General features: G+C 33.9%; 2 protein-coding genes, 4 long non-coding RNA genes and 3 pseudogenes across 7 annotated transcripts; 5 read left to right on the top strand and 4 right to left on the bottom strand.

Annotated features, from left to right (window-relative positions):
- The first annotated feature begins 28,357 nt into the window (after window positions 1-28,357).
- Window positions 28,358-29,246, top strand: LOC146926051 (uncharacterized). The gene is made up of 2 exons (XR_015034010.1): window positions 28,358-28,688; window positions 28,859-29,246. It is a non-coding gene; the product is annotated as an uncharacterized LOC146926051 (long non-coding RNA).
- Window positions 29,247-32,628: 3,382 nt separating this feature from the next.
- On the top strand, window positions 32,629-33,178 carry LOC146926050 (uncharacterized). Its single transcript, XR_015034014.1, has 2 exons — window positions 32,629-32,770; window positions 32,933-33,178. It is a non-coding gene; the product is annotated as an uncharacterized LOC146926050 (long non-coding RNA).
- Window positions 33,179-39,819: 6,641 nt separating this feature from the next.
- LOC146926049 (uncharacterized) lies at window positions 39,820-43,603 on the bottom strand. The gene is made up of 2 exons (XR_015034013.1): window positions 43,506-43,603; window positions 39,820-40,133 (listed from the first exon to the last, which is right to left on the bottom strand). It is a non-coding gene; the product is annotated as an uncharacterized LOC146926049 (long non-coding RNA).
- A 181-nt stretch (window positions 43,604-43,784) lies between these two features.
- On the bottom strand, window positions 43,785-48,331 carry LOC146926048 (ADP,ATP carrier protein 1, chloroplastic-like). The gene is made up of 5 exons (XM_085758459.1): window positions 47,420-48,331; window positions 46,155-46,409; window positions 45,277-45,420; window positions 44,828-45,175; window positions 43,785-44,362 (listed from the first exon to the last, which is right to left on the bottom strand). Exons 1-5 carry the CDS (start codon window positions 48,215-48,217, stop codon window positions 44,021-44,023), a joined length of 1,887 nt encoding a protein of 628 aa, XP_085614585.1. The 5' UTR covers window positions 48,218-48,331; the 3' UTR covers window positions 43,785-44,020.
- A 5,175-nt stretch (window positions 48,332-53,506) lies between these two features.
- Window positions 53,507-54,538, bottom strand: LOC146926047 (uncharacterized). Its single transcript, XR_015034012.1, has 2 exons — window positions 54,413-54,538; window positions 53,507-53,688 (listed from the first exon to the last, which is right to left on the bottom strand). It is a non-coding gene; the product is annotated as an uncharacterized LOC146926047 (long non-coding RNA).
- A 731-nt stretch (window positions 54,539-55,269) lies between these two features.
- On the bottom strand, window positions 55,270-63,729 carry LOC146926046 (DExH-box ATP-dependent RNA helicase DExH12-like; annotated as a pseudogene). The gene is made up of 4 exons (XR_015034011.1): window positions 60,798-63,729; window positions 59,726-60,115; window positions 56,434-59,623; window positions 55,270-55,737 (listed from the first exon to the last, which is right to left on the bottom strand). The product of XR_015034011.1 is annotated as a DExH-box ATP-dependent RNA helicase DExH12-like (transcript).
- Window positions 63,730-72,480: 8,751 nt separating this feature from the next.
- On the top strand, window positions 72,481-73,404 carry LOC146926045 (glycerophosphocholine acyltransferase 1 pseudogene; annotated as a pseudogene).
- A 14,249-nt stretch (window positions 73,405-87,653) lies between these two features.
- Window positions 87,654-93,248, top strand: LOC146926044 (uncharacterized). Its single transcript, XM_085758458.1, has 7 exons — window positions 87,654-88,195; window positions 89,199-89,509; window positions 89,705-90,424; window positions 90,906-91,034; window positions 91,407-91,610; window positions 92,158-92,358; window positions 92,856-93,248. Exons 1-7 carry the CDS (start codon window positions 87,928-87,930, stop codon window positions 92,976-92,978), a joined length of 1,956 nt encoding a protein of 651 aa, XP_085614584.1. The 5' UTR covers window positions 87,654-87,927; the 3' UTR covers window positions 92,979-93,248.
- A 2,840-nt stretch (window positions 93,249-96,088) lies between these two features.
- On the top strand, window positions 96,089-103,115 carry LOC146926043 (uncharacterized; annotated as a pseudogene).
- The last annotated feature ends 29,277 nt before the right edge of the window (window positions 103,116-132,392 follow it).

The following is a 132,392-nucleotide window of genomic DNA, read 5'->3' as shown; positions in this document are numbered from 1 at the left end:
TGTGAAAATCTTGTGAGTCTTTCGTTCAGCGTTCTTGCATTACCAAATCTCTAGGTCTTCACTCCTTTATATAGAGGTGTGAAAGAGACGTTGTGAAATTGCCAGCACACCAAAGAGTCGTTGTTGAAGCTTGATCTTTCACCAATGATCTTTTGCCTGATTTGGTTGTTGTCCTATGAAGAACAAATTTGAAATCCATTCCTTATCCAAAGGAACATCTATGCAGGCGAGACCGTATTCTGGAGCTGTTTTCTTGTCTTGAAGTGCAGACACAAAACAGAGTAGTGGAGAACGTGGTTGTACAATTCGTACAAAGTACAATGTCAACGCTTTCGTCCAAATTGCAAACACACACCTTCAAACACCTTTGAAATGACCGTTGCAAGCTCCACTAATCCTTTGTTTGTGTTTTCGAATCCAATAGACAGCTTTTGCATTGATGATTCTTCAATTCTTGATTCTTTGCAAATCCAGTTGATATTCAGCTTCTGGTGAAATGACTTCTGATGAGGCAGCTTCTGATGATGCAGCTTCTGATGATGCAGCTTCTGATGAGATGACTTCTGCAGCTTCTGATGATGCAGCTTCTGATGATGTGACTTCTGGACCTCTTGTCTTCAGGAGCACTATTCTTCAGGAGCAGCTTACTTCAGGAGCGCTATTTCTTCAGGAGCAGCTTGACTTCAGGAGCGCTTTTTCTTCAGGAGCAAGTTGCCTTCAGGAGCGTCCAAGCTTCAAATTTTTGTTGTTTCCATAGCTCTTTATTTGCTCATTCAGAACCAATGATGATGTAACTTTATACTTATGGTCCTGTACACTTGAACAAATATTAGCTAATCCAATTTACAATTTTTAATACCTTGTTATCATCAAAACTCTTTAAGGTTTATTGTTAAACACATTTTGTTCCAACAAAGAGGAAAATAGAAAGAATAGAAGAGGTGTTATAAATAGAGAAGTTAGGTTTAGAGAAAGACATAACGTACGATCAATTTTTGGTGAAAATGGGAGAAAAGTCAAGAGAAGAGGAGAGAACACTGGAGGCTGCCGATTTCATCTGTTATAAGGTAAGGGTGAGCCTAGCATACAATTTTATTAAATATGTAATTCATATGATTGTATTTAAGAAATTGTAGGATTAGTTTTTGAGAATTTGAGAATTAGGTTAATCAATTGTTGTAGGTTTTAGAGAAGTTGAAATTAGGTTTAATTCAATAAAGATTATAGAAAGTGTATGAATTCTCATGAATTGTGTTTAATCGATGTTTAGGTGGTAGAATAGACATAGATTGAGTTCCCTATTGTTTATGGGTGTTGGGGGATCAGAAATTGGGTTTTTGGGGTGAAAATTGTGTTAAAATCGTAACAATAGATGAAAAACTCGCCAGAAATTCGCTATCAGCGAAACTCTCTGGAACATATTTGCTATTAGCTAGAATTTTCGCTATCAGCGAAATTGCCCAGTGACAGCATTTTCTGTTTCGCGTTCTTGCGTCTTTTTCATACATTTCTGTTTAGAACTGGCTTTTGGTGTAAACATAGAAGTTGTAGATAATTGAGTTAGATTTCTAATGGATTTAGAGTGACTCAAAAATGTTTTGTGAATCTTAAGTTATGATAAAAATAGTCCAAGTAGGTCTCGGAAAAACCATTCCCTATTTTACGTTCTTGCATATTTTTCATCCATTTCTGTTTTGAATTGGCGTTTGATTTAAACATGAAAGTTGTAGATAATTGAGTTAGCTTTCTAAAGGTATTGGTTTGACTTGAAGATGATTTGTATATTTTGAGTTATGGTGGAAATAGTCCAAGTGGGTCTTGAGAAAACCTTAACAGAAACTTAGCATAACTAATTCTGAGTTAGTCCAAAACTTATGGTTGGTTCCCAAACTTCAAACTTAAGTATCAGGGGTTTAGTTGAGGTGTTTATGAGTATTTAATCTGTGTTGTGATGAATCTAACTTGGTTTGATATGAATGATGAGTATGTTGTTATAAGATGTTTAAATGTTGTTTATGAATCATATGTGCAATATGTGAAATGTATGTGAAATCTATGTGATGTTTGAATGATGTTTTCATTGATATTGTTATATCCCATGATTAATGATTTGATGTTATGTTGTTGTTTACAATTAATGTCGTAAGTTGTAAGTGTCGGTCCAAGTTGCAAAGATGTAAGAAGTTGTCCATATTTATGGAGTCTTAAGAGGTGTACACGATGTTTCTAAGTTGTAAGATGTCGAGTCTATTTGCATACTCATTAAAGTTGAGGGCTTGATGCCCTGAAGCCATTGCTCGACCACGTTGGGGGCTTGATGCCCTGTAGCCTTTTTACGCTCGTATATGTTGGGGGATTGATGCCCTGATTGGTACCACATGCATTTGCATATTCAAGATGATATAAGAAGATAAGAGTTGCGTAGTCGAGTCGAGTTGCATTTATCGAGTCAAGTGTTAAATTGTCTCATGAAGTTGATGTTGAAGTCGATTAAGAAGTTGTTTATGATGATGATATGATGCTTTAAGTTTAAGTTGGTAAATGATTATGATGCTATGATTATACATAATTGTTATTCTGATTTATTGATAATGCTTAAGTTGTTAAATATAATTGATGAATTATATGCTTAATATTATTGTTTGTGAAATCTCACCCCTTCTGCTTGAAAATGTTGCTCTTCGTATGGGTAACTTGCAGGTAACCAAGATTAGTTGCGGTCGTGAGTGGACTCCTCACAAGTGTGTGTCCTTAGGTGCTCTGATACGTAATGGGATGAGAGTTTTGTTATTGTTTCTGTTCCTTACGTATTGTTTTATGAATTTCCATGAATTTTGATGAACCAAGATGTTATGAGATTTTTATGATGAGGCCTGCGTGCCAAGACTATTTTTAAGTTGTTGAAATAATTTCCACTGCGAAGTTCTAATTAATTATGTTGCTGAATTTTGAAGGATAAATACTTATTTATTCCATTTTATAATTTTAAGAAGTGTAGCATTCCGTTTAAGTTGTTAAACTCTGATTTTTATTAAGAAATTTTTACGTTGGGATAACGGGGTGTTACATCTTAGACCGACACATGCAACTTTAATCAATAGTAAACAGCAACATGGCAGCACATCAATAATCTCAAGATATAACAATATGAAAATGTAAACATCATCTCAAAACATCACTTATAATTCACATAATGCATATGCGATTGTATATATCATCAGTAACAACATTAAATCATCTTATAACAACTTCACAGATCATCGTTAATATTATATTCAAACATCAACAATTCATCATGCAATTTTGTAAAAAAAAACATAATAAATTATACATAACATATTTCCATGTCAAACCAAGGATACTAGAAAGATATGACAATTATCAACAACTTTCATGTTTATATCAAAGACCAATTTAAAACAGAGACGTGTGAAAAAGACGCAAAAACATGAAACAGATAATGTTGTCAACGTACAATTTCGCTAAGACCTCCTTGGAGTATTTTCATCATAACTCAAAAACTAAAAGTCATTTTCATGTCAAACCAAAGCCACTGGAAAGCTAACAAAATTATCTAAAACTTTCATGTTTACACTCAAGACCAATTCTGTACCGATCAATACCAATTTTTGTTTTGAAATCGAAAAAGTTGTGTAGAAAGTCCATAAAAATTCATTGTGACCTACGTGCAGTAATTTGACCATAACTCAAGTTCTATAAATCATTTTGATGTCAAACCAACGACATTGGAAAACTAACATCCATACCTACAACTTTCGTGTTTACACCTAAGACCAATTCTGTACCGATCAATACCAGTTTCTATTTCAAAATTCGGGACAGAGATAAGAAAAAATTAGGAAAAGCAACTTATATTATTCAACTTCACATTCATTCAAAATCATCACAATCAACAACAACAACTCAACATAATTCATACCCAATTCATAATATGACATTAACAACAACAATCATCAACAACCACAAATCAACGACAACATAACATAAATCATCAATTATCACTTTTAACTCTAATTCTCCAATTCTCAAAAACTAATCCTACAACATGTTAAATGAAATTTTCAGAATCATAGACTCAAGATTATTGAATGATAGTCCCACCCTTACCTTAGATTGATTGATTGCAAGGATTCTACATACTTCTCTTATTTGATTCTTCTCTTCTCTAGGTTTCTCCTCTTTCTGTAGGTTTCTCCTCTTTCTCCCAAAAACAGTTTGCACGTAATCCTTCTTTTCTAACTTTGACTCTCCCCTTTATATAAACCTTAACCTATTTATTTTCTCTTAATTCCAATTCTGCCCCAAACCCTCATTATTCTAAATAATTATATTTTTCCACTAAATATATTCTTCCACTAATTATATTCTTCCATTAAATATATTTCTCCACTAAATATATACTTCCACTAAATATATTCTTCCACTAATTACATTTCTCCACTAAATATATACTTCCACTAAATATATTCTTCCACTAAATATAAAATAGGGGCTACTAATAAATATCAACACATAATAATAAAAATATCACTTATCAAACATATTAATTAAATTATGGGAAATGTTAATGAGTGTCCCCGGGGCACTCTTTAAGCACTTTAAATAGGAAGTTTTTAATGAAAAGTTGTGTCTTGAATGCATTGAAAATTGTAATAGTTGACTTTTTACAAGAATAATTACTAAATTTGGGTTGCTTAAAGAGTGCCCCGGGGGCACTCGTTAACAAGACCCTTAAATTATAACGGAAAAGACTCTAAACTCAATCAAATAAATAAATAATAAAAATAGGGCGTTACAGTTTCTAGTGCAGCAGGATAGTTTGACGGTATATCTCATAAAATTCTTCCACATCGTGCCAATGGGTTTGCCATTAGTGCTTCTCTAGAAAGATACAGACGTTCTCCAAAATGTTCCAATACCATTGAACGTATTGAGATTGGGATAAACCTCATGGGTATATCGGACTCCGTCTAGTGCAAACTCATGGTGTTGGTTCCACTTTTGGACATGATACTGAAATTTATCTCCCCATGAGCTTTTTATTTTGTTCTTTTTGCAACAAATCTTGTGGAGATCTGTCAAATCATCTGGTATGGCAGGTGGATATTGAGGTAAACCAAATTGAAGCATTACTCTATCTGTCTGATGTCTTTCGACTATCACGAAACAGATGATATATTTGTTTGCAGACCATATCTGGCTTTCTTCTTCGTGGTAATGGAAGTGGAGATAGGGCCTCCAACAGAACTATTTGAAAGGAGAAATGTTAGTCTTTTAATGTTGACTGAAAAGCATTCATGAAAATAAAAAGTGTAATACCTGATCATATGTCATATTGTCAATTTTTGAACATGTCGAAACAAGATTATGCCGAGGATTTTCGATAAATTTAATCGCACGTTCTAGCCACCTAATTATTTTTAAATTGTTATAATTAATGAAACTTGATAATTGTATTTAAAAATTAATAACAAATAACATATTTATTTAACTTACATATTTGACAACGGAGGTTGTGTTTCAGCTTGTGTTGGATCCCTGGGCACGAGAGCTATGCATGACATTCTTGAATAAGCCCATGCCTGCAAGAGTATTATGCACCCTTCCATTCTATTAACGCCATATATTGCGGCATCACACATAGATCTATAAACCATGGCTAAACAAGCTGAACCTCAACTGTATTGTCCAATCTCCTGAGGTGGTTTATCCAATAATTACAACCATTTCAAATGTACAAGGTTGCCACGATAATTAGGCATTAAACGAATGCCTATCAAGTATAAGACATAGGCTCTAAATAAATTTTAAACTGTGGGGGAACGTGTCATACCAATACCTTGGATATAATTTTGGAGCTGATGTAAGATTTTTCCTACACGTCATATAACTATGTACACGTGAGTATATATAGGATCGTTTCCACAGGGAGTTACGTTTAATCATAAGCATTTACACAATCGTTCACATTAAGGGTTTGGATATAATTTGTTTGTTTGTAACACTATATCCATATTTGACACTAAAGTAAAAACGAGAGGGGATCGAACTATTTCGCTTGCGGTATAAGATAACGAGCAAGCATAACAGCAGCAATCTCTCGATCGATTAACAGACTCTAGCTTTATAACCAATATTATTACAATCATTTCTACAATATCCTTCGTGTCCAAAGCGACATCGTTATTTCTAGGTTATCGTTTAAACATTCGTGTCCAAATTCCTTAAACGATAACAAAGTCGATCGGATGACTTAATCGACCGTGTCCAGCCTGATTAAGTATCCGAAAGCATTAAAAGCTTGATTAAAAGTAATTATCAAAGGTTTACAAACTTGTCAAGAATGATATAACATAAGATAGATTGTTATTCTAGGTCTAGATTCAAGGGTTTGTGTCCAAATTATCTTGATTCTCTTTGAAAGCATTAAAAGCAAGAATAACAACAATATTGAATCATTAAGCTAGAACCTTATATATTAAAAGATCAAAAGATTACATAATAGCTTGATTGTTACCTCAATACTACATAGAAGGTGATAGTTACATATAGACATGTAAACTAATGCAAGGAAGGAAGGAAAGATGAAGATTCCATGCCAAGATCCTTGATATCTCAATGAATCTAGGGTTGAATCTACTCCTTAATCACTTGCTTTGTGTTTCTCTCTTTGAAATAGCTCTAACCTCTCTCTAGAAATGTATAAAATGTTTCAATGGAATAGTGAATAGTGTTAGAGAGAGGGAAAAGTTATATTTAAATGGGCTGAAAACGTGACAACTCGCGTAAGCGAATATCATCTCGCGCAAGCGAATCGCATAGATATTAAGCTCTGACCAATGAAGTCTTGCCACGTAGCCCTTAGCCTAGATGAACTTGCATCTCGCGTAAGCGACATTCACTCGCGTAAGCGAATATGCTTCAATCTTTAAACCGCCTTTGAGTCTGGCTTGAGCGAACTAAAAGCGAGATGAGAAGCGACATGATTAGTTGTTCCCTGGAACTTTCTCGCGTAAGCGACTCATACTCGCGTAAGCGACATGCAAATTTCCATGAGCGATCTGAAAGCGAACTGGAAGCGAAATGATAAGATGCTCCCTGGAACTTTCTCGCGTAAGCGAAATGTTCTCGCTTAAGCGAGTTTTGCTTGGCTTAGAGACTTGAGTTTTGGTCCTTGCTTGTCATTTTCTGCATAAATTGGGTAGAATCAGGCATGTAAAGCATAAATGGTATAAATACACAATTGAAAGCTTTTCCATAGATAACTTGCATAACAAGTCACTAAAAATGCCTCTTTTAACATAAGAAATATATTACTTTTGAGCACTTATCAAACTCTCCCCAACTTAGCTTTTTGTTTGTCCTCAAACAAAAGAATCAAAAGGAAACTAACAAGGCTTTGGACAAGCTTTTAAGCACAATACCAAACAAGTCAAAACAGTAAAAATTTTCAAGTGGTGATTCAAATGTGAATGCGCGGCAAGCATGAAGTTCTCCATTATTCTTAGCACAACTATGAATGTGAAACCAGTTCTAAGCACAAAATTTACATCATAAACTTCAAAACATAAACATAACTAACTATGAACCACACCTAACACACTTCTTAAAAAGTAAATGAATACTATAATAACAAAGCGAGGGTAATGAACACTCATCCAACAATCATGCTAACATCCTATTTAAGTTAGGTGTCCATCCAAATATCGTCTCAAAAAGCATAAAAGCATGGATCAAAAGGTCTTGAAAGGGTTATAACTTGGCTGGGCTACAAAAGAAATGTCATATGTGGGGCAATTGATCAGAAAGCCTATCAAAGAGGAACATTCCTTGTATTACAACTTGAAATTCAATAACTTCCCTACCAATAATTACAACCTTTGATGATTAACAATCAAACCAATAACCTTGACAACTTATTCTAATTTTGATTTTTCTTTCTTTTTCTTCTTTTTCTTTTCTTTTCTTTTCTTTTTTCAAATGTACAACTTTTTCTTTGATTCAATGTTGTCAGGTTATTTTACAACTTCACCAGAACTTAACATATAATGCCTCCTTTTTCTCCCCAACTTGAATACAACAAAACTCTAATTGAATGTTCCCCTATCCTAAGGCAAGGGACAAAGTACAAAAAGGTTAAGGGTTCAATAAAGTAAAATTATCAAAGTCCTATAAGATTCAACCATGAACTGGATTTTTGAAAAATTTCAGGCAAATTCAACAAGCATTGTGCTTATGAATATTGACAGTTCATGTTTGAGGACTTGATTCATTTGGCTCAGATTGGGGTATCAGATACTCACTCTTCTCACAGGTAGGCTTCATGTGGTCAAGTAAGTTACTCTCGATTCAAAAAGTGCCTTGATCCTTTCCATGCTTTCAAACAATTCAAAATAATAGTCAGATTTAACATAACTAAAACAAGTTAGACGGTGATTATCGGTCTCCAGCATATATACAACAGATTGAAGGTACCTCACATTTAGGTTAAGTACTAAGTGGTTCAAAATTATTTATGTTTATGAAAAGAATTAAATGAGATACATTTTGTGCAAAGTACAAGTTTCAAATTCATAGTAAGACCTAGAACAACAAGAAACCAATACCTTGGCTTTGCGCTTTCTCACAATTCATATCATTATCACTCACCTGCTTTTGCTCAATAATTGGCTCCCTGGAGCACTTTAAACTTTGATGTTCATGAGCAATTTTTCTTTTAACGAAACACAAGCAAGATTAACCAAAAAATTTCATCCAAAACGATAAATTAAAATTCAAACAACAAGCTAAGTTATTTAACCCAAAAATAAAATTAAAACTAAACCAAAATGTTGAACACCCAAAACCGTGCTCAAGAAGTAAAAGTACATAAGCATAAAAAAATTGTTTCAACATAAAACTAAAAACATGAAATAAAGAGTCAAAGCAGAAGTCAAAACAACTAAACGTCACTAAAATAACCAAGAGATACGGTCAGTGTGCCGCATCATCATCCATATCATCAGAAGGATGGAAACTAACAGTCCCCTCTGGATCCTGATCAGCACCATGAAAACTAGCAGTCCTCTCCTGAGTAGCATGCCCTGCTGCACTAATACCATGAACACTAGCAGTCCTCTCCTGTGTCTGGGCTGGTCCTGCTCCACTGCCCCCTCCTGGGTAAATTGGCCTGTCCCCAGGCCACATGCAAGAATCGTAGAACTGAGCAGGAGTGAATGCAAAACATCTAGGGTCCATGTGAGAATCGTAAAGATGCGCATAGATACCCTGGTTGCTGCGGAAAATCGCAGCCTGCTGGTCTATCATATGGTTATCTCTGATCTCTTGCCTCATAGCTCTCTCTTGTGCTCTTTGCTCATGCTGAGTCATCCAGGCCTGCAAAGAAGAAAAATCAAACATACTAGGCTGCTGAGGTGGTGGCATAGACTGGTGAGGATCATCATGCTCTGGAACATCCTCAGGTGGGGGTACATCCTCAGGTGGGGGTACATGAGAAGAAGAAGCAGCACCCTTAGATAGTGCTCTGGAAATGTAACTCCGAATGTACTTGTCGTCAATGGGAGAAACGAGCTCTTCAGAAAAGTCAGGAATTTGCACTCCCTTATGCCTAAGCAGCCCCATTATGAATCCTGGAAAGCAAAGTCGAGTCTCAGCTCCTGCTGTACCACCTAGAGCTATATTCTTCAACTCTCTAGAAATAATCCCCGCCACATCCACTGGTCTCCCTTTACAAATATGGTAAATCAGAGGCGTTACTTGCTTAGTTGCAGTGGTGACATGGCTTTTTGGCCAAACATTGTGAACCAAAAACTTGAAGATGATCCCGGCCTTTGGTTTCATATCAGTGAAGCCGGCTAAGTTTGGGTTACCCTTTTTGGATGGGCGATATAGCCTCCCAGGTAGTAGGATCTCTCTCTGAATTTTTCCATGGTCCCAGTCCCCACTTTTCTGTCTATCCCCATAAGGACAAAGGGCTTCTTCATCTGGGTCCTCAGATTCAGGCAAGGTGTAAGGGTTTCCCAGGTACTCATTGATGGCATCACGATCAAAGTGGATCGTAGTGCCCCTCACAACAGTGGTATAGGAGTAGGCAGCATGCATTTGGTTGGCTGCACAATCAGGCATGGAATTGGCATAGAATTCACACAGCAGGTCCAGGTTAATTTTTGGGTGGGGGTTGAGAAGTTTCTCCCATTTTCTCTCAGTGAAAACGGCTGCTATGTCAGCATACTCTCCCTCAGGGTTAATCCGGAAAATTTTATCATGCCAGGTTTTCTCTTTTTTCAGCTCGAGAAACCTGGCATAGGTTTTGTTGGATGTGTAAATGGTACGGTCCGGGTTTCTAGGTAAGGGTGCAGGACGGTTTACAACACCGGATGAGGAAGCAGTGGTTTTACGTTTCTTGGTTGGTTGATTTTTAGGGGCCATCTGCAAAACAACCAGAAAAACCATATACAGTATAGCAACAATTGATCAGCACAGGCATGAAAACCATAGGGTTAAGACAGATAGAACTCAAAACAAACAGAGGGACAGAAAGATTCGCTTGCGACTCGCTTGCGCGAGCACAGAAGCGAACATGCATAAGGATTTCTGGAAAAATTCGCTTGCGCGAGATTTTAAAACATGAACGTCGCTTAAGCGAATTCTGTCTGTACCTGCGAAATTCAACCCATTTCCAGCATATTTCCACACAATCAGCATTTTTAAACACAGCAATCAACTCCCTAGGTTTCTATAACGTACCAAAGCCCAAAAAGGAACCAAAATCACGACATTTTTCCAAGAACCACTCAAAACCCTAATTTATCAAAAATTTCAAAAATGGGTCTATGTTCCAAAAGTGAGTGTTCCTGGTATTGAGTTGTGATTCTTGTTCATTTACATCCTATTAAAATAGTCTCTAGTCACAAACAACTACATCTTTCCCTGACCTAGCCATTTCTACACAAATTGAGAAAGTGAATTTGCAAAATGAAAACAAGAAATTGGAAAGGAAAACAAACCTGTTATGATGCAAAAGCAAGATTAATGGAATGGATGCAATGAAATGCTTGACTTGCTTAAACTAAAAATGAATTGAGGTTTGTGTTTGATGGTTGTGAGTGTGAGAGAAGAGAATGAAAGATATTTGAGGGGAAGAGATATGGAAACCGAAAAAGGGGAAAATGAGTGGATGGGGGAGTGGTTAAGGGGAGTTAATCCCCTTGGAAACCGTTACAACTTTTTGAATTCAAAACTCATCTCGCTTACGCGAGCTGTAACTCGCTTGCGCGAATTCAATGTCGTAACTAATTTCAAAATTTGAACCAACTTCGCTTAAGCGAACTATCCTTCGCTTGCGCGAATTATCCCAGAATTGTCCTCAAAAATTATTTTATTTTTTTTTTTTTTTTTTTGCTTTGCTTTGCTATGCTCATAACTACTTCTACATGCAATAAACATAAAAATACTTACAAAACTGGGTGTGCCTCCCAGCAAGAGCTTGTTTTACGTCATGAGCTCGACGCATTTTGAAGAAATCATGGTTCGCTTAGTGAAATCGTCGACAAACACCGATCCATTTCACCACCGAAATAGGGCTTAAGCCTTTGCCCATTAACAGTCCAGTTGGCTTTGGTGACTGGGTCCTCAAGTTCAACAGCTCCGTACGGTTTGACCTCTTTAACCATGAAAGGTCCGGACCACTTAGACTTCAATTTGCCCGGAAACAACCTCAGTCTTGAATTGAAAAGTAATACCATTTGTCCCGGCATGAATTGTCTCAGAGTGATCTTCTTGTCATGATACTTCTTGGTCCTTTCTTTGTAGAGCTTTGAAGATTCATAAGCTTGATTTCTCAATTCTTCAAGCTCATGCATTTGAACTTTTCTTCTTTCACCGGCCTTCTCTTGATCAAAGTTTAGGAACTTCAATGCCCAAAAGGCTTTATGTTCGAGCTCGACCGGTAAGTGACAAGATTTGCCATAGACCATTTGGAAAGGAGTAAGGCCTATAGGAGACTTGTATGCAGTCCTATATGCCCACAAAGCTTCATCAAGTTTAGCCGACCAATCCTTCCGAGATGTAGAGACTGTCTTCTCAAGTATGCGTTTGACCTCCCGGTTAGAAACTTCGGCTTGTCCATTCGTTTGCGGATGATACGGTGATGCTACTTTGTGCTTGACTCCATAATGATCTAGGGCCTTGGCAAGTTGTGTGTTGCAAAAGTGTGACCCTCCATCACTAATGAGAACTCTTGGTGTACCAAACCGGGTGAAAATATTCTTTTTTAGGAACTTCACTACCGTCTTGCTATCGGCTTTAGGCGATGCTACGGCTTCCACCCACTTTGAAACATAATCAACAGCTACCAAGATGTACTCATTTGAATATGATGAAGGAAAAGGGCCAACAAAATCTATACCCCAACAATCAAACACTTCCACTTCAAGGATGAGTTGTAGAGGCATCTCATTTCTCTTTGACATTGATCCGGTTCTTTGGCATTCATCACAATACTTGCAATGTAAATTGGCATCTTTGAATAAAGTTGGCCAATAGAACCCGGATTGAAGTACCTTTGCGGCTGTTCTCTCCCCGTTGAAGTGACCTCCATAGGGCGAATTATGACATTGCCACAGGATCTTCTTTGCCTCTTCATCATCCACACACCTACGCAAGAGATTGTCCGCTCCAATTTTGAACAAATAAGGCTCATCCCACACAAAGTGGTTAGCATCATGAAGGAACTTCTTGCGCTGTTGCCATTCAAAATCTTCCGGAATGAACCCGGTTGCTCTGTAGTTCACCATGTCGGCAAACCACGGTCTCACATTGATTGCTAGCAACCGTTCATCTGGAAATTCTTCACGAACCTCCGGTTCATTCTTGGTTACCTCATTGTTTGTCAACCTTGAAAGGTGATCAGCTACAAGATTCTCCGTGCCTTTCTTATCCTTGATCTCTAAGTCAAACTCTTGAAGCAACAACATCCACCGGATGAGTCTAGGCTTTGAGTCGGACTTAGTAAGGAGATACTTGATAGCTGCATGGTCAGTATAAACAACAATTTTGGAACCTACAAAGTAAGAACGAAATTTCTCCATTGCATATACTATTGCAAGTAACTCTTTTTCAGTTGTGGCATAATTGATTTGTGCCTCATTTAGAACCTTACTTGCATAGTGAATAGCATAAAAAATTTTGTCCTTACGTTGACCCAAGACCGCACCAACAGCATAATCACTTGCATCACACATTAATTCAAAATTTAAATCCCAATTAGGAGCAATGATTATTGGTGCGGTGGTCAACTTTTCTTTTAAAGATTCAAATGCATCAAGACATTCATTATCAAAAACAAAAGACTTATCTTTGTTGAGCAAGTTGCTCATAGGCTTTGCAATCTTTGAGAAGTCTTTGATGAATCTCCGGTAGAAACCGGCATGACCAAGAAAACTCCGCACACCTTTGACATTTACCGGTGGAGGAAGCTTTCCTATGACATCAACCTTTGCTTGGTCTACCTCAATACCCTTAGCAGAAATTTTATGACCAAGGACAATACCCTCGGTAACCATGAAGTGACATTTCTCCCAATTGAGCACCAAGCTAGTTTCAATACACCGCTTCAGCACGGTATCCAAGCTATTCAAACATGTATCAAATGACGAACCGAAAACCGAGAAATCATCCATGAACACCTCCATGCATTTTCCAATAAGTTTGGAGAAGATTGCTTGAACACACCATTGAAAAGTTGCGGGTGCATTACACAAGCCAAATGGCATTCTTCGATAAGCAAAAATACCAAAGGGGCAAGTGAAAGCCGTCTTCTCGTGATCATCTGGGTTCATGGCGATTTGATTGTAACCGGAGTAACCATCTAGGAAGCAATAAAAGGATTGACCGGAGAGTCTTTCAAGCATTTGGTCCATGAAGGGCAAGGGAAAGTGATCCTTCCTTGTTGCTTGATTGAGTCTTCTATAATCTATACACATCCTCCATCCGGTGACGGTTCTAGTTGGGATCAACTCATCTTTATCATTAGTGATCACCGTCATTCCTCCTTTCTTGGGAACTACTTGAACCGGGCTTACCCAAGCACTATCCGAGATAGGATAGATCATGCCGGCTTCAAGCAACTTCACTACTTCCTTTCGCACCACCTCTTTCATGTTTGGATTCAAGCGGCGTTGCGGTTGTGCTACCGGTTTAAAGTTTTCTTCCATCATGATCTTGTGCATACAATAAGATGGACTTATCCCTTTCAAGTCGGATAGCTTCCACCCTATTGCTTCCTTGTTGGCCTTGAGAACCTCTACCAACTTTGTTTCTTCATCGATGGACAAGGAGCTACTAATGATCACCGGTTTTGTACCATCTTTCTCAAGAAAAACATATTTCAAATTAGATGGTAAAACTTTTAATTCTACCTTGGTGTCATCAACTTTGGCTTCTTCCTTGGATTCTTCTTTCAAATCTTCAAGTATGGCTTGATTAGGAAGAACCTCCTTCAAGGAATCTAGCTCCTTTAAACACTCTTCAATGGCACTTGCTTCGTCTTCATCAATAGCATTGAGTGCGTCCACCAAAGCACTCTCAAGGGGTGTTCTATTGTGCATTTGCTTCCGAGTAGTCATGATGACTTCTTCGGTTGCATCCATTTTGAAACATGCACCCTTGTCTTTCGAGTACTTCAAAGCTTCTCGGATGTTGAAGGTAACCTCTTCATCATTTACCTTGACCTTCATGATATTATCATCAAGATCAATCATCATCCGAGCCGTTTGCATGAAATTCCTTCCCATTAAGATAGGCACATCCTCATCTTCTTCGACATCCATAACCACAAAATCAGCCGGAAAAATAAATTTGTCCACTTTTACAAGAACATCTTCGGCCATACCTAGTGGTTTTGCAAAGGATTTGTCGGCCAATTGCAACATCATCCTAGTCCGCTTTATACAAAGGTCACCAACTCTTTTGGCAACGGACAAAGGCATGAGATTGATGCTTGATCCAAGATCAAGTAGTGCTTTACCTACATGTGTTGTGCCAATAGCTACCGGTAGAGTGACTCTTCCCGGATCTTGCTCTTTCTTTGGCATTGTTCTTTGAATAATAGCACTACAATTGGCATCGATTTGGATCGTCTCTTCATCGTTGATTCTTCTTTTCTTGGAAAGGATATCTTTCATGAACTTTGCATAGACCGGCATTTGCTCCAAGGCTTCTGAGAATGGTATATCAATTTGCAACTTCTTGAAGAGTTCAAGAAACCTTGCGTATTGCCGCTCTTTGTCTTTCTTCGATGGAGCATGTGGGTATGGTAAGCGTTGAGCCACCACTTGCTTCTCAACTACTTGTTTCTTCCCTTTATCTCTCCCCACATCTTTATTCTTCCTCTCCATCTCCTCTTGTAACTCTAGATCTCTTTTTTGATTTTTTTCTTTTTCAACTAATGCTTCTTTATTCTTTATATACACTTCCTCCTCTATCTCTACACTATCCTCCTCGAACTCCTCTTTGTCCTCCTCATTGACAACTTCATCATCCTTTTCTTCAACAACAATATCATCACCTACCCCTATACCTACTACTCTCCCACTCCTTGTAGCTATAGCTTTTGACTGCTATGCCTTGTTGTGCTCCTTAGGATTTGGTTGAGTGTTAGCGGTGAAAGCTCCACCTTGCGGAGGACCTTGAGCCATTTGTTGAGCTAACTGACCAACTTGCGTTTCAAGGCCTTTGATGGACGCGTCGGTGTTTTTCTGGTTAGCCATGGACACTTGCATGAATTGTTTCAAGACCTCCTCGGTGCTTTGGGAATTATTCGGTTGTTGGGGGTTATTTGGTGGTGGATTTTGGTATTGATTATTGAATGGTTGTTGGTAAGGTTGTTGGTAGTAGTTTGATGGTGGATATTGATAGTTATTGTTGTACGGTGTTCTCCAAGGTCTTTGTTGGTTTTGGTTGGCCGGATACCTTCCTTGGAAGTTGGAAGTACCCGGATTTTGTTGTGAGGTTCCGGCTTGTTGTGGTTGGTTAGGCCTTTGTTGGTTTCCCACATAGTTGACCTCTTCCCCTTCAAAAGAACCGGGCTCGGGACAATAGCCGGTGGGATGATCCCCCGTACAAAGTCCACAAGTATAGACTTGAGCGGTTCCTCCTTCTTGCTTGAGAGATTCAAGAATTTGTTTAGGCATAGCTTTCATCTCCTTTTGCATAGCTTCTAATTGTTGAGTGAGAAGCTTATTTTGAGCTAAGACCGCATCATTTGCTTCAAGCTCAAGAATACCGGCTTTCCTTTGATTAGGATTCCGATTGTGAGAAGATTTTCTTGTGTTGAGAGCCATTTGGTTAATGATTTTGACAGCTTCAGCTGGGTTTTTCAAAGCAATAGAACCTCCAGCACTTGCATCTAGCATCGTCTTGGACATGTCTTGAAGCCCTTGACGAAAAAGATATAGTTGCATTTGGCTATCAAAACCATGCTTTGGACAATTCCTTAGCAATGATTTATAGCGCTCCCAAGCTTCACAAAGAGTCTCACTTTGGCCTTGAGCAAAAGTTGTAATTGAAGTTTTAGCCTCAAGATGCCTATCCTCCGGAAAGAACCTTTCTTGAAATGCTTTCTCTAGCTCACCCCAATTTTCCATCAAAGAAGTTGGTTGATCAAGATACCACTCCTTAGCCTTCCCGATCAAAGAATGAGGAAACAATTGCACAAACACACCCTCTTCCTCATCTTCCTTCATACCAAGTGTACCGGCGGTAACATAGAAGTTGGTAAGATGTCTATATGGATCCTCATGATCCATACCGGTAAACTGGTTATGAGTTATCAAGTTTATCAACCCAGACTTCAGCTCAAAAGATTTGGCATTACGGTTGCCAAGATTAGCTAGCCTCCTCGGACTAACCCACATAGGTAGAGCATTCTCATCTTCATTAGCCATGACTACTTCTGGATCACTCCTCGGAGATGAATGTGGAGAAGAATGTGATGAAGAATCACCTAGTGATATAGTATGCACCGAACCTGACGGAGAAGGAATAAAAAGTAAAGATTCCGGCTGAGCCAGCCTGGCTAATCTCCTAGCTTCCTTTGCTTGATTTCTAAGTAACCTAGCAGTTTTCTCAATTTCAGGATCAAATTGTAGGTCTTCTTTATCAACGGTACCTCGCATAAACAAAGTTCACCAAGACTATACCAGGTGGTTAGCATAAAAAATAATGAATGACATAAGTGTATAAGTATATGCATGAAAGAATTTTGTGCAAAATTGACTTAACATGACAAAATTGTTTCGATAATTATGATAAAAATTTCCGTTACTCCCCGGCAACGGCGCCATTTTGATGTAAGATTTTTCCTACACGTCATATAACTATGTACACGTGAGTATATATAGGATCGTTTCCACAGGGAGTTACGTTTAATCATAAGCATTTACACAATCGTTCACATTAAGGGTTTGGATATAATTTGTTTGTTTGTAACACTATATCCATATTTGACACTAAAGTAAAAACGAGAGGGGATCGAACTATTTCGCTTGCGGTATAAGATAACGAGCAAGCATAACAGCAGCAATCTCTCGATCGATTAACAGACTCTAGCTTTATAACCAATATTATTACAATCATTTCTACAATATCCTTCGTGTCCAAAGCGACATCGTTATTTCTAGGTTATCGTTTAAACATTCGTGTCCAAATTCCTTAAACGATAACAAAGTCGATCGGATGACTTAATCGACCGTGTCCAGCCTGATTAAGTATCCGAAAGCATTAAAAGCTTGATTAAAAGTAATTATCAAAGGTTTACAAACTTGTCAAGAATGATATAACATAAGATAGATTGTTATTCTAGGTCTAGATTCAAGGGTTTGTGTCCAAATTATCTTGATTCTCTTTGAAAGCATTAAAAGCAAGAATAACAACAATATTGAATCATTAAGCTAGAACCTTATATATTAAAAGATCAAAAGATTACATAATAGCTTGATTGTTACCTCAATACTACATAGAAGGTGATAGTTACATATAGACATGTAAACTAATGCAAGGAAGGAAGGAAAGATGAAGATTCCATGCCAAGATCCTTGATATCTCAATGAATCTAGGGTTGAATCTACTCCTTAATCACTTGCTTTGTGTTTCTCTCTTTGAAATAGCTCTAACCTCTCTCTAGAAATGTATAAAATGTTTCAATGGAATAGTGAATAGTGTTAGAGAGAGGGAAAAGTTATATTTAAATGGGCTGAAAACGTGACAACTCGCGTAAGCGAATATCATCTCGCGCAAGCGAATCGCATAGATATTAAGCTCTGACCAATGAAGTCTTGCCACGTAGCCCTTAGCCTAGATGAACTTGCATCTCGCGTAAGCGACATTCACTCGCGTAAGCGAATATGCTTCAATCTTTAAACCGCCTTTGAGTCTGGCTTGAGCGAACTAAAAGCGAGATGAGAAGCGACATGATTAGTTGTTCCCTGGAACTTTCTCGCGTAAGCGACTCATACTCGCGTAAGCGACATGCAAATTTCCATGAGCGATCTGAAAGCGAACTGGAAGCGAAATGATAAGATGCTCCCTGGAACTTTCTCGCGTAAGCGAAATGTTCTCGCTTAAGCGAGTTTTGCTTGGCTTAGAGACTTGAGTTTTGGTCCTTGCTTGTCATTTTCTGCATAAATTGGGTAGAATCAGGCATGTAAAGCATAAATGGTATAAATACACAATTGAAAGCTTTTCCATAGATAACTTGCATAACAAGTCACTAAAAATGCCTCTTTTAACATAAGAAATATATTACTTTTGAGCACTTATCAGGAGCCAAAGGGAGAGACACAATTTCATCGTCTATTTTGGGAATTCGAACCATGCATCCATGGGTTCAAGTAATGTAAACTACCATGTCAACGAGACGTGGTTGTATGGCAAGTACAAAGGGACCTTATTGCTTGCGGTAGCGCAAGATGGGAACAACGAAACAATTCAGATTGCCTTTGCGTTGGTCGAAGGTGAGACCAAGGAGGGATGTAGTTTTTTTTTTCTGAAAAATCTTAGGAAGCACATCACACAAGGATGTTCCGTCTGCATGGTCTCCGACAACATGAATCAATTAAAAGCGCATTCAATGACCCACAAAATCGTTGGCAAGAAACTGGCTTAACTCATGTGTACTGCATCCGACACATCAAGCAAAATTTCATGAGGGCAATCAAGGATTGAGATCTTAAAGATATCGTCAATAATATGGGTAAAAAATTATCTTTCATCTTTTTTAATTCGAGTAATTATTAATTATAGTATTTAACTATTTTTTCTTAATATACATGATATGCCCTAAACATACCATTTGTTCGACTACTACCATGGTATAATATAGTAGGCAAATCAGCGTGCATTAGATTGGGTGGACTGTAACACCCCGTTTTCCCAACATAAAAATTTCATTTAAAATCAGAGTATTTAATTCATAACGGAATGCCACACACTACTTTAACATCTCAAAACAGATAGTAATAATTATCCTTCAAATTCAACATCATGAAAAATCTTAAACTGTTGCAGCGGAAAATAGTTCAACATTTAAAAGTCTTGGCACGCAGGCCTTATTGAAAAATCCCATAAATTAGTTCATAAAAGAGACACGTAAGGAACAGAAGTAAAAGCAAGCCCCCATCCCGTTACGTATCAGAGCACCTAGACACCAACCAACTGAGAGTTCACTCATGAACGCCTCTAATCTTTATTACCTGCCCATTACCCACGGTCGAGGCAACATATACGCAGAAGGGGTGAGATTTCATAATCAATACATTAAGCATATAATCCAATAAAATGCATTTAACAACTTAAACATTAATAACATATCAACAATTAACAATTAGCATATTTTTCATTTCATAACAAATACAATCATCGAATATCATTACTAATTTTCATCACAAATCATAATCAACTTAACACTCAACTTGACGACACAACTCATCTTTGACCATGCAACTCTATCAACTCAACAACAACTTGACAACACAACTCATCTTAGACCATGCAACTCTATCAACTCAACAACAACTTGACAACTTAAACATCATGAAACTTCTTGATATGAAAATGCATGTGGTACCAATCAACAACAAAATGAGCATAATAGGCTCCTCAACGTGTGAGCACAAAGGCTGCTGGGCCTAAAGCCCCCAACTTTAATGAGCACAAAGGTTGCCGGGCCTAAAGCCCCCAACTTTAATGAGTATGCAATGATCATCAACTTCCAACAACTTAGACAACAACATAAACAACTCATACGACTCATAATCATGGACGACTTCTTAAACTCTTGCAACATAGACCGACTCATGCAATTTCAAGACTTTATAGGTCAGCAGCAATGAACAGCAACAGATTTGCAACATATAACAGTGTTGGAATATCTCAACATCATTTAAGGAATGGATTACATCAACATAAATATCATAAAACATCATAACATTATTCATGCAACATTACTAATCATTTCAGTCATATAAACAGACTTCTGTAACATTTGGAAACATCCTAAACCTCCCTCATTCTTACTTCTAAGGTCAGCTCAAGACTATACGTGCGAAAGGATCGCATCGGGACAATTTTGGGCAACTGACAGCCTAACTCGCAGTGGCGAGTGATTCTACTCGCAGTGGCGAGCTCAAAGGTCTGGCTCGCAGTTGCGAGCGATGTTACTCGCAGTTGCGAGTGTCTTGGGGTAGCTCGCAGTTGCGAGTGTTCTTGCTCGCAGGTGCGAGCGATGAATGTCAGTACGGCCAGAAACCTAAAAATTCCAACTTTTCACTTAATCTCCTAATTCTAACCTCAATTCAACATCTAATTATCATCTTATGGTATATCTAAGTTCTGTACACTAATTTAGCATCAACCTAACATCTTTTCCTGATTCAATCATCAAATTCGGTCTTAAACCTAATTCCCAATTCTCACCAAAACTTAATCTAATCATGCTAACTTCATCCTATAGAATCATACTCTTAATAATATTGAAAATTAGTCTCACCCTTACCTGAATTGAGGCTTTCACACAATATAAATGACTCAACGACATCAACAATTCCAAAACAGTTTCATAGCTTTGCATCTTCTTTCACCAGCATGGTAACTAAAAACGCATATAAGATCCAAATAAAATATGCAACAAGAATAAAAGTAATAAACTAATAACCTAAAGAAATAATCTACATTTGTGTAAACATATTTCTCATTCCCGAATATAATATATTTATGAACGCAGCTCTCTTGAAAATTTCTCTTGGTAACTATAAGCCAATAATCTAATCAAAACTATAACATACCTCTTGTTCAAAAGAATCTATAACATACCATATTGTGAATATAACTATTATCTTGAACTGTTAACAAAATTATACATTACAGCCTAGACCTAGTAGTCTATTCTTATACATAGACTTCTCTTTCTGAACAAAATTGTAGGTGTCTAATGTTACTCAAATATCATCGATTGCAAATTCTTAGGCTACCTACCATTTGTATGTAATTAACTTCATCATGCCTACAACTATAGAATTATGCTAAAGAAATCAAGAAGTCAACGTGCCATGGTAAAATCCTATGGTAGGTTTTAGACCATGCTAATTCAATTCACCTAATAGCTTATCGCGATTAAATAACTGAATACTATTATATATAAGTTGGGTAGTACCTCTTTCTCCCTCGTTCAATTTATTTCTCCTCACGAAGCATATGATTCATGACGGCTCCTTCTTCCCTTTTCTCCACAAAAACTGATCGTACGTTATGTCTTTCTCTAAACCTAACTTCTCTATTTATAATACCTCTTCTATTCTTTTCTATTTCCTTTTAAACCACTAAACTTTCTAAATTTATAAAACAGCCCCACAACTTAATATTTATTTAATTTTCAAATCTTATTTTATTAAATAATAAAATAAGTCACAACTCTTCACCACACATCACATAAAATCTCTATAAATCATATAACTCTCATATAAATCACATAAATGTGTAATTATATTCTAAAACTCATCAAAAATAATTAAATAATTAAAGAGAGCGTTACATGGACAATATACCGAAGGAAAAATGGACTCAAAATATGACGAGGGTCGACGATGGGGCCAAATGACAAGCAGCATCGTTGAGTCGTGGAACTCTGTGTTTAAGGGAACACGCAACCTACCTGTTACACCTATAGTCCAATCAACATACTATAGGTTGGCGTGTCTTTTTGCCGAAAGGGATCAAGGTGCGTTTGCAAGGGTAGGTTTTGGAGATGTGTTCAGTGAATATTGTCATAAAGCGCTTAAGGATGATATTGGAAGTCCAACACCCATCATGTCGAACAGTTTGACCGAGAGATGTATACCTTCTCTGTTAATCAGACCGTCAACTACAGGGAGGGAAATTGTTTGACCAATTTCGTCGTTTGTGGGTTGTTTTTTTTAACCTTAAATCAAATTTCGTCGTTTAAAAAAATTATGCAGTTTTGTGATTTTAATGTCTATTTTTATTATGCAAAAGAAGTAGAAATGTATGAAAAAATTATTTTGAATTTGGATGAATGGTATGGTGTATTTATAGTGTCAAAAAAATAAAAACGAAAAAAATAAAAAATTCATTACTGCAATTCAAACTGCGGTAATGAATAAAAAAAAAAGTAGTTAAACCTGCTGCACCTGTACCGATCTGCCATGTGTCAGAAAGAAAGCTCATTATCGCAATTTGAAACTATGGTAATGAGGGAGAAAAAATAAAGAGGGAGAAGGGAAAGGGAAGTAAGGTTGTGGGTTGGTGTGAGGAGGGAGGGGAGTGGTGGGGGTGATGAAGATTATTTCTTGGAATGTTAGGGGATTGGGTGGGTTTGAAAAGAGAAGGGAGGTGAGTCGGTTGGTGAGGGAGAAAAATCCGTTTATTTTGTGTTTGCAAGAGTCGAAGTTGTCTGTTGTTAATGATATGATGTGTAAAGCTATTTGGAATGATGATAATGTTGATTTATTATTTCAACCGACGATTGGAGCTTCAGGAGGTTTAGTAACACTTTGGAATAGTAAGGAGGTTGAGGTTTGGTCTTTCATTTGGATTATGTGTTAGGAATTCAAGGCAAATTTTTGAAGTCGGGTGAGAAGTTTACTCATCTAAATGTGTATGCTCCGTGCGATTCTAATCGACAACAAACTCTTTGACATAGTATCTCTGCTCGTATGATGACTTTAGTGGATGATAATGTTTGTGTGTGTGGTGATTTCAACTCGGTTCGAAATTCAGATGAAAGGAGAAGTGTGGGTAGCGATGCTATTCAACCTGGGAGTGCTAGTTTTAATAATATGATAGATGTTAATTGCTTTGTAGATTTACCTCTCCGAGGTTGTCGGTTCACTTGGTATCGAGGGGACGAGAAGTCGATGAGTCGGATTGATCGATTTTTGTTGTCAGAGAGATGGTGTTTGACATGGCCTCATTGTTTTCAGATAGCTTCGTCGCGAGGGCTGTCAGATCATTGCCCTATTCAGTTGAGTATTGATGTAACGAATTGGGGTCCGAAGCCCCGGTGCGTATGTTAAAATGTTGGGAGAATTTTACTGGTTACAATTCTTTTGTTCGGGAAACTTGGAACTCATTATATTTAGAAGGTTAGGGTGGATACTGTAACGCCCTCGTTTTTATTTAATTATTTTAAATGAGTTTTAGAATATATTTATATGATTAGCGTGATTTATAAGATTTATGTGATTTATATGATTTTAGAGAAATTTATGAGACATTATGACTTATTTTATTGTTTAATAAAATAAGATTCGAAAATAAAATAAATATTAAGTTGTGGGGTTATTTGGTGTAGAAATATATTTGTTATTTTGTGTAGAAATATATTTGTTATTTTGTGTAGAAATATATATGTTATTTGGTGTAGAAATATATTTGTGGAAATATATATATGTTATTTGGTGTATTAATATTATCAAGTGGCAGAGATATATATTTATTAGAGAAATATTATTCATTAGAATATGAGGATTATTAGTGTGAGTGGAATTGGGGGTTAGAATAGAAAGAAGAATAAGTTGTTGGGCCTAAATAGATTTGGGAAGAATATTTTAGTATTATAAATAGAGAAGCTTAGGTTAGAAAGAGTTTACAGGAAACCGTTTTTTGGAAAAGAGGAGAACAAGAAAGAAGAGAAGAGGAGAGAAAAGTCAAGAGAAGAGGAGAAGACCTTAGGAAAGAAGAACGCTGCCGCTGATTCAGGAATTAATCTAAGGTAACCAGGACTAGTTGTTGTTGTGAGTAATCTGCGCCGTGTCGTCTTAGGTGCTCTGATACGTAACGGGATGGGGATTATGTCTTTAATTTCTATTCCTTACGTATTGTTTTTATGAGAATTATAATGAAGTTGTCGGATTGAACAAATCATGATGTTTAGACTATTTATGAGACTATAGTGATGAGGCCTTGGTGCCAAAAACTATTTTTATGATGTTGAACTAATTCTGCTGCAAAGTTTAGAAATACTTATGTTGAATGATTTTTGAAGGATAAATTATTATTTATTCCATTTATGATTTTTAAGAAAAGAATGTGACATTCCGTTTTATGTTGAAAAACTCTGATTTATTTATGAAATTTTTACGTTGGGAAAACGGGATGTTACAGATACGTCTTGAAAGTAAAATTAAAGATGATAAAATTAGCTTTAAAGGACTGGAATAAGAATCATTCAAAAAATTTACCTTCACGGATAATCTCTTTAAAGGATGGTATTGAGGAAATTGTGGTCAAGGGCGAGACTATGGACTTGTTGGAAGAGGAAGTCGAAGCTTTGCATGGGTTCTCTGAAGAATTGTTTTTGTTATCTCGGATTAACTCTAGTGTTTGTTGGCAACAATCGCGAATGCAATGGCTGCGTGAAGGGGATGCGAATACAAAATTCTTTCACATGATTATGTCTAGTAGGAGTCGTCGGAAGGCTATTCCGTTTGTTTTTGTGAACGGTGTGTTGGTTGAAGGGGTGGATAATGTTCGGGCAGCGGTGTATACTCATTTTTCTTCTCATTTTCAAGCTCAAGCTGTTAATCTCCCTAGTATGGAGGGCTTACAATTTCGAACCTTGAATGTCCGTGAAGGGGTAGATTTAATTAAACATTTTTCAGTGGAGGAGGTCAAGGTTGCCGTGTGGGATTGCGATAGTTATAAAAGGTCAGGCCCTGATGGTGTTTCTCTTGGGTTTCGAAAAGAGTTTTGGGATATGTTGCAGCATGATGTGATGCGTTTTTTGGTAGAATTTCATCAAAACAGAAAGTTGGCAAAAGGAATAAATAGCACGTTCATTGCTCTTATTCCAAAGGTTGACAACCCTCAACGCCTTAATGATTTTCGGCCTATTTCGTTGGTTGGCAGTATGTACAAAATTTTGGCAAAGGTGCTTGCTAATAGGCTTCGTTCTGTTATTGGTTCTGTTATTTCTGATGCGCAGTCGGCTTTTATTAAAGGTCGACCGATTCTTGACGGAATTTTGGTGGCTAATGAGGTAGTCGATGATGCTCGTAGAAGCAAAAAAGAATTGTTACTTTTCAAGGTTGATTTTGAGAAAGCCTATGACTCCATTGATTGGAACTATTTGGAGGAAGTGATGGTGAAAATGGGGTTTCCTACTCTTTGGCGTAAGTGGATTAAGGAATGTGTGAGTACGGCCACAGCGTCGGTGTTGGTTAATGGGTCTCCGACTGATGAGTTTTTTCTAGGGCGGGGGCTGAGGCAAGGGGACCCTCTTTCTCCTTTCTCGTTTCTATTGGTGGCGGAAGGGTTTAATGTGTTGATGGAGGCTTTTATTGCCAAAAATCTTTTTTCAGGTTACAACGTTAATAGACATGCGTCGGTGGTGGTTTCCCATTTTCAATTTGCGGATGACACCATTATTTTGTGTGATAAATCTTGGACCAATATTAGAGCTTTGCGTGCAATTTTAATTCTCTTTGAGGATCTTTCTGGTTTAAAGGTGAATTTTTCAAAGAGCCTTCTGGTGGGGGTTAATGTTCATAGGTCGTGGTTGTCTGGAGCGGCATCGGTGCTGAATTGCAGGGTTAGTTCCATTCCTTTTATATATCTTGGTTTGCCAATTGGTGGGAATGCTAGTCGGTTGAATTTTTGGGAGCTTTTCACTAAACGTATCCAATTTAGACTGTCGGTTTGGAATTCGAAACATTTGTCTTTGAGTGGTCGCTTGGTTTTACTGAAGTCTGTCTTGTCGTCCCTGCCTGTTTATGCTCTTTCTGTTTTCAAGGCTTCGTCAGGTATTGTTTCCTCTATTGAATCTATTGAATCTATTTGTCGGAGTCAGGAGGTTGGAGGTTTGGGGATAAGGAGAATAAAAGAATTTAATTTGGCGTTATTAGGGAAGTGGTGTTGGCGGGTGTTGGTAGATAGGGATACCTTGTGGTTTAGGGTGTTGGCGGCAAGGGTTGGGTTAGAGGGCGGTTACTTGAGAAGTGGAGGGCGGGATAGTTCTGGTTGGTGGCAGAGTATTTCTGCCTTGCGATCGGAGAGTTGGTTTCTTAGTAATATCAGACGTTCGATGGGTGATGGAAATGATACTCTGTTTTGGACGGATGTTTGGGAGGGAGAGTTGCCGTTACGGGATAGATCTAGGAGGTTGTATTATTTATCGTTACTGAAAGGGGAGACAGTGGCAGCAATGAGTGCTTTAGGTTGGGAGGAAGAGGGAGAAGAGAGGAGGTGGAGGCAGAAGTTGTTTGTGTGGGAAGAGGAGTCGTTAGGGGACCTTAGGCTTTTACTTCAAAATGTTTCTTTGCAGGTTCATACAAAGGATGTTTGGAAGTGGAAGGCGGATTCTTCTTCGGTTTACTCGGTTCGTAGTGCATACAATTTTCTATTGGAACAGATTCATGATGATAATGTGGTGGTTGTGCCTTCTTTTTGGCACAAGGATGTTCCTTTGAAGGTGGAGCTTTTTGTGTGGCGTCTGTTTCGTGACTGGCTTCCGACGAAGAATAATCTTCATAGGCGAAATGTGTTAGACTTTGAGGCTCAAACGTGTGTTGGTGGTTGTGGTATTGTAGAAACTTCTAACCATCTTTTTTTACGTTGTACTCTTTTTGGCTCGGTATGGAATTTCATCTCTCAATGTCTTGGTGTAGTCACGGTTATGCCTTCAGATGTTAAAGGTCATTTTGATCAATTTAGACACTTAGGCGGTGCTTCCAAGTCGAGACAATCGCTTTTACAGGTTATTTGGTGTGCAACTATGTGGGAAATATGGAAGGAAAGGAATAACAGAATTTTTAATGAAAAGAATAGCTCTATTATGCAGGTAGTTGATAGGATTAAGTTGTTACTTTTCAAGTGGTTGAAGGTGAAGTTTGATTCTCTTCCTTTTAACTATCATGGTTGGTGGCTTAGTCCATTCGTGTTACTAGGCATAGGCTAGTTTTTTGTTGTTTCTTGTGTTGTTTTGAGGTGGTGGCTTTGGTTTTGTAAATATTGATGTTACTCTGTTTTGTCTTTGGTGTTTCTTCCTTGGCATTTCTTGTGCTAGGAAGGCCAGTGATGTGTTAATATATTTTATTTAAGTCTCTTCTAAAAAAAACTACGGTAATGAGGAAAACGACAAAAAAAAACCCCGAAAGGGGGGTGATTTCTGTATTTAAATATGTACCCCTTTTCATTTTTTCCATTACTTATCCTTTTTCCAATTGTTGATGAATGAATCAAATAAACAAATGAGATAACAATAACATTATTAAAAAAAATGAGATAACACAGGATAAAGAGAACCCGCTAATGTTATCCATACGTATATGTACCATGCTAGCTATTTGCTCTAAAAGATGTGCATGTTTTGTAAAACAGCACTTTTGTTCATAAAAGAAAAGGGAGAAAGTTAAGAACTTGATTTGAAGGAAATACAACCGAAACAAATATTAAAACGTAACGGTTGCATTTTGCATAATAAATCATCGAAACAAATAAAAATACAACCACAGTAGTATTTTTAACGTGATAATGGTGGGCAAAAAAATTTGAAGGGTACTATTTCTCTATTGTTTGACTAAATAAATTGATCGATGTTCAACTTGTATACAAAGGTTAATCACCACAAAGCAAGTAAGGTATAATCTTCTTAAGTATGTCCTGATTTCATTGTCTGTCTATGCTCTCTCTTCAAATCTCCGTCAGATAATCTCTTTCATTGATATTATAATTTTACACTTTAAAAAAGAAGTCATTGATATTTAACTTTTCATGCATCGTATGAGTACCATTGCTATGCTCTCTGTCTATCATCAAAGGATTTTTTTTCGCTTTCTATCATCAAAGGTTGATGACTTAAAAAAATAATGAATTCTAATGATCAGCAATGTTTTTACATTTCATAATAATCATTATAATATTAGAAAGAGCTTTTTAGAATTCATTTATAGATAATTTTTTTAATTGTTTTTAGTGCAATAGACCCTTTTTTTATTTGTCAAGGTGCAAGAGGCACTTTATATATACACTATAAAAGTGATCCAATCATATTCTTTTTGTTACATGTAAAGGGAAAAAAAATATGACTAAAACTCTTAAATTCATATATATTATGATTTTATTTCTTTTCCTATTTCTTGTTGCAGAAAGTATTTTCAGTAAGCAATTTTTCTAATCCTTTTAAAATTTCATTCTCTAGTGCAGTATGTATTTTTTTTAAAGTACTGTATGTAACTTGTACACACTCTTTTATGTTTTTTTTCAAAGAACTCTTTTATGTATTTTTATTTTTTAGTAACATAATTTTATTCTATTTTATTAATTACAGCTGGTATTCCATGTAAGATTGATGAAGACTGTCCACAATTACCAAGGCCGGGGTCTTCGAAGAGCATCAACTATTACTGCTTTGCCGATCAATGTTTTTGCTATATACGAATACGATAACGATAACGAGTGCCCCAAGGGCATTCGTTAAGCATCCAAAACAAGCAAGTTTTCATGAAAATGTTGTGTAATCATTACTTAATCAAAAGTACTATCTTATATTTCCAAGTCAAAATTGTTATTTGTAGAATCCTTAACCAATGTTCTGAGAGCAATGGTTAGCAAGACCCATAAAAATGAAATAAATAAAAGCCACGCCAAAAGTGGAACTGCCAAGGGTATTTTTGCTTTTTTAATACAGACAAAGAAAAAACATTTTTTTTCATCGATTTGCTGGAAATAATTATACAAAAGTCATATATCTCTTTTGTCTTTCTATGTAAAATCTAACCAACACTATTATACTAATGTATTTTTTCTTTTGAAGAATCCATTCAAAGGAGGAGTGTTATGAATATTATAAATGAATGTTCATATAGCAAATGGATTAATGAGCCTTACTACTAGACTATTGAGTTTGTTCTCTAAGTTATTGCATTTCTCTATAAATAGAGCTCACATATAGGAGATTTAACCTTGCACCCCAACAATTATACCCTGACCATTACATTTTGCATGAACTGTCTATTTTACCCTCATAAACAAACTAAAATCATTCCTGTTTTTCTTCTTCCATTTTTCTCTCTGAATTTTTCAAAGATTTCTGAAAATAAAAGTTTGCGAATACAACATTAAACTCATGATCCAGATTTTTATTTGACAAAAAAACATGATCCAACTTTAAATTTTGCACAAAAATCATGATCCTACTTTCACTTACCGAGTTGGCTCATGAAAAATACGTTTCATGGATGATGTCGAGACCCATGATGCATAGACACGTGATGTTGATTTGGAGATTTTTACTAATTAAGGATTTTTTTATTTACGGTTTTAATTGATCTATTATTTAGGATTTTTACCAAATTGAAGGATAAACGTTTTTGGATCCATAGCCATGGCGGTAGCTTCCTTTCATGGGTGAGAAGAAAATCAAGAGAACCCAACAACCTTCACTCATATCTTTTGAATAAACAAAAATCACAAACCAAAATTTTGATTTTGTGTTACAATGACAGAACAGTGATAGATTTTTCATGTGAATAACATGTTCATCTACCCATGATTTGATTCTTTTTAGAGGTTTTCAAGTTGGATCATGATTTCGATGAAGATGAAGGACTTTGCAAATGTCACGTTAACGTTTTCAGGGAAAAAAAATAAAAGGCTTAAATATGAATTTCGTCCCTGTAATATAGGCGTGTTTTGATTTTCGTCCCTGTAAAAAAAAAGTTTGAATTACGTCCCTGTAAAATTTCTTTTGTTTGAAAATGGTCCCTGGGCCCACTGTTCAGCTGAGTTGGCAAGGGTTTGGCCACGTGGCAGTTGCTGACTGTGCAACTTTTACCACATGGCGCTGACGTGGCGTGCCACATAATTAAAAAATAAAAAATAAAAATAAAATTCTGAAAATTATTTATTTAAATTTAAAAAATCTGAAAATAAATTTAAAAATCATAAAAAATTTCCAAAAAAAATCTAAAAATAATAAAAAATTTCCGAAAAATCCCAAAATAAATTTAAAAATCATAAAAAAATTTGAAAAAAATCTGAAAATTATAAAAAATTTCGGAAAAATCTGAAAATAAATTTAAAAATCATAAAAAAATTCTAAAAATAGATTTTTTAATTTGAAAATTATATATTAAATTTTTTTCAAAAAATATAATTTCAGAAAAATATAATATATATTCTGAAATTAATATATTATATTCAGTTTTTTCGAAAAATTTCAGAATATATATATTAATTTCAGAAAAAAATCAGAAAAAATTTATTTTAATATTTCAGAAAAAAAAAAATTGAAAAAATTTATTTTATTATTTCGGAAAAAATTTATAATTTTTAAATTTTTTTTTTGGAAATTTAAAAAAATTTCGAAAATTTATAATTTATTTTTCCGGAATTTTTAATTTTTAAAATTTTTTCGGAAAAAAATTAATTCTTAGCTACAACATTCTTCGAAAATTTTCACATTTTTTTAAATTTTTTGGAAATTTTTTTCACATTCTTCGAAAAATTTAAAAATCTGAAAAATCCGAAATTTTTTTAAATTTTCGAAAATTTCAATTTTTTTTTAAATAATCATGAGGTAAGGCGCAACATTAAGAAGGACTAATGGGGCAAGAAAGATGTAGCAGAAGTCTGACAGGGAACTTTTTTCGTATAACCCCCTTCTACTTGTTTAATTAACTGAATATGCGGGGAAAATAATAAATAACAAGCCTTTTAAAGTAAAAATTGTCATATTCATATATGTATAATGTTATCATAATCATATATAGATCAACTTTGCTGGCATGACACACAAGTTTTCGAATTTTTTTAAGTTTTCGAAATTAAAAATTATAAATTTTTAAATTTTTGAAATCTTTTTATGATTTTTAAATTTATTTTCAGATTTTTTGGAAATTTTTTATAATTTTCAGATTTTTTTTGGAAATTTTTTATGATTTTTAAATTTATTTTCAGATTTTTCGGAAATTTTTTATAATTTTCAGATTTTTTTCTGTAATTTTTTATGATTTTTAAAATTATTTTCATATTTTTTAATTTTAAAAACAATTTTCAGAATTTTTAAAATATTTTTTAAAATTTAATATTATGTGGCACGCCACGTCAGTGCCACGTGGCAAAAGTTGCACAGTCAGCAACTGCCACGTGGCGAATGCCATGCCACATCAGCGCTACAGTGGGCCCAGGGACCATTTTCAAACAAATTTTTTTTTACAGGGACGTAATTCAAACTTTTTTTTTTACAGGGACGAAAATCAAAACACGCCTATATTACAGGGACGAAATTCATATTTAAGCCAAAATAAAACTAAAATTTTTGTTTTTCAATATTGAAGTTGCAACGTGGGGTGAACTCATGTTGAATTTATAAATGTTGAAAGTGGGGTGAAAAGGGGTAAAATTGGCATTTTCAAATATTTGTAAGGGTGAAAGTATAAGTGTAGGGGTACAAAGTAAAATTTCCTCACATATAACACAACATACTTAAATACATCAAAAAATAATAAAATATTTCTCTATCGTCTCTCTTCCTCTACTTCTCTTGATTCTTGTTTCTATTTAAACATTATGTTACCTTTTTCAACTAAGTTATATTACTTACGTACATTGTGTTAATTAATTTAAACTATACCAACTAAACATTATGTTAATTTTTTAAACTTTTTCCATATTTTACTTACACTTAACAGAGATATTTATAACACCGTAAAAAAAAACAGAGATATTTATAACAACCCGTGCGATATCACAGGTATTTGTCCTATATTTTAATTGTGACGCTTTACGTAATATTCAAATTTAATATTTTAATATTTTTTATAAGATATATAATGTTTTTTGTTATAATTTATGATATTACAATTTTACACTTTAAAAAAAAGAAGTCATTGATATTTAACTTTTCATGCAAGTAACCAAAAAAAACTTTTCATGCATCATATGAGTACCATTGCTATGCTCTCTTTCTATCATCAAAGGATTTTTTTTTCTTTTTACGCTTTATATCATCAAAGGTTGATGAGTTAATTAAAAAAATAATGAATTCTAATGATTAGCAATGTTTTTTTTTTTTTTGTCAAAAAGAAAGGTGCAAGAGGCACTTTATACACTATAAAAATGATCAAATCATATTCTTTTCGTTACATGTAAATGAAAAAAAATATGACTAAAACTCTTAAATTTATACATGTTATGATTTTATTTCTTTCCCTATTTCTTGTTGCAGAAAGTCATTTCGGTAAGCAATTTTTCTAATCCTTTTAAAATTTCATTCTCTAGTGTTGTATGTAATTTTTTTTAAAGTACTGTATGTAATTTGTACACACTCTTTTATGTTTTTTCAAAGAACTCTTTTATGTATTTTTAGTAACATAATTTTATTATATTTTATTAATTACAGATGGTACTCCATGTAAGATTGATGAAGACTGTCCACAATATCCAAGGCCGTGGAGTCAGTACGTCAAGTATTACTGCATTGCTGATCAATGTTTTTACTATACAAAACATATAAAATAAAATAAATAAAAGCCACACCAAAAGTGGAACTGCCAAGGGTATTTTTGTTTTTTATACAAAAAAAACATTTGTTTTCATCGATTTGCTTGAAATAATTATGCAAAGTCATATCTCTTTTGTCTTTTTATGTAAAATCTAATCCTCACTATTATACTAATCTATTCTTCTCTTTTGAAGAATCCAAAATGAAATTAACATACATAGGCACTATCCAAAGTCCAAACACAGAGTCTGCATAAAGTCGTAACCAACAAAAGTCATATAGATGTACTTCAAAGCCAACCCATCTAAATAAAAAATAAATAGCTAAGTGAACTGTCCATTGCAAACTAAGAGATTTACTCACCAAACATGCAAATTAAATGATAAATTACAAATCTTAGCTTTAAAATATTATATTGATGTTGAGAAACATCTTATAATCAATCACTATGTCGTCACAATTTTGGTTTTCAACGAGTCATCTATGACCATCTTATAATCAATCACTTGGCCGGACGGACCGACCTGCTCTGATACCAATTGTAACACCCCGTTTTTCCAACGTAAAAATTTCGTAAATAAATCAGAGTATTCATCGTAAACGAAATGTCACATTTCATAAAAATCATAAACTGAATAAATAAATATTTATCCTTCAAAATTCAATCACAAAGTACTTAATATCTTGCAGCGGAATTAGTCAACATCTAAACATAGTCTTTGGCACCAAGGCCTCATCATAACTAAAACATAATAATTAGTTCAAATCCATCAACTTCATTATAAATTTAAAAAAAAAAAAAAACAATACTTAAGGAACAGAAAACAATGACAAAATTCCCATCCCGTACGTATCAGAGCACCTAAGACACACACTTGTGAGGAGTCCACTCACGACCGCAACTAGTCTTGGTTACCTGCAAGTTACCCAAACGAAGAGCAACATTTTCAAGCAGAAGGGGTGAGATTTCACAAACAACAATATTAAGCATATAATTCATCAATTACATTTAACAACATAAACTTCATTAACAATATTAAGCATATAATTCATCTTAAAAAGTCTTGACAATGCAAATGCATGTGGTACCATTCTAGGGCATAAGCCCTCATCGCTATTGAGCATAAATAGGCTTCCAGGGCTTGAGCCCTCGTCACTTTTGAGCACAAGGCTCCAGGGCTTGAGCCCTCGTCGCTTTTGAGCAAACGCTCCAGAGCTTGAGCCCTCGTCGCTTTAAATGAGTATGCATGGACTCAACATCTTACATCTTAGAAACATCATGAACATCTTATAACTTTTTAACATCTTAACATCTTCACAACATATCGTCTTAACAACTTGACGACTTCATAACGACTTGATGACTTAACAACTTCAACGACATCGACAAACAACTTACAACTTTGAAGACATTGACGACAACTGTGGTAACGACAACGACAACGACTTCACATCATAATTTCATATTCATCAATCATAAACAACGTCATATAACATCGTGCTTAAACATCAACATTTCATCATATAACATCGTATTTAAACATCAACAATTCATCATGCATATTTGTAAAAACATAATAAATTATCCACAACATATTTTCATGCCAAACCAAAGCTACTGGAAAGATATCACAATTATCAACAACTTTCATGTTTATACCAAAGACTAATTCAGAACAGAAACATGTGAAACAGACGCAAAAACATGAAACAGAGAATGCTGTCACCGAACAATTTCGCTGAGACCTCCTTGGCGTATTTTCATCATAACTCAGAAACTAAAAGTCAATTTCACGTCAAACCAAAGCCACTGAAAAGCTAACAAAATTATCTAAAACTTTCATGTTTACAACAAAGGCCAATTATGTACTGATCAATACCAGTTTTCGTTTTAAATTAGGAAAAGTTGTGCAGAAAGTCCATAAAAATTCACTGTGACCTACGTGCAGTAATTTGACCATAACTCAAGTTCTATAAATCATTTTGACACCAAACCAACGACATTATAAAACTAACATCCATACCTACAACTTTTGTGTTTACACCTAAACCCAGTTACGAACTTAAACTTGTCAAACTGAGACAATAAAAATGCATTTTGCAGCAAAATCGCAGTTCAACTGCGATTTCGCCTTGGAAAAATCTTTTCGACTCCGTTTTCGATCCAATACTCTCCAAACTTGACCCCAATCATTACCCTATGATAACCCTATCATTAGAACACTAATTATTCATCAACTTACTGTATGCAAATTCAAAGGGTTCTCAAATCTATTAACAACCTATTATAATTCTTAAACCCTAATTCTCAAATTCTCACAAACTCAACCTACAACATGTTAAATCTAATTATCAGAATTACAGATTTAATAATACTGAAGGTTAGTCTCACCCTTACCTTAACAATCGATGCAGTCTCTTCTCTCTTCTCTTTGTCTTCTCTTCTATTCTCTCCTAGTTCTCCTCTTTTCCAAAAAGCGGTTTAACGTAAAAACTCTTTCTAACCTAAGCTTCCTTATTTATAATACTAAATACTCTTCCTAAATAAGTTTAGGCCCAATAACTTTGTCTTCTTTCTATTCTAACCCCCAAATCTACTTATTCCAATAATTCTCATATTCTAATAAATAATAGAATAAAGCCACTTAATAAAATACCAACACCTCACATATTTAAAATAAATCACATAAATAGACTCTAACTTAATAAAAATAATTAAATATCAAAGTCGGCGTTACAACTCTCCCTAACTTAAAAGAATTTCGTCCTCGAAATTCAGAGCATAAGAGAAAATGAATTTAATTTGGCTTCAGCATCTTAAACCATATATGTCAAAATAGAACTTCAAACAATACACAAAAATCACATCAAAGTTAGTCAGTTAGACATGATCACATAATAAAACATAACTACTAACTAGAAAACATGACGGCGCGACACAACGACTCATCTACTTGGCCGGACGGACCGACCTGCTCTGATACCAATTGTAACACCCCGTTTTCCCAACGTAAAAATTTCGTAAATAAATCAGAGTATTCATCGTAAACGAAATGTCACATTTCATAAAAATCATAAACTGAATAAATAAATATTTATCCTTCAAAATTCAATCACAAAGTACTTAATATCTTGCAGCGGAATTAGTCAACATCTAAACATAGTCTTTGGCACCAAGGCCTCATCAAAATTCTAAAACATAATAATTAGTTCAAATCCAGCAACTTCATTATAAATTTAAAAAAAAAAAAACAATACTTAAGGAACAGAAAACAATGACAAAATTCTCATCCCGTTACGTATCAGAGCACCTAAGACACACACTTGTGAGGAGTCCACTCACGACCGCAACTAGTCTTGGTTACCTGCAAGTTACCCATACGAAGAGCAACATTTTCAAGCAGAAGGGGTGAGATTTCACAAACAACAATATTAAGCATATAATTCATCAATTACATTTAACAACATAAACTTCATTAACTAGTATCATCATTCTCCCTACATTAGTCATAAACATCATCACATGTCATCAATAATATCACAAACATCATCACATATCATCGACATAATAATCATGAACATCTTCATATATCATCAAACATTAGTCATAAGCATCATCATATATCATCATCATAATAATCATAAACATCACATATCATCTTAGGCTCTGTTTGGTAAAAAGAAGCTATAAGCTAGCTGATAGCTGATAAGCTAGCTGATAGCTGAAAAGCTAGCTTATAGCTGATGACTGATAGCTGATAGCTTATGGCTGAAAAGCTCGCTTATTAAAAATAATGTGTTTGGTAAAATTAGTTGTTGAAGTAGCTGATAAGTATAAAATGACATAAAAGGACATATTTATTTATTTATTTTTTATAAATTATATATATAAATTTTTTTACTTAATGTATTTTTTTTTTAATTACTCAAATTTATTTGAAATTATTTTCATCTTCACATGATAAATGTGCTTTATGAATTAATTGGCATTTTTTATTCGACAAATTTCATTTTTTAATAAATTTTATTTAACTAAACTTGTTTCACTATTTATTTATTATATATTTTATTTAACATTCAATCTTATATGAATTAAAAGCTAGGTCATAAATAAAGTGAACAACAAAATTTAGAAAACTATATATACCATGTCGTGACTTGCAATAAGCTGTGAGGTTTTGGTGGCAGTAAGCCTTAAAACGTGGGAACATGGGTGGTTTTTTTTAATTTAAAAATAATAAAATTAAATTAACAAGGTTATAACTGGAAAAAATTATAAGAAGCTATAAGCTACAAGCTCAAAAGCTACTTGAAATAGCTTTTCAAAAAAAGCTATAAGCTCACGAGAAAAGCTTGTTACCAAACACGTCACATTTTGATCCAACAAGCTTATAAGCTAATTCAAAAAGCTATAAGCTAGCTTTTTGTTGTTACCAAACACAGCCTTAATCATAAACATAAACATCATATATCATCTTAATCATAACATCATATATCATCGTATATCATAACCTCATATATCATCGTATATTATAACATCATATATCATCTTAATCATAACATCATATATCATCATAATCATAACATCATATACCATCTTAATCATAATTCATCATTAGACACTTCATCAAACATCACAACTTAACGACTTGACTCGACTATGCAACTCTTTCGTCTTAAATCATCTTGACTCGACTATGAATCTCTTTCGTCTTAAATCATCTTGACTCGACTATGCAACTCTTTCATCTTAAAACGTCTTGACAATGCAAATGCATGTGGTACCATTCTAGGGCATAAGCCCTCGTCGCTATTGAGCATAAATAGGCTCCCAGGGCTTGAGCCCTCGTCACTTTTGAGCACAAGGCTCTAGGGCTTGAGCCCTCGTCGCTTTTGAGCAAATGCTCCAGGGCTTGAGCCCTCGTCGCTTTAAATGAGTATGCATGGACTAAACATCTTACATCTTAAAAACATCATGAACATCTTATAACTTCTTAACATCTTAACATCTTCACAACATAACGTCTTAACAACTTGACGACTTCATAACAACTTGATGACTTAACAACTTCAACGACATCGACAAACAACTTACAACTTTGAAGACATTGACGACAACTGTGGTAACGACAACGACTTCACATCATAATTTCATATTCATCAATCATAAACAACGTCATATAACATCGTGCTTAAACATCAACAATTCATCATATAACATCGTATTCAAACATCAACAATTCATCATATAACATCGTATTTAAACATCAACAATTCATCATGCATATTTGTAAAAACATAATAAATTATCCACAACATATTTTCATGCCAAACCAAAGCTACTGGAAAGATATCACAATTATCAACAACTTTCATGTTTATACCAAAGATTAATTCAGAACAGAAACATGTGAAACAGACGCAAAAACATGAAACAGAGAATGCTGTCACCGAACAATTTCGCTGAGACCTCCTTGGCGTATTTTCATCATAACTCAGAAACTAAAAGTCAATTTCACGTCAAACCAAAGCCACTGAAAAGCTAACAAAATTATCTAAAACTTTCATGTTTACAACAAAGGCCAATTATGTACTGATCAATACCAGTTTTCGTTTTAAATTAGGAAAAGTTGTGCAGAAAGTCCATAAAAATTCACTGTGACCTACGTGCAGTAATTTGACCATAACTCAAGTTCTATAAATCATTTTGACACCAAACCAACGACATTATAAAACTAACATCCATACCTACAACTTTTGTGTTTACACCTAAACCCAGTTACGAACTTAAACTTGTCAAACTGAGACAATAAAAATGCATTTTGCAGCAAAATCGCAGTTCAACTGCGATTTCGCCTTGGAAAAATCTTTTCGACTCCGTTTTCGATCCAATACTCTCCAAACTTGACCCCAATCATTACCCTATGATAACCCTATCATTAGAACACTAATTATTCATCAACTTACTGTATGCAAATTCAAAGGGTTCTCAAATCTATTAACAACCTATTACAATTCTTAAACCCTAATTCTCAAATTCTCACAAACTCAACCTACAACATGTTAAATCTAATTATCAGAATTACAGATTTAATAATACTGAAGGTTATTCTCACCCTTACCTTAACAATCGATGCAGTCTCTTCTCTCTTCTCTTTGTCTTCTCTTCTATTCTCTCCTAGTTCTCCTCTTTTCCAAAAAGCGGTTTAACGTAAAAACTTTTTCTAACCTAAGCTTCCTTATTTATAATACTAAATACTCTTCCTAAATAAGTTTAGGCCCAATAACTTTGTCTTCTTTCTATTCTAACCCCCAAATCTACTTATTCCAATAATTCTCATATTCTAATAAATAATAGAATAAAGCCACTTAATAAAATACCAACACCTCACATATTTAAAATAAATCACATAAATAGACTCTAACTTAATAAAAATAATTAAATATCAAAGTCGGCGTTACAACTCTCCCTAACTTAAAAGAATTTCGTCCTCGAAATTCAGAGCATAAGAGAAAATGAATTTAATTTGGCTTCAGCATCTTAAACCATATATGTCAAAATAGAACTTCAAACAATACACAAAAATCACATCAAAGTTAGTCAGTTAGACATGATCACATAATAAAACATAACTACTAACTAGAAAACATGACGGCGCGACACAACGACTCATCTACTTGGCCGGACGGACCGACCTGCTCTGATACCAATTGTAACACCCCGTTTTCCCAACGTAAAAATTTCGTAAATAAATCAGAGTATTCATCGTAAACGGAATGTCACATTTCATAAAAATCATAAACTGAATAAATAAATATTTATCCTTCAAAATTCAATCACAAAGTACTTAATATCTTGCAGCGAAATTAGTCAACATCTAAACATAGTCTTTGGCACCAAGGCCTCATCATAAAATCTCATCAAAATTCTAAAACATAATAATTAGTTCAAATCCAGCAACTTCATTATAAATTTAAAAAAAAAACAATACTTAAGGAACAGAAAACAATGACAAAATTCTCATCCCGTTACGTATCAGAGCACCTAAGACACACACTTGTGAGGAGTCCACTCACGACCGCAACTAGTCTTGGTTACCTGCAAGTTACCCATACGAAGAGCAACATTTTCAAGCAGAAGGGGTGAGATTTCACAAACAACAATATTAAGCATATAATTCATCAATTACATTTAACAACATAAACTTCATTAACTAGTATCATCATTCTCCCTACATTAGTCATAAACATCATCACATGTCATCAATAATATCACAAACATCATCACATATCATCGACATAATAATCATGAACATCTTCATATATCATCAAACATTAGTCATAAGCATCATCATATATCATCATCATAATAATCATAAACATCACATATCATCTTAATCATAAACATAAACATCATATATCATCTTAATCATAACATCATATATCATCGTATATCATAACCTCATATATCATCGTATATTATAACATCATATATCATCTTAATCATAACATCATATATCATCATAATCATAACATCATATATCATCTTAATCATAATTCATCATTAGATACTTCATCAAACATCACAACTTAACGACTTGACTCGACTATGCAACTCTTTCGTCTTAAATCATCTTGACTCGACTATGCATCTCTTTCGTCTTAAATCATCTTGACTCGACTATGCAACTCTTTCATCTTAAAACGTCTTGACAATGCAAATGCATGTGGTACCATTCTAGGGCATAAGCCCTCGTCGCTATTGAGCATAAATAGGCTCCCAGGGCTTGAGCCCTCGTCACTTTTGAGCACAAGGCTCTAGGGCTTGAGCCCTCGTCGCTTTTGAGCAAATGCTCCAGGGATTGAGCCCTCGTCGCTTTAAATGAGTATGCATGGACTAAACATCTTACATCTTAGAAACATCATGAACATCTTATAACTTCTTAACATCTTAACATCTTCACAACATAACGTCTTAACAACTTGACGACTTCATAACGACTTGATGACTTAACAACTTCAAAGACATCGACAAACAACTTACAACTTTGAAGACATTGACGACAACTGTGGTAACGACAACGACAACGACTTCACATCATAATTTCATATTCATCAGTCATAAACAACGTCATATAACATCGTGCTTAAACATCAACAATTCATCATATAACATCGTATTCAAACATCAACAATTCATCATATAACATCATATTTAAACATCAACAATTCATCATATAACATCGTATTTAAACATCAACAATTCATCATGCATATTTGTAAAAACATAATAAATTATCCACAACATATTTTCATGCCAAACCAAAGCTACTGGAAATATATCACAATTATCAACAACTTTCATGTTTATACCAAAGATTAATTCAGAACAGAAACATGTGAAACAGACGCAAAAACATGAAACAGAGAATGCTGTCACCGAACAATTTCGCTGAGACCTCCTTGGCGTATTTTCATCATAACTCAGAAACTAAAAGTCAATTTCACGTCAAACCAAAGCCACTGAAAAGCTAACAAAATTATCTAAAACTTTCATGTTTACACCAAAGGCCAATTCTGTACCAATCAATACCAGTTTTCATTTTAAATTAGGAAAAGTTGTGCAGAAAGTCCATAAAAATTCACTGTGACCTACGTGCAGTAATTTGACCATAACTCAAGTTCTATAAATCATGTTGATACTAAACCAACGGCATTAGAAAACTAACATCCATACCTACAACTTTTGTGTTTACACCTAAACCCAGTTCGGAACTTAAACTTGTCAAACTGAGACAATAAAAACGCGTTTTTCACACTGACAGCAAAATCGCAGTTCAGATGCGATTTCGCCTTGGGGAAATCTTTTCGTTTGCGTTTTCGATCCAATACTCTCCAAACTTGACCCTAATCATTACCCTATGATTACCCTATCATTAGAACACTAATTATTCATCAACCTACTGTATGCAAATTCAAAGGGTTCTCAAATCTATTAACAACCTATTACAATTCTTAAACCCTAATTCTCAAATTCTCACAAACTCAACCTACAACATGTTAAATCTAATTATCAGAATTACAGACTTAATAATACTGAATGTTAGTCTCACCCTTACCTTAACAATCGATGCAGCCTCTTCTCTCTTCTCTTTGTCTTCTCTTCTCTTCGCTCCTAGTTCTCATCTTTTCCAAAAAGCGGTTTAACGTAAAAACTCTTTCTAACGTAAGCTTCCTTATTTATAATACTAAATACTCTTCCTAAATAAGTTTAGGCCCAATAACTCTGTCTTCTTTCTATTCTAACCCCCAAATCTACTTATTCTAATAATTCTCATATTCTAATAAATAATAGAATAAAGCCACTTAATAAAATACCAACACCTCACATATTTAAAATAAATCACATAAATAGACTCTAACTTAATAAAAATAATTAAATATCAAAGTGGGCGTTACAAAAGATGCAGAAAAACAGAGTATGATAGATAAACTTCTGAAAATCAGAAGAAAAACGAGAAAAGAATCACGAAGCAACGAATAATCAAACAAAGAGAAAAACGAAGCTTGAAAACGAAGCAATCAAGCGCAAGAACAAGGAATGTGAAGAATCAAGCACATAATCATGAAGATTCAGTGAAAAAGATGAAGAGGAAAGAGAAAACGCAACAGAGCTTGTTAGAAAAAGTGGTTATGGATCATAACAAACTCCCCTTTGAAGGAGAAGAAACTGGTATCATATTAAGAGAGAAGAATATGAATGAAATGTGTTATCATTATTACTTGTGAATGAAGATACAATAAGTTTATTTACATATGTGAGAGTACATGATAATATCCTAAGATGGAGACGGAACACTGTAGTAAAGCTAAACACTCTAAACTCAATTACTTGAAGTACAACTTATTTCATCCTTATGTGTACTATCCAATAGCAACTATAGATTACCCTGCAGTTAATATAACCTTTTACCTTAAGCTTTCACCTTACCAACATTACTTCAATAGAATTTTGCTTTAGGTTGATTGCTTGGAAAAAAAACAAACCCAAATGTCTCAATAGTCAAGCTCTCACTTTTTAATGATGATTTTGCCAACCACAATTGCATAGAGATATTTCACATAATGCTAGTAAGAGAAAAGTACTACCTGCCTAGAATTCCAGGTTAATTAATATCCCACAATAAATTATTATCCCACAATATCAGGTATCAAGGCGGATTTTAATAGAATAAGATTGTTTTATAATATCCTATCTTCTTATCATGCGCACCAAACAATCCCTTTTGGTGTAAAAGCTTATGTATTATTTCTACTATCGAAGAAAAAACTTATGGCTTGTAAAGAAAAATTAGGGCAAACTCTACATTTGAGAAAATAGGTTATGACTAAAAGATCATACAACAATAAGTTGAAAATGACTTCTAAACAACTTCATAAGCTCTTTTTATAAGTTCTTCTAATAACCTACCTTTGCACGTGTACAAATGCAAAGACTCAACCGCATGCTATCATCTCTTTCACCATCTTTCCGGACCAACCATTCAGCCATGAAATCACTAACACCCTGTGGTATGACAATAATGTTTATAAGTTTTTTTGCTTTTAATAAAAATTAAAAAAATTGATCACACCTATCAACGCCGGGTCTAGCATACGCCATTGTTACCCGAGTGTTTACATTATAAAATGAACTCAATAAATTCTTCCAAACGCCTCCAGATATAAGCAAAAAAAACAAGTTCCTATCTTTTATAGGAAAACAAATGTGAGTATGAAATAAAGAGAACTCATCTTACATTATGGGAGTAAAAAAATTATGAAAGTTGGGAAGAAAAACAAGTAGCAGGCTTATTCTATATGATGCTTAGTAAAATAAAAATAAACCTAAAACAAATAGTTTCACCTAAAACTGCTCTCAAACAGTTTCTTTCTAATCATTCTTTCTGTAAATCAATTTCTCCACAGAAAGAACCGTGCATCTTCTTAATTGTTGCGAGGAGTTGAGGCTTCGGATGGACTACTTGAAGTGTCACCTGAGAGGGAACCATTTCCACCATCATTCTCAGACACTACTGGTATCTTGACAGCGGCTGCTCTTTCCATCTGTTTCTCGAGTTCTTCCTCCTGACGCAACGCGGTAAACTGTGTATCCAAAGACTTGGCTGCTCCTAACCAGGCAAGAACGATCACAAGAAGCACACCTCCAAGGTATGGAGTTGAGTTGGCTAGTGAACCAAAAGTTAAGATCATGAACTGTTGGATAAGGGCTCCTCCAGATTTACCCAATGGGTTGCAAACAACATCAATGGCTGCTTTCCCCTTGACCTGCACCGATGAACGCAAAGCATGTTTAATAAAAGTGGATATGAGAGCAAAAAACTGTTTAAAAAAGAATTGAAAAACAACTTTGCATAGTTTTATATAAAACTAGATTTCATTGTAAGTTTCATATCCATTCAGCTAGGCTTTGACTTCGAGCATGTTTGAATTGACTTATTTGAAATTTTCTACTGGCATAAGCATTTATGAGACTGTTTGAGAGAGATTATAGACTATCTTAGTGCAAATGCATGTTCGGATTGACTCTGAGCTTGACAAAATCAGGGTGGCACCATGATTTTGTTGAAGCTTCAAAGTATAACGTTTACTATAGTAATGCTGACACACTGATTTCGTCAAATTCACCGTCAATCCAAACATGCACTAAGAGCCCATTTGTTACAACTTATTTTGTAAAAAGAGAACAAACTGGCCCTAAATATCACAGAGAAGTGAAAAGAGAATTCAAACCTTAGTATCCTCATCCAAGGGAATGTAAGCCATTTCTTTGCAGGGATCGAATAAACTGTACTTAGCACTCTTGCTAAATATGTTCTGCATGGCACCAACATATACAGCTGCTAGCAGTGGAGTCATTCCAATTGATGCAAGACCAGGTGCAATTGGACCTCCAAACAATATGAGAGAGAAGAAACCGACTCCGGTCAGAAGCAGGACTGTAGGTGTGATCTTGGCAGCAACTCCCCATCCATATTTGTCAAATATATATTGACTTAGAAGCATCATTATGAATGTGGCAATTCCAGTTGCGGTTGAGAAGTCGCCCATGAAAGAAGAGTACTCGTTGGGGCTAGGAAACTGCAATTTGCAGAGATTTGTGAGAAAACCAAAATGTACAGAGTGGCATAGCAAATTTCAAAACCAAAACTAAGACAAGATCAACTTATTTTGTATATTACCTGAGCTTTGAGCTTAGACTTCCATGTAACCTCAACAAGATTGATGCTGATTCCATAAGCAACCACTAAAGTGGCTAGATCTCTAATGTACCTTGAAGACACCAAGAATTTCAAGCTCTCCATTGTTCCCATTTTTGGTTTCTTCTGTAAAAATGAACAGCAATGTAAAATGTCAGTTGATAGGTTTCAGAATTTCCACGCGTGACGTCAAAAAGAACGAAGGAGAATAAGACTGCAAAGGTAGGACAATGTCTTATACTCATGTCAATCACAGATTTAAGAAAACAGTTCTTTGCTGAAATTCCGCAATGCTACAGTGCTATAGCACTGATATAGCCAATATCTGAAAACACTTTCCACTAAATAGCATATCACATAACATTAGTGTTTGTTCAAATTCCAGTACGCTATAGCCTATTGTGCTTCTATATTGGCTATTTGACAACACTGAATCGTGTAACTAAACCAAGGGGCCTTAACTTCTAGCGCTTCCTGATTTCATTTCCACTCATAAAATAAACATTACATAAGACATTATGTAAGTTTTTAAAATGCATTTTAAAGTAAGTTGAACATTTTTAAAATTTGAAAAATTTCGAAACATTATTTTCAGTGACTGGAAATGCATTTTCTCTAACTAGCTTCCATCTTATCTCAATCATAATTAAAAAGAAAAATTCAAAACCTCATTTCAGCCACCCACATACAAAGTAAAAATTGAAAATGGAAAATGAAAATGTTGCTGGAAATGATATCTTGTTCAAATTTTAGATTATAAAATCAGTTCTTTTCAAATTAAAAACAGCTTTTCAAATATATGTGCCAAGTGAGATATACACACACAGGGAGAAGGGGAGACAGAGAGAGAGGATTTGTACCTTCTTCTTTATGCTACGTTCAGGAAGAGGAACATAATTATTCGTCCACCAGTACAGGAAACAGATTGCAAACCCCATAGCCACAACTATGCTCATCATTGCTTTTAGAGAGATGGCCCAACCATCAACTCCAGGACCTAAATTCTTCCTCATATTAGAAAAGTATTTCACAGTACGACCGGAGAAAATAAGGGCTACATTGGCCCCAAGTCCAAACAGTGGGTAGAATCGTTTTGCTTCATCAACAGTAGTTATCTGCGCAAATAACAAGGGGATTAGATTTGCCAAGAAGAACAAGGGCGCATGAAAATTGGAGAGTGTAAAATGGATGTCGCCATTTTACCCTCCAATTACATAGTAAAACTATAATCATAAAGTTGAAGCACAGTATTGCACACAAACAAGCATCTAATAATCAGCAGTAGTACTTTACTAGAGTCACAATGACTTCACAACTTAAGCACGGAATCAAGATTGTTACAATATTATATCTATAATGACTACAGAGCTATGGCCTATGAAGCACTCATAAAGACACTAATACCAGACACGACACTGGATAGTAATTTGAGAAAATGGAAGTGATTAACTGTAATCACACATTTTTGAGTCGGTCACGCCTTCAACCTGAAATGTCAGTGTTACATAGCTACAAAATTCCACTGTCCAAAAAAAAAACGAAAGAATGACTAAACACTGCGAGTTAACAAATTATCTTATGGCAAAATCATGACAAAAATGCTTCCCATTTTGCTAAACAAGCCAACATACAAAACAGCTCAATCATTGTAATATTCATCAAGATAAAAAAAAATCTAATAATATAATTAACTATATATTTCACATGGATCAGTAATCAGTAATTAAATTAATAGTTTTATTATCAATAGTTCTAAACACCTTGTTAAATAGAATATAAAATAACAGTCAGAATTAAATTATTAAGTTCATAAACAAACAGAACAAAAGATTAAAAATACATAACAAGGGTTGTGTTAACCGTGGTTAAGGTATCTAAAAAAGGAAAAATTAAATTGAAAAACACACTTTTTTGACTTTTGAAGCATTGATTACACAATTTTCAATGCAAAAGCTTCTACTTTTACTTCCTTAACCAGTGCCCGGGGGCACCGGTTAACATTTCCCTACATAACAATTAACAATCACATGAATACATATACACACTTCCAACAATATTCCTACATACCAAATTCACATAATCAAACAACTGATAACAAAATTAAATTAATGAAATAAAATTATACCTGATTAGCAAAACCCCAAAACAGCACAGAAACAACCACACTCCCCCACAATTCAGCCATAACATAGAACAAACAGAAACTCCAAATCCTTATAATTGCAAGAGGACCTAGAAACCTAGGACCAAGAACATTAAGAAGCTTGTCGGCAAAAGCTTCAGGATGAATATAGTTGCTAAGAGGGTACAAAACAAACCCAAAAGCCCCAAAGAAAGCAATAAAAGGTAAAATGACAGAGTAAAACAGTGCTTGTTTTGACAAAACATTGGACAGTTTTGTATACAACAACATAAAACCAATAGCCATAGGAAGATTGACCCATGTTTTCAAAAATGGTATAATCTCAGCACTACTTCCTTTAGCTGTCACAACCAAAACATCCTTAGTATCCCTCAAAATTGTGTAATTGAACAAGATACAGAAAAACATCAACCCTAAAGGTAAAATCTTTTTCATAGTATCAACCTCAATCCCCAAAATTTTAGGTTTTTTTTCAACCTCAATTTCACCAAAAACAGGTTTTCCATCAGAATCAGCACCAGCAGCAGCTGCTTCAGCCTTACAAATGAACAAATTCTTCTCCTTTTCACCAAAGCCATTAACTTTTGATGAAAAAGAATTGATTTTTGAAAACCCATTTGAATTTAAAGAAAACCCATTTGAATTAAGAGAAAACCCATCAAGGGTTTTGGGTTTAAGTGATAAAAATCTATGCTTTATGGAATTGGGTTGAAGCAAAACCCTGGTTTTAGGGTTTGTAGGAAGAGAGAGAAGCCCTCTGGTTTGAAGAACAGCAACCATGGTGTTCCTCCTCCCCTCTTTGAAATTCCTTCAAGAAAAATAATTTAATGGAGAATTTTTCAAGAAAGAATATGAAAGAGAGGAACTGATACAGATAGAAAGATAATGTGGCTTGAGAAGAGAATGGAACTTGGGAATATATCTTTGCTTTTATATTTTTTTTGATGAAGTAATCAAAACTTTTTAAGGGTTCATTGATGAACACATAAATTTATATAAATGAAAATATTCTCTCATTATTTGTAGATTAATTAAATAAAATAGAAGTATTTTTTATTTTTTATACTCCAATACAATTACTCCCTCCGTTCCTTTTTAAGTGTCACTTTTGGAGAAATTTTTTGTTCCTATTTAACTGTCACTTTCAAAGTTCAATGCAACAATAAATGTTGTTTTACCAACATTACCCTTAGTTATTTATTGTGGAGAGAGAAATATATGAAATAAGATATTAAATGACTAAGGCTATTATAGTAAAAGTATAGATTATTGTATAAGAAAAAGTAACATTTATTGAGTGTCTTGGTTTGTGTAAAATGTTAAAAAGTGACACTTAAAAAGGAACGGAGGGAGTAGAAGATAAGAATGAGATTTATTTTTTATATTTTTAGTGTATGTTTCGTTATGCGGTCATAAGAATTGATTTTGAATAAAATAATTGTGTAAAATGATTTATAATTGGATGCATTTACGTAAAAATTTACATAAAAGTGGATTTAATAAAAAAATTAAGGTTAAAATTAATTTTGAAAGTCAAAAATTATAAATTTTAGCTTCAAGCATAATCAATTTTACAAGTAAAATCAATTTTTTCAACATCTAAAATCACTTATTCAAACATATATTCCTAAGGATTAACGTCTTTGCAACCACCAATTGAGTTATACTTACAAGATAGAATGAGGTTTATTTTAATTGGGGAAATTTATTTTGTGTGTTTATTCAATGAACATTAGAAACATTGAATTGTGAATGTGCATTCCACGTTAGGAAATGGTTAAGGGGTTAATGTATTTAGCATATTTTCTCATTATTTTATAGTATTAGTTTTTTTTATTGAAATAGCCAATATATTTACTTAATAAAAAAGTTATTATTTGGAAATAAATTGTAATAAAACTGATTTAATTGAGAAAAAGAATAATGTATAAAATTATGGTATTTGACTAATCAAACTTGAGAGAATTAGTGGTTATCATTTGTGTGTAGACATATAAGATTAATGTGTTTCATGTCAAACTCATCTCATAACAATAAATATTTTGCTAACAATACAATATTTTGTGCTCTCTTTTTAATGTAATATTGTCTATTTTCTATGATTCGCATTTGTTATACATAGTTAAAGGCTATCGATTTGATCCACATGTTATCGAGTAAAAATACGAGTTGGTTTAGAGAATTTGGTTGGCAACCTATAGTTATGTAGCTTCTTCCAAACACAAATTTTTGTCAAAAACAAAAAAAAAAAATCTAATAATATTTTCAATTAGTACTATATGTAGTAGACATTATTTTTATTTTTAGGGATATATAGTAGACATTTATTTTTACCACTTTTTAAAGTAGGAGGCCGTGACTAATCTATGAGTGGTATGGGTTGGTAGGTTAGAAAAAAGTGTACTGAAAAGATCCTAGGTAGGATCTACTAACAGTTTTAAATTGATTGACAAAAATAATTCAATGACCAATATACCCTCAAGATATTTCTGTTTTGTTTTTACGTTCACGCATCACAATGCAATTCCACAAATTTTGATAGATACATGAGCGATTCAAAATCTTGGAACGTGAACCACTGATCGAAAATTACAAGTAGCCCAACCAAAAGCCAATTTGCTTTTACACTGCCACTGATTTGCAAGTTGTTGTCCCCTTAACAAAAGAACAATTTTAGCATTATTCATGCAACCTTCTTTCCTTAAATTCTTACCGTGAATCATAAACTTGCTATTTGAATCAAACTACCGGATTCCAAATGACAACAGTTATTGACTCAAGCACATAAGTAGGGAAATCATAGTTTGAACTTGATCACAGTTTTCGATTCTAATAATTTTGATAGTAGTATTTGTTTAAGTTGGGTTAAGTTGACTTAAATATAAAAACTTTGGACCAATCAGTTCAATTTGTTTCACTCATTGATCTTTTATATGTAAACACCCCTACATATACTTTGAAATTATTGTCATTTCTTTTGTAACGATCAATGATAGTAATTAATTGTTAAATTAATTTTTTTCTCCTTCAATCTAGATGAAGTTTAGGATGTGACTCCATTAATTTCTAGCTCAAACTAGTTAAAAAAGATTGTCAGACTATTTTGCCTCAATTCATTTTACCTAAATAGAATCGACTTGTAATAATGTCGTATAAGTTTACCTAAACTTTGAAATAATATTAAAACTTGGACATACATATTAGCGTAATACTATAAATATGTCAATAATTTAAAATATCAACTTAATTATAAAGTTAAAATATATCAAAACATCATAATAAACGTCATGTTCATAAAGTTGTATCAAGATACATAATTTATCCTATAAAGTTGATAACACATGAGAGATATGAAAGAAAAAAGTTTAAGAGGATACATTTCGATCAATAATAAAGAATGATATCCCCTCCATCTCATAATGCACAGGCGGATCTTCATGGTTTCCAATTATTGATATTTTTTAAAAGGAATTATTGATCATATGTAGTAGTGTTATGGTTTCCTATGTTTGCAGTTCTTTTGTATTTTTGCCTCAAATATCAGAATTACTATATGCAATATTCAAACCACATACATAAATGTAGTACCACTGAACCACTAATTTATTTCTGCATCTTTAGTGAAGTGTAGTATATATATGCTAAACTTCTATAAAAAAGAAAGAAAGAGCATATATGCTAAATATTTGTCCCCCCAAGAAAATCCTCCAAGCACAGTCACTTAATGAGTGTCACTCATTTTTTTTTTCTCTTAGGTTCCCTTGAGACAATAAATATGATCACATCTATTAGCAGAAATTCACAACATTGTGAGAGTTAGAGAAATACCCATATATTTTTCCTATGGTGAAATTACTAAAATGCTTAGTTGAATTTCTTAATGTATTAGATAAATTTTTGTATACAATATGATTTACATACTCCCTTGTGTTCTAAATTATAAATCGTTTTAAAGAAGAAAAAAAAATTATTTCAAATTATAAATCATTTTTTTGTCAAAAAAAAAAATTATAAATCGTTTTAAATTATCAACGGAACATTAATGTTAGTTTTTCAGTTATAACCTAAACTAGTTAATTTATAAATTATACTCCCTCCGTCCCGGAATAACTGACCCATTTTCTAAAAAAAAATGTCCCAAAATAACTGACTCATTTCAATTTTCAATACAACTTTCATCATTCCCAATACAATATAACACTAAATAATACTACTTTTATCATTCCCAATACAATATATTCCACTTTCCCCTTTATTTATACACTTTTCTTAATCTGTGTGAAAAACCAAAGTAGGTCAATTATACCGGGACGGAGATAGTAGTTCATTTTGGTGCTTTTTAGTCACATTCTCTGTCACTCGCATTCATTCTAAAACCCTTTTTACAAATGCGTCATTAATTATGGTACACATAGAGTACATAACATAACCACAATAACGATTGTGTCTTGCTTTTGTGAGGGGGTAGTTTAGTTAGTACTTAGTACAATAGTACCAATAAAAAAGGTAGTATACCTCAATATGTCAATCGTATCATAGTTTGTTTGTTCTTGACAACTTGCGGTTCATGATCGTTCTATACAGTCACGTAGGACCAAATCATGTTCATCAATAAACACGTGATATATTAATAAGGCGAATATTAAGGGGAATAAAAAATTGTGCAAGTCTTTCAAACAAAATGTGCTAGTTGTTGGTTATCTTCTTTTTACAACTAGCATTTTTAAGTATGTACAAACTATAATTGAAAATTGAAATAAATAAGTATTCAAGATATAAAATATTTAATCATATATATAAATATTCAAGATATAAGGATAAATACAAGTATAAATTATAAATTGAAAAAAAGAAGAAGAGGGTATTGTATATATAAACATAAAGCCGTTACGCAACTCCGCCATGGCCTCTATATCTTGCCAAAAGGTCATCTTCATGAGTGCCAATGAGATTCAAGTTTCAACTAGTTCATCTTCAATAACCTTATAAGTTATATACGCTAGCGTGTAAAACCTAAGTGAATTCCAAAAATTATGTAAGCATGTATCATGAGGCGTGACGATTTCTTCTGCATGCGATATTGGAAAATTGAGGCATTGGTCGTTCAACGACACAATTGACACCATTCTTCTTAAAGAAAATGAACAAAAAAAAACACTAGCGTCCCGATAAGCAATATCGTATTTCGAATGTGTGAGACATTATCACAATAATCCTTGAATGTATTATAATTACAAAAATAAAATATACTTAAATGAGTTTTATGTTAGTCCTTTTGGCATTTTAATGTGTTTTTGTTAGTCAATTTGGTCTATAAAACTACTACAATAAAGACACTTGAGAATGTGTTTATCATTTTGATACACTCAAGAACTATAACGAAATATTGTCTCGAATTTATGACTAAAATAATTGTTTACTCATTCCCCTACCTTATAAGATCACACTCTAAAATATACACATCCGAAAATAAATATAATTTGTGTCGTCCAGAAATACTCTATTATAAAAACATTTTCATAGAAGTATAATTGTGAAATCATGTATGGTTTTTTTAGAATTGTGCTTTGAACAAAAAAAGACAGAAATGTGCAGTAGAGAAAGTTGCATCCTTTGCTTTATTTTCTAGGGGACGTTTCGGTGACACAAAATATGAAAATTTGATTTCTGGGTATTTAAAAAAAAATGTTTGACAAATAAGTTGACATTCCTAGAAAAATTGAAAGTTACAATTAAAAAAAAAAAATCTATGTAGGATTTCACGGGAATGCACATTCCCACCTTTTCACATGAGAATAAATTTATGGGAATAAAAAAAGTTATAGGAAGTTACTTCACTTACATAAACCTTTATACCTAAGAATATTTTTTCTCAACCTTTATATCAAACATGTATTCTCTAACCTTTATAAGTTTTTTCTCAACCTTTATAATCATTCCCTAACCATGTATTCATGGATGTCATTTTTAAACTTGAAATAAACGCCCCTAATGTATAAATTATTGCTCCGTGGGTTAGAAATTTTCTATAAGCAACGTACAGTGTTACCTCCTAATGCTAAATGCTAATAGTTGCTGCAAATACTTTCTTATCTGTCACAATCTAAAGATGAGCTGTGAGCATGTAATTAGTACTCAATAATCAGGTACATTTTCAAATAAGGATTAGGTAGGTATAGTGTGTACTAGAACAAAACATAAACCTCACCATGTAATTAAGTAATATCTTTTCCAATTGCAACTTCATAAAACTGTAAATTAAGGACAAAAAATTCATCAATTCCAGAACCAGCAAGCACGTGGTAGTTTGAAATAGGCTTAATAGTAGTTTTGACCACCTATGTTTCAAGAAGTTGCGATTTTGGTCCCCTAACTAAAATAATTCAATTTTGGCCCCCTATGTTTTGCCCCCTTTGCACTTTTGGCCCCCTAGGCCAATTTCGACCAAGTCAATGCTGACGTGACACCACGTGTGTAATTTTTATTTTTTAAATTATTAAAAAAAATAAAAAAGTACTTTTTAAAATTTTTGTAATTAAAAAAATTACTTTTTTTATTTTTTAATTAAAAAATAAAAAAAATACTTTTTTAAAAAAATTTAATTAAAAAAATATAAATATAAATAAAAAATAAAAAAATTACACATGTGACGCCACGTCAGCATTGACTTGGTCAAAATTGGCCTAGGGGGCAAAACATAGGGGGCCAAAATCGAATCATTTTAGTTAGGGGGCCAAAATCATAACTTCTGTAAACATAGGGGACCAAAACTGCTATTAAGCCTTTAAAATAACAAGGTCTCGTCATGACGAGAACATGTTAGTTTGGTGCATTGGACATTTTGGTACATCTTCCTATGCATGTTGGTGCTCTAAGAAAGGTACATCTTTTCAACATGTGGATAGTGGATACTGGTTGTGTGATAAACAATTTATGAAATCAAGATGTAGAAACAGATGTTCAGCTTATACTCACTTTGTATGAACGGGTGTTGCATTAAAATATCATGTAACATACCGCACCACAACCATCATCAGAATTCTTTCAAAAAAAAAAAAAAATAACTATCATCAGAAATCGATTTAAACTATTATCCGTGTTATTCATTTACACAATTGAGCATAGAATACATATATTGAGCATAGTTACAACAAGAAAAAAATTGATAACAAATCATAAAACATAGTTTAAGTTTTCAGCCAAATGACTTATAGCTAAATTCATTTTCAGAAATCACAACCTGAAAAAGCTTAGCATAGAAGATAGTAATGATTTCAACTATCATCAGAATATCATATTCTATAAGCCTAGCATAGAAGATAGTAATGATTCTAATTTGAAGGATAGAAAATTATGCCTAATAAGAGCTAGAAAAATATTCTGGTATTGAACCTAGATTAGAAGACCTTTAGAAATCTGATATTCTGGTATTGAAATCTGATGAGATCATTTTAGATTAGAAGATCTTTAGAAATCTGATGAGATCATTTTAGAATTTAGACCATGAACTTAATGGAAATGGTAAGAGTAAACTCTATAATCCAATATATAATCATAACTATGAAACACTCACAGACACAAACACAAACATGCAACACAACACCGACGGTTAGATACTGCTAATAATTTGAGAAAATGAAAGTGATTAAATGTAACCACGTGTGTTGGTGTCTTGTTGGTTTTGGACACCGACACATGGCACACCTTCGCTCTAAACTAGCCAAAGATTCATAATGATGGGATAGTTTGTCCATTCTTTTCATGGTAGAAGACCAAATTAGTGCACACGGTAATACACATAAGATCATAATATATTAAACTTGATTTTCTCCTTTAGATAGATGATCTAATATAATTTTATGAAAAAATAAAGTATACATTTATATACCTTTTGGATCTTATTTAGGCTTTAGATTATTGATATTTGATAATATGTAGGCAATCCGCACGCATAAAAATAAATAAGTTGTAAAGAATACAAACTACTACTACCTATTGAATGTCAACCAAAGTGGAAATTTGAAGCCAAGGGTAAATGTATCTCATTTAGTGGAACATAGGAATGTGTAATCTAAAGGCAATTCTTCAGTTGCACCTGCACTCCTAATTCTGCAGTAACAGCATCTGATTAGCGACATGAAAAGCAAACGAAATACGGGTTGAACAAGAAAATCCTCTAGAGGGATTGAGACTTAACTTTCTGTTTGGTCCATCAAAAGTCAGGCTTCATCAGTTAATTTCGCAATCACCAACAAGTTCAACTTCCATAATCATTCCATTTCTTCTCGCATTAGCAAATACTATAAAAGAAAATCAATAAGTTTGTTTAGAAAAATAAATAAATGAGAGAAGAAAAAGGATTCTGAAAATTAGGAAGCATATAATGAATCATATATAGTAAAAAAGGGAAATCTATAAACAATAGGAACAACAAAAATTAAGTTCTTAGGCATCAAGTCAGCAATTCAATACAATCTATAAAAGAGCTTACTCACAACAGTGTTTCAACACAAAAGATCTGTCTTAAGTCTACACGTCGTTTTTAAAAGCACTTCTACTTAGAAAGCATTGTTAAGGTTATGGTATTTATTCCCAATTTTAGTAACGCTGCACCTTTTCAACATTCTGATAGTAGTTATTTGGTTACTGATTGTGAGATAAACAGTTTATGAAATCTAGATGGAGAAACAGATGTGGTAGAAACTAGAAACAATAACAAACATTCAGCTTATAAATTGTAAGAAAGGATGCTACATTAGAATATCATAAAATTTCTCTTGGAACATACTACCACATAACTATCATTAGAAATTGATTTGAATTATTATCCATGTCATTTACTAACACAATTTAGCAAATTCAATAAACATAAACAGAATACACACAGATTGAACGTATTAATATATGCTACCAAAGTTCCTAACCAGCCAGTAGGCCTTAATCTATTGTTACAGATCTAGCCAAAGCAAATTATCCTAAAAATATCAGAAAATTACCTCTTCATTCTTTGCTGCTATGTTTATCGCCACCATCTGCTTCCTTAACATCAACAATGAAACCATATTCTTGATCACAGCCCATGTATGAGTCGCACATGAAATAGAGTATGTATGATTTCTTTCCAGCATCAGCAGGAGCAGCAAACTGCAGTTTGGCTTTTAATTTCCGCTGCAAGGAAACCCGCTTAATTGCAAGTAACGAGTTGGTTTTGGTATCACCAACAACAAGCCACCATCCTTCCTCCTTAGCTTTTGGATACCTAGGAGCATCAACAGGTCCTACTTCTGTGTTACCGTCGATATCCCTCTCCAGAGTGACACACATTGTTATATCCTCACCAGTCCGGATACTGTCATTTTGCAGGACTTCATACGACAAATCAACGTTAGGAAAGCGATTACAAAAGCGAGCGATGTCCAATAAGTATGAATTTGGCATGTTTAACAATTCACGCCTCGCAACATCTTCCATCTCCAATAAATCAAAAATGGTTTCTATACTCTTCCCTGGGTTCTCCTCGCATTTCCTAGCCAAATCCTTTGTGAAATGAGGAAGTTGTAGCAGCATAGAGTCACGTCCCCACAATCCTTGGGTCACCATTTGACTAACTTCCATAGCAAGAAGAGCCAAACTCAGCCAACCATTGCTCGATATTACATCAACCAATGCCTGAAGCAGTTTATTTGCAGAAAGCAACACCTCTCTCTGGTCCAATGCAAGGTTCCCACCTACAAATTGCCTTGAAAAATGAGCCTGAAGCAAGGCATTGGCTTTGACATGTGGATCTTTAACATTGGGGATTTCAAAGGAAAACCTTTGGTGATTTATCAACCTGCGAACCACCTCTTCTTCCCCAAGCCGTATTGGAAGGTAAGCATATTCTGATGCTGATGATAGAATTTCCAAAAGGCCCTTCGTTTTTGTGTTTGAAGTAATAGATGATGAAAACCTTTCAATTGTTGTGTAACTTATGTTATAGAAGGATGATATCATTCCAAGATTAAGAGGAGACAAATGTATATCATCCTTCATAGAAACACACTTGCTTGCTTCCAAATCACTCAATGTATTTTCCACCATCTCAGAGAGGTAATCAGAAAGATGCCTATGACTAACTCCTTGTAAATTGTAATAGTTGGGATTCTGGGTGAGACGCCTGTACATGAATGTCCAGGTAAGATAATCTACAGCATCTTGCTTGTTTTCAATAATTCCAGCGACAATTTCAGCATTCAAATTATCATGCAAAAAGTGATGAAGATGACTTTCAACCGGGATTGCTTCGAACAAAAACTTTTTGTAATACTCCTTACAAGGTGCATGGCATAAGATGACACACTTTCCAGAATGGTCCACCAAAGGACGACTGGCATGACCCATCATCTGCAGAAGATCAGTAACAGGGTAGTCTGTCTGTGCATTCTCCCCATCATAGTGCTGTGTGCCCATCACAACAACCAAATGAGCTCTCAATGTAACTTTGTAGCACATGGAACTACTTAAAACACAGACCTGAATCCAACCAGCTTCAAATAGTTGTGCCACAATGTCATGATCAAGACTACTTAATCCCTCGTGCAAGTAGCCAACCCCTTCACGTAATGTGACTTTTAACATTTCATCACTAATCTTGTTAAGAAAAGGTTCAAGTTCTTTTGTGGACTGCAATAAAAACGATTTCTCTCCACTGTCTGCACTTGAGTACGTAATCAGATCCATAGTTGTCAATCGGACATGCTTTCTTGTAGGCACAAATACAAGGGCAGGTTTCCCATTTTTGGCATGTTGAGCAATTGCCGTGTAAGTTCGTTTGGTCATTGACTGCATCCTCGCCTCAAAATTGGCAATATCTACACTCTGAATGTGTATTTCCAATGGCACAGGACGAACACCGGGTGAAAAATTGAATAGGCCATGGGAGGTAGCTCCAATCCAATCTCCCAAATCCTTGGCATTTGCAAGTGAGGTTGATAAAGCCACAAAACGAATCTTATTTTCAACCTGACTAGCAATATATTTCATCCGAGACACAATAACCTCTAAAACATGGCCTCTTTGACCTCCAATCAAGTGTAGCTCATCAATGATGAAAAGACTAACTTGTTGGACATGTTTCCTGTGTTTCCAACGGCGGGATAAAGCATCCCATTTCTCTGGAGTACTAATAATAATCTGACCTTTCTCAAGCAGTTTCAGATCTGTTGTTGTTTCTCCAGTTAATTCAACTACTGCCAATTTAAGACCCCCCCCAAATTTCTTCTCCCAATCACGATATCGTTCCTTGGCAAGAGCTTCAACGGGTGCTACATAAACAACACGCATGACACTATCAGACCCTTTTTGATGATTCCTCAAAATTGCAAATTCTGCACATATAGTCTTACCACTCCCGGTCGGAGTGGCAACTAAGGCATTGTCATCGGAATTATACAGAGCTGTGAAGACTTGTGTCTGTATAGGATTAAAATGCTTAAAATCCTGATAAAGAGTTTCATAAGAAGGACTCTGTAAGGCTGTCACAGGCAGTGGCTGCAGATCCAACAGCTCAGTAGGTGGAGGATACTTTTCAGGTAAAATTATGTGCCTGAAAGAAACAGGTAAAACAGTTTGGGATCCAAGCCACCTATCAGAAACAACACGGATAAAGTATTGAGGAGGAAGAGGTTCATATATTGGCACTATGAAATTCAAAGTATGATCCTCATCAATATATTGTTTTTTCAGCATAAAGTACTCATGATGAAGGATATTTTCCCCATCATTATCCTCCACAATCACCCAAAACGGCTCAACATATCCATGTACTCTGTCATCCCATGAGAAGTCTGGAGTTATTGTGAGCTCAACCCCCAAAACTGAGCGAGTAATTGGCTGCACATGGGCCGCAAGGTCCAATTTTGGGAATTGATGAATAAATTTGTGAAGGATCCTCCCCATCTTTGGTGCGCGAATAAGTTCACCTATCTCTTGTGATGATAGGTCATAATACCTTTCCCATGCCATATTCTTCTTCTCCAATTTTGTTAATATATCATTTGGAATTCCATTGAACTGACGAAGTGGTGTTTGGGCACTCCACATCCTCTTGGTCACCATCTTGTATAAGTTCAAGGCCTTCTCAGCCAATTGCGCCCAGCCACGTTTCAGGACAATCTCAAAAAGAGCCCGCAAAAGGCGTCCAGCACTCTGAAAGAAAGAAAGAAACAAAATACATTAATATATGAAAAGAACTATACAACATTACACCAATTTCCAATAAATTCTCAAAGTTGAGAAATGAAGTCAAACCTGGGTTATGAAAACCATGTCAGATGTCAATGAGAGTCCTTCGAGCTTTAATTGTGAAATGTATGATTGCAGTAAAACATTTATCTTGGCACTTGGATCCTCCAGACTTTCCTTCACGGGAATGGGAACACGATCCAAAAGCTTTGCTAGCTCTATCTTCTCATCCTGCCTTACTGTTACATATTTGAATTCTTCACTAAGAGAGAACAATTGACAAAGCTCTATGTTTCCCATTGAAGCCTTCAAATGCTCATTATACGTGGATATGGTTCCATGTGTTATATAGTAGTAGCTTGCAATTCGACCCAAGTCAGTGGCCTGAAAATATCCACTCTTCCTATCATATTTCACCAAATTATTTCTGTCTAAGATGGTCGCAGCCGAATGAATCTGCAAGATTTAAATAGATCAACATTAGCCATTATATTGACAATACACACCACAATATGAATAAGCAATATATATCCATAAAATTTTGCATTCAATATCATTTGAAATTCATCCAATAAAATAAAGCATTCAAAGGAGAAAAATCAAACATTCAAATAAGTTTAAGAGCCTATGTCTTTTTTGGTGTTTATATTTTTTTTTTGGTGGTGTAAGAGCCTATGTCTTTGTAAATTTGAGTAAAGTTCACTGCTATGAACATTTGGTTCTCTTCTCATACAATTCCTCATAAATCAAAGCGATGACACTGCCATAAAATAACCTATTAAATAAGCCAAAACTAGAGTGAGTTCATTTCATAGGCTCTGAAGATTTGGTTGCTTCTCATGCAATTCTACATAAATCAAAGTGATGACTACAATAATGACTACTATAAAGGAGGTGTAGCACCGGCACTTCTGATCAAAGACGTGTCCCCGTGTTCGAATCAAATCAGCACATTTGATTAAATTCAATTAATTCATTTTCTCAAATTATTAATGGTGTGTTGAAGTGTCAATGTCATGTTGAGGGTCCATTTTGATGCTTCATATGTGAATAAACCAAATAATAACACAAACATTTGTTTAATTAACATAATAATAAAATAATAAGAGTGTGATAAATTAAAGATTGAGATGCTTACCAAATCAGCCCTCCTCTCCTCCAATGTTATATCCCGCATAAGGACATCCGGCGCTAAACCATACAGAGAAGGATTCCTTGACATACGTACGTACAGGTAAGTGTATCCAATCCAATTACAAGCTTCCTTCACATTTTGAACGGTACCGAGAACAATTTCTGCATTCAGCTGATCGGCCAGCTTGGAAATAAACTGGCTCTCAATAGGAAGTTGCTGATTCATAAGAGAGAGGTAATACTGCAACTCACTATGGCCAGTAACAACAATTCCCTTCCCACTTGAGTCATACTGTGGCCTTCCCGCACGACCCATCATCTGCATCACATCAAGAGGACTCAATTCAGTCCATGCTCCCTTTTCAGGATTGTAAATCTTTGTCCCTTTGATTATAACTGTATGAGCCGGGAGATTCACACCCCAAGCAAGAGTAGCAGTTGATACCAAAACTTGAACATGTCCAGAAGCAAAAAGAACTTCAACGAGCTGTCGATCTGTCCTTGTCATACCAGCATGATGAATAGCAAAACCATATGGCAAAAGATCTTTGAGATCATTGCTCTTCACAAGATCAGTATGACTATGAAGAATCTCACGGCTTGCACTATCTTCTTTAAGGAACCTACCAAGAGTGTCATTTGCAAGTGCAGTATCTCTGATGGCTCTAGCTGTTTTAGCAGTTTCTTTCCTTGAATGTACAAAGATAAGAACCTGATGCTTTCCGGCTTCAGCCATAACTTTCTCATAGCAGATATCATTCATCAACTGGTACCTTTGAAAAGGCTTCTTCACTGTAATTCCAATAAACTCCTGAGAAAGAGGAACGGGTCTATAACTATTATCAAAGTAAAACAACCCCTTATTATGATCAACACGCAAGAACCGCGCCACGTCTTCATAATTAGGGAGTGTAGCAGACAATCCCACCAACCGAATATAGTCCTTCATTGTTTCAATCTGTCTAACTGTTCTAGCAATGATACTCTCAAGCACAGGCCCTCTGTTATCATGAAGAAGATGAATCTCATCAATGATAAGAAGCTTCACAAGCTGAGTATAAATTCGATCACCCGACTTTCGTGTAATAATATCCCACTTCTCAGGAGTTGTTACAATAATTTGAGTCTCTTCCATCTGTTTCTGTTAGTGACTGGTCTCCACTAAGCTCCCTAACCTTAACATCATATTCCTGCAAACGATTAGATAAATTGCCAACAATCTCAGTTACAAGAGCTTTCATAGGCGCAACATAAACAATTTTATAAGCACTATGGTCAATTGAACCATCACCAGGATTTCTATGCCGCGCAATCTCTTGAAGTATGGTAAGAACTAAGAACAGCAACATTGGTTTTTCCAGCACCAGTTGGAGCACAAAGTAAAAGATTATCCAATTTAAACAGAGCAGTCTCGTATACCTTACTCTGCACTCTATTCAATTGTGTCATTCCTTTGAAGGCTGGTTGTGCCCAATCCGGCATAGAACCAATATTCACAAGCTTCTCATTAGGATCAATGGGTTTAGCCGTCAAGGCAGGCACATGAATTTCTTGATAACCTTTTCTCGGAAGCCTATAAGACCCATCAGGAAGATCACATTTTCCCTTTTTCATAAACAAACCACCTTGTTCGAAAGCAAGGTTATCCAAATCAAGTATCCGGCTTTGACCCCCGTCTTCCCCATCTCTATCACCAACCCCCTTATCAATGTCCATGTCCCCATCTTTCAACCTTCGAGCCTTGTCCCTTATACGCTTCTCCAAGTTCTTCCCTCTCTCCATAGTAGAGGCTTTCATAGGACATAACTCCTCCAAAATTGACTCCAGATTCGATCCCTTCATCTCTTCCTCAATTTTCTCCCTCTCTTCTTGATTCTGCGCCCTTGCCAAGCGAGTACACCACACAATCTTCAACTTATTCCGCATCAGAAACTTAACAAGACTAAACTTATCCAAATCAAAATACCCCAACAACCTCTTCTCCACTTCTCTATCATCAGCCTCACCCAAAACCTTCAACACCTCTTCAGTAAGCCTTCGACAATTTTCTGGATCAATCTCTGGTCCAAAAGCCGGCGACATTTTCCTCTGAAGCCAATACGCATCAATATCATGCACATTCAATTCTTCATCATGTACTTTCTCAATTTGTTCAACGACAATTCCACCACCTATTTGCATTGCCCCATAGTCACCAATTTCACCAATCTCATCCTCATCCTCTTCTTCTTCGTCCACCACATCAACATCCTCCTCACCATCTTCATTCTCTTCAAATTCCACAGCAACACCGTCGAAAGAATCAAAACCAGCATTAAAATCTTCAAACTCCTCAAAATCAGTTATAAGTTTTACAATCGAAACAAGTTGATTAAACACATTATCAGTGATAGGGTTAAGCAGTTTCTCAATGTTGATCTTCTTGTCACCAACAGAGTCATTTTTCAGAATGGAAAGAATCTCATCAGCAGCACCTCTGATAATCCCAAGTGGCTGACCACCAAGCTGCTGCTGGATTACACTCAACATTGCCTCGTAAGCAGCACGAGTTTCATTCGTCTTCGGCTCGTAAACACCGTCATCAACGGCGTTGAGTACACTCTGGCTTTCGTTCTGAAGACGACGTTGTTTGTTCCGACGATAACCTCCGGAGTCAGATTCATCGATTAGGTTTCTCTTTGGAGGACGGTTACGAAAAGCACGATCGCCAAAAACCTTGAGATCAATTCTACCGGAAAGTGATTCTGGTTCGCCGGTGGTGAATTCAGCGGTGGGATGTGAATCGGAGGTTAGGACAAGGGAGGAATTGGAAGCGTAATTGTATTGTTTGGACCGCGCGTGTGCTTCAGCGCCACCGTTGAGATTGGTCATTGTTGAAATCGGAAAACCTAAATCGCGAGAAGGAAAGGGATTCGGTTGAAGAAGTAACGATGATTGAAGAAACTTGAAAATTGTTGGAATAAGTGTATATATAGAAAGATCTTATTTGAAACGTTTTCTCCAAGCAAACGTGTTCTCGAAGTAATAAAAGTAACAAAACTTTAATGGACGCCTCGTTTGGATTCAACTTATTTTGAGCTTATGAAAAAAAGCTTATGCAAATAAATAAGTTTTGATCTTAATTTAAAAGTTCTCACTAACGAAAATTGTACCTTCATAAACTATTTTTTTATAAACTACATTAACGAGCTTATAAATAATACATAAAGACATATTTATTTGCATAAGCTGTTTTGCATCAGCTCCAAAATAAGCTAAGGATCATTTTTTTTACATGGCTAAATTATCCTTTAAAAAAATATGGTTAAATTATAATTTTTTTGACAAGAAATTATATACTCCCTCCGTTTCAAAATGAGTGTCGCTTTAGCCAAAAAAAATTGTTTCAAAATGAATGTCACTTTCAGTTTCCAATGCAATAATAACTTTTTCTTTTCAATTGTACCCTCCAATTAATACTCAGCACACTACTTCCAAAGTATTACTTTTAAAACTAACCAATAGTTAATAAGGATAATTTGGTAAAATAACCATTCTCTTTCTTTTAATCATTGTATTTCTTAATATGTGTGTAAACACCTAAAACGACACTCATTTTAAAACGGAGGGAGTATTTTTTAAAATTTTGGATTATATTTATTTAATTATTTATTATGTTAAATTATTCAATTGTTTACTTGCTTTAGATAATACAGACGGTGTTCTCGTGAGCTTAGCTCAGTTGGTAAGGACAATGCATAAAATATGCAAGGTCCGGGGTTCAAACCCTCCAGCCACCACCAAAAAAAAGATAATACAGACGGTGGCATCGCTTAACTCAGTTTTTCTTTATACTTCCTCCGTCCCAAATTATAAGGAAAAAATCTCATTTTCTTTGTCCCAAAATATAAGCAAAAAAGACCAACTTTTATATTATTTCAAAAAAATCATATTTTCCAAAGTAAAATTAAATACAAATTGCATTCAATTTGTTCACCTTTCTATTCTCTCCATAATCATTAACCAATAAGAATTGTTTTTACATCTTTCCATGAAACTTATTCCAAGAAAAACACAAAAAATTATACCTCAAACTACTATGTTTTTGTTTTCTTAATAAGTGTGAATTTGTGTTTTTTGCTTATAAATTGGGACGGAGGGAGTATGTGAGTTTGTTTTTTTAGCAAATGATATTTGTGGGTTGTGACTTTCAATTTATAAATAATTGTACATATTTTTTTTAATGATTTCAACAATGTAACATTATGTTTCTAATTTATAAGAAAATATTTACGAACCGACTCAAAAATTTATCTTAAAGGTTCATGTATAATAAGAGTTTAATTTTATTTTCGAAAAATTAAGGGAAACAATTCTTTAAAGGTATTTTTATCAAAAGAAAACGTTTGCCTAAATTGATATATCTCATTTATATATTGTTATAGCTACACTGATGATGCTGATAGTGTAAAACACAATCAAGTAGTTCGGTGGCTAAAAAGTCACATCTTAAAGTGAATAAATGTGTTATCCAAAGGGTCGGGATGAATATTGCAACATCTTTGTTAACTGAATCATGTTCGCGGAGAAAATTTAGGCATAATAATTAAAAAAAATTATTAAAAGAAATCTATATTGGGATTTTTTTTTATTAATAAAAACAAGATTATAGGTTTAAATGTGTAATTGGTCCCTGCACTTTTAACAGATTTTGGCATTGGTCCCTGCACTTTTTTTTGTTTGGCATTGGTCCCTGCACTTTGTAAAAATATTGGCATTGGTCCCTGCACTTTTTTTTGTTTGGCATTGGTCCCTACACTTTGTAAAAATATTGGTATTGGTCCCTGCACTTTGAAAAAATATTGGTATTGGTGCCACGTGGCATGAAATGATTGGGACCAATACCAATATTTTTCCAAAGTGCAGGGACCAATCCCAATATTTTTACAAAGTGCAGGGACCAATGCCAAACAAAAAAAAGTACAGGGACCAATGCCAATATTTTTACAAAGTGCAGGGATCAATGCCAAACAAAAAAAAGTGTAGGGACCAATGCCAAAATCTGTTGAAAGTGCAGGGACCAATTACACATTTAAACCAAGATTATACTAGGTATTTAACCCGTGCGTTGCACGGGTTGGATTATAAGTTGTATTTGGGAAAATAAAAATTGTAATAAGTATAATCACATATATTTTATTGATTTATAATATGTCAATTTATAATAAAATAGGAGTATTCCTTAAAACATATGAGAATTTGTATTGATTTATATCGTAGATTTGTGTAAATATTTAAAGAACAATTTGTATTTATTTATATTGTAAATTTGTGTAAATATTTTAAGGACAAATAATATAGTTGTTGGTGGATCCTATAATATTTAATAAGTTGAAAGGCATATATCATAGCTTATCTTAATAATGCAATCATATAAGAAAATTCTTTTATGGTCATAATAATGCAATCAAATTAGAGTCATTCATGCTTGATGTCAATATTACTCATAAGAAATGTTGCAATAAGTTCAAGTTAAGATATGATTAATCTTTGGTGGTTTTGTCTTTTTAATCATTTGACCACGTTCTTTGAACTTTCCTATCAAATTTTCATTTCTAACATTTTATTCTGACATTTATTGGTCCAAATTATTTTAGTCAGCGGTTTGGTTTACCTTCTTGTCACTTTGCTTAATTCATATTTTTGTTTATTTATTTTTTATTTAATCATATATAGACATTATGGAATAATAAATTGTGATATTTTTCAGTAACCTACGCTTAAGAGTGGAATTTTTTTTCTAGAAGTTGCACATCATCACCACGGTTCTAGCTTAAGAAAACATACAAGCGTTCAAAATTCCAAAGACACATTCCAATATTAATATACTTTAAAGATCATAGATACATGTTCAACCTGTGACACTAACTTAAATGAATGCTTTTTAGTAACATTTTAATAAAAAATAATAGCAAAAAATCAAATTAATATATGAATGTTTTTTAGTAACATTTCAATAAAAAATAACAACAAAGAATCAAATTAACATATATTGTTTCATTTTATTTTTTGTTTTAATAATTCTATAAAAGCTCCTATTATACTTTGTTATGAAAAATATAATATTCCTCTCAAAAAAAGAAAAATATAATATTGTTAGATAAATACTAATGCTATAATAACTCAAGTCTATTATATTAATGTGGGGCCAATACTGTTGAATTTTAATATAGTGGACAAATTTTGTGAGTGAAAATAAAGAGAGCAAAACTATAATCAAACCTATTTTTTATAATATTTACTCCAATAATAAAAAATTATTTATCTACCATATCATGAATTTGGCTTTATTCCCAACAAATTATTGAAATATGCACAATTTTTTTCCTATCAAAAAAATATTGAATCATTAACATTATGATGAAAAATTAGGAGGAAATTGACCAATTATTTTTGAATTGAATTGACCGAGCATGACAATTTCAAAGATCGAATTGATAATTTACTCCTAACAAACAATTGCTCAAATTCCATAACCCTCGTAGTATATAGTATAAGTACAATGCAACTTTCACACATGAATAGACATAGCTTTTAAGATTCAAGAAATCTTCAATTTACCTAAGTTTGACTTAAAAAATGGTAAGCTTTGCCAAACTAAGTTTCTCAAAACATAAATTAACATAACTTGTGATATTCGAGAAAACTTCAATTTATCTTAACTTGAGATGAAATTTCATTCAATATATATAACCTTCTCCAATATCACGTAATAAAAAAAAATTTATTTATAAATTTTAATCATAATTCCCAAAAAAATTGTTATCATGAGTTAGATAACAAACAAACCTAACTAAAATACGTTCTATGAAATATAAGATGACCAAATATCTAAATCAATGTATAAAAGTATTTCAAAAGAAACTAAATTTGAGAGAACCAAATTAGGGGGAGAAAGAGGCTGTAATTGTTATAAGGGTTAATTATGTTTTTGGTCCCTACAAAATTGCGACCTTGTAAGTTTAGTCCTTACTTAATTTTAATAGCATTTTTAATCCCTACAAAAAAAAAATTACTTATAATTTTAGTCCCTGCTAAAATAAATTTTGTTTAATTATCCTTAAACTCTTAAATTTTTTAACGATTCTTTTTATACAAGTTTAGAACACTATGAAAGGTTCATTTACTAAAATCTATAATTTTTTAACATGAAATAAATTAAATATGATTTTTTAAAACGACAAAAGTTTAAGATATAAGTAACAAAGATATGGACGTAGAAATCAAATTTTTGCGATATTTTTTTCGGAGGACCTTTTAATAACGTTCTTAACACGCCTGTAAAAAATTGTTGAAAAACTTAAGAGTTTAAGCATAAATTAAACAAATTTGGATTGAGTAAGGACTAATATTGAGTGCAGAAATTTTTTGTAGGGATTAAAAATGCTATTAAAATTAAGTAAAGACTAAACTTACAAGGTCGCAATTTTGTAGGGACCAAAAATATAATTAACCCTTGTTATAATGTTAATTGACCTTTTGTAACGATTTAGAAAATGAATAGGACAACAATCAATTAATATTGTAACTCACCAATTCATTATTAAACAGGGAAAAAAGAAAGTTAGAAATATGATTAGAATGAAGCAAACACGGCAGGTTAAGAAGTTGTATCATCACCATCTTTAAGTCCATAGTGGAGGATAACTCCTCATAATGCATAATTTTTTTTAAAAAAATTCAATCATTAAAAGAGATGTAATAAGGGAGGATATGTCAAGTTTTAAGAGAAAGAATGGAGTTTTTTTAGAGGTGCCACATCATCATAATGGAAGCTTAAGAATAGCTCAAGCTTCTAATTCAAAGATATATAGATTACGAAAGGGGATTAGACAACGAGCTATTGAACTAAGTAAATTAGAGTTGGTAGTGAACTGATGTTTTTTACCAAAAATCTAATTAATGTTCTTGATGTTTCGAAATTGCTCTTTAAACACATTGAATTGCTCACAAGCACCTCAAATACTTTTATTGGAAGTTACAAACTGTTCGTTGTTAAACGGGAGTTAAAGACCTTTGTTTCTAAGCAGGAATTATGAATCATTCTATTGTGTGCACATATACAAAATAAGAAAACAAAAATCATCATTGCTTTCAAACATACTTCCTCCGTCTCACAATAATAGTCTCTTTAGCAATTTTTATTTTTCTCAAAATAATTGTCACTTTAGAATACCAATGCAGCATGTATTATTTTTTTCCATTATTATACCCTTATTTATTGAATTTCATCAAACTTAACTACTCCACTAACTACAATTAATAAGGGTATTTTAGTAAATGATATTAATTTTACCATTGAAATAAACACAATCAATCATTTCCTTAATAACCGTGCACAAACCTTAAACGACAATAATTTAGATACGGAGGGAGTACATATTATGTCCCTATTTCAACAAATTAAACCCACCAAAATTCTTAAAATGCAAGCAACTAATCAAACTCAAAGAACAAGTAAGTTTTCAAAATCTCTTAAAATAACACAATGTTAATTTTATATGTTATGTTTTATAAATTCGTTTAATATATGTCAGGGTTGTGATTTTATTTTTTTAGAAAATGATACTTGTTTTTTTAAAAAAACAACTTTCTAACATATAAAATTAGAAAGTTGTTTTGGGTAATTGTTGAACAATTCGAATGTTGTTTTTACTGTGATTGTAAGTATTAGTGCAACGTGATAGTTTAAGAATTGAAATAACACAATGGAAATTGTATGTTTATTTTATGCTCTAGTTATTTGATGAAATGCTTCAAAGAATGTCTAATTTATATTATTTTATTGGTTATTATTGTGTAGATATGGCTGATGACGTTGGTAGGCTCAGACTCAACACGGAAGCCCAATATTTTGAACTGGTTATGGAGTGTTCTCTAGTAGGCTGGGAGTTGCGGGGTGCCTAATGATTCATTTCTGAGTATGGTGAGCCGACCACTTTTATTCGAGATCGGTAGTCAATTTCTTGACTCAAGTTTTTGGGCTTGTTATGATGTCTTCTCTGGTAGACCGGCGGTTGAGTGATGGTGGAACCCGAAGAAGTGTTGGAATAAGTCTTTTTTTGAGTGTTTAATTGGGTTCAAAAGTGGTCAAGAGAAGATAAGGTTACTTTTTTTTAGGGGTTTCGATTGGTAGATGGTTTTTTGGAGGGGTTATGGTGAGCAGCGGACAACATGCGATTGGATTCGATTTCTATGGTCATTCGAGAGGAAGTGTGGTGGTCTAAATTTTGATTGAGGTATTGACTTTGGTTTATGGTGGATATTTTGCTTCTTAGTGTTTGGTGGTAGCCCTCGAATAGGTGGTTTTTGTATTGGTGTTTTTATTGGTTTTATTTTGGTGTTTTAGATGTATGCGACACATTTACTTTGTAGTTTTTATCCGTCGGTCCCTGTTTGTCTTGTGCGGAGACTTCATGATTATTAATAAATTTTACTGTTAAAAAAATAATAATCTAAATCTCCCCTTCATCACTATCTCCTCCAAATAAGAAAGCCATTTTCATAGCTAGCTTTGCGGCCAATTCCATTTGAAAATATGACATCATGGGGGATGTATTGGATTAGGATTTTAAAAGACAATTTTTGCATGAAAAAGTCTAGTGAATTTTAAAAGACTATGCAAGATTTCCATGACTTTTAAGATTTTAAAAGACTATCAAGATTTATCATATGGATTTCAAAGGATTTGTATAAGATTTTAAAAGACTATCAAGATTTCAAAGGATTTATAATAAGAAGGCATCATATGGATTTCAAAGGATTTGTATCATAAGATTTTAAAAGACTATCAAGATTTCAAAGGATTTATAATAAGAAGGCAATTGTATATTTTCTAGATGCTTATGTGTTGAGAATTATTGTGATGTTTTTATATTTTTCAACGGCAAAAGTTATGGTGCATAAGCCATAACTTATGCATCATGCATAAGTACTTGTCAACCATCAGATCATGCTTAATCTAACGGTTCACAGCTCACATCTCACACCCACACTTTGATTGCAGAAAATCATTCTTGCTCGCACTCGTTTTCGCAATCAACTGCTCCAACGTTACCTTGCTTGCCCTGACCCTTGCTCCGATGTCGTTTTCCGGCTAGGTCACGGCGACTCAACTGCTCCGACTTGATTCCTCCGACGTTGCTCTCTTGCTCGCGCTGGAACTTGCTCCGACGTGGTTTTCCGGCTAGGTCACGGCGTGACTCAACTGCTCCGACGTTCCTCCGACTCAATTGCTCCGACGTTTCTCTCTTGCTCGCGCTTACGCTTGCTCTGACGTGGTTTTCCGGCTAGGTCACGGCCTGATTTCACCGGCATTCACCCTTGCTCGCCGCTCCGGTTAGCTTTCAATTATATATTTATTGCGTTCATCTTCTATTATGAACTTGATTCTGGTGGTTTTGAATTAATTCTGAGATGTTTTGGTTGCTTACAGAATTGATTCTTACGCACAAATTTGTAGCTTTTGATTTTTATGCACAATTTTATAGTTCAACTCACTTTTAGCCAAAATCAATTCACAAACATACCTATGTGAGAGAATTATGGATTGTAGTGCATTGAAAACACTTGAATTGACCAGTCTTTAGTATAAGCACTTTAGCACTGTAGTGTATTGAAAACACTTGAATTGACTCATAATTTTCTAGAAACTTTTGCATTTTTTCATGAATGATATACCTGCTACTCTGGTTTGCTTCTATTAAATAAGGTTTTGAATGCGGTTTTGAATGATATCCTAGAATTTGTTAAAGCACCCAAGCAATGTATGCATCCTTGCAATAAATGATTCATTGTGTTTCTCCTTGGTTGTGACCTAAGAAAATTGCATTCCTACTGCCAAAACTGAGTTTTCTACTTCATGAATCGACTCAGTTCTATCTGAATTGTATCACAAAGTTTCTGACTTTGTGTGAATCGTTTCATAAAATTCAGAATAGATTCAATTTTGAGTCGTCTAAAAAATGTGTGAATCGTATCACAAAACTCATATTTATGTTGGTCAATAGAGCTGCAATTTTGCTGCCCCACAAAAAACACCACCAATACACTGGTAGTTTTCATTTCTTTGATGTTGATTTCAACCATGGTAGTAGTCATGGTTGTCATTGTCAAACTCTTGAGTTTGCGGTGGTCACGAAAATGAGTAAACACACATGTATCGAGTAAACTCTGATAACATGTTTAATTCTCGATTTTACTAGCAAATTTACAATTTTACATTGGTTTGGCCTTAAAATGGAAAATTTTGATCAATGTTATTTACGTGTTGCCTACTACTAGTATTTACGTATTGCTATCTGGTTTGGCCTACTACTAGTTGTTGAACCAAATCCTATTGTTTGTTGACACGCCTGCCTGATTTTGGATGTTTTCTTTTCTTCATCTCTACACCCTTGCATTACTACTTATCTGTCAGATGTAAAACCATTTAGGGGTCTTAACAATATTGTATTAACTCCCCATGTTTCATGTTGTACAATTAGTATAAAAGTGATTTTTGTATTTGTTTATGTGACGAACTGTATCTTCTACCTAAGCATGACAATATTTGATAGATGTTACCATTGGAATGGATTTGTGATAGACATGTCATTGTTACCTTTACGTTACTTTATGCATCCATTTATAATATTCATCATACCTTAATGGATTTTTTTCCTCCAGGATTGGTTTTCTTTACTATTCGATGGTGGAATCCTGAGACCTTAGAAGCTATGCGACCAGAGGGAGCTGCCGCAGGAGTTACATGGCCTTATATCGAAGATAAATCCTATCTATGTACATGGCTGTTTCTGGTTCCCTTAGTAGTTTACACCTTGTGGCAGGTTCTATACTACCTCATTGTCAATGTCTTACGCCGACAACAGTTTTTAAGAGATCCTGAAGTCATGACTTCCTATATGTAATCATCTCTTCTCATTCGGTTTAGCCAGTTATGTTCGCTTTAGACCAATAGAGTTTCAAAAGGTTGTCCACAATCGTGATTGGAACCACACTAGCTGTAGTTGGCTGCTTTTCTCTACAATATCAAGGGTCACAATGTACTTAACTATTATTTATCATCGCTTCAAGTGGCATTAGCGATCGTTTTGCAACTGTCATCCCTTGAGGTTATAAGATCAAGCTCTTACAACTGAGCTGAACTCATGGACATCTGACTATTATTTAAAACGTTCCTTCAGACTGTTTTTGTACAGTATGTGTTTTAGAGTGGTAGAGCATTCGTTGACGCTAAACATTTTATTAATCTTACATTTTTTAGGGAACTTTCTAAAAAAGCTCAGAAAGCAAATAACATGTGGTGGCGCTTGAGTGGCTTGCTCGGGGATCAAAATTGCTTGTTAATGTTCATTCTTCTTCAAGGAATGTTTACGGTGGCAACGATGGCGCTGACTGTTCCGATATTCTTGTCCTATAAATTGGTCGTGGTTTTCCAATTACTGAAGGTTTCAGCATCAGTGTGGAATAGAGCAAGCTTTCTGTTAGAGGTTATGCCTAGGCAGGTTATTCTCAAGGAGAAAAAGAAATCAGAGATGCAAACTGTTCCAATACTAAATGATCAATCATAGATGATGATAAAGTTAAAATGATAGGAAGTTCAACAAATCTGTTGTGATAGATGTCTCCGAGTCCCAACATGGATTAATTTCCATAGTATGACCGAAGTAATCATACTTGTTGTGGAGCACTCGTTATTGGAAATTATAACATTCACATTCTTTGTTGTTACGTATTCATGATTATAGGTTGTTACAAAACCATTAGACAGTTAGTTTGGTTTCGCATAGAACACTAGCAAAACCATTGAACCATACTTATGGTTTCACTAATTGTTTTTATTTAAAACCATTTATCAATAATAATTTTCACTATTCTTTTATTTTATTTACCATTTGACAATTATTTAATAGGTTATGAGTCTGTACTATTAAGTGGTTACTTAATAATGATTATCACATTTTTTTTATTACAAAACCATTAGACAATTATTTTGGTTTCACATTGAAAACTATCAAAATGTGTACTATTAAGTGGTTACATTGAAAACTAATTTTAATAAAATTGAACATTCTTGGGCCAAAAATTACATAAAATGAACGGTATACAATGATAGATACTATAAAAAGACACAACCAACTGATTATGTCACTTTTCGTAGAAACTCGAGAGGTTTAACACGAAAAACAAACATAAAATAAAGCAAAAGTATCTTTTCTTTTTCTAGAAGATAAATTGTTTAAAACAAATTAATAATTTCATTTAAAACCATTAGGCAGTTATTTTGGTTTCACATAGAACACTATCAAAACCATTTAACCGTACTTATGGTTTCAGTATTCCATGCTCCTAATTTTAGTAAAATTAAATTAAATTGAACATTATTGGGCCAAAAATTAAATAAGATGAATAGTATAATATGATAGATACTATAAAAAGACACACCTAACTATCAAAACCATTAAACCATACTTATGGTTTCAGTATTCCATACCCCTAAGTTTGTTTCACCATAAACTTTATACAAATCCAGAAATTCATAAACTTGATACAAACATTAACAAGAAACTTAACACTTATCTAGAAATCCAGAAATTCAATAAAAAAACATTAACGTGCTAGCTTTTGAATCAATTCTTCATCAGCTGAACTTCCTTCATCAGAATCTTGTGCAACATGTTATTGTTTCTTTATTTGATGCTTCTTTTCTTTACCCTTGGACTTTCTTGTTTTCTGCTCCTTCTTTTTACCACCATCAGATGATGAAGTTGTGTCATTCCTTTCCTCCTCATCCATTTGTGTTAGCCCAAAACTGAATGATGGCAATGACTCTAGCTTTTTAGTTTTTTTCACCTGCATGATCAAAGAAAACCATTAAATACATCTAATGGTTTTGGAGTACAACTCACCAAAACCATTTCCACAGCACAATGGTTTTAGCATAGTTTTTAGAGTTTAACAAAGTTCTAACAAAGTGCATTGTGGTGTATGGCTTCTAAATCTCTATGTCCATATTACATCTTATTTTCACTTATATTTCTGGCTCTTGTGTATTTTTTCTTAACAAAAATAACAATACTGAATTTTTTGTTATATTCAAATAATTCATACGCACATACAATAAAACCAAACATATTAGTGTCAGACTTCATAAGGATGGAGCAAGTAATTGAAATGTGGCAAAAACATTGAAAGAAAACCAGTGCATCGGCCATTTGATCTCAGTTTATATGATCTCAGTTTATATGATCCCAGTGCATCGACAAAAGCATTGAAAGAAAAACATTTGATCTCAGTTTATATGATATCCAACTGTTGAGTTGGATCATGTGCCATTGGATTTTCAATAAATCTAAGTCAGTAAATTCATGTGCTGACCAAAACAAAATCATAAGCACATGATCAGAAACTTGCAGCTAGATCCTTTCAAATATTGTATTTGTGAGTGACAGAAGTAAAAAGAGCGATAAATTTAACCGGTCAATGGTTAGAATGCATTTAAAGTGGTATATAGTAAGCGTCATATCATAAACACTAAAATTCTACCAATCTTAGACTTGATAACAAGAGTTTAAACACAAAATGGAAAGCTAAGTATGGCAGAGTTTCAAGCACAGAGCAGCAAAGAAGTTGAGACATACGTATCTATCTGCAACAAAACATATAAATATGCTACAATTTTTACCAAAGATTTATCATGCTACCATTTTGGTGTATATAAATGCATTGTGTATCAGATTCCTTAATTTTGTTATGTATTCTCAACTATAACAATTATCATTTGCATATAAAACAGATCTACACATGTTTTGGAAAAGAACCAAAGTAAAACCATTTACACAGCAAAATTGTTTCAGACTAAAACTTGCAAAAACCATTTACACAGCATATTGGTTTTGGCATAAATTTTAAACAAAACATACTATAATAAGCAAATTTGAACACTCAGAAACCATTTATTTGACTTGATTTTCCCCAATTCGAAATTAAAATGTCAATTTAGGGTTACACAGATGCAATTACTTTTCAAATTAAACAAAAACCATTTCTAACTAACAGAAACACTTTCAAAACTCATTGTAATTACTTGATTTTCCCCAATTCGAAATTTGCCAAGTTCAAATTGATCACCTCAATAAGTCGATTTTGAATAAACAGATTATTTTGCAGCTTATGGCATAAGCGCTTATGAATAAGTCATTTCTATAACACTAATTAAAATTGAAAATGATGAAATTGATACAGAAACCTATGATTATGAATTGGAAATAGCTGAAAGCAGATGGATTAATGTCCCGAAAAGCAACAACCTTATCATCCTGCAATTTGGGATTTGGAAAGTTAGAGAGAAAAGAGGAAACAGAAACAACGAAAATTGAAGATAAACACGCGACTAACAGAGTGGAGAATGGTAGTATTGGAGTTGGACGACGGTGGTGAATGCGGTGGTGAACGACGGTGTTGTTGAGTTGAACGACGGTGACGAGTTGAACGACGGTCACGAAGACGGTTTCCGGTGGTGAATGTTTGTTACCGGTGGTGGTTGAAGTTGGAAATAGAGAGAAAACGCGTTTCGACGGTGGTGGTGAACGACGGTGGTGGAGATTGAGTTTCGACGGTGGTGGAGATTGAGTGACGGTGGTGGAGATTGAGTTTCGACGGTGGTGAAGATTGGAGTTAACGCGTTTGTGTTTCTGCTTTTTGGCCAGTTTTCTTTTGTTTTCGGGTTTGGGGGGTGTAGGAAGCAATTCTGTTGGGCTACAGGTTAATGGGCTGGACTTATGCTTGGTGCATAAGGATTTTCCTTATGCACCATAACCACACCCTTTTTCAACACTGTGTATTACTGTATTATATTCATGGTTCTTACAAAATTTGAAGCCAAGTATTCAATATAATGGTTTTATACATATGAAAAAATTAAGCTTGACGTAGAACTAATCAAAATTTGAAGCCAAGTATTCAATATGGTCTTTTAAAAAAAAAAAAAAAAAAAGCTTTGACGTAAAACTAATAAATTGAACAAGAAGCCACCAGCATGATTTCGATTACGTAGAAGGGAAGGTTTATACCCCCAGAATAAAGTAACAAACAACCTTCTGTGCCCTGGAAGTCAATAAGAAAATGAATCTCGTTGGACAACACGAATGAAAATTGTGAAAGTCTCACAAAGTCCTGCAAGTTCTTGTGAGATTGTTGAATGAGTATTTTGTTTATATTTTTAATTAAAAAGTCTCATAAAATCCACTCTATAAAAGAATCCATTAAAATCTATGTATTTTTGAATACCAATAGACATTTTATAAGTAATGAGAAATCTCAATTGAATACCAACGGATTTCATTGCATTGAAAAAAGAATCATGATTGTCTTAATTGAATACCACAAGATTTATTTATATTTTATAAAAGTCTTGATTGAATACCCCAAAACTTTTTTATAATTAAAAAATCTTTTAAAATCCCTTGAAATCTGAATCCAATACACCCCCCTAAGTCCGAGTGCATATTCTCAATCTCAGACATCAATCGTTCTAAATCCTCTCATTCAAGACGGATGAAGACTTTGTTTCTTTAGAATAATAAAAAAAAAATGTACGTGCAATTATTTAGGTCGATGTGAATTTACATAAAATTGAGTTTTTGATGGTTTTGTGAAATGATTTCACGTTCATGGACTTGAATTGAGTTTACATAAAGTTGCAGAAAATTATTCAAACCTAGAAAAACACTTAAACACGAAAATAGCTTTAATAATAAATCTTTTTTCAATCCAACATTTCATCAAGCTTGGTCACATATGTCATGGATGTTCTTGAGAAAGAGAGGTCGAGATTAATGAATGATGAAAAAGGGATTTTGAAAAATTTAAATGAATAAGGATAATTTCAGTAATGATTAAATTGTAAGATAAATATGGGTGTAATCGGATGCTTTGGGGGTGTTAATAGATAAAATGATATACCTTTATGTTAAGCTTGACTTGGACTATATGTAGATGTTAATTTTGGGCTTTGGGTGTTTTGTATTTGGGTTTTTTCTTCAATGTATCCTTCTATTGAAAAAAAAGCTATTTAAGCACCATTTTATTCTTAAAGAAAGTATGCATTCATTTTTACAATTCTAATAAAGCAGTGTTTTGCTTTCTATCTTATTAATTTCCGACGCGCTCTATGGATGTCATATTTTATAATCCAAACAGCATAACATCCTATAAAACACGTTAAAATATTTCAGGTTTTATAATCCAAATAGAATGCGAGAGAAGAGAGTAGGACGAAAAAAGAAATTACCTTCTAATAATCCTTTGAGAAGGTTGTGGTTGTATCACCTATAAATTGAAGAATACATAATAGATAACCCTTCAGTCACTATTAAAAATTAAAGTGGGGAAAATGTATCCCCTTATCCCACCCTTTTTTGCTTCAAACTCATTCATAGGACTTAATGAATCCCTTTGTAAACAACACGAAATCAATAACATTCTAATTTATCGAGTCATTTGTCCTTTTGAAATTAACTTCTAAATAAAAGAAAATACATTCTTTCAAAAAAAATTAAAATAAAAGAAAATATGTGGCCAATTCTACGAAGTCATCTACAATTACAACACCGATTATTAAGAAAGTTATGCAATAGGATTATATGCAAGGTCCAAAGTGGCGAAGTATTTAAACTTTAGTGTTGATTAAGATTTGAGTATGCTTTAAAACCTTAAGAACAATTGATGTACATTCTCATCATAAGTATTAAGTAGAAGTTTATAATATTATTTATCCTAACTATTGAGATAATTTTAAAATCGATGTCAGTTTGACAAACAACGAAAGTATTTTAGTAAAACTCAACTTATATTTATTTTTCCTTGTTTTTATCAAATCAACACCGATTAGGTCAATAAATAGTAGTAAAAACGTGGAAGCTCCTGAACTTCTATTTATAAGGTGGCAACATCAATCATGGTCAAAATTTTGACCCATTTTCAAACATTGATCAATCACAGATTAGAGTTATAATATGAGACACTTCCTCCTCTTATTTTGTACAACTCATTCTGATTTGTTTATGTTTAAAGTTTTGAAAATCTGAGCATTGGAAGTAGAAAAGAGATACGCCAGAGTTGAAAGTGTCGTTTACGTGGGTGTACTGGCTAAAGGTTTCAATATTTATGAATCAACAACCGTATCTTTTTGAAGAAGAAAAAGTTCAACTTGACCATAGAATCAAGGTATAATGTGCCAAATTTGCTTGTTGAAAATGAATGATACTCCTAATTGTACTGATTACAATTCAATTTGCAATCAAACCATATGAATAGTGTCTAGTCTAGAATCAACTTTTTAAAAGGTGATTAAAACCCATCACCATGTCTTAACCATTCAATTTTTTATCTTGATAATGAAACGACCCAATATGGTCTATAAAACAATCAATGCACGGAGAGAATCAATATAATTATCATCATTCTTTTTTTGGTAGAACAATATACTTATCATTAATCTACAATAATAGAAGAAGGAAACATAATATTCGACAAGTAATCATAATAAAGAAAGATAATTGTACCAAAAAAAAAAAAAAAAAAGAAAGATAACACACCACTGAAAATTTAGGGGCCTCCTTATCTTGAAAACCACAGCTTGCTTTGAAATGCATTAGTATCCACACGAATTGCTAACAATGTCTCCACTTAATACCACTCCATAATTCAACAAATTAACTTATACTAATTGATACCTTAGTGGTTTTGTTTTTATGATTGTTTAGCCTGTTGTATGTTTAGTTATCAAAAATTGATTTTAAATCAATTAGTTTTATAAAATTGTTTTGTTTAAAATGAATTAAAGTCAAGTGATTTAATTAACCACGATAGATTGATCCGGTTGATAAAATTTATGTTCGGATTCTAAAAAGAAAAAAAAAATCATATCTCTTGCCAATGTGAGTTCTTTGTGGATAGAGGAATGATATTTTGACAACCATTTTTAACAACTTTGGTGACAACTCTCTCTCTCTCATACTCTCATTGTACTTTTATTCTCTCTCTTCCTTTTTCTCTCTCTATTGTTATTGTGCAATAAGAATAGAGGAAAAAAAGTTGTCACCTAAAGTTGTTTGAAATTGGATGTCAAAATATCATTCCTCTTGTGGATAACATGTAAGTGTTTATGCTATCCGAGCTATGAAGTTTTCTTTAACTCTAGTGAGTTTTGAAATCCAACTTATTTAAACTTGTGTTTAATATTTTTTCCAAGTGATTTGTGTTTAACTATACGAATACAAAAACAAATTAAAGAAGAAATTTGATGCCTAGAATTGATTTTTTCCCGTCAAAAGGTTTACATTTAAAAATTTATTTTAAACACAACATTTTGAGTTAAAAATACATAAACAATATGTTAAATAATAATTAAAATTAATCTCATATTTGTAAAATTACTTGAACTTTTTACATGAGTGAATTAAATTAATAAATGATCTTTGTTTTTTTGAAACAGAATTAATAAAATTAACAAATGATGTTATCATTCTGTTTTTGGTTTCAATATAGCAGAATATTCTCAACTTGCCACTCTTCTGTTAATGCAGAGGATAAAGGAAAAAGGAGATTCTTCAGTTATTGCTTGTTCCAACTGAAAAACTGAATATATGTATCATTAATAAGATAGGGGAATGTTAACTTGTGCCCTTAAGGTACAAGTTAATGATTCAAATATAGAAATAAATTATTGGAATATGTGCATTTTATTTAGTCTTTAACTTTTAAATGCATTGAATGCACAAAATTTTAAAAAACATTTTTTTTTTTGGATTTTTTAACATGTGCTCTAAGACACAAATTAACACTAGCTCAAAATATTGACATACATATGTAAACAAAGGATCCTGCTTCAAACAGTATAAAGAAAAAGACAGAGAGGGACCAGTGCCACATCATAATTCAGAAAAAGCATGGTTTGATTTATAGATTGCCTGAGCCCAAAAGGTACCATAATTTTTATTTTATTTTTTAGAATTAAAAATGGGTCATTGTTTAAAGAATTTTACCATTTTTTTAACAAGGATAAATCAAATATATTAAACCAACTGAGCAATCTCCTTAGCATAGGATGTGACAAAAAGATGCCGAAAATATAGTTACAATGTTCAAATATAAAACAGAGAACAAAATCAGCCAATATCTAAACAACCAAAAGATAATAAGAACAACTTGCGTATCACATGACATTAAATTAATCAACATAAAACAATAAATTTTTCTTATTAACTAATTGGTTAATGAACTTCAATTAAAAACGAATTGTTCAACATAATTTGAGGTCAAATCCTAATTGAAATTATCTTTTGCATATTAATAAAACCTCTAATTTGAAAATCAAAGTATTAAGACAAAAAAACAACTTTAATTCTTATTGCAACAAAGGAAATGTTAACAAATGTCTTAAAACATTGATTAAATTTTGTATTAAAAAAATTATGTAATTACTGCATTGATAAAATAATCAATATTAAAAAATTATGTAATTACTGCATTGATAAAATAATCAACTTGTATTTTCAAAACAAAAATTTCTTTTAATAAAATCCTAAAACAATATCCCTAAAACACTACTCCCTCCGGTCACTATTATAAGCAAAAGTTCACTTTTTAGATACATTGAATGATTAATGTATCTAGTCTTTATTATTGACTAGATACATTAATCATTCAATGTATCTAAAAAGTGAACTTTTGCTTATAATAGTGACCGGAGGGAGTAGTTAACAAAACTCTTAAAACAATCATGTGAAAGAGATTGTTGTAGAAAAATATCTCAAAATTTTATTTATAAGAATACAACATTTTATAAATATAAAAAGCATATAAGAATCTCACATGCATGTCACCATCACCCACCTTTAAATTACCCTTATGTCTTAGACCATTTACGATGGTCACCAACATTAAACACCCTTCAACACTCACTTTTTCAATTCCCAACACTCCACATCATCTTCTCTCTCTTAATTCAACACTCATTCAACTTTAACCTCTCCAATGGTTTTTTTCATTCAACACTCTACCCCACCACCTTTTATTTCTTATTCTTATTTAATTTTATATTTTTATTTTTATAATTACATAAAATTACAATTATCGATTATAATTAAATTAAAATAAAGAAAAACTTAACAATTTTTTTTTAAAAACAAAATTTATTGGGATTCATTTCACTGAAAAGAAGATTAAAACTTCACTTAGTTTGCTAATAAAAAGATATAATAAAAAGAAGATAGTGAAAAACTTGGTATTTTTTTCTGTGTCCAAATGAAATGAACCAAGTCTCTATTTATAGAGGAAAAAAAATCATGAATTTTGATATATTTATTTTTTTTTAAAATTATTTTTCAATTAAATAATTGATGTACAATTATTAAAAAAATTAAAAACCGGGTGTTCAATGAAAAGCCAACACGCGTTCATACTGTACAGATTTTTTGCTTTCTCTCTCCGGGCTCTGCTCTTCACGTGCGCTGTCGGGAAGTGTAATACACCCGCCATTTTCGGGCGAATCAAAACGCGACGCGTGGCATTTCCTTCCCTTTCAATTGTGTTGAACCGGTTAAACCTCTCTTTCCTCCAGCTCAGTTTTCATCACTTGTTAAACATACCATTGGAGTGCAATTTTCTGTTTAATGCTTCATTCAACAGACCATTGTAAATGGTCTTATATTCATTTTGAAACTAGTTTGAGTATCCCTTCTGTCTCAAAAGAGTGTGTGTATGGAGATAAAAAGTGTCGCTATTTTGGATTTTGGTGGTCTTTAAATAAGAAGCACATGGGTGAGATGAAACTTTATAATAACAAGAATCACCCGTGACATTGATTTGAGGTACCAAATGAGCAAAAACAACACCCCTATTTTCTTCTATATCAGTGAATAAACCTAAAAAATCATTGTGGCCAAAAGAAAGTAAAAGAATTAGTTGATTGTCTCGCTAGACAAGGGCACAAGGCTGTACTGAATACCTTGGTACTTGCATATTAATACTATCTTTGTGATATGCCTTTGTCAATGCATGCAATAATGCTGCTCTGCCTATAGTTCAGTTGGACATTGGGGTCTACGTATATAATCTTATTGGTAACATCGTGACATGATAATATATATTTTTTGGACAGGATTGTGACATGATAACTATGTTCATCATATCATATATATGCATGTTATTTAATATCATTTGAGTTAAATTTAGGTTTTTGTAGTTCATAGATCCATAAGCTATTTATGTATTTTTATGTTTATTTAACCAGACAATTCTTGGAATGTTGTTTATTTTATTTGTTCATCTAAATAGGTTGAACGTTTAATGTGGAACATTATCATGAAACTTATGATGTCGTTACTGTATATATCCTCATAATAGAAAGAAAGAAAAAAAAAGACAACTCGGTTTACTAAAACTCTCACATATGCAGGATCTAGGAAGTGGTCCCATCATTTAGTATATTGTACGCAACCTTATCTTATTTTTTATACAAGAGACTGTTTTCAGGACTTGAACCCATGACCTTCCAAGTTTTATAATAGAAGAATGGTAAAAAAAGAGATAAGAGAAAAAGGTAAAAGGAATAAATAGAGAAATGATTCTAGGAGGTGGCAAGCAACGACTACTACCAAACAGAAGAAGAGAACACAGAACAGGGTGTGTCTGAGTAGGACCTTGTTGGTGATAGTGACTTAACTTAAACCAATAGCAAGGGAAGGTGGAGTCTTATTAGTGGGCCTCCTCTTTGAATTTTAGGTCCCTATTGCACCAAATCATTCTGCATCACAACCGTTAACGTTATTGGCTAACTGTGGCGGTTTTAAAGCTCTGTTTGGGGAGGAATGGAAACTCACACATATAATCAAAGAAGTCGTGGTTCGAATCTCTGTTACGATGTTGGACTTAACATTTTGTAATTTTTATCACTTAAACTAGAATTTATAGACAAATAAACCATCGAAATTAAACAATATTGTGTTAAAATACAAATCGATATATAATTTTTTTGAATAAGCTAAATTAATTCACCCAAACTAATAGTGACTAAAATCAAACCTAAAACATTAAGGAGAAATTTACTTCCAAATCCCAAACCAATACCATCAAACCAATCTAAATGGGTTCGATCTTTAAAATCGTGAATGCACTTCATAATAATTTGAACACACTTCAAAATAAATAAATTGATCAAATGTTCTTCTACATGTACCATTTGAGCTGTATTAACTTAGAGAATGTCTTAATTAAACTACTCATAAAAAAATTATCTTAAATATGTAAGTCAAATCCTTGTCAAACCAATAGTTTACACTACTCTCTCTCTATATTTTTTTTTTTCATTTCTTAAACATTACTCTTAGTACATATTTTTGTTTTTTAGGGAATACTCTAGGTATACTTGTTAATATTTTTTATTTTATTTTAAAAGTGCCGGTTGAAATCAGTATTCATGCAAGTATAGACAAAATCAACTATATTTGTGTGTTGAATTTGTCAATTTGATCATATATATGTACAGAGGTGGCTATTGGTGTGGTTATGACCTAGACGTGAAAGTAGTGCGTATATATATATATATATATATATATATATATATATATATATATATATATATATATATATATATATATATATATATATATATATATATATATGAGATAATGGTAAGTCGTAACTGCCCATCATGTACATGGATGGGATGGTGGTGGTGCCATGCCATGTATGCATCTGAAACAAAAATGGGTCATACTCATACCACGATAGAATATTGTTTTCAGCTATTTATTTACTTTTTTTGAAGAAACTATTTATTTACTTATTCATTTATTTTTTAATCTAATCTAATAGTGAAAACAAATTTATGCATGTGCAAGATTAGTGAAAACAATTTTATGCATGTGCAAGTTTTTTTTTGAAGAAACAAACATGTGCAAGTTTTATCTCTTTTTATAGTTTTCCTTTCAAATTTTCAATTATTTGTTTATCAAAATATTTTTAATTATTGGACATTTTTACTGATAAATACTATAGTATGAAGGTTAACTAATTTTTTTTCTTTTAATAGGAAATTTGAAAGAACAATATAAATAAATTTATAAATTCATGAGATAGATGTAGTCAACAAACTACTATACCTAAAAAAGTATATAGTAAAATACAACAGCACTAATGTTAAATAGTGGGACTGTGATAGAAAAAAATCGATATTTGAATATAATTAACCTACTATATTTATCATTTTAATATATAATTTTAATACATGCTTGCGTACTATTTTTTTTGACAAAGCTTGCGTACTATTTTGAAATTTTGATCACTGTCATAAAAACACTTGTCATGCTATTTGTCCAGGAAAAGAAAAACACTTGTCATCCTGTAAAGATTATCTTAGTTGATAGAGATATTGTATATGTTTTAAACTCAAAATCATTTTCATAAAAAAAAACATAAGATAATGATTTCCATTTAAAGGTATTGCATAATTTTCTTAATTCATGTGAATTGGACAAAATAGACCCGTGTTTAACAAATTAGTTGGAAAGTGGTTAAATATAGTTGATGTCAAATGGATAGAAACAAAGTTCATATCATAACTGAAATAGTTGTATTTTATTGATCAGGCTAACAAGTACCTTAACTATATTATTTAAAGAATCCCAAAACAGAACTTTGTTTTAAAAAATACAAATTAAACAATGTAAAAAGTAATACATACACAACTTTTTACGTAAAATTTATAATTTTTGATTGCTTAAACAACACTAATGATACTTTGATAACATTTTTCATATTTTATTTACTTCATGATTGAACTTATAGTTACTTTTCCGTACAAAATAAAGGGTTGAAAAAAACGACTTGTATATATAAATGCTTCCACTTATAAATTAATTTTTAGGCCATATCTCATTCAATACTACTGCTAGACTCTTCATATTTCACAAGTATTACATGGTCTACTATTTTATTGAAAAGTAATTTTCCATTTCTGTTGTAATGTTTTGAAACTCGAACTATATGATGTAAGTTCACATAAAATAATAAAAAAAAAGTTTACATACATAATATATTCACTAACACAACGCAATCACAATCTAGTTAGGTCAAATAAAACAGCTGAAAATCAAAGAAAGAAAACGAAGTTTTTGGAATCACGTATATAACTTCACAACACATTCTGAAATGCACACAAGTCATCCCTATATATACATAAAAAATGACATTATGAAAATGATAATCAAATATTGGACTTTTACTTGTCTTAAAAAAAGCCATTTGCCATGCGTGGGTAGTTAGTGTTTGTGACTTTTTCAATCAAATAAATTTATTTAGACCGTTGCTTGGCTTAAGAAGATCGTGCCATTCATACTTGTTTTGTTATAAAAAAACTGTTTTTCTAATTGAACTTTTATCAAGGTTATTATGTTTAAAAAAAAATGGGTTTTCTAACGGTTTTTTCTAATTGAACTTTTAGGCTCAAGAGAGTATATTGCAATATGAAAGGGTAAACTTTAATCAATACATTTGATTAGGGATGGTTCTGAAGGTGGGCAGGAGGAACGACAGTTCATGATATTATTTTTTTAGGGGCATCAAAATTGTTACGTTTATTTAATAGTTATATATATATATATATATATATATATATATATATTTAATTCAGTTTGATTATTTCTATTGATAACATATTTTTATAGAACTTTGATTATAAATGAATATTTTGCAACAAAAAATGTAAGAAGAAAAAATTAAAATAATTAAAAGGACACAATTTTATTGTTTCGTCCTAAACACTAAAAATCTTAGGACCAACCATGATCATCCTTAAATCAATACACATGGTCATGAAAGACAAATTTGGTTGTAATTTTCATAAATAAAAAGGTAGTAAGATATGCAAAAGAGTATACAATTATTAATTAACACCTAAAGTATGATGATGGATTTCCTGTCTGCCAACACATCCAGTTCCTACCAGTGTGACTCTTCATCAACCACCAAACCCCAACAATCCTCACAAAATCTATACAAAGAGACAATACTCTACATTTAAACTTTAGATAACGTAGCCATGAAAAGCCAAATTAAAAGAATAAAACTCAAGAGTCTCTTCTAACCTAAGTACATATCATGAATTTGTTCAAATAGTTAAAGAGTTGTATCAAATAACAAATAATTCGAGAAAATTTAAATATAATTTTTGACTGAAACAATTTTTAACTAAACTTCACTTACTTCTGATCAAACGTTGAATTATCAAAACGTTTCCCTAATAGAAATAGGAGAGTTAACAAAAAAAAATGTCATGAATTTATACACTTCTTATAATGCTACTTTGTTAAATGTTTCAAGAGAGATTTTTATTTTTTATTTTTTTATAGATAGACGAAATAATAAAACTATTAAAGGTGTCGATGTTCGAACGCCATCGTGAAATTCGACGTAATAATTTTTGTATTTTTGGTGGTTGAACTAAAACTTGTAGACGTTTTTATAATTTTATCACTTGTCATAACTTTTTTGTTTTTTTTGTCAAACAATTCACTTTTTATAAAATGAATAAGTGAGATGTTCAAAATTTAAACCTCGAGACCCCTACCAATAACAATGTATTGTTCCTGCTAACGAGCTATGCTCACGAGACTCATTATAACTTTACTCGAATTCGCACGTATGCCACGTAAGATATTTAATTTATTAAAAAAAAATTGATAAAAAAATAATAAAAGAGAGTGGACGAAGAAAAACTGAGAGAATAGAAAGAGAAGAGAAGAGACAAGAAGAAAGCATTCAATTTCAAACCGAACAAAAATTACGGAGAAGCATTTCCATTCTCACCGGAACCCTAACAAATCTCCGGCGAACATCGCCGTCGTCCATGGCGTTCTTCTCCACCGTCTCCACACAATCCCATCGCCAACACTGAACTTCCCTTCCTCCTCCTCCGTTCACCGGAAATGGCAAATAAGCCACCGTCCGGGAACCTTACTCCGGTCTCGTTTATCTGTTGAGGCGATCGCAACTAACCGTCCGTCAATCACGGAGCGATTGTTAGGGCGGTAATGGCGAAGGGAGGACAATGCTTGTTGGAGAAGCTTTGGAGGTGTATTCGAACGGTTTTCTTTGTTGTTGCATTGGTGGTTTCGCTGATTGTTACGTCGCTTCCGGTGGTTGTTGCGGTGGTTGATGTTCTTGTTCCGTGTGTTTTGATCTCCAATTTTACTTGTGTTAATTGCTATACTTTCAAACAGCTTCTTCGTCGTTACTCTTTCAAGAGTTCTTTGATGGATATTCCTCTTGTTTCAGTCTTAAGATCATTCATCATCATTTGTATACTCTCTCTCTCTCTAACTTTTTTTTTTTTGGTGCTTTTTTGTTTGATTTTTGAAGAAATTGTAAAATTTGTGTTTTCTAAGTTTTATTCTTACTTTATGTTAACAATTTGTTTGTTTTTATTCTTATCTTTGTTTTGTTGTTTTGTTAATTTCGAAGTTAACAAATTTGCATGTAGCTTTTAAAGTTTGTAATTAGATTATGGACTAATTGGTGTTGAGTTTGGCAGTATCACGGTGCGGTACAGTGAGTTTGGCAGAGTCACGGTGTGATTTTGGTATAAGGTTTAATTTTGGAGATTCAACAAAATCACAGGCTAGCATGATTTCGCCGAACTCACTGGCAATCCAATCATGTGTTTAAATAACTACTCACATGTTCAGTTGCTTAAGTTCTTAATTTTTTAGATTTTTGTTTATTTTTGTTATTAGTTCTTGATTTTTGTGATTTTTACAAAAGCTATATGTTGGTGCTTGTTATTATGATTTCACGAAACTCAGCATCAATCCAAACATGCATTGATTTTAAATAACTGCTCACATGTTCAGTTGCTTAAGTTGATTAAGTTTTAGATTTTTGTTTATTTTCGTTCTTAGTTCTTGATTTTTTTAAATATTTGTTTACTTTTAACATTTAGATTTTGCTCAACATCTCTAATTGCATGTTGGAATTGTGATTTTGGCAAAAAACTATAAGTTGGTGCTTCAACAAAATCACGATGTTACTCTGATTTTGCCAAACTCACAGTTAATCCAAACATGCATTAATTTTAAATAACTGCTTAAGTTGTTTAAGTTTTAGATTCTTGTTTATTTTTTATTAATAATTGAGGAAAAAATTATATTTACAATTTTAAGATTAAATTGAAGTATTAGTGTCTGGTTAACATGTAGAATGAATTTCATGGGTAAAATATGTAGAAAGAAATAATAATTGGATTTTCTGTGGTTATTATAAATTTTGATTTTGATGTTGGGTTATTTTTCTCTGTTAATTGCAGGTGTTTATTCAATTTGTGATGGCCCTGCTCTTTCACATGGTCCTTACCTTGGAACTGTGACTCTATGTTCTTTTTCCTCAATTATTCTCCTTTCAGTCAAAGCTTGTCTTTTCACTGTAAATTCCCAGATTGAAGCTGAAGCTTCATTGGCTTCTCTAAAGAGGCAGAGACTCCATTTGAAAAAGTCTTGGGGAATGCCTGTGCTGTTTCTTTCGTCGGTTGTGTTTGCTCTTGGTCATACCGTTGTTGCTTATAGAACCAGCTGCAGAGCACGTAGAAAGCTCTTGTTTCATCGCATTGACCCTGAATCTGTAAGTTTGGAATGGTTATCCAGTCTCTGTAATTTCTCAGGCTGGTTTATATGTTGCTTCTTTGGTTTAAATTGTTTTTGATATAAGCGGTTGTAATACTACAAGTACAAGCTAGCTTAAAAGAAAATTTATAAAATTTTGGTGATTCATGTGAGTTAAAAACGGCATAAGTTTATTTATGCTTTACATAAACAGGTCCTATCGTGCAAAAGTGCTTTCAGTGTCTATCCAAAGGTCCCACGTTCTCCTACTCCTTGTGGGGGAAGAACCCCAAAAAGTGACAGTGAAATGAGGCGGAGACCTTTTGGCACAGCTCGTGACGAAGCATTGCAGGCCAGATTACTTGCAGACTCAGACAGTTGTTTCATTACCTGCCAAGGACTTACTCTTCATTACAAGCTCAGCTTACCTGGATCACCTCCGCATACTTTGTCCTCAACAGCCTGTGTTGAATCAAATTCTAGGTGCAGCACTTCATCAATGGCTGGAGGATTGGAGAAATTCGACAGACATCAGCTAGATATGTCTCCGAAGATAGAGCGGCATTTATACAGGAGCTATAGCAATCAACTCAATGGATCATCTCTATACACACCTCTATTAGATAGTACTGCAACTACTGTTTTTTCTGAAGATATCCCTATTTTTCATCTAGATGGTATTTGTGAAGAAGATGAAACTAGTAAATTGGATTCTTTAACTCTGGAGCAAAATATTGGTCAATTAGGTGTTGTTTTAATACATGGGTTTGGTGGAGGAGTTTTCTCTTGGAGGCATGTGATGGGGTCTCTAGCTAGGGAGATTAATTGCACAGTTGCTGCATTCGATCGGCCTGGTTGGGGATTAAGTTCAAGACCATGTCCGGAGAACTGGGAAGAAAAGGAATTGCCTAATCCTTATAAGCTTGAAAGTCAGGTAATTATAATTTACCATTTGTGCAAGATGTATTAGAAGACGTTTTGTTATTTTCTTCTTAGTTTTGAACTCTTAGTTAAATATTAAATAAGTATTGAATGCAAAAGTCAAGCACAGTTATCTATTTGTGTTATGATTAAAATGTTGTCCTTTTCACTAGAGGGTCAACTACTGACTTTCAAATTTCAATCTGGTAGCCCGTTTCTGGTTCTCCTTTTCTTTTTGGTGTTCTTATTCAATGCCATATTATTTTAAGAAAAATGCTAGCGACACACTATTTGAAACACTTAGATAATTTTTTGTAAGTGGATTTTGCATGGATTCTGCCATCTTATTCAGTGGGATCCGCAATCCTCATGATCGACATCTAATGATAGAGTCGGATGGGAAGAGTGTATTGCTATCATTCTTCTAACTTTTTTTCAACCTAAAGTTTATCTGAAATCAGTTATCTGATAGATTTTTCTTTTCTTTAATTCAGATTGATTTGCTTTTATCATTCTGTTCTGAGATTGGATTTTCGTCAGTGGTGTTAATTGGTCATGATGATGGAGGATTGCTTGCTCTTATGGCTGCACAAAGAATTAAAACATCAATGAATTGTTGTAATGTGAGTATTATTTATTCCTTCTTGTTATTTGGTAAATAGGCAACTTGTGTATTTGATAAACCTAATTATGCAGCGGAGGTTTTTTTTCTTATCTAAATGTTAACAACAATGCATGCTTGCAAATTCAGTCACAGCATACTGTGGTTTTGCAGTTTTGTTCTTCTTTTATTCCTATGAGTGTGGGTTTTGTAGCTCTACTGTTTTTATTTTCCTTTTTCCAGGGTGTGAATGAGTGTGATCAGTGATCACATACATAACTGAATCCCCATAAATGCATGTTTTAGTTGATCATTGATAATATGCGACAATTGATGTGCATGCATCATATTTGATTTAGTGTTTACTAAAACGGTTTTTTCCGTGTCAATTTAGGTTACTATAAAAGGGGTTGTATTGCTAAATGTTAGCTTGTCAAGGGAAGTGGTTCCTTCCTTTGCAAGAATCCTCCTGCATACCTCACTTGGAAAGAAGCATATGGTTCGACCTTTACTAAGGATGGAAATCACTCAAGTGGTGAATCGGCGTGCTTGGTATGATTCTACCAAATTGACTACAGAAGTTTTGAATCTCTATAAGGTATGTTTGTTTCTTAACTTAAACCATGTGTACATGATTTAATTAGGAACTGCTCTGTCCTTTGCATGTTTCAATATGTGAACAGAAGATAAGAAACTGTATGTAATTGCAATGAACTCAGCAAAAAATGTTAATTGGTTGTCACGGTAAATGATAGCCTAACACCGTATCCTTGCCTAACCTAGAGATAGAGGCCGAATAATGAGGTATCAGAAATTTGTAGCACCTAACAACACATGATTTTGTTTCTGCTTTTCTTAGATAGTTAGGCATGGTGAATAAGTACAGTTTTTTGTTTCTGCTTTTCTTAGATAGTTAGGCATGGTGAATAAGCACAGTTTGTTATTAGTTTTTCCGCATGTCTAATACCTACTTTTTTTTTTGGGTACATAATAGCTACTTTTTTTACTGAGGGAATTTGATTTGAGTTTTTACATCAATATTTTTGTTCAAACCTTGCAATTTAGGATGCTACATTTTTACATCATTTCTGGAATCACAAATTTATTGACTTGTGTTGCATGTGATTGTTCTTTTTTGTGTTAAGGCTCCACTATCTGTTGAAGGATGGGATGAAGCTGTTCATGAGATTGGTAAATTGTCATCTGAAACCATCCTTGCAGCAAAAAATGCAGAATCATTGCTGCAAGCTGTAGAAGACATTCCAGTGTTGGTTATTGCAGGTGCTGAAGATTCTCTTGTTTCCTTAAAATCTTGTCAAGCCATGGCCTCAAAACTTGAAAATTCTGTAAGTCTCCTTTTCACCATATTTCAATACATTCTTCACAAAACTTGATACTGCATGATAATGTATGATTAAAATGAGGGTGTTTCTAGACTTGTACCATGTCTATACACGGACCTGGATCCTCTGCAGCTCCTCATTCCCCTCATCCCACTCTCACGTTACTTCTCTTCCTCTTGCTCTCATCTTTTTCTGCTCGAGAGGATCCTTTCTCATCTAAATACCATCTCCAAATACACTTCTACAGTTGCGGGGGGTTGGGTAGCTCAACTTGTTTGAGCTTGAGCTAAGGGATAAGGAGTTGGAGGTCCTGAATTCAAACTCAGACGAAGGAGAAAAACTAATCTAACAACTAATTACTAATTTGCCATTCAAAAAGAAAAAATCTAATACAGTTTTGTGCTCTCCATTTTGAATTTCCCCAGCATTTTCAGATGTTCTTGTCATATTATTTTGCCTAATAAAGTTTCTAATATTTCTCTTAACAATTTCACATGCAGAGACTGGTTGCAATATCTGGATGTGGTCATTTACCCCATGAAGAGTGTCCAAAGGCATTGCTTGCAGCCATAGCACCCTTCATTAGTAGACTCCAAACTGCATCTGACTCTCAAAGACAATAAGTTTATTTCTTTTAATGATTTTACATAGGGTTTTTATAAGGGATCTTCCTTTTCCTTTTTTTCTTCTTCTTCTTTAACTTCAAGAGAAATGAGACTAATTAGTCATCTTTTCTCTGGGAGTTTTTTTGACGTGTTAGTTTTAGGGGTTTTGATCTTGTGTATTTTCTCCATCTTTTCTGCCTTCCTTAGTTGTTGTCAATATTATGCATAGGGAGACAGCTTACATTTGTAAATTCATCATCAGATTGAGAGAACGAATATAATTTAGCATTTGTTTCTGTTCCTTTTTTTTTTTTTTGGTGGAATGAAGGGAAAGCCCCAGCAAAGAACAACAGTACATGCTAAGCTAAGAGCCAGCCCCCTATCGAGGGGTCTTAACAAAAAGTGTGGAACTATTTCAAAAACAATAAGGCTAGAAACCAAGTTAGAGCCAAATTTTGCCAGTATCCTCTTAGAATTTGGTTTGAGCTATCGGAGAGTAAAGAGCACCATGTGTTGGTGAAAATGTGAATGAGAAAGAGAGATAATACTTGAAGAGGGGGGAGGTTTGTTTTGGTGTAGAGAGAAATTAGGTGTAACTGTAAAGAGACATAAGGGGTTGAAAATATTGGTAGAGGCTTGTGGGGTGTTTGAGGAGTGAAAGATTGATATATGAAAGTTGCTCAATAGGGACCTCAATTTTGCATCTGTTTTGCTGTTTTTGTGTGTAAAATCCGATTGGTTTGTAACTTCCAATATGTATTTTATTTCCTTTTTCAGTTAAGTAATTTTGAGGTGTCTATTGAGCTAACCATATTGATATATATATATATATATATATATATATATATATATATATATATATATATATATATATATATATATATATATTGGGTTTTGTTACAAGTCACACCTTAAGGTGAGATTTTCACTTTTTAGTTATAACTTTGCTAAAAGACACCTTCATAAAAGTAAGTTGGTGTCTTTTCGCAAATGCTCATAGAGTAACTTGATAAAAGACACCTTCACAAAATGTGTCTTCTATCATAACCCATATATATATATATATATATATATATATATATATATATATATACTGGAGAGAAATAGGGAGAGAAAGAGAGAGGAGCAAGAAGTGATCGATCGACAATTGTTTTAGTAATCATTTTTATTTCGACGAGTGTTAAATAATCAAGACAAATCACATGATCTAAAAATAGAACAATTTTATTTTTCATACATTTATGCAAAAGGACTACACAATCCGCACATTACAATCATCCATCTTTGTGACTTTAGAAGTTTTGTTTTGTTTTTGAGGAAGACTTTAGAAGTAGTTGAGCCATATAAAAGCTAACATCTTTAATGATACGGCGGTTATAATTAGTTGAAATTGTAAAAACTTGAGGAAAATTGCAGTTGACACATCTTGTGTAACATCCCACGTATTAAGAACTAACGTAATATCTGAAAACTATACAAATGCGCATGCGTAAGGAATAAGGGTATATTAGTCATTTGAGTTTAAGGACTATATAAAGGATTTAGGCTCAAAATCTTCATTTTTCATTCAAGTTTCTCTCTCTAGGTTTGCAAACATTTTTCTTGCTCTCTTCCCTCTCTAGTGAGCAATCTTTGCTCAAAGTTGTTCAAGATTTCATGAGCAAGTGATCAAGTGAACTTTGGGTGTATAGAGGAGCAAGCATCTTCATCCTATTTACTTTCTCAATCAAGAGTAGTGGATCTAGGGTTTTGAAGTAGGAAGACTTGTAACCAACTTCAACACTCCAAGTGAGTTCTTAGATAGATTTCCATCCGATGGGTGTATATTTATGTTAGCTCATACTTGATTTAAGTTTATATTTATGTTAGCTCATATTGAAAGTTTATTTGTGTGATTCAATCAAGAGAGTAAGTGTGATTAAGGTGTTATTAGGTTATGCCATGCATTTTTCCTTGTCTGTTATGTTCACTGGTTGTCTAGGGTTGAAACAGGTTCAAGCATGAGAGCTTTTTAGAAAATCTGCAGAAACCATTCAAGAAACACGCTAATAGCTTGATCTACGCTAATAGCGAAAATCTGCAGAAAACCTTCAAGAAATACGCTATTAGCTTGGTTTAAGCTAATAGCGAAAATCTGCAGCAACTTCCAGAGGCATACGCTAATAGCGTGATTCTGGCATGGCTGGAATTTTTCTTCGCTATTAGCGTAGCTTGCAGGAAGTGTGTACTTTTCTGCAATTTTAAAATAACATTTTATCCTTTGCTCTTGCCACTTCGATTTGTTCTTAAAGGAGCATCATCAATCCATTTGTTTTCATTCTCAAATTTCTTTAACAATCAAAGAGACCTCTCTTATGCTTGAACAAGTATCAAGTAACCCTAGACTTTCTTGTTTGAATGATAATGGGAAGGTAGATGTTATGTTCAACCATGTAAAGAACTCAGAACTTTAGGAATGGCATTATTGGATAGAATGGGTAGAAGTATGTATACATGGCAAACATAGAGACTTGACCTAGAGGTCGAGAGAATAGATAGTAGCTTTGCAAGAGCATAGTGATTATTAATATGAATAATATTTACGTAAGACATGATGCGATATATATATATTTCTATGCCTATGAACAAGCATGAATATGTATTGATGTAGGAGGGCTTTCTTAGTAATTTTATAGTATTTTATTTTAACCAAATCTTAGCAATTTTCTAGAACTTTCTATTATTATTTCGTTTTGTTTTATTTTGGCCCACGGGTTTGTTATTTCTTTAACTATATTAGTAGAACTTATGCAGCCTAAGAGACACACTTTTTGATTCAATAAAATTATTTGAGATTTTCTCACAATTCTGGTGGATTCTGGAAACCCTTATTTTGATAGGTTTGTCGCTTGCAACCCTATTTTCACAAGTTTGCCGCTTACAAACTTGTTCTTTTCTATCTAGGTTTAGCGCTTGCTAACCCTACGCTTCCGTACTGCGTCAGTTGGCATCAGAGCAGGTTTTCCTTGTTCTTTCGTGAACGTGATTCAATCATGGGAGATCAACCAATTACCAGGGTAGATTTTGAAGGTGTCACTGCAACCATGACAAACATGAATGAGGCCATCAAAGCTCTTACATAACAGATGATGACGTTGACGGCTAGGGTGGACGACAACAACAACAACAGAAACAACGACCACAATAGAAACATCAACAACCGAAACAACAACAACCGCAACAACAGGGGAGGAGGACGAACTCCGGATATTAGGGTTCGTTATGTCAACAACCCTTCTGATGATGATTTGTGTTTTGATGAGGAGGAAGTCGTGATCGATGATGGGAGTGAACATGGGAATCACCAAGATTACCGCGTTAAGGCTGATATTCCCCTATTTCACGGAACGATGGGAGTAGAAGAATTCTTGGACTGGCAGATCGATGTTGATAGATTTTTCGAAGTCATGGACATCCCGACAGACAAGCAGGTTAAGATGGTTGCGATCAGGCTGAAAAGTACCACTGCTGTTTGGTGGGATAAGCTTGTTGTTCAGAGGCGTAGACAAAATAAACGCCCTATTCGAAGTTGGAGAAAGATGAAACAGTTGATGCTTGACAGATTTTTACCTGAAGATTATGAACATATTCTATATAAGATGTATATTGAATGTGTTCAGGGCAAGCGATCAGTGACTGAGTACACGGCTGAATTTTTGCGTTTTTCTGAACGTAATGAATTAGGCGAGTCCGAGAATCAGAAGGTGGCTCGATATATTAGCGGTTTGAAAAGTTCGTTGCAAGAAAAAATGGGATTACAGACTGTTTGGACCGTTGCTGAAGCGTCCAACCTAGCTTTAAAGGCGGAATTAATAGAGAAATCCCCTAGAAATTTCTCAAATTCCAGAAGATATTCTCCACAGAACCAAGCTGATGACAAAGAGAAAAGTGCAGCAGTCAAAGATTCAAACCATGTTAGCAAAGCAAGCAGTTCTGGCAGTGCGCCTCCAGTCAAGGCCCCCGTCCAAAAGCAGAACAACCCATATGCGTATCCTAGTGGTGATAATTGTTACCGTTGCGGTGGGAAGGGTCACAAGTCTAATGTTTGTCCATCAAGGAGGGTTGCTGGAGTAGCAGAAGGTTTGGATGGTGATGATGAGCAACTTGATGAGGAAGATGAATACGCAGGAGTTGAGTTTGCTGAGGAAGATTCTGAAGAGAGAGTGAACTTTGTGCTTCAGCGAACGTTGCTAGCATCCAAAGAGGAAGGCCAACGCAAACATTTATTTAAGACTCGTTGTTTCGTCAATAACAAAGTATGTGACCTGATAATTGATAATGGAAGCACGGAGAAGTTGGTGTCAAAAAAATTGGTGGATTATTTCAAGCTGCCCACGGAGCCTCATGAGAAGCCATACTCTCTTGGCTGGGTCAGCAAGGGATCCCAGGTACGAGTGACGTTGTCCTGCAAAGTTCCTATATCCATCGGCAAACATTATAGAGAAGAGGTACTTTGTGATGTTCTTGATATGGATGTTTGTCATATTTTACTTGGTAGACCTTTGGCAGTTTGATAATGATATTACTTATCGGGGACGGGATAATGTGATATTGTTTACTTGGGGTACCCATAAGATTTCTATGACACCTGTTTTACAATTTGATAAGAACCCGAAAGAGAAGAAAACGAGTTTCTTAGTGATGACTCAGAATGAAAAGGAACTTGATGATGCCGTTAAGGAAACTGAGTGTTTTTATCCGGTTGTGATCAAAGGGCTAATGAACGTTGTGAAAGAAGAGATTCCGATACCGGGTGAAGTCTTAGAAATCCTAAAAAAATTTAATGAGCTGATTGCAGATGAGCTTCCAAATGATTTACCTCCCATGAGAGACATTCAACATCAGATAGACTTGATTCCAGGATCTAGTCTACCAAACCTTCCTCATTACCGCATGAGTCCTAAAGAGAATGAGATTTTAAGGGAACAGATTGAGGATTTACTAAGAAAGGGATTCATCCGTGAGAGCATGAGTCCTTGTGCTGTCCCAGTCCTTTTAGTACCAAAGAAAGGAAATCAGTGGAGGATGTGTGTCGACAGTAGAGCCATCAACAAGATAACTATCAAGTATCGGTTTCCAATTCCCCGTTTAGAAGACATGCTTGATGAGTTGTCAGGGTCTAAGGTGTTTTCGAAAATAGACCTGCGTAGTGGATATCATCAGATCAGAATTAGACCTGGAGATGAGTGGAAGACAGCTTTCAAGAGTAAGGATGGACTTTATGAATGGCTAGTGATGCCTTTCGGATTGTCAAACGCCCCTAGCACCTTCATGAGATTAATGAATCAGGTTTTACGCCTCTTTATTGGATCCTTTGTAGTAGTTTATTTTGATGATATTTTGATTTATAGTAAGTCCAAGAAAGAGAACTTGGAACATGTGAGGTTGGTTTTGCAAGTTTTACAAGATAATCAGTTGTACATTAATCTGAAAAAGTGCACATTCAATACCAACAAGTTACTTTTCTTGGGGTTTATAGTTGGTGAAGAAGGAATCCAGGTTGATGAGGAAAAGGTGAGGGCTATCAGAGATTAGCTTGCACCCACATCTGTCACTGAAGTATGTAGTTTTCACGGACTGGCCACTTTTTATAGAAGATTTATTAGAGATTTCAGCACTATCACTGCACCAATCACAGAATGTTTGAAGAAAGGAAAATTCAAGCGGGGTTCCGAGCAGGATCAGATTTTTTTTGGAATAGGAGTTGTTTTATCTCAAGAGAAGAAGCCAGTTGCTTTCTTTAGTGAGAAGTTGAGTGAAGCTCGCCAAAAATGGAGTACTTATGACCAAGAATTTTACGCCGTTTTCAGAGCCCTTCGCCAATGGGAGCATTATCTGATTCATAGAGAGTTCATTCTGTTTACTGATCATCAAGCTCTGAAATTTCTCCATAGTCAGAAAGTAATCAACAAGATGCACGCTCGGTGGGTGAGTTTTCTGCAAAAATTCCCATTTATTATTCAGCATAAATCTGGTGCTCTTAACAAGGTAGCTGATGCTTTAAGTAGGAGAGCTTCTGTAACAGCCCGATTTTTCGTTAGATTTATTTTATTTATATATTTATGTGTGCTATATGTGCTCTTATGTGATTATTTCCTCTGTGTGTATTTTTGGTTGGGAATCGTAGAATTCGGTATTAGAGGGGTATTTTAGTCATTTTGGACTTAGGGGCATTTTGGTCATTTTGAGAGCAGGGGTAATTTTGTAATTTTGCTGGAGGTTATTTTTAGTGCTTAGTAAGAGTATTATTTTACCAAGTTATTAGAAGGTGTAGTAATTATTTTATTTACCGGTAAGTGACCGTTAGTGTTATATTTTACCGTTAAGTGAGTAGTAACATTTTTGAGGTTGAAATAGAAATGGGTTAGGCCCATTAAGGTTTGTGAGATAAGCCCAATTAAGTGAGCCTATATATATAAACTAGTGTTAGTAGAGAAATAGGGTTTTTCTTCACAACATTTTCATTTGAGAAGAGAAGAGATAGAGGCTAGAGGGAAGAATAAGAACAAGGGTTAGAGGCAAGAGGGATTCATCATCTAGGAGCTAAATTGAAGCTTTGGTTAGAGAATCTTGGTGCTAGAGGTAAGAGGGTTAGATTTCAACCATAATCCCTAACTTTTCATTTCTACCCATTTTGTGAAATTGATGAATTGATTTTAATTGGTGTAAATTCATGCATGACTTTTGTTATGTTTGAGGACATGATTTGTTGATAATCAAGTTGTTGTTGATTACATTACATGCTCAATATATGTTTATATGTATACTTTGTTGATTTTGCTCAAAATGGTATAAATTAGTGTTGTTGTGGTTGATTAGTGATGGATTCATGTTTGAATGAGGTTGTTGATGAATTAGATATGCTGTTGTTGTTGATTTATGCCATGGGTATTCCATTTTGTGAAGTTGTTGTTTGAATTGGTGAAGTTGTGCTAAGATGTTCATGTGAAGGACCAAAAAGAACTTTTGAAATATGAGGTTGTTGACTGAGTTTTTGATGTTGTTGGATGAATTAGAGTTGGTAGAATTTCTGTTTTCATGTTGTGATGATGTTAGTTGAGTCGTTTGTGAGAAAACGGGATTTTCGTGTGAAAATTCGAGTGTTAACCGTTTGAAAAATGAGTGTTGATGTGAGGTCTTGGGAAATGATTTTGGGATGGTTGAAATTTGAATTTTTCAATAGATTATGATAGAGCTAAGTGTCAGGAGCGGCGTAGGCGAAAACGGCATCGAAAACAGGTTAACGGTTTGGATTTTACGCGCAAAAACGTGAAAATTGGAAAATCTGATGCTGTCTGTCAGGCAGAAATCGGATTCCGATTTTTGGCATCGGGCTACGATTTTGACCAGGTTTTGGAGTGTTTCGACACGAAAAAAATCGGACTACGATGGGTAAAAATCGGTCTACGATTTTGTCTGACCAGGAACTTTTTAAATGCATTTTTCTTCAACCAAATTGCTTCCAAACTTATTCCTAAGTGTAGGAACTTTATCCTAATCATCTAGGGGTGTTTTTATGAAAGAAATGACCTTGTTTAAGGGATCTAACTTGGTTTTGTTTTGTAAATGAATTGGTTTTGTAAAATGATATCATGAGATGAACTTTGTGAATTTTATGATTCCGTCGTGTTTAGCCGCTGAAACGCCAAGGTATACCTACTGCACTTATATGTGGACTTGAGGTATGCTTAGTTGAGGCATTGGAACTTGTTTACTTTGGTTAGATGACTCAATTATTTTCAATGTTGTGATTTTTGGAGACGAACTTGGTAGAAAATGATTTTTGAGAGCCAAATTGCTTATGAACCCTTTATGAATAGATTAATATGATTATGAGATGATGTATGAATGGTTGTTGAGTGATGAATATGATGTTGTGATCATATGTTGTAATTGTTCTTTTATTTGGAATGTAAGGAACTATGTGGAGATATGAAACTATATGATATAGTTGAATGATGATTATAGCCGTTGATTATAGCCGTTGAATTGTTGTGAACATATGCATGGTGGATTGAGTCATATGTTCATCCATCATATGTCGTGTCAGATGTTATATCCATATTGCCGTTGACTATAGCCGTTGATAATGATGTTTTTGTTGCATCATGAGTGACGACCTTGAGGAGATTTGGTACCACATGCATCTAGAAGAGTCTAGAGCCATTGCATACTCTTTGGTGAATTGAAATGCATTGAGTTGTGAATGATGATTGAATTTGTTAGTTGTTGATTAACATGGTTGATTTTGTGATGTGTGTGAACTTGAGATGATGATATTGAATGATGTGAATGTTAAGAATACTTGTGAATACGTGTATAGTTTGTTTTCCATCGTTCTTAAATGTATCTTTCATTCTCAAAGTTTCTTGTCAATTTTAATTGGATTATGATGATGTAATGCTAACCCTCAATGGTTTACCACCTACCTTTCCGTATGGACGGGTAGATGGAGTGCAGGATGCTTAGTCTGTTTGCTTGATGTTGCCGAGGAGTGGAGTTCCTCTTTTATATGCAAGTGTCTAGATTAGGGCTCTGATCTAGGATTTGCATGTTGGATTTAGTTTGATTATGTATTTTGAAGTTGAGATGTTATTTGTATTTGAGATTGGAGGATATGTTCTTATTATATTGAGATGTTGAGGTGGTTTATGGATTATATATATGTTCCGCTGCTATGTGATGTAACATGATATTTTTGCATGTATATTTTAATTTGGTAGACGTAGCATCTATTTCTAGAATATAATTGTATATTCGCGCATTTTACCGCTTAATAGAAGTAGGGTGTTACAGCTTTTTTTGCTTGTCACTTTAGCACAAGAGGTTGTGGGTTTTGAATGTCTGAAGGAATTGTATGAGAGTGATGCTGAGTTCAAAGAATTATGGGTCAAATGCAAGGAGAGTCCTTGTATAGATTTTCATATTCGAGAAGGATACCTTTTTAAAGGAGATAAACTGTGCATTCCTTGCTCATCCTTAAGGGAGAAATTAATTAGGGACCTACATAGTGGCGGTCTTAGTGGACACATGGGGCGAGATAAGACCATTGCTAGTCTAGAAGAACGGTTTTATTGGCCACACTTGAGAAAAGATGTTGGAACCATTGTCAGGAAATGCTACACTTGCCAAGTTTCTAAAGGTCTGTCGCAAAACACTGGTCTTTACATGCCTTTACCCATTCCTGATGACATTTGGCAGGATTTATCTATGGATTTCGTGTTGGGTTTGCCTCGTACCCAGTGAGGTGTGGATTCTGTGTTTGTGGTTGTGGACCGATTCTCCAAGATGTCCCATTTCATCGCATGCAAGAAGACCACGGATGCATCCAACATAGGAAAACTGTTTTTCAGAGAGGTTGTGCGCCTTCATGGGGTTCCTACATCTATTACCTCCGACCGAGACACCAAATTCCTCAGTCATTTTTGGATTACTCTGTGGAAATTATTTGGAACATCGCTGAACAGGAGTTCTACCGCTCACTCCCAGACTGATGGACAGACTGAGGTCACGAACAGGACTTTGGGAAATATGATTCGCTGTGTTTGTGGTGACAAACCGAAACAGTGGGACTTGGTTTTACCTCAGGTTGAATTTGCTTATAACAGCACTGTGCATTCTTCTACCGGACAAACACCTTTTGCACTTGTTTACACTTCTGCCCATAGGCATGTGGTTGATTTGATTAAGATGCCTAAAGCTCCTGGAGTTAGCGTAGCTGCTGAAAAGATGGCTGAAGAGATTATGACTATGAAAGATTCTGTCAAGGCCAAGTTAGAAGCTACCGGGTGGAAAAATAAAGCTGCTGCAGATAAACGGCGAAGAGTCAAGGTTTTCAATGTGGGGGATGATGTGATGGTGTTTCTGCGAAAAGAGAGATTTCCTGTTGGTACCTACAGCAAGGTACAGCCCCCCAAGTATGGTCCATTCAAAGTGACTCGCAAGATCAATGATAATGCATATGTGGTAGCACTTCCAGATTCTATGAACATTTCCAACACTTTCAATGTGGCAGACATTCATGAATACCATGCAAATGAAGTCCTTTATCAAGATGAGAACTCGGGGTCGAGTTCTTCAGAGGTGGAGGAGACTGATGTAGGAGGGTTTTCTTAGTAATTTTATAGTATTTTATTTTAACCAAATCTTAGCAATTTTCTAGAGTTTTGTTTTATTTTGGCCCAAGGGTTTGTTATTTCTTTCACTATATAAGTTGAACTTATGCAGCCTAAGAGGCACACTTTTTGATTCAATAAAATTATTTGAGATTTTCTCACAATTCTGGTGGATTCCGGAAACCCTTATTTTGATAGGTTTGTCACTTGCAACCCTATTTTCACAAGTTTGTCGCTTGCAAACTTGTTTTTTTCTATCTAGGTTTAGCGCTTGCTAACCCTACGCTTCCATACTGCGTCATGTATGTATAAGAACATGATTAATATAAGATGTAGGTGCTCGTGTCTCTTGTCATCCACGTTAGGGGGTTGCAAGAGGTTCTCGATCTAAAGGGAACGGTTCAAGCCGTAAGGGACCCGCACGACACTGAGGGAGTCCGATGTACGTACATCGGTCATGTATGGGATAGTTCTCGGGGTTACTCCACCCGGGGCTTTCCGTAAAACGAACCAAGATAATGTTTGTTTGACTCACGCTAACATGATGACTTAACGAATATGACCATGCATGATTATGATTATGTTAAACATGAGCAAGTATTGGAATAGAACATGAAATGAATGTTTTACCGAAGACGAACTTAGGTTTCCCTATTCGTCCGATATAGGGTCGTGTCATGAATTATAGTGTAGGCTTCGGTGCGTTTAACGTATCCTAGCAAAGCGGTTTTAGGATCCCTTGACCGCCATGACACATATGATATAGTAAAGCCTATAACATGTTATGAAGAATCTAAGACGGATTCTAGTGTGCACTTCCGTCTAGACAAGAATGTCCACACACGTATAATCAACCGGCAGGTTGTATTTTAGACACGTGGTAACCATAGGATTTTCCCCAAGGTTATCACTAGCCTAGGGCTAGGAAGAACTCACTGAGGCATTATGTCTCATCCAACTCCTTATTTGTTCAGGTTCACAGGTTTCATGAGGTAAAGGTAAAGAAAAGGTCTTGGAGTGATCGTGTCTTCTTGGAGCTTTCATGGTGTGGATTAAGGATGAATATGTTACATTATGAGTCTTGTTGTCATATCTTTTGTATTTGTACTTCGTTATGACAAAAGTTTGGTGTAATAATGTAACATAAGAACTTTGGAATGTTGGTGTATTTAGACTCAAGACTTATCGTCGTTCCAATATTGTATAATTAATGTATTCAATATCACTTTTGGCACTCTTTTGAATATTCTAGATATTTTCAAATATGGGTGTTACAATTGGTATCAGAGCAGGTCGATTCAGATCGTGCCTTGGGTCATTAATAATACAATTCAAGTAGTTGTTCTTTTTGAGCTTAGGATAATTGTCCTCATTGTTATATTTGGTTGAAACTGATCACTTTGACTTAAATATGACAGTTAGAGTGATAATGTCTGGAGCACGAAGGGGATGAGACCGACCAAGAGTTAATCAGAATATGGAGGAGAATGTTAACCCTAATGCTCAAATGTGGGCACAACTGATGCAACAGAATCAACAGATGATGCAAATGATACAACAGCAGATCCAGCAGAATGCTCAGACCCAACAGCAGTGGGCTGCAGCTATACAACAAGGTTAAGGAGTGCATAATCCACATCCACCGCCTCCAGTTGTGGGAAATCCAGCCTTTCGAGAATACAATCGAAACCATCCCCCATAGTTTGATGGAGCGGAGAAGCACCTGAAGCTAAGAGATGGATCAAACATATGGAAAAGATTTTCCTTATGGCTAACTGTACCGAGGAAGAGAAGGTGGTTTTTGGAACTAATCAATTCCGAGGTGCAGCACAGGATTGGTGGGAAACTGCTCAACGTAGGATGGTGACGACGGGAGAATTTCAAGCGAGTAATGAAAGAAAAGTATCTTCCCTTGTCGTTCAAGGTCAGGAAATAACAAGAATTTCTCCACTTGAGGCAAGGTCAGATGTCGGTGACGGAGTTCACCAAGAAGTTCAAGGAACTATCTCATTACTCCACTCATAATGAGTATGCGGCCAATGAGATGTGGAAAGTTAATCAGTGTAGGCATGCTTTGAGGGGAGATATCTACGCCGTGGTCAGCCAACAGAGGTTGACAAATTTTGACGAGATGGTGCATAATAGTTTAGAAGCCGAAAGAGGTTTTGATAAGGCAGCTAGGGAAGGTTCTAGGCCAGGAGGAAGGAGCGAGGTAACTTTGCCGACAGGTATCATGATAAGCTGAAGCCTAAGGGATCTCCGACTAGAGGAAAGTACACAGGACCACCTAGAACTTATCCAACTTGCAGGAAGTGTGGTAAGGCTCATCAGGGAGAATGCAGAGTAGGTTCTGGTAATTGTTTTGCTTGCGGTCAGTCAGGGCACTATGTGGCGGATTGTCCAACCAGAGAAAATAAGGGCAAGGGTGTCAGTACTACAATGAGTAAAGGTAGAGTGTATTCTCTTGATGGTAAGAAGGCACAGGCAAATGAAGACTTGATTGGTGGTATGTGTTTTCTTGGTCAGAATCCTGTTAATGTTTTATTTGATTGCGGTGCATCATGTTCTTTTATTTCATTTCAATGTGTTGAAGCTCTTCAGTTGTCTGTTTCGTTATTAAATCCCCCTATGAAGGTAACCACGGCCACTGACGGGAGTATTGTAGCGAATTACGTTTGTGAAAATTGTCCCATCACTGTATCTAGCAAGACGTACTATATAGATTTAGTATGTCTTCCGATGAAGCAACTTGATGTCATATTAGGTATGGACTGGTTGTCAGCCAATCATGTGTATATAGGGTGTGCAGAAAAGAGTATTTACATGCCAACTAGTAATACGGTGGAAGGAGTAGCCTTGTCAGAATTGATTAAGCACACGTATCAGATGGCTCAGTTTATTTGTGCTCAGGATAAGGGTTTTTATGTTATGCTCACTGTGACTTCAGAGTCAGATTTGAGTCCAAATGATATTCCTATTCTAAGTGAGTACCTGGATGTTTTTCCAGCTGATATTACAAGTTTGCCACCGGAGAGAGAAATTGAGTTTTCGATTGATTTGATTCCGGGAACTGAACCAGTGTCAATAGCACCTTACAGAATGTCTCCCTTAGAACTTAAAGAATTGAAGACTCAATTGGAGGAACTTATTCAGAAGCATTTCATCAGGCCTAGTGTGTCTCCATGGGGTGCACCAGTTTTGTTAGTTAAAAAGAAAGATGGCAGCATGCGACTATGTATTGATTATCATCAGCTGAACAAGGTGACCATCAAGAATAAGTATCCTTTGCCAAGGATAGATGATTTACTAGATCAACTTAAGGGGGCATCTATGTTCTCCAAAATTGATCTCAGGTCAGGATATCATCAGATTCGTATCAAATCCTCAGACGTGTCCAAGACGGCTTTCAGAACGCGTTACGGACACTATGAATTTTTGGTAATGCCTTTTGGTGTATCCAATGCTCCAACAGTTTTTATGGATTACATGAATCGGATTTTTCAGCCCTATTTAGATCAATTTGTCATTATTTTCATCGATGACATATTGGTTTATTCTAAGAATCCGCAAGATCATGCACAACATCTGAGGATAGTGTTGGATATTCTTCAGGAAAAACAGTTATATGCAAAGTTTAGCAAGTGTGAGTTTTGGTTGTCAGAGGTCAAATTCCTTGGTCATGTGATTTCTCAAGGAGGTGTGGCAGTTGATCAGTCAAAAGTAGAAGCTGTTCAAAATTGGACAAAACCGAAGAATGTTTCGGAAGTTAGTAGCTTTTTGGGATTAGTCGGGTACTACCGACGGTTCATCATGAAGTTTTCTCAGATTGCCCTACCCTTAACCCGACTCATGAGGAAAGATGTGCCTTTTGTGTGGGATGAAGAATGTGAAAAGAGTTTTAGGACTCTGAAGAAGAAGTTAACTCAAGCCCCAATTTTAACCATACCTGACCCGGAAAAGAAATATGTTGTGTTATGTGATGCATCGTCTAAGGGACTTGGTGGTGTACTTATGCAAGAAAATAATGTGATAGCTTTTGCATCTAGGCAACTCAAAACGCATAATGAAAACTATCCTACTCATGACTTAGAGTTGGCAGCCATAATTTTCGTTTTGAAGATATGGAGGCATCATTTGTATGGAGCACATTTTGAATTGTTTAGTGATCACAAGAGCCTAAAGTATTTGTTTGATCAAAGGGATTTGAATATGAGGCAACGACGTTGGATGGAGTACCTGAAAGACTTCGACTTTGATTTGAAATATCATCCAGGAAAGGCCAATGTTGTGGCGGATGCTTTGAGTCGTAAAGCCTTAGCTCAAGCTGAAGTGTTGATGCACACTTGTAACATGTATGAGAAGGTTCGAGACCTTAACCTTGAAGTTACAGAGGATGATGATGGTATTTGGTTGCACAGATTGGAGGTTTCATGTGATTTACGGTCAAGTATTATACAGGCTCAGATTGTTGACTCAGAACTTCAGAAAAGGAGTGTTCACCCAGAATTCTCTATGGATTCGGATGGAGCAATGTTGTTTGAAGGAAGGTTATGTGTTCCAAATGATCAAGAGCTTAGAAAATTGATTTTGGATGAAGCACACAAGAGTAGTTTTTCAATTCACCCTGGTGCTACCAAGATGTATCAAGATTTGAAGAAGGAGTACTGGTGGCCTGGCATGAAAACGAACATTGCTGAATTTGTAGCGAGGTGTATTGTGTGTCAGCAAGTCAAAATAGAACATCAGAGACCAGCTGGTATGCTACAGTCATTAGAGATTCCTCAGTGGAAATGGGAACACATTACTATGGACTTTGCAGGAGGATTACCTCGTACTCAGAAAGGTCATGACTCAATATGGGTGATTGTAGATAGATTAACTAAGTCAGCTCATTTCTTACCAGTTAAATCTACCTACAAAGCATCGCAGTATGCCGAATTGTTTATTTCCGAAATTGTCAAGTTACACGGAGTTCCGGTGAGCATTGTGTCAGACAGGGATCCTATCTTCACTTCACACTTTTGGAAGGCTTTTCAAAGGGCCTTAGGAACTCGTTTGAAGTTGAGTACGTCGCATCATCCGCAGATGGATGGACAGTCAGAGAGGACTATCCAGACTTTAGAAGACATGTTACGTGCTTATGTTTTGGAAGATGGCGGAAGTTGGAACCATCACTTACCTTTGATAGAATTTTCCTACAACAATAGCTATCACTCAAGTATTGGGATGGCACCGTATGAAGCATTGTATGGTAGGAAATGTAGAACCCCTTTGTGTTAGGCCGAGGTTGGAGATAAGAATATCATTGGACTAGAGATTATTCAAGAAACAACTTTGAAGATTAAGTCAATACAAGAGAAGATGAGAATAGCTCAGAGTCGTCAGAAAAGTTATGCGGACAATAGGAGAAGACATTTAGAGTTTGATGAAGGTGATCATGTGTTCCTGGAAGTTACGCCTAAACTGGGTTTAAGAGGTGTTTTTAGAACCAAGAAGTTGTGTCCTAGATATGTAGGATCGTTTATGATACTTAAATGTATCGGACCAGTAGCTTACCAGTTAGCTTTACCTCCAGCTATGTCGGGCTTGCATGATGTGTTTCATGTGTCTCAATTGAAGAAGTACATTTCGGATCCTTTCCAACCAATTGAACTAGACTCTATTGAGTTAAGGTCAGATTTGACGTTTCAGCCGGAACCAGAAAGAATAGCTGACCGAGACGTCAAGTCTCTCAGGAATAAAGAGGTTCCTATAGTGAAAGTGGTTTGGAAGGGGTCGCCAGACGGAGAAGATACTTGGGAACTTGAATCAGAGATGCTGAACCAGTATCCGCATTTGTTTTTAGGTATTCTCTAAATTTCGAGGATGAATTTTTTTTAAGGGGGGTAGAATGTAACATCCCACGTATTAAGAACTAACGTAATATCTGAAAACTATACGAATGCGCATGCGTAAGGAATAAGGGTATATTAGTCATTTGAGTTTAAGGACTATATAAAGGATTTAGGCTCAAAATCTTCATTTTTCATTCAAGTTTCTCTCTCTAGATTTGCAAATATTTTTCTTGCTCTCTTCCCTCTCTTGTGAGCCGATCCATTCCATCAATCTTTGCTCAAAGTTGTTCAAGATTTCATGAGCAAGTGATCAAGTGAACTTTGGGTGTATAGGAGCAAGCATCTTCATCCTATTTACTTTCTCAATCAAGAGTAGTGGATCTAGGGTTTTGAAGTAGGAAGACTTGTAACCAACTTCAACACTCCAAGTGAGTTCTTAGATAGATTTCCATCCGATGGGTGTATATTTATGTTAGCTCATACTTGATTTAAGTTTAAGATGATATTGAAAGTTTATTTGTGTGATTCAATCAAGAGAGTAAGTGTGATTAAGGTGTTATTAGGTTATGCCATGCATTTTTCCTTGTCTGTTATGTTCACTGGTTGTCTAGGGTTGAAACAGGTTCAAGCATGAGAGCTTAACATGAAGTTTCGAAAATCTGCAGAAACCATTCAAGAAACACGCTAATAGCTTGGTTTAAGCTAATAGCGAAAATCTGCAGCAACTTCCAGAGGCATACGCTAATAGCGTGATTCTGGTATGGCTGGAATTTTTCTTTGCTATTAGCGTAGCTTGCGGGAAGTGTGTACTTTTCTGCAATTTTAAAATAACATTTTATCCTTTACTTTTGCCACTTCGATTTGTTCTTAAAGGAGCATCATCAATCCATTTGTTTTCATTCTCAAATTTCTTTAACAATCAAAGAGACCTCTCTTATGGTTGAACAAGTATCAAGTAACCCTAGACTTTCTTGTTTGAATGATAATGGGAAGGTAGATGTTATGTTCAACCATGTAAAGAACTCAGAACTTTAGGAATGGCATTATTGGATAGAATGGGTAGAAGTATGTATACATGGCAAACATAGAGACTTGACCTAGAGGTCGAGAGAATAGATAGTAGCTTTGCAAGAGCATAGTGATTCTTAATATGAATAATATTTACATAAGACATGATGCGATATATATATTTCTATGCCTATGAACAAGCATGAATATGTATGTATATGAACATGATTAATATAAGATGTAGGTGCTCGTGTCTCTTGTCATCCACGTTAGGGGGTTGCAAGAGGTTCTCGATCTAAGGGGAACGGTTCAAGCCGTAAGGGACCCGCACGACACTGAGGGAGTCCGATGTACGTACATCGGTCATGTATGGGATAGTTCTCGGGGTTACTCCACCCGGAGCTTTCCGTAAAACGAACCAAGATAATGTTTGTTTGACTCACGCTAACATGATGACTTAACGAATATGACCATGCATGATTATGATTATGTTAAACATGAGCAAGTATTGGAATAGAACATGAAATGAATGTTTTACCGAAGACGAACTTAGGTTTACCTATTCGTCCGATATAGGGTCGTGTCATGAATTATAGTGTAGGCTTCGGTGCGTTTAACGTATCCTAGCGAAGCGGTTCTAGGATCCCTTGACTGCCATGACACATATGATATAGTAAAGCCTATAACATGTTATGAAGAATCTAAGACGGATTCTAGTGTGCACTTCCATCTAGACAAGAATGTCCACACACGTATAATCAACCGACATGTTGTATTTTAGACAAGTGGTAACCATAGGCTTTTCCCCAAGGTTATCACTAGCCTAGGGCTAGGAAGAACTCACTGAGGCATTATGTCTCATCTAATTCCTTATTTGTTCAGGTTCATAAGTTTCACGAGGTAAAGGTAAAGAAAAGGTCTTGGAGTGATCGTGTCTTCTTGGAGCTTTCATGGTGTGGATTAAGGATGCATATGTTACATTATGAGTCTTGTTGTCATATCTTTTGTATTTGTACTTCGTTATGACAAAAGTTTGGTGTAATAATGTAACATAAGAACTTTGGAATGTTGGTGTATTTAGACTCAAGACTTATCGTCGTTCCAATATTGTATAATTAATGTATCCAATATCACTTTTGGCACTCTTTTGAACATTCTAGATATTTTCAAATATGGGTGTTACATCTTGTTAGGCTGAGAAACACTAGTAAAAGACGAAAATGCCCCCTCGGTAGTTAACTGCCGAATTATGAAACCGACTGTAGTTAACTACCGAGGAAAACTTCGACAGTAAACTACCGAGGAAATCTGAAAACTTCGGCAGTTAACTGCCGAGGAATCCTCAAACCCCCTTTTTTTTTATTTTACTTTTTAAAAAAACCATTAATTTTTTTTATTCTTTAAACCTAAATTTTCCTTAATTAAATTTAATTCTTTAATCCTTTTTAGGAATTAAACACAATTATTTTTTATGATTTCATTCATGTGATTTTGTTGTCATAAATGAAGAAATATGAGAGATGAATAATATCTGCAATCGGTAGTTAATGGACCTAAAATGATAATTCAATAAAAAAATTGCAACAACAAAAACGTTACAAATGATAGAATAATTATATTTGTAATTATTAGTAATTAATTATAATATTTAAGATATTTTTTTGTTGTTCACAAATTATAATATTTCAGATATTATTCATCTCTCTTTCAAATAATTATATTTGTAATTATTCTATCAATAATACCTTTTTTTTTTTACAAATAAAACCACTTATCTATTCTTCAAAAAAAAATTTAATTAATAAACGTGATTTTGCACAATTTTGGGTAGTGCCACGAAACGTCTTAAAGAGAGCGACATGGTCGTGACTCAACCTAGTAACAACTTCGGTAGATAATAGAATTTGGAAATCCAAATACAACAGTTTGGAAATCCAAAAACAACACATCTTCGAGGGGTGAACGACTTCGCGGACGGGGACTTCATTGTGATCCATGTGAAGGGTGTAAGACCTGTAATTTTGAAAGAAAAAAAAATATTGATAATATAATATAATGTTATTTTATCTACTTTAGTTTAGGAAAAAATAAAAATAAATAATACCTTTGACAGTGAATTTTTATCGCTACTCGAATATTTTAGTGTTTTTGTCACGTTAATGACCCGTGGTCAAATTTTAGAAATTTTTCTGAAAACACCATTTTCATGCTCTTCAATAGACGACAATTTGGGCGCGTGGAATTTTATAAACGAACTTTGTTTAGTATGAAATTATTTACGATATATTTATGCAGTAAAAATAATTTCCCCGACGAAAATTTTCTCATCAAAACACATCGTACAAATTACCATGATATAAAGTTAACTTATCGGCAAAAATGATTTCGACATTTTTACCATTATTGCGTATCATTGTCAACCGCGTCTTTTCGTAACAAAAATTAACTTGGTGACCAAGTAAGAATTTAATGGCTAAGATTTAGAACACATGTATTTGCTATTTCAATCCAATGGCCTACATTTAATCACATTTTATTTAATTAGAAATCTTGGTGACCAAGATTGAGAGAAGGTCCAAGAAGTAATGCACATGCTTCTACTATGATCCAAGGGTTAGAATTTTATTATGCGATCTATTTAAGTGACTTAGCAACCAAGAAAATATCTTCCCCTTATTCCTTCTCACACGGCACAACCACACACAAGTACATACTCCCAATTATTTACTTATATATATTTATATGAGCAACAACCCAAGCCAAGAGAAATTCTACCTCATCTCACTTCCTCTTCTTCCTGTCTCTTCTTCGTTTTTCCCTCTTCTCTCTTCTCTCTTCTCTCTTCTCTCTTCCCTCTTCCTACTTCTCTCTCTACAAAACCATAAACCACACATCTCTCTTATTTCTTCATTCTTCTTTCTTTCTTCTCTCGTCACTCTCTCTTCTCTCTAGTAGTTCTCTCATCTTCTTTCTTTCTTCTCTCTTCAATACCTAGAACTCCTTCAAATTAATTTTCATGAAACCTTTACTCATGCAACCTCTATACTCTTTCTTTGATTTTAACATCCATCACTCAAAAATTGTATAGAGAATCATAAACTCAAACATAAACTTCTAATAAAGATATGAATCAAATCACTTTGCAAGGCTTCACATCCTCTTTCTTTTTGACCTAGAACTTCTTTCTCCTTTAGGAACCAAGAACTTTCACTTTTAACTTGTTGTTTAAAGGCTTGAAGGAAAATAAATAAATAAATAAATAATTAGAGAGAAGCTAAGAGAACTTGGACTGGAAAAGTGTTAAAGAAAGAGAGATATAGGAAAGTGTGGTGGATTTACTTATTCTCCTCCCTCGGCTGCAACCTTGAGGATTTGTAAGGACCCTCCTCGAATTTCTTTCCTTTGTTTCCTTGTTTAGTTTTTGGTTACGTTCCATGACCTTTAAAGAAAAAGCAAAATTAAAAGGATTTTAATTTCATGTTTAATTTTTAGGAAGTGAAACCTTAATTGTGGCTTTGATGCTACAAGAGTACTTAGGAACTATTGATTCTTTTCTCTCTTCTGATCTAAGCCAATATTATCACAAGACCTCCTTTTAATTAACTTAACTAATTTATCATTATTTGATTAAAAATAAAAATACCATGTTCATGTCTTTTCTTTTATTTACTTATGAAATTTGTTTCACGTTTTTTTTAGAAACAACTTGTTTACAAGTTCTTTATTTCCTGTACTTGAAGTAACTTGGTTCTAATTTTCACTCTTTTCTTTTGTTGTCTACTACTTTAGTTCGCTTATTATTAAAACTAGTATGGATACCCGTGCCAAACACGGGCTAGAATTTCTTCATATTTGAGGGAGATAATGTTGTGATGTATCAAATGTAAGTTATAGTCTAACATTGAGTAGAAGATTGAAGGTTGAACAACATATAAGTGAAAAAATTCATACTTAGTGCCTTAAAATATTGGGTGAAAATGTGGTATCGTTCTTATTTGTGTTGTTCATCTCTATTCGATTCAACTTTGTAGGGAAAGCAGGAGTGATTCAAGGTGGTAGATCACAGATACAAAGAGTCTCATACTTGAGGAAGAGATGTTAATGAGTCAAATGTGAATTAAAGTTTTGCATGAACGCAAGAGTAAATTTTAAAGAACATTTAAATGTTATACCCATATACCTAGCTAATTCCTTAAAGTTCTATATTGGATGGAATAGTAGATTTTGAAGAAGGTATCAGTAAAGAGACTCATATACTTGATGCTATAAGATTTTTTGTAAGGATGTGGTATCAATCTCACTCGTGTGGTTTCTAGCCTACTATGGGAATCATACCCAGTGTAGGATTCTCCGGTAGTTCCAAAATTATGATGAATTTTTTTGTTAATTTTTGGATCCCCGGTAGTCCCCCAATAACTCAATATATTATGTATACTCTCACAGACAAAGCACACACTCCTTATTTTTTTTCCCTTATCATTTCTCTTATGTTAAAAATTCATTTTCATGCTATATTTTTATTCAACCTCTATTATTTTAAATTCCTTTAATTTTGGTATTTGGTGGGACGTAACAATGAAAAAATGCAGATGCGTTATGTTGAGTTTACAAAATACATGCTTATTAAACATTTTAAAATGATATTGAGTTTTTTTCAATTAAGTCTAATTTGTTGGTAAAATAACTACTCAAGATTCCTCAATTCCTTCAACAAATCTATAAAATTAACGACAACTCGTATTATTCACTATTCTCTTATGGACAAAACACACTACATATTTTTTTCTCTTATCATTTCTCTCATATCCAATGTCCTTTTTTGTATTCATTTTATTTTTTCTAATTTTCTTTATCTCTTCTCGTGAAAGAAAGGAACATAAACATACATCCACGAAATCATCATCAACCCAAACTTTTTAACATGTTGTGTCTCTATTTTACTTTCCATGGCTGTGTCACATAATTAAGAACACATGTAATCACACAGTTGGTTAAAATATGGTAACATTTTCAAGTGTGAGTTAACATTCTACATATTGGATGAAAGAGTAGATTTTGTTCAAGATAGAAATGAGATGACCCATTTACCTAGTGCCTTAAGGTTTTTTGTGAAGACGTAGTGTCAATCTAACTTGTTTGGTTGCTATTGGCATAACACAATTATCCAACCTAATGTAGGCTCTATTGGAAGGCCTAAATAAATTGATATGTTAGTTTTTAAATGTCATTTGTTTGATTTTTTTTATCTTAAATTTTAGTTATTAGATGTCATTCGCTTTAATGCTATATTTTTTTTCAACCTTAATTTTTTTTTTCAAATTCATTTACTTTTGACATTTGATGGGATTTTACATTAGACAAATGCAGATGTATTATGCTAAGTTGATAAAATACATGCTTATTAAAAAATTTAAAATGATGTGATGCTTTTTTGGTTTAGTGTAATTCTTCTTTTGGAAAATATTAAATTTAAGTTTTTCCATGTTGTTCTCTTTCATACCATTTATTTCATTCAACTTGTATTATTTCAAAAAAAAATATATTTTTGGTCTTATGTAGGATTTAACCTTGCAAAAGCACTTATATGTTATGCTAAGTTGACAACATACATGTTTATTATACGTTTTTAAAAGATGTGGTGTGTTTTTAATTGAGTCTAATATTTTGGTAAATTAATTATCGAGAAATTCTCAACCCTTTCAAGAAACTCATAAAATTTCCAACAACTTTTGAAAAATGTGTTTAATCGTGTAATTCCAATAATCAAGAACAATTAAACCAATAAATTTTTTTAGTAAAAAAACCAAGATGAGAGATGGTTCATGTATAATGAATATGTTATTTATCAAGATTAATTTGAATTAAAAATGCATTTTCTATTTCATCGTGATTTTCCGACTCTAAGGATTTAATCTAGTGGTAAAAAGACAAACTTTGGATTTAGAGGTTCCAACTCATGACAGAAAACACATTACATATCTTTTTCTCTTATCATTTCTCTCATATTCAATGTCCTTTTTCGTATTCATTTTGCTTCTAATTTCATTTATCCCTTCTCATGAATGAAAGGAACATAAAACTACATCCATGAAATCACCACTAACCCACATTTTTGAACATGTTTGTGTCTCTATTTTACTTTTTATGACTATGTCACATAATTATGAATGCATAAAATCACACACTTGATAAAAATACGTTAATGTATGAAGTGTGAGTTAACGTTCTACATATTGAAAGAAAGAGTAGAATTTGATCAACATATAAATTAGATGACCCATATGTCTAGGGCTTTAAGGTTCTGCGTGAAAATGTAGTGTCAAATTAACTTGCGTGATTGTTATTGGCCTAACATGATTACCCAATCCAATGTAGGCTCTACCGGAAAATCCCGACATAATGATAAACTCTCAGGATTTAGTCTAGTTAATTGTTATTTTCCAACTCTCAAGGTTTAGTCTAGTAGTAAAAAGACAAACTTTAGATTTAGAGGTTCCGAATTTTGAACACTGCTAGTATCATTGGAGATAGATGAAATCATATTTCATACCTTTCACAAAATTAACATTCGTCGACATATTTTTTTTATTAAAAATAATTTCATTGTGATTTTTGCTTTTTTATTTTATTAACTTCGTTAAATATTATACCTCAAAAATCGTTAGTGCAGTGATCGTTAAAGAGTTATCCCATGTACATTTTTATTTATAAAATTAGACATAAATGCATTGAATTTTTTTTATTAAAAGACATTTACATGCATTATGCTATTAAAAGGACACGACATACCTTAAAAAAAATTTGAAATACAGACTTCGTAGAAATTTAGTAAAATTGGAATTTAAAAAATCATCGGTTATTGCTCAAATTTAATTTTGGGTAACATTCGATTCTTCTTCAAAACTTTCTTATTATTATTTCTATAATTATGATTTTTCCATTTTATTGAATAATCTTTCCTAAAAAATGTTTTCGATTAATCTTATTAAAATGTTTTCCATTTTATTTCTATAATTATGTTCTAAAATATATTAGATTGCCTACTAAAATATTTCAGATTGTGTTCCAAAATATTCTAGATTGCATTCCAAAAATATTCTAGTCAAACTTGGGGACTAAGAAAACACTTTCTAATAATGATTAAATTAATTATTTAATTTATCATTTCCAAATAATAAAATATATATATATATATATATATATATATATATATATATATCCTCTAGTGCTTACTTCGTTCACATAATATTATGTACCCCCATTAATTAGAGGTACACCCCCACTATATAAACACTACTAATGTGCGTGTTCCATCCGATGTGGGACTTCCACTTTTTTCAATTCACACAACACTAGTTCTACCCAACATGGGAATTTATGTTTAGTGTTTTAACTCAATTTCCACACATGTTCCAACAATCCCCTACTTGAATTTAAAAAATGGTTTCATAAATAACTTCAAAGACGTCTCCATAAGATTTGCTAGTAAACAAAGGTGTCCCCTACAACTTGAACCTTTGCATAGCGGATAATATTCTGATTTAACAAGAGTTGCTTACAACATTGAACTCTATCTCAGACATAGAATCCACACACAAACCTTTTCATAAGGTGTATTCTAAAAGCCCGTGCGTTTATGGCCTTGCACGTGTATCCCAGTTTTAACGAACGCTCTAGGTATTCTGCCCCGAATCCCATAGGAACCGGCTCTTAGTTCCACATTCGTATAGATGAGTCTATCAAGAGTACTCATGTAGCTATGTACTCCACCCCAAATAGAGTATAGATCTCATTAAGAGTCTCTATTATCTCATCCTTCTATCGCTGCAGGAATCATGCTTTCTTACTTTTAACATAGCATGTTTTATCACTTGTGACTTGTTATTACCCATTGAACCTATTTCTTGGGATCTCCAGTCATGTAGGTCGGGTTACCATCACTTATGACCTTTGGGAATTAGTCCCATCCTATTGGATGTGTTTAGGACTTTCTTTTTAGTAATTCCTTTCGTCAAAGGATTGACTAATTCTTTATCAGTACGTACATGATTTACTTTAACCGTTCCTTTTGAGAGTAGCTAGCTCTCTAAACCTTTATGTGTTCATGCCTTAATTATCGTCTATTTCCATTATACTAACGATTCTCAATTTTTGTAATAGCTGCAGACTATCACAATGAATTAACACTTTTGGCAACGGTTTTATCCACTAAGGGATCTCAACTAGCAAGCATCTTATCAACTTGCTTCTCCACTAGTTTTCTCTAATGTTTTCATCTCAGATTAATTCCATAGTGGACTGAGTCAAGATCATTTGTTTTAACAAACAACTCCTCTAGTGATGATGCTCAATGTGCAGTCACTAGTCTCTAAATACTCATCTGAAAGATGTTTTAGTTTATATCTTGTACCATTTAAGTACAATAGGTTACTCCTAATGAAGTAATCCTAGAGTCATAGTCTTCTTAAGGCACCTCATGACTCTTTCTATAGCATGGCAATGCTTCTCATCCGTCTACTAGTAAACTTGCACAAGAGTTTCACGACATCGGCAATGTCTGATCTAATACATTCAGTGGCATACCTAAGTGCTGCAAATGAAGCTCGTATATTCTGTTTTTCTAACTCCATCTCAAGTGTTCTTACACTTGGATCATAATATATGATTGCAAGTTTACGGTGAAATAATTACATTTCCTTAAGATCTTCTCAACTTTGTGAGATTTATCAAAAAAGTTTTTTTTTTCTTTCTGATCTAGTAATCTTGAAACCAAGAATTACTTCAACTTTTTCTAGGTCTTTCTTATCAATGTTATTGATAAACAATGATTTCATAACATGAATCTTTAAATCAAATATGAGCAAGTCGTCTTCATAGAGACATATGATCGTGGAAATATTATTTGTCACTTTCATTCACTTTATACTCATTCGATAGCATTAGAATGTCAAATTTTTCATGTCATTCCTCAGGAGTTTATTTTAGACCTCACAAAGAATTATCTAACTTACAGACTTTGTTTTCTTGTCCATGAATCACAAAACCTTTAGGTTGTTTAATATAGATTTCTTCTTCTAGTTCACCATAAAAAAGGCAACTTTCACATCCATTTGGAGTACTATCGAGTTATGAACAGCGGCTAAAGGGAATACTCTTATGGATATAATTCTTGTGACTGGTGAATGAGTGTCGAAGAAGTCTATATTTTTCTCTCTGTCTAAAACCTTTGACTATAAGGAGAGCTTTGTATTTATCAACCGTCCCATCAGGTTTTAGTTTCCTTTTCCAAAATCCAAATACAACCGATTAGTTTTGCAACTATGAGACAAGTCAATCAAGTGACATGTTTTGTTAGACTCTAGAAAATCCATTTCATTGTTTATTGTTTCTTGCCATAATTCAGCATCCAATGAGGATATAGCTTCTTTAAGGCTTAATGAATTTTCTTTCAATGTATAAACCAAGTTCATACTCTTTAGCAATTCTTGCTAGCAATTCTTGCTTTCTTACCTCTTTGAGGTTCTATAACATCTCGTTTGATGTTTTCATAACTATTTCTGATTACTGGAATGTGATCAGATATAGTGCCCCCACTAGTTCTTAATATACAAGGGGAATTTAGTTTACCCCCACTAGTGCCCCCACTATTCTTTAATTTACAGGGGTACTTCATAGAAATCAGCATCTTTTAATTCTATGATCACTTTAACATTTAGGTCATAAAACCTATAAGCTTCCCTATTATAGCATACCCAATGAGAATACACATTCATAGGCTCTACTAGTGAGTTCAACTCTCTTGGGATCCAGAGTCAAAATATAGTCCAAACAATCCCAAGTTCAAAAATAATAAGACAAGTTGAATTGTCTTTTCTTCAAAAATTTCTTAATTAGAATTTTTGTTCTTAGACTTGGGTACTCTATCCAACATAAATTTCAATTTTCATTATAGAAATTGAACATATCAAGCTATTAATTTTATTTTTCGAATTTTACAGTCATCAATAAATATGATAAAATATCATTTCATCATTTCTAGTTTATGTGTCATCAAATTCACACATATCATAATTTATTATGTTTAGAGATTCATATTCTCTAAATTCTGATTTATATGAACTTTTGGTTCATAGATCTTGACTGCAATAAATAAAATTGTCTAATCATATAACGTTGGAATTAAGTCCAAGTTATTCAAGTTTAAAATTAAACGCTTGTTCACATGTCAAATATTAAAATCACACAACTAACAAAATAGAAGGAGAATTTAATTTTTAACATACCATCGATAAATTAGTCTTTTCCAATAAGAATACGAGTACAAGTCACTAGACCTTTTCTTATAGGATCAAAATTCTAAAATAATTGAGTGTTCAATTTTATATCCATCTGCCATAAATTGGGGCTCCAGCTTATAATTATTGATAGTTATATCAATAACGTAAATATTTGTTTCTTGCTTTAATTTACCAAAAAATAGTTAATTCATGTGCTGAAGCAATTTTTTGGTAGCGCAGGCACAATGTGCATGGTACACTCAACTTTCAGTTATAACCTTAGCATCCTTTTCATATGTCATTGCACTTTACAAAATTTTCCAATTCTTGACAATTATCCTACTCGATCGGTTCTTTGCTATTTATCTTTGTCAATTGTCAAGGGTCACGTAGAAAATTAAGGACGCTGCAACAACACATGAGGGTTCTATTCTCTTAATAATTAAAGTTATTTATTCACGGTGTAGTTTTGATTTTGAAAATAAATTTCAAACCAAATCAAAGTTGCATAAGTGAATTTCTTAGTGTTGTTGTTATAACAACAAACACTTTATCGTTTCAGTCAAAAGATGTATTTCCACAACTTGATTTATCCATCTTATATTTAGGGACAACGAAACCTCAATAAGTAATTTCTTCGGTAGATATAGCAGTCGAAACGTCTTAAAATTGTTGTTTTTGGATTTCCAAACTGTTGTATTTGGATTTCTAAATTCTATTATCTACCGAAGTTGTTACTAGGTTGAGTCACGACCATGTCGCCCTCTTTAAGACGTTTCGTGGCACTACCCAAAATTGTGCAAGGGATTATCAACCACGCCGCCTCCAGGATAAGACAAGCCCAGCTACAACTGTGCGGTTAACTACTGCACCGTAGAAAACCGTTCGAGAATTACACCTTCAAATATGGTACTAAGACCACACTTTAATACTGAAACCACTTTAATATGATATTATTACTATTCTATTATGGTGCTAAGACCAATCAAATATGGTGTTTCCACCATTCTAACCTTTAAGTTCTCCAAACTATCAATATGGTACTATGACCACTCAAATATGGTGTTACCACCATTTCTCCTCAAATAGAAAAATATTGTTATAATATTTATATACCGTTAAGGTCATTCTTGATTCCGACGGGAAATTATTATTCCAAATAGGGACTATGATCTTAAAAGTACTCTTTATTCCGAAGGGACTTATATTACCGAAGGGACTATGTTTTTAAGACCATTCTTAATTCCGAAGGGACATTAAACTGAAAAAGGGACTATGGTCTTAAGAACACTCTTAATTCCGAAGGGACAGAAAAATGAGATGAGAAGAAGAATAGCTCGTTAACACAAGCTGGAGGGAGAAGAGAGAAAGAGTTCCCGACAACTCAATGAAACTCTTTGGTGTGTGGAATGCACTATGTGAGTTCTCTATTTATAGGGAAAATCACAACAAATAAGTGAGAAACTTTGGGAACAAGTAATATGAGAAACTTTGGGAACAAGTAATATATTACTTTGTGATTAAGTAATTCACATATTAGCACTAATACAAAAATATCTCAATTGAGTACCAAAATATGTTATATTGAGGACAATAATATATTTTTCAGTACATAAATATATTATTGACTACTAAAATATATTAGATTGCCTACTAAAATATTTCAGATTGTGTTCCAAAATATTCTAGATTGCGTTCCAAAAATATTCTAGTCAAACTTGGGGACTAAGAAAACACTTTCTAATAATGATTAAATTAATTATTTAATTTATCATTTCCAAATAATAAAATATATATCAATATATTATATATATTTTTTCCTCTAGTGCTTACATCGTTCACATAATTATGTACCCCCATTAATTAGAGGTACACCCCCACTATATAAACTACTAATGTGTGTGTTACATCCGATGTGGAACTTCCACTTTTTTCAATTCACACAACACTAGTTCTACCCAACATGGGAATTTGTGTTTAGTCTTTTAACTCAATTTCCACACATGTTCCAACAAGATTCATACACAAATTAGGATACATAGAAAGAATAGTTAAAGTTGAGAAGCATAAGAGGAAACAATCTTGTTCTCCTCAAAGTCAAAACAGTTGTGGCCGCTACAATGCTACTAACTCATAAACAAAGAGCGTTGCTTCGTCTTGAGGCCTTCCCAATCGAAAAGGACAAAAAGAGGATGCGACTCATCTCCCCTTTTCAGAGGAAATAAATGAAAAGCTCATACCGTTGTGCTTCACTACTAGAAAAATTAGGAATGAAGACGTACCAAATCTGTTTTTATATGGATTTTTTTGTCTCTACATACTTTAGAGACTATTACTAATTTGGAAACAGAACATAATATGTCTTAAATTCCGGCGGCGCTAAACTAACAATGACATGATTTTAAAATCCCTTTCTAATAGAGACGGAAATAAGTCGTCTCCAACACAAACATCTCGTCTCTACATCTGAAAATACATTTGGAAATCTTATAACTGTGATCTGCCTATAACATACACAAAAACTTGTTTCCGTCTTTAATTTCCATCTCTAATTAGTCACGAAAACTGAGTTCTGTCTCCATTTATCGTCTTAAACTGAAGTTGCAAATATGTTATTTTTTCCCCATCATTTCTCTAAATACTTTAAAATCAATAAAATTTTAAATAACACAGAAAATCAAAATCATCTAAAATTGCATACTATTCAATTTATATAAAAAGTACCAAATACACAAAACTAGTTTGTATTACGGTTAATGACTACCATACTAAGTTAGTTCTAGATCACAATAATAACTAGATTCCATCAAAACATAAATTTGTTGTTGGCCACAATAATAACATTAGTTTAACCATTTTGAGCTGGAAGGTTAGAATTTGCATACAACGATCTTTGCTTTTGTCTCATTGAACCATTCATTTTGCTTCCCTTAGGCTTGTAAAGTCGCTCATAAACCTCATAACATGTAAGTTCCCTGCCCAAATCTTGTCACCCAACTATGTAAAAATACAATGGTAAAACTGGCTCACATGTGTTAGGAAATAACAAGGCTGAAGAAGAAAAAATAAACACAATCATAACACAAGAATATAACGTGGAAACTCCAAAACCGGAGAAAAAATCACGACCGTTTTCTAAACCGACAACCAGAGAATTCTTACTATGTGAAATTTTTTACAACACATAGACTTCTCCCACTCTCACCCCAATGTCCCAGTACACCCACACTCTCACAAAGCAAATATTTAAACTAAGTCAGATATAAGCTTAAAGTGCTACTGACTGGTGCATCTAAAAACAAAGAAACTAGGTTCAATATATAGTCTTGGTCTTCCCCTTGCTTCACTAAACTAAGAGATGTGAGACATAATCACCAATAACTAATATTTTCTAACCTCCTTCTTTATTCAAGAAACTTGACAATCAAACCCAACAATCTCCACCTTGATTGCAAGAGTTTCATCTCCCACTTCCATTGTCTATACCGACTATCATACTCCACCATAAAAAGTATACTTCACTTGAAACTGAACCATTCCAAGAATTTTTTCACGTTGAAACCTTGCTGACAGATTATGGTGCAACTCCCATGTTGGCTTCCAGGAAGTTCTTCAGCAATCGACATATGTCACCACACACCCTGCATCAATGCCAACCAATGTCTGTGTGTTGTTCTGAATCCGCTAGCAATTACTTGTCCTTTTGCATGGTATAGCTGAAATACCATAAGGACACACTTAATATTCTAGATAAGGTCATCATCATCTCCCAAAACAAGGAAGACATTGCTAGCACTTGCCTCATAGTCTTTTCCAGAAACTGCTCCACCTGGACAATTTCTCTTTAAATGCACAGACATTCCACACTTCCAACACGAAAAATTCTTTGCATGGATCTTCTACCCATTAGCCCCACCTCTTGTTAACAAGATTGAGTTTGATGAAGTGCTTTCATCACTTTTCATCCTCCTTTCTTCAGAAATAATTTTAGTTGCAACTTCTTCAAAACTCATACTTTCCTCCTATACATCAAAACAGGTTTGGGATGAACATAAGAAGGTGGATGGGACAAAATGAGCCTAAACGATTTATCTTCATCATCAATCTTAACTTCAATTGATTCTAACTCAGAAACAATATTATTCAAAGTACTAAGATGATCAAAGATTTTCGTACCCTCATCCATGCGCAAATTGTGGAATTGCTCCTTCAGCAACAACTGATTTTAGATGCACTTTGCCTGATATAACCCTTCGAGCTTTTCCCAGAGTTCCTTGGCTGATGATAGATTCTGCACATTCGCAAGAACATTCTTTGCCAAACACAGACGAATTGCACTTGCAGCTCTCAAATCTAGTTCCTCCCACTTATCAGCCTCCATCTTGGAAGTGTTTCCTTTCAGCGCCTTGTGTAACCCTGATTGTATCCGCACATCCTTGACTTGTACTTTCCACAAGCCAAAGTTTATTCTTCCATCAAACTTCTCTATGTCAAACTTCATTGCACTTGAATAAGACATAGCAGTTGCACAATACCACCCTTCTTCAGCACATTCACAATATCACACTTCTTTTTTCTGATGTGGAAGATTAGACAATGCTGCAACCACAGAGCATACTAAGAATTGTGATATCTCACGGAACCGAAGCTCTTGATAACACTGTTAGGAAATAACAGGGCTGAAGAAGAAAAAATAAACACAATCACAACACAAGAATATAACGTGAAAACTCCAAAACTGGAGAAAAAAACCACGACCGTTGTCTAAACCGACAACCAGAGAATTATTGCTATGTGAAAATTTTTACAACACATAGACTTCTCTCACTCTCACCCCAATGCCCCAGTACACTCATACTCTCACAAAACAAATATTTAAACTAAGTCAGATATAAGCTTAAAGTGCTACTTACTAGTGCATCTAAAAACAAAGAAACTAGGTTCAATATATAGCCTTGGTCTTCCTCTTCCTTCACTAAACTAAGTGATGTGGAACATAATTACCAATAACTATTATTTTCTAACCTCCTTCTTTATTCAAGAAACTTGACAACCAAACCTAACAACATGAGCATTTGACCTCCTTTAATGCTAGGATGAAGATAAAATTAGTCTCAGATGCTCTCAATTGCATCATCATCAGTGGCGGAGCCCTTCATGGGCTGGGGTGGGCCACGACCCACCCGGAAAAATTAAAAAATCAACGATTATAGGTCTATTTTGCGAGATTTTATATAATTTTGTGTCGGATTTAGGTTTCGGTTGATCCAAATTCCCGCAAAGTGGTGTAGTGGCCCACCCGAAAAATTTAAATAATTCAATTATAGGTCTATTTTGTGAGATTTTATACAATTTTATGTCTGTTTTCGGTTTCAGTTGATCCAAATTCCCGCAAAGTGGTGTAGTGGTCCACCCGAAAAATTTAAATAATTTAATTATAGGTCTATTTTGCGAGACTTTAAACAATTTTTCAACGGTTAATTTTAGTGGCCCATCCCAACTTTTTTTTTTCTGGCTCCGCCACTGATCATCATTCTTTGAACTTTGAAACAAGCTTCTTTACCGTAGTTCTCCCATCTGCCTAGAAGATATGTCAAAACTTGAAAACATCTGGTAGAGATGTTTGTGTCTCGTTTTACCATGAAGTGTATAACTCAGAAGAGTTCAACATGCCTTGTTATAATTAGTATAAGACCAAATGAAGCCTTTGGATCCGTGTGTGTGTCTATGTATGTATGTATGTATGTATGTATGTATGAGTTTGTTAACTTAGGCCAACAAAAAACATGAATGTCCAAGTTAGCAAAAATGCACATTTTTATTTGGACAAAAATACCCTTCATCTTTATTATTTAAAACTAATAGCTTGAGAGTTACTTTAGTAATTTTCATTAAAACATATTTGCTAATTTGCTAACTTAGACCCACTTTTATTTTATTACAAATAGCTTGAGGGTTACTTTAGTAATTTTCATTAAAACATATTTGTTTTTTTTTTGTGAAGGAATTAAAACATATTTGTTAACTTTCACTAATTTGCTAACTTAGACCCACTTTTATTTTATAACAAATAGCTCGAGGGATATTTACAAAATTATCCTTTATTTTAAATTGGTTTACACTAATGCATATTTGTTTTTTTTGTCCAAATGAAAAAGTGCACTTTTGCTAACTTGGATCTTCATGTTTTTTGCTGGTCTAAGTTAGCAAACCGTGTGTCTGTGTCTATATATATATATGAGGTTTGCTACAATAGACCCACTCATTTTCATGAAGGTCTATTTTAGCAAGGAGCACCTTTTCACTTGGACACAAATGCCCATGTTTTTGTTTTTTGAGAAAGTTAATACTAAAGGATACAAATGTAATTTCCATTAAAATGTTAGATTTTCTTTTTATTTTTACGAGATCTATACAGGTCCTTCTTCCTTCTCTTTTGCTATTCTTCTTCTCTCACCATTTTACCTGAGTTTACGATTCATCAGCAATCTCTTGAATTTACATAATTGTTACCTGCATCAATTTCTTTTCACCAAACATGTTTATGGTTATACAGAGAAAAAATGAACCACCGTTAATTCCAGGAAATGACAATGATTCAATATCACAAATCTCTATCATGAGGGATTTTTACTCTTATTCCTAAAAGTTTGATTATTGCTGAGTAAAAAATTGAGGTTGATAGCATTTGCATTCCTTTGTTTTCTTTCTTGTTGAAGCTTAGGTTTTTGTTCACGTGGCACTTGCAATCCTTTACCAATATAGTGTTGAAAAAATAGGTTGTATAATTTTGTTTTATTGAATTGTATCAACAATCATGTGTTGAATCTTAAAACAAACTTCTGGAGTTGTTGTTTTCTTTTACCCATCACGTCCTTTTTTGTTTTTTTTATAAGGCTAAAATCCAATTTAATGATACATAATGTAATTTCTTTTCTTCAATAAAAGAATTCTTGCATATGATTTCAAGTGAATGGAAGCAAAGCAGAGTAGAAACACATCACCAATTCATAGAACATGGTGAGAGAAGAAGAATAGCAAAAGAGAAGGAAGAAAGAGAATGGTGGACCTGTATAGATCTTGTGAAAATAAAAAGAAAATCTAACATTTTAATGGAAATTACATTTGTATCCTTTAGTATTAACTTTCTCAAAAAACAAAAATATGGGCATTTGTGTCCAAGTGAAAAGGTGCTCCTTGCTAAAATAGACCTTCATGAAAATGAGTGGGTCTATTGTAGCAAACCCCATATATATATATATATAATTGATATGAGCCAAATATATGAATGGATTTTATTGTACCCAACTATATATTTCAATGGCATATGTAATCTAAACTGTGGAAGAATTATATTGAATATTGCGGTAAGAAATTATTATATGCGATGAATATTTAATTGATACGGGACAAATATATGAAAGGATTTTATTGTACCCAGATATATGAATTGCCATGTTTGATCCATATAAATTAAAATCATTCATTGATATGACAATTCAGAATGTTTTGATTGGTTGTGTGTGCAAAACTGTTTTGGACCGTCAACCCACCACTATTAAACTTATATTTCAATGGCATAAGTAATCAAAAACGGGGAAGAATTATACTAAATATTGTGTCAAGAAATTATTATATTTGATGAATATTTAATTGATATGGGCCAAATATATGAATGCATTTTATTGTACCCAAATATATATTTCAATTGCATAAATAATCTAATTCGTAAAAAAAAAAAGGAATAAATAATCTAAACTGTGGAAGATTCTTCAAAATAAATAAAAATTCTAAACTGTGGAAGAATTATATTTGATGAATATATTTAATTGATTTGGGCCAAATATATGAATGGATTTTATTGTACCCAAAAATATATTTCAATGGCATAAGTAATCTAAACTGTGGAAGAACTTATAAAAAGTAGACGAGTGTTCATCATCTCTACTCCTCTCCCTCGTTGTGATTTCAAGTTGCTATATTGTGATCATTAACGATGAATCCAGGTACTTTTAATTTATTTGATTAATCAATATGTCTAGATCCTAAGGGCTACCAACATATAATCCCTAAGGGCTATCAACATATGATGTTTGTTCTTGATTATTTTTAATGTATTGTATGGTTATATGAAAACATGCATGCCTTATATGTTAATATTAATTTCATTCAATTATGCATTAAAGCAACCATATTAGATGTTATGTTATATCTTGTAAACTATTGTGCCTCATGTGGCTTATAAATTTGATGTTAATTTTTCTTTTATATTAGACAATTGAGTTTTGCAGTCTCATCACTACTATTTGATGCTAATTGGATGGTTGCTTAATAGATCCTTCAAAATTGTCCACCTTGTTGAAAAAATTCGATCGAGGGTTACAACTCGATCATATTTTACACACAAAAATAGTCGATAAAAAATTATGATCCGATCAAGAGCGAAATTGAGGGACCTATTGAGCAACCATCAACTAATTCTAGGGTTTGAACAACTAAATTTAATCCTGTTTTCAACCTGCGTTGTTTAGCCCAGTCTATAGGCAATTGGTGCTCAAACATGAGTTTTTAGAGTTAAAAAAATTGTGGTTGTAGAGCAATTTTTAGAGATTTTTTTTTAGAGTTTTTAACCAAACATGAGTTTTGAAGGGTTTATTGAATAATTTTTAAAGTTAAAAAAAATAAAATAATATTACCGAGATCCATACTTGATGCTAAGTTCTCCCCTTTAAACCGAAGAAAAACTAATTTGTGAGATATATAAATCGAGTTCTCCATTTTCAACCAATTTTTTTTTTTTCTATATATAAGAGTAGGGATCGAACTATGACCAATTTCTTAAACGTATATGGATCCTACTTTTATTTTGTGCGTGCGTTAGCTAAATGCAAAATTAAAAGAAATAATTTTACTTCTAGGCACTGTCAAACAACTATGAAAGTAAGGATCGATATCTTTTATGAGGGCAAAGAATTACACAAAACCCTTACTTCTAGTCACTGGGCAATATGATGTTCTTGATTATTAATATTATTAATATTATTTGGTCAATGTTCTCGGTTATTTTTAATATGCTTATATGAAAACATGCATGTTTTATATGTTAATGTACAAAAGCAACCAGATGTTAGGTTATAAACTATTATGTCTCTATGCATGCATCTTATACATTTAATTATAAAGTCTATCTATTCGATGTTAAGACAATTGAGAAACGATATATTTGCTGTCGTTCCCATGGGTGTGGTATAGTATCACACATCACACATATCGTGGGTGTGCAAGTCCCTGCTAGATTTGCATCTAACTCTTGTAATATTACACCCGTAAGAGAGAAACCTAAAAGAAAAAAAAAAATAAAAAGAAAAATTATTTTTAGTTGTATTTGTTTGCTTTATTATCATGTGCATTTTTTTTTTAACTTTTTAAAATATGTTATGTATCACATTTTTTTTTTTGCTGTAGACATATGCGTCCGATGCATCACGTTACTTTGCGTCATCATAATCACATTTTTTTTTTGCTGTAGACATATGCGTCCGATGCATCACGTTACTTTGCGTCATCATAATTGTTGTCATTCCTGTTTCTATCTTGGTAACTTTCTTCGACAGTTTGCACCCTAGCATGCCAATGTTTGGAGTCGACTTGGCTTCCATCAACTCACTTAACATAAATGGTTCTAAACTCACTGCTGAATGGGATATTACCCTCATCGTGTCAAACCCCAACTACGACTATCATCGTATATCTTACGACACTGTTTCTATTGGTGTTATTTACAGCAACAAGAATAACCAAAGCCTTCTTGCTACCACACTCTTAAATCCTTTCTCTCAAGGAAACTATCATAAAGACAATAAAAGAGTCCAATTCGACATGGATGTGAATAATGATGTGGTAACAAACATTGCCGATAGTTGCTCTCGTGGAGCTGTTGATTTTGGGATTGTGGTGTCAACTTCCTTCAAGTATAAGGGCATGTACGACCATTTCCGAAAGGTTCGTGATTTGAAGGTTGTTTGTGAGCCTCTTAGCTTTATAACCTCTAAAGGTCATTTAAATGGAACATCTAATTGGGTTTTATTGAATGGTTTAACATGCAACTAGTTCTAAATTATTGACTAATGAGGAGCGTTAGAAACATTTTTTTTTTCTTTGAATATTTACTATTTTATTGAGTGAAATTATCCATGTGAGTCTCACACTTTTTCTATAAATTTCTTATAAAATAGTAAGACTCACATAAGTTTCACTCAATAAAAAAGTGAATGACGAAAATAAAGTGTTTTTAACACTGCACTAGCTCAATATAAGTACTAGCTACTATGACTAAATAAAAGCATGCATGCTTACTTTTTGCATTTGTTTGATCTAGTAACGAATTAGGGTGGATATATATAATCCACATATCAAGTAATTAACTATTGATGTTCTATTGACGTTCTAGCCGAGGAAAGTATTTGCGTTTTATCATTTTTAATTTTAGGATATTCTATTCAGTATTAGCAAAAAAAAAATTATTCGATGTTGGATTTAATTATTAAATATATATCATTATATTGTTCTTTTTTATGTATGGCCTTTTTACAATATTTGGCTTTGTTATTATATGTTTGTGATGAAAAATTGTTTTGGTTTTACTAAGCCATAATTGGCGGATAAAAGAAAAGAAACCACTAGAATGTCAAAAGCAACAATATTTACGATTATGATTCAAATTATTTACGATTAATTTTAAGACGGCTAAATTGTATTTTTGGTCCCTTAACTATTTAGGTAGTATCGCTTTGGTCCCTTAATTAAAATTCGATTTATTTTGGTCCCTTAACTTCTCTCCGTTACACATTTTGGTCCTTTTTGTTAGTTTTAATTCAAAACGTTAGGTTTTCTTCATCTTCTTCTCCTCTTTTTCATCTTCATATCATCTCCATCAACCTTCAACAACAAGAATCTCAGAAAAATTCCAGAAGAAAATGAAGAAAACCTAACGTTTTTGGATTAACACTAACGGAAAGGACCAAAATGTGTAACAGAGAGAAGTTAAGGGACCAAAATAAATCGAATTTTAATTAAGGGACCAAAAATGCAATTTAGCCTTTTAAGAATTATTTGACTTTGCTGGTTTATAATTGCTTATACAAACTATGATAGTGTGTTTTTTTTTTTTTTTTTTTTTTTTTTTTTTATCTATAAGCACACCTTTGGGTTGGACTTTTCTTTCCAAAAATACCCTTAATTTTAAATACAAATAGCCAATTATAAAATAATATGTGGATTAGTAATTCATGTCACTAATCGTCACCGTTAACCCTTTTTTTCCTCTGTTAACCAAAGATCAAATTCACAAAAAAACTAGCACAAAACAACAACTCATGTTACTTTTTTATCAGCCGCTTTTATGTTGTATATCTGTGTTGTTCCCCTCAATACAACCGACAAAGATTGTCAAATATTTTCATATCCCTTCCACAAAAAGCAGATTCCATATATTATTTTATTGATATAAATTACTCATCCTTAGTCTTTGATTAATGTAACAAACGTGAGTAAAAAATAATGGAAACGATTGGACTTTAAATCCTCTAAAAAAAAATTAGTAACAAACGTGAGCAAAAAATATTGTTAAAGATTGGACTTTAAATCCTCTAAAAAAAGATTAGTAATAGACGTTAGCAAAAAATATTGTTGAAAATTGGACTATAAATTCTCTAAAAAAAAGATTAGTAACAAACGTGAGTAAAAAATAATGTTAAAGATTGGACTTTAAATCCTCTAAAAAAAGATAAGTAACAAACGTGAGAAAAAAATAATGTTAAAGATTGAACTTTAAATACTCTGAAAAAAAATATTAGTAACAAACGTGAGCAAAAAATAATGTTAAAGATTGAACTTTAAATCATCTGGAAAAAAATATTTGTAACAAACGTGAGCAAAATATTATGTTAAAGATTGGACTTTAAATCTTCTAAAAAAATATTAGTAACAAATGTGAGCAAAAATTAATGTTAAAGGGCAAACCATTCCCAATGTCGGAATCTATCTTCCACGACATGTTTTCAGTCATGGTCAATTATGTAGCTTTATCGAGAGGAGTTTCTCAAAATTCAACAAAAGTTCTCATTAATGAAGGGAAAATAGAAGGAGAAGATGGAGACT

The sequence above is a fragment of the Medicago sativa genome, chromosome 4 (genome assembly GCF_051527215.1).
Source record: "Medicago sativa cultivar Bolivia chromosome 4, Bolivia_mono, whole genome shotgun sequence".
In the NCBI taxonomy this organism is placed as follows: Eukaryota; Viridiplantae; Streptophyta; class Magnoliopsida; order Fabales; family Fabaceae; genus Medicago; species Medicago sativa.
Note: the sequence above shows the minus strand (reverse complement) of the source record. Positions and strands in the feature narration are given on the sequence as shown.

Coding starts and splice junctions, on each gene's coding strand:
- LOC146926048 (XM_085758459.1), bottom strand. CDS start 48,217: ATGGTTGCTGTTCTTCAAACCAGAGGGCTTCTCTCTCTTCCTACAAAC. Junction 45,421..46,154: donor AACGTAGCATAAAGAAGAAG/GTACAAATCCTC, acceptor TCATTTTTACAG/AAGAAACCAAAAATGGGAAC. Junction 44,363..44,827: donor CCTTGGATGAGGATACTAAG/GTTTGAATTCTC, acceptor TCATCGGTGCAG/GTCAAGGGGAAAGCAGCCAT.
- LOC146926044 (XM_085758458.1), top strand. CDS start 87,928: ATGGCGAAGGGAGGACAATGCTTGTTGGAGAAGCTTTGGAGGTGTATT. Junction 89,510..89,704: donor ATCGCATTGACCCTGAATCT/GTAAGTTTGGAA, acceptor TTACATAAACAG/GTCCTATCGTGCAAAAGTGC. Junction 91,611..92,157: donor AAGTTTTGAATCTCTATAAG/GTATGTTTGTTT, acceptor TTTTGTGTTAAG/GCTCCACTATCTGTTGAAGG.